Source organism: Homo sapiens, chromosome 16 (genome assembly GCF_000001405.40).
Source record: "Homo sapiens chromosome 16, GRCh38.p14 Primary Assembly".
NCBI classification, from domain to species: domain Eukaryota; kingdom Metazoa; phylum Chordata; class Mammalia; order Primates; family Hominidae; genus Homo; species Homo sapiens.
The window spans coordinates 55263249-55394006 of NC_000016.10; the positions used below are offsets into that span (position 1 = coordinate 55263249).

Sequence of the window (130758 nt, forward strand, 5' to 3'; positions counted from 1 at the left end):
AATTTAACTGTCATCGGTGCAAATGCTGGGACTGGCACGGCCACAAGCTCTGGCCTTCACTCCATCTGGGCAGCTCCTGGCCTGCATTATAGGATGGGACCCCAGGGCTGGAAGATGAAAGAGCTGAGTCCGGCTTCTGGAAGCCCAAAAGATCCTGCTGGCGTGCCCGGCTGAGGACTCATGGGCAGCTGGTATCCAAGCGACAAGGGCCACTACCACTTCTGGTGGTCCCTGGGTGTAAGATCCAAATCCCCACATAGGCTGAATGAACTCCATTCCCTGCTGCATCCGGCTTTGGGAACCATGGGCAGCCACTGAACTCTCCCTCTTCTCCTTCCTCTCTCCGTCTCTGTTTATCTCTCCATCTCTCCTACCCTATCTCTCTGTGCTCCTATTTCACTCACTATATGTGTGTCTCTCTCTCCCTCTGTATGGCTGTCTCTGCATTTGTGTGTGTCTGTCCGTCTCTGCATTTGTGTGTGTCTGTCCATATATGTGTCTGTCTCTGTCACACCTTCTCTGTGTCTTTGTCTCTCTGTGTGTTCCTCTTTTTCTGTCTCTCTTCAACTTTAGCTCTTTCTTCTCTGTCTTCTCACTCCTTGTCTCTTCCTCTTCCCTATTTTCCTTTCTTTGTCTCTGTTTCCTATCTGCTTCTCTGTCTGCCTTCCTTAGTCTCATACTTCTGCATGCTCTCTCTCTCTTTCTCTCCTCTGTCTCTGTCTCATCTCTGTCTCTCTCTTGCTCTAAGAGAATCAACCTAAAATAGACTGTTTTCCTGGAACCTCCCCAGCCTGTTCCTGGAGATGCCAGCAGCACAGTGGAATTACAATCCAAGCTATGGCTTCATTCCACCTCACTCCTTCACCCTGGGTGTCTTCTCTCTTTACCAGCTGACCATGTGCAGGCAGCAGTTTTAATGCCTTTTTGCTAGAGTCTAGGGTCAAACACGCTCTTGTGTCCTCACTCCTCGCCCTTCACTCCTGGCAGAAAGTGCCAATCTCTCTTTCCCAATGAGGCCCGCAGAGCTTCTTCTGAACAAGCTGCTCCAGACATCTCCAACCAAGCAACCAGAGCAAATGCAGGAGACAGATGGATGTGCCATCCCAGACCTAGAGAGTAAGGGGCTCAAACTCCTTCAGAAGTAGCCCAGCCATGGCCATTGTGGAAAATAACAGTGGCATTCATTGTCGGTGCTTGATATGGTGCTTCGTTTTCTATATAAGGTGCTTCATGTAGTCGTTATAATCCATTATTTCCCCCATTCTCCAAATTGAAGAGGCTCAGAGAGAGAGAAAAAAAAAACTTTCCCAAAGTTGTTTCCTAAAGAGCAAGTCAACTAGTTGGGGTGCAACCCCACAGCTATCTGACTCTGCACACCAAATGAAGCAGTTCTTCCTCTCATTTTGGAAAAAGACTCTATTTTCTTCTATTTATTGAGTGCATACCCCATTTGAGTCCCTGTGCTTAGCACCTTATATGCATCATTTTGTTTCATATGTGTAATTCCATAAGGTAGCTACTATGCCTATCATCTCCCATTGAATAGATGCAAAAACTAAAGACCAGAGAGTTTAATTCATCTGCCCGAGGTCACACAGCCAGTTAAGCAGTAGAGCTAAGGTGATGGGCTGCAAACAAATTAATAGATTCCAACTGGCATACCTAAATTTATATTTCCGCCTCCGCCAAGGTCCCTACCACTGCAAGTAATCCTGAAAATTCGTCATGAAGCTTTCAAAACAATTTATGCAAACAAACCTCAAGTGGGGCTATTTGTATTGGCAGCCCATTTCATTTAACCACCCACAACAAGGAACAGATGGCCAGAGAACTGGAATCTACAGCAAAGAAAACAGGAGGGGCAAGGGCATCCAAAGCTGCCTTCCTTCCCCGATGCCCGCCCAACTGCGTGACGATTACAGGCTTGTTCTTGTTTATGTCTTTGATTCTGTTGTTATTTTATGTACTTGTGAAACCGACCCAGCATTTCATGAGACAAGTTTGTTCAAAGACCATTTGCCAACCATCTTTGGTTACCAGGAGCCTGGCTTTCGACACCAGACTTGGAGGCCTTTCCTCACTGAGCCTTCTGGCAAGGGGGCACGGGAGGAAGGAGAAACAGCCTGAAGATGTTGGATTAGGGATTGCCGAACAGTTCGAGACACACGTGGAGGGAGTCATATTTACCTGCCTGTTTTCCCACCTTTGTTTCAACTGGGTATCTCCCACTCTGCGAGGGGACAAGTCCTGAACTGGAAGGTAAATCCTGGGTTCAAATCTGCCCTCCAGCTGTGTTGACATTAGACACATTGTCTAACTTTTCTGAGGCCCCAGTGAGCTCATGGGTGAGGCTACCCTTGCCTCCTTGGCAGGGCTATTGTGATACTTAAATGACATATGAATGATGCATATATCTGGGTGACTTGTCAATGATATAATGCTATTCAACTCCAATTGTATTAACGTATGATATTTATGTGGCTGGCTCCGTCACAGGCCATTTCATCAACCAATAAATATTATTGAGCATGTATTACTTTTAAGGTACTGTGATGGGTCTGGAAAAGTTCAAAGAGAAATAAGTCATGGTCACTGTCCTGGAGGGAGTTCCTAGACCAGTGGCAAAAGGTATTTTTTTAAAGATTACTGATCTTATAGTGTGTCATTAATACTCTTTCTGCTGAGAGGTGGGGTCTGTTTCTCCTTCTTGAATACTAGACTTAAAGTAGAAGTGGTAATATGTGACATCCAAGACTAAGTCATAATAGACAGTAGAGCTTCTACCTAGTTCTCTTAGGGCATTTGCCTTTGGAGCCCTGAGATGCCATAGTAAGACTTCTGTGGCTGCCATAATGGGAGGAAGCCCAGTCCACATGAAGAGGCCATCTGAACATTTTCCTGTCAGTAGTCGGTGTCAAATGCCAGACACAGGAGTAAAGACATCTCCAGATGATTCCTGTCCCAGCCATCAAGTCACCACCATCCTCGGGTTCTTCCCAGAAAGACCCCAGACATTGTGGCACAGAGACCAGCAATCTCAGCAATCCCTTTTCCCAATTACTGACCCACAAACTCCATAAATGTAATAAAATGATTTCTTGAAGTGCTAATTTTGGGGGTAGGTTGTGTGCAGAAATAGATAACTAGAAAAAAAAGCAAAAGGAGATGTATACACATGAAAAGCTCATTTAAAATACATATTACTATATATCACAGATAGTAATCAAATAGGAGATGAGAGGAGGGGAATGTTTGGGCTGGAGGTCAGGAAATACTGTTTGAGGCAGGAAGGAAAAAGTTGAGCTTTAATTATATGGGTATTATTTGGATTGGGGAGCTCAAGGTGCAGGAGTAAAGTTATTAATAAAAGAACCCATAACTCAATATGTCTGTAATGATTATAGTAATAACAATTACAGTAATAGCTAATGATGTAGGGTGGTGATTTTAAATGCTTACCAATTATTATTTTTCCTTGGTATTTCCTGTTACCCCATGACCCCTTCTTAGCTTTTAGGCAGCTGCACCATGTGGCATCCATTCCCTCTAGAAAAAGATGTGAAAACAAAACTGGTGAAAAGTATTGGTGAGCCAGGAACGCAGGCCTCAAAATCTCCTTGGAAAGGAGCTTATGAGCTGCCGCCCTATTTACTGTCCCTGAGGTTAGATAAATAGCCCCTGGTGGTGAAGGATAATCTGAAGAAATAAAGAGCATTTAGATACCCTGGGGTCTGAGTGAAGGACATTGAAGCTTGACTCACCTATCCCACTTCCAAGCAGATATGTTTAAGGAATTCCAAAGCTGAAGATGCCAGGGTCTCTGTTCCCACAGAAGGAGCAAGACCCCCGACCCAGTATAGCGGAAGAGTAGAAGAAAGAGGGGTAGGTCTGACCAGAGGATACACACAGCCTCACAGGGTCTCGTGTGGTGGCCGAAGACAATGGCTCCCTCTACTTCTATGGGGAGGGTTTCCAACAGCGAAGAGACAAGAGGCAGATGCAGTCTTCTCAGACCTTCTGAGCAGCCCAGCTGCAGCCCAGGGAGCTGACAAATAGAGGAGGCCTTGCTTAGGAAGGAAGGTCACAGTAGTGACCAGTGTAGACAGGTGACCAGAGGCCAGATGAGAACGAGAATGACTTACCAGATGCCAGCAAGCTTACTGATGGCCACCCTTGTCCCCCTAGCACCCTGTTGGCACAAAGCCTATCCCCAGGGAAAGTGGACAACACTAAATTGGCTGGTTTCTAACTCTTGCCTTAAAATAAAGATTGAGCTGTTTAACAAAGCAATGACATTTATGCTCAATGAACTTTGTAAAATACATTTCACTCTGGCTGCATCAACATTTATTGAATATTTACTAAACTGGAAGCACTTTGCTAGGCCCTTTGTATTTTCTAATTCACCCCTTACAACAATCTTATGAAGTGGGTCCTGTCCCCATTTTTTGGAAAGGGGAAATGAGGCCCAGAGATGTTAAGTAGTTTGTCCCAGATCACTCAGCCTCTAAGTGGCATAGCAGAAATTCAAACTCGAGACTGTCTGGCTTCAGAGATTCTGCTCTCATCACCAGCTCCAGAACGCCTCCTCTGGATGTCTGTTGTCCACTTGGAGGCCTAGTTCTATTCAAGCTCCTAAATCAATGTTGTAACTTCTGTTCTAAAATAATCACATGTACCAGGCAGGATAGAGCAGGGAATGCTGCAGTAGCAAATGGCTGAAAATCTCAGTGCCTTAACACAACAAAGACATGGTTTTTGCACACACTGCATATCCACTGCAGGTCCGCTGGAGGGTTATGTCCCTCAAGTTCCTCATTCAGGGATTTGCACAGCTGGAGCTTCTGGAGCATTACAAACTGTGTGGCAGGGGAAAGAAGCAAAGACTAAATTGCACATTGGCTCTTAAAGTTTCTGCCCAGAAGTGACATGTGTCACTTCTGCTCACACCCCATTGGCTGAAGCAAGTCAATGGCTACACTGGCAGGGGGTGAGGAGATGTAGCTCTACCATGCGCTCAGATGGAGGAGAATTTGACTATAGTAGTGATGTTGCTAATGACCAACACATCTGAAAACTCCATTTATCATAAGATTTTGTTTAACAACGGGGAGGATGCAGGACATGGCCTCTGAAGAATCTCAGCCCTCAGCAGTTCAACCAATCAACAAGACCACGATTATTGTGACCTATTGTAAACCTTCTTTATGGTGACTTCTCACAAAGTGTCAGAGCTACTGGGGCAAGTGGGTTATTTAAATGAAGCTGCAGGTGATATTGAAAAGAATTTGCAGTCTTGAGAGGAAAAGAGATTGCAAAGGATTAGCATCTCCTTCCTCCTTCAGGATCACCCTCCACATATTGCAAAGCCATCTCTCCCTGGAATGGACCCCAGACTCCTCCTCAGCTGTCTCAAAAGCAGATCCATTTCAATGCCACATACTCTTTCAGAGTGGGAAGCACATTTCCTGCTGATGTCCCAAATGTGCCACTTATCTCTCTGATCTCATCTATGCTCAGATATTATGAGCCAAGGATTGCTACTGTAGCATGGTTGAGGTGAGTAGCATTTCCCTGGTGGTGGCTTCACACATTCCTATTGCCCTTCCCAGCCACAAACAGGACCAGCATGTCAGCAAGGCAGGGGCTGAGTGAAGAAGTGAGACCTTAGTTCTGAGATTACAACTTCTCCTGGGGATTTTGGTTGCATCTTTAACACCAAATGGCAATTAATTCTCTGAAAAGGTCTCAGATGTTAATCCCCTAGGAAATGTTAATTAACTCTTATTAGGATTATACTAGTTCTGAAACTTGGGAGAAAACAACAGACACATCTAAGGAATGATGAATTGTGAATGTGTCATCTTTCATACAAAGGGCTCACTATCCTTTCATTCCTCCAGCCACCCATCCATCCATACACCTATCTACCTATCCATTCTTCCATCCATCCATCCACCCATCTACGTATATATCTATCAACCATCCATCCATCCTCCACCTACCTATCCACCTATCTGTCCATTCATCCATCTATCCATTCATTCAACCAGCCACCTATCCATCCAACCACGTATCTATCCACCCATCCATCCAGCCACCTATCCATCCACCTATCCATGTATCCATCCATCCATTTACTTATTTATTCATCTATCCATTCATCCATCCATCTACCCATCTATCTATTTATCCATCTACCTGTCCACCCATCTGTCCATCTATCCATCCATTTATTCATCCATCTAACCATTTACCTATTCATTTATTCATCCAACCATCCATCTATCCATGCATTCATTCACCCATCTACACATTTACTTATCTATTCATTCATTCATCCATTTATCCCTCCACCCACCCATTTATTCAACAATAAGCAAATGTAGACATGGTTTCTGCCTCATGGAAGTTACATTCTAATGGAGATTGGGGGAAGGATGGACATTTATCATATAATCACACAAATATGCAATTACAAACTGTTATAAATAAGGTGCATGAAGATATGAGAGCAATAAAAAAAGAGACCTGGTTTAGTTTGAAAGACATGACTAATGTTCACTCACAACCAATTCTCTTCTGCTGCCTGGTCCTTCAGGAAACTAACTTCCCAGCCCTTTGGGGTCATGTGAGAATAAAATGTGAGCATACATGAACCATTGAAACACCTCTCCATGATTCTCCAGCCTCTCATTCCCCTTTGAGGCAAATGTGTTGAGAAGGTACAGCCACAAGGTGGAAATAACCTGGAGTTACCACGTGGAGGAACAGAGCCCAGGAGAATTGCCTGGACCACAAGCAACTCAGCATGATTGAAGTATAAACTTTAGCTGTGATGAATCATTGAGATTTTGAGGTTGTTTGTTACTGCAGCATAACCTATTTTAGCCTGACTAAGATCCCCAGGGTGGGGCAGGGCAGAGGGTTAATAAAACTTCCTAAGGGGATGGTAATTCCATTGAAATCTGCAGGATGAATAGGCACTAACTCTAAAAAGGAAGATAGGTCTGCTGCATGAAGTCACCGATGGCCTCCTGTGGCCAAGGCCAGGTCTCTGCACTGGATGATGCCAGATGAATGCATACTCCTACAGAGGAGCCCTGCAGTCCTTGTCCCAAAGTCTGACAGAATAAGCCCATATATGCAGGGGTATTGGAACAAGGAAGCACTCATTCCCCAGTGAGACCCAATCTAATCACCAGAATGACATTAAAAACTGAAGCTTTCACTTAAAGAAAGAGGCAGCATGACTGTAGTGGTTCAGAGCCTCGATTCTAGAACCACAATGTTTGGCTTCAAATCTTGATCCACCACTGACTAGCTGCATGACCGTGGGCAAGCTCCTTAACCTCTCTGCCCTCCGTTTCCTCATCTGTGAGATGGGGGTAATAATTGTACCTACCATCTTGGGTTTCTCTGAGGATTACTTTAGTTAGTGTTTGGAAAGGAATTACAATCCTGCCTTGTACACAGTCAGTGCTAGGCAAGAATGTGATAGATAAATAAATAAAAAAGAAGAAAGAAGAGATGGACAAGGCAGCCTTCAGTTCTAATGGCCCTTTCTCCAGTCTAGGGGTGAACACTGTGCCAGAGAGTGAGCCAGGCCTGCATGGATGCCCTGTGGCTCAGCCGGTGCCCCATAGCCTGGAGAGGCCCTGAGTCAGCCTCCATCTAGATTAGTGTTCCCTTCTCTTGAAATGGATTAAAGAGGCAGGAGGGAAGAAGAACATCTCCCACTTATAAGCAAAATATCTTTAGCATAGAGTAACATATTAAAATGGGCCTTAAAGTTCAAATAATAGAACTTCCCCTTTTAAAGTTTTAATTCTCTCTAAAATATTCCTATGAGGCAGTCACAGTTCCTTTGGTTACACACATCCAATGTCAGGGAATTCACTACTTTATGAGTGAGACAGCCCATCCTTCACTTGAGCAAAAGTTTTGTCAAGTAGTTTCTATTCATGGGTTTAACTCCCAATCAAGACCGCATAGATTGAATGTGTTCTCTCATCTGCACTATATTAACAATCATAAAGGTAGCCAGGGTCAGAGGTGGTAGGATAGGCCCTGATAAGAAACCTAGATGCTAGCCTCGTATAATGGGAAGTGCAGGGATATAGAAAGAAAACAATAACCTCTCAGCTTTTTTATTTTAAAAAGATCTCTTTGGAAGTAACCAAGATGCTCTTCCATAAGTTAATGGATAAATAAACTATGGCACATTCCGACAATATAATATTATTCAGCATTAAAAAGAAATGGGCTATTAAGCCATGAAAAGACAGCATGGAAACTTAAATGCATAGAAGTGAAAGAAGCCCATCAGAAAAGGCTATGTACTATATGATTACAACTATGCGACATTCCAGAGAAGGCAAAACCATGGAGATGGTAAGAAGATCATGGTCATCGAGGGCTAGGAGGGGGGAAGAGATGAATAGGCAGAGCAAAGAGGACTTTTAGGGGAGTAAAACTACCGTGTGTCATGCTATAATGGTGGATACATGTCATACACATTGGTCCAATCCCTAGAATGTACAACACCAAGAATGAACCCGACCGTAAACTGTGGACTTTGGGTGATCACCACGTGTCAGTGTAGGTTCATCAACTGTGACAAATCCCTCTAGTGGGGGATGTGGATAATGGGGGAGCCTGTGCATGTGTGGGGGCAGGGGCATATAGATATTCTCTGTACCTTCCTCTCAGTTTTGCTATGAACCTAAAACAGTTCTAAAAAAATGAAGTCTTAAAAGAGAAAAAAGATCTCTTTTGGCAGCTGTGTGGGGGATAGGCTGCAGGGGAGCGAGGGTGACAGCAGGGGGCCCAGGTGCCCTATCACTGTTCATTAATTAATATTGAACACTGAGGAGAGACTTGCCTGCAGCAATGGCCAGTGATAAAAAGACACTTCTTGGTGGGGCTCCCTGAGCCCTGGGCTTGCTTCTCTCCAAGCTCTAATCACACTGTGCTATAATTATCTGCTTACTAGTCTGTATCCCCTCAGAACAGAGTTCCTTGGATGTAATGCCTCAGTCTTACTCAACACCATAGCTTCCCCCTCACCCCTGTGCCCAGAATAGTGTCTGGCAGAACTTCACAAATGCCAGTGGTTCCCTGGTTGTTGGTGCACCCAACGTCAGGACCATAAGAGCAGGCTGTGATTACAGCTGGAAGGATGTAAGTTAGATGACACGCAGCCTTTCCAACGTCATGGAATATGTTGACGGCTCAAATACAATGTGCCTGAAGATTAGAGGTGACAATACAACTTGTCACCTGAATTGGTATACTTTTTTTAGGGACAAAGTCCAAACCAAATGGGACACCAAGGCAAGAGGTGCACACTGGGACTGTCTTGGGCAAGCCAGGATGGTGATGACCCCTCCGAAGACTCACCATTGTTTTCCCCTCTTTAAACCAGTTTTCTGGTTTGAAATATTAATAATTATGTTAATGGCACCACCAAGCTTCCACTGCTGACCCTTTGATTCCACACTCAGGCTCAAAATTTGCATCTTTTCTTACTGCCTCCACCAATCACTTGGCAGGGTCTGTGCACCTTGCCAGGCTGATATCCCTCCTTCCTATTTCAGTGCTACTCTCATTGGGTCCTCTACTGCCTTCCTCTTAAACAACCACAGCCACAACTAACAGTGTGATTCACAGATGTGATGTTAATCTTATGTGTCAACCTGACTGGGTCACAGAGTGCCTAGATATTTGGTCCAATGTTATTCTGGGTGTGTCTGCAAGGGTGTTTCTGGGTGAGATCAACCTTTGAGTATGTAGACTGAGTCAAGACGATTGTTCTTGCTAATGTGGGTAGGCCTTATGCATCAGCTGAAGACCTGAACAGAACAAAAAACTGACTATTGCAAGTAAGAGGAAACTCCGCCTGCCTGAGTGCCTTTGAGGGGGATATCGGTTTGTTTCTGGCCCTTAGATTTGAACAGAAATGGCTCTTCCTGGGTCACAGGCATGCTGGTCTTTGAACTGGAACTCCAGCACTGGCTCTCCTGGGCCCTCAGCTTGCCGACTGCTCTTGGTTCTGTTTCTCTGACTAATACAACAGCTACATCCCAGTACCTAGCACAATACTTGGCACTACGCATTTGATTCATACATGCTTAATGTGGGACCAGATTTAGATGTTTCTGAATCCCTGAGCCTTCAAAATATAATGAATTCCTCAACTGTCTATATATAATTCAAAATAAAAACAATATGGCAAGTGCCTGTAGCCCAAGCTACTCAGGAAGCTGAGGCAGGAGGATCACTTGAGCCGAGGAGCTCAAGGTTGCAGCAAGCTATAATCGCACCACTGCACTCTAGCCGGGTGACAGAGCGAGACTATGTCTCAAAATAAATAAATAAATACAATAGTAAAACACAAAATGTATATGCATGTTAATTTTCTTTATTATTTGTAGATTTTTGGATTTAACAATTCCGTGAAAGTCTATTGAAACTGAACCTCGAGGGAAGAAAAGTTCTCCTACTTTGCTCATGCCTTAAGCATAAGTTTAGTCTACAATTGGGCAATCCCACAAGAATAAATATAAGAATGAATGAATGAGCATACAAATGTCTCAGGTAATAAAGAGAAATTGACCTGTAAATTACCCTTTATTATTCTTTTGCCTCTCTTCATTTCAGCATTGGCCTCTTTCCAGGGGAAACCTTTGTCTTTTTTGTGGGTAGTGGTTACTTGAAATTTGCAAATTTGCCTTTTAATTTCTGTGATGCAGCAGTTTAAACTAATTAGCTTCTGGATAGGATTCCTTCCCAGCTCTCCATCTGACCCTGACACTCGAGCTTGCAGCTGAAGCCCTCTCTGGGGTTCAATACAGATCTGTTCACGTGGCAACTTCGCTGCTGAGGAGAATGGGCCCAGCAATGCCCATGTGCTTTTCCAAGACACTTGGAAACTGCAAAGAGTGGGTTCCCTGCTTCCTGCTTCAAATCTTGCTTCTGGCTCTGCCATCTCCTTGTTCTAGCTCAGCCTTTGTTCCTCCAGCAGAGCCACAAAAAGGCCATTCTCTAGGAAGTGATCTCTCACTCCCACGGTGGAGCCACGATTTCTGTACCACAACCTTAGGCAGTCTGCCTCAATAGTGGACCAGCCCACTCAGGACCAGCCTGCAATCTGTCGACTTTCCTTTAAGGGCTGACGTGGGCACTTGTGTTTATCTGTGCCCTTTGGGGGCATTCATAATCATGCATGACAGAAACTCCTGGGTCACTCAGACATTGTTGGCTGTTAAAAAAAAAATGAATGAAATAAAGCCCAGCCTAAACCTCTGCCTTTTGCATTAGCTCCAAGAAAGGCAAAAGAGGAACTCCTTCTAGTCATGCTGTTGTGCACAACACCGAGGCTGTGGAGTGGGTGAGGTTTCCCCAGGTGATTTTGATGCTTGTATTTGAGTTCTTTCCTAGGATGGTCCGAGTACTTACAGTGAGTCGGGTACTCCTTGTAGCCATTTGACCTTAGCCTCTTTGCAAGATAGAACATATGGGCCACTGGTTTGGAGCCCCTCTTACAAGACTGTCCTGCCTCAAAGTCAGGCATTTGCCAGTTTTGCAGCCTTTGGTAAACTACTTAACTTCTTTAAGCCTCAGTTTTTCCTTTTGTAAAATGGGAATGGTAATTTTTTTAAATACCTGTTCCGTGGAGCTATTATGCGGACTAATTCAAACAAAGTGATTCAAATGTGGCCTGAGTTGGGTGTGGTGGTACACACCTGTATTCCCAGCTATCTGGGAAGCTGAGGTGAGAGGATCACTTGATCCCAGGAGGTCGAGGCTGCAGTGAGCTACGATCATGCCACTGCATTCAAGTCTGGGCAACAGAACGAGACTCTGTCTCGATTAATTAATTAATTAATTAAAATAAAATAAAATAAAATAGGGCTTGGCTCCCAGTAAGAACTCAATACACCTAATCTCCTAGTCTCCAATTTTACCCTTAAGGATCAAGGAGGAGGCTCAGGGAAGGCAGGCCAGTTTCCCAAGGTCACAGTGCTAGGAAGTGAAAGAATCCACATTCAATCCCAGGCCTGTCTGACTTCAGAAGCCAAGCTCATAACTGCTGCTGCTCCACGGTTCAAAAAATACAAAGGAGTGCTGCTGTGGGTAATTCCAGGTCTACTAGATCAAAAGAGAATGACAGATCTAACATGTCACAGCATTAGACTTGTCTGATGGGACATTTTCTACGTGACTGCTTGCCGGAACCTAATATTCTTTTAAGAGTTTGTCCCTGGATTTTAAAATGTCTCTCTCCAGGTGCTTTTGTTTGTTTTTTTTTGCACTGTGTGGGACTTAAACCTCATATTTCAACCTGCTGTTCTTTTTCAATATAAAGTTATACATCGCATGTTTCCAAAACCTCATTCACCTGGAATCACACACATGTTAGGGCTGGAAGAGACTCAGTCCCACCACCCTTAATTCAAGCATGAGGAAACTGAACCCAGAGAAGACAAAGGACTTGTTTGAGGTCACCCAGCCTCGTAACAGGCAGGGCTGGGGCTAGAACCCAGGATAAGGGTCTGAGTTCACGTGGACTCTCAGTCCTGGGACACCAAGCCACACTTGTCACCTAATTTCATCCAGAAGTTCCCCTGCAGAGCCTGAGGTCACCAGGGATGACAAAGAGAGACAGCCAGGTTTTCCTTCCAGTCAATTATTGCCACAATAATGCCGAGTAACCAGAAACAACCATAACCTGTCAGAGACATCTCACAAGAAGAATATACTTCCCATGTGACTGGCGGGCAGGCGGGGATTGGCTGGTCTTGCTAGGCTTGTTGGGGCAGCCCTGCTTCGAGCCACTGGTCGGGCTCAGATCTGCTGCTCATGTGCTTATTCTGGGCTCACAACAAAGGGGCAGTGACTTCCGGGGGAAGCCTGATCATGGCAAAAGTGTGACAGAGCCAAGGGCAGACACTGAAGACTGGCTTACAATGGCTCACTGCACCCTTATCCCATCCCACTGGCTAAAGCAAGCCACAGGATGAAGGCCAATGTCAAGGGCTGGTGCATTACACCTAAAACAGGAGAAGCTAAAACATCACAAAGGGCATGGGTATAGAGGGGCTGAGGCATTGGGGCCAAGAATTCAATCACAGTGTGCCAGGTCACAGAGTCAAGGTGGCAGGTATATGACAGGGTGAAGGTTACTACAATATCATGCAATCTGGTTACCGCACCATTTCAACTTCAGGATCTACTCGGTGTGGAGGGGCTGTGGCGGGGGGAGCAGGGAGAGAAACTGGGAGATCCAGCTTCCATTTCAGCAGTGCTATTGGTTGTGTGACCCTGGGCAATTTTTTTCCCCTTTTGGTCTGGATTTTTGCCTTTAGAAAATGGGAGACATATCACAAGGTCGGGAGATCGAGACCATCTTGGCTAACATGGTGAAATCGTCTCTCTACTAAAAATACAAAAATTAGTGGGGTGTGGTGGCGGGCACCTGTAGTCCCAGCTACTCAGGAGGCTGAGGCAGGAGAATGGCATGAACCTGGGAGGCAGAGTTTGCAGTGAGCCGAGATCGTGCCACTGCACTCCAGCCTGGGCGATAGAGAGAGACTCCGTCTCCAAAAAAAAACAACAACAACAACAAAAAAAAAAAAAACAAAAAAAAAAAGAAAAGAAAAAAGAAAATGGGAGATATAAATTGTTGCCATTAGCTCTGGGTTTCAGGGCGTAGAGAAGAAAACAGAAGGGGGCCCTTTTCTAGCTTGCATAAAGGGCCAGAGGTCCACTTCGAATGGTTTGGGAAGAATCATAACTAGATGTGGCCAGACAGGGCTTTTGTCCAAAAAACTCATTTGTTCACCGACAAGCACGTATTACATTTCTACTGTGTGCCAGACAATGCACAGGACACCAGGTGAAGTTCCACAGAAACAGTTCTGAAAAGGAGAAACTGTCTTCCTTGGGTATGCAGTCAAGGACATGGTCAGTAATTATAAGTGCTTACATGGCCCTACTATGCATCAGGTCCCCTTTGAGGCACTTTGCATGTATTAACCTCTTGAATCCTCATGACAACCCTGTAACACATATGTGTGTTACTCTTGTTTCCTTATTTTCCAGGTGGAGAATAAGGCACCAAGCATTAAAGTGATTTGCCTAAGGTCATCTAGCTAGAAAGTGACCAAACCTGAATCTGAATCCAGGCAAGTTGGTTTCAAAGTCTGTCCTTGAACTACTCCACCATTCTACTTCTTAGAATGCCAATGTGGAATGAAAGTGTTGATGGCATGTGAGGCTTACAGAGGAATGTGGCTACCTGTGGAGTGGTAGGTCTAGGCAGGCTTCCTATAGGGGCGACTCTAAGCTGTTATTTGAAGTAGAAGTCATCCAGGAGCAGTGAGTGGGAAGAAGGTACAAGGTGGAGGGAAGAGCATGAGCAAAGGCCTGGAGGTAAGGGAGGGCATGAGGCAATTGAGCAACTGAAGGTAGCTTTCAGGGGTGTGTCTGGGTGTGGGTCAGCACCACCTCACACCCAGATCAAGTGCAGAGGGAAAAGGCACACCCTTCTCCATAGTCACAGGCTCAAGAACAATGTCTGGAAGGGACTGCAAGACCTGCTGATAGTTGTCCTTTGGATCAATGACAAAAAACATGAAGAAGCCTCAGTTCACTCAAAGCTGGAACCCAGCCCAGAAGTAAACTGGGAGCATCTGTCTCTGGCACCCCCTGCCTCCTCTTCATAGCAACCACCTCTTCCTCCTCTTCCAACCCAAGGGGAAGAAGAGTAAGGTGCTCATGACCTTGAGTTATGGACTCTTGCAGCCCACATCTCAGCTCTCCAGCTTTTTAGCTCTGTGACCTTGGGCACATTACTTAACCTCTGTTGGCCTCAGTTTTCTTGCATAAAATGAATACTATTATACTAACAATAGTGCCTACTCCCTCAGGTCTTTTTGAGGACAAAATGGGGAAATACATATAAAGTGCTTTAAAGGCCTCCTGATATGCAGTAGGCACTCACCAAAGATTGGTCATTTTTAGTATTCCCAGGGCATCTGGGTTCCCTTTTTTACCCTGTTGACATGCCCACCTCACCCCATCCCAGCCAAGATCATCTGAAACACTAAGATGTTTGTGTCTGAAATAGTCCTTCTTCTAGAGTCATTTGTATAGAAAAGAATTTCAAGGAAAGAGGATATAAACCACCAAGGAACAACTTGCAAATGGCAGCCAAAGCTAAAATGTTGAGGAGTTACTCTGGCTGGATGTGTATGTGTGTTTGTGTGTGTGTGTGTGTGTGTGTGTGTGTGTGTGTGTGTGTGTTGGAATGGAGTACACATGTCCATTTCCTTGCATCTCCAGAACTACAATATATGGGCACACATCTCCTCTGATTGAACATAAACTTGGCTCTTTCCAGAATGGTTAGAGGAAGTCTGGCCCTTCCGGACACGTGGTGAAATGTCCAAGAAACCAGAGTGAGGGAAAGACTGAGATCAGAAACAGCATTCTCCAGGGGTCTCCGCTTTAGGTGAAAGGAAGAGGTGGGCTGGTCCCTGCTACCTGGCTCCATCGAGAACCAGACATGCTTCATCATGTTTAGATGGACTCTGCTAATTCCAGCATTCTCAACTGCTCAGGGGCTGATTAAGCAGAATCCCTCCTACCCCAGATCTGTGCCATCAGAATCTGCACTCTAACAAGATCCCTGGTGACTCACAGACATATCACGGTTTGAGAAGTCCTGTTTTAGAAAGTTGAGCCAGGTAAAATGTGCCATGAGCACTTTAAGAGGAGTCAGTAAGTCAGGTGTGAGGTTGCAAGAAGTTTCAAGAAAGTGTCAGAGATAGGGGTTTAATGAATCAATGGAAGAAAACCAGAAACTCTATGGGGGTCTGTTTCTGGAATGAAGTGAATATGATGGATAGAGGCGAGAGGGCCAGTAGGCTGTGATGCAGCTTTTGCAGGGAAAGAGGTGTCTCTGAGATTCCCAGAAGCCTCACTGCCCAGCTGGCAATGCCAACCTCTGTGGCTCCTTACAAACCTCACTGGGCATAGAGGGTCTTCCTCAAGCAGCAAGGTGGGGCAAGCTTGAGAAATTGCACAGCGAAGATCCCCAGCGAGCTAGTCCAGGGCCACCCAGGGAGCCCTCAGCCCACAGATAAAGCCCGAAGTAGGAGAAAATTCAGCAGAAATTTACCTGCCTCTCCAGCACAAGAGACAGGAAGCCTGCTGGGCTGGTTTCTCTCTGCCACACATGCTACAGCCTCTCTGAGGTGGTTTCCACATCTAGTGATCATGCCCAGAATCCTTATGAAGCTCAAATGAGTAATTTGACAGGAGCTATGAAAACTTTGAAAGCGTAGCCACCCCCACCCCACAATTGAACTTGTAGGAGGAGTCTGACCTTGTAGCCAAGAACACCACTCACTGGAGTTGGCCTGGATGCTCATAAGCAGGGGACTCTGTGCATCGGTGACGGTTTATCGTGGTGCATCACCACAGAAAGCATCATTTATTCATTTGCACCATGGAAAGACAGCCACGATAAATCAGAAGAGAACCCGGAGCAGAGCTCAGAAACAGCATTGTTGCGAAATAACTAGAATTTTTTAAGGATCTGAAAGGACATGCACAGAACCAGGTGTTACTCTGGTTAGTGGGATTAGGACAGTGTTTCCACTTTTTAAAAAAAATTGCCCCTAAATTGCCCCACCCATGAAAATTTAAAACCATAGCTATACTCTATATCTGTTAATATAGTGTATATGTATCTGTGCTTTATGCATATTTTTTTAAAGTTAGATTTTTTTTTGCCTGCTCCAAGAACCAATTTTCACCCCCTTGGCTGTGATATCACCTCTGTTGAGAATGCAGAGATGAGAAGGGACAAATGCCAGGCTTTTCCCTTATTACTATTATTTGCTTCTTGATATCTAAAAAAATAGTAGTGAATACTTATATAGCACTAAGCACATGCCACACACTACTCTAAGCACTCTACATATTTTTAATCATTTAAGCCTAACAATAGCCATGAAGTTAGTGCTGTATTATCTCCATTTTATGGTTGACGAAGCTGAGGTCTAGAGACAGTAAGGAACTTGCCGCAAGTCACACAGCTAGTAAGTGAGGGAACCAAGATTCAAGCCATGGTAACCTGGGTTCAAAGTTGGTGTTTAAATGAAATATGAGTGTATATTGCATTTGCAATTAAAAGTAATAAATAAAAGTTAGAATGAGGGTGGGTTCTCTGTCTGTTAAATGGGTTAATGCAGGTGAAAGTATTTTTAAAGCTTGGTTTGTAAACATAGAACTATATTCATTATTATGATTAATGTATGAATACTACCACTACTATTACACTAATAAAATTAAGTCCAAATAAAACCAGAAATGAGTCACAGCCACACTTGAGGATTTAATATCAAGTCTAGGGGTGAGAGAATTTTGTGAATTTTGTGAATCCACAAAAATCCAGAGGCAGAATGAGAGCTCTCCTTTAATTAAGATGAATCAGAGCATGGGCAGTTGTGGGGAGGAACCTGGAGGCAAAATATTTAGGCAGCTGCAAAGCGTTCAGATGGCAGCCCCTGCTGCTGGAGCGGTTCCCAGCTCATGCCCTCCTCTGCTCAGCCCCCCAGGGTGTGCTGCAGCTGGACGGATCAACCCTCCACAGGGAGGAGTCACCCAGCTGGAGGGTGGGAAAGGGATCCCGAGGGTTCCATGCTTTGCCCATGCATAGAGTAGATACAAGTGAGGTTGCTCTTAGGAAATGAGGAAGGGGGTCCCAGAACCCTACCTGTTCTGCCACATCCTCCTCCCACCTCATACATCATTCTTGAATCTTTGGGGTCCAAACAACACAGTTCAAAGACCACTCATCTAGTCAAAAACCTCATTTTACAGATGAGAAAACAGAGGCTCAGAGAGGGTATGTCAGTTGTCGAGGGCCACACAGCAAGTTGGCAATGAGGTTAGAACTGGAACCCTCCCTCCTGGCTCTCTGGTCACCAAGCCTAACTGCATAATACAATACCTCCGGGTATTGAAAAGATGAGCTAGTTTTCCTCCTCTGGGCAACCTTGGTGGAAAGGAATATCCTTCAAGTTGTGTCAACATTATTTGCTCACTCTAGGGGCTCTGACTACATAGCTGATTTTTTTTTAAGATCTTTAGCTGAATCGGTCTGACCTTGTTAGAACCCTTACTGGAATCTTTTCCCAGTGTCCTATTCACCAGTATTTCTTTTCATTGAGCTAACTTAGAATAACCTAGAACAAAACAGAAAATGAAAACATGCATGGAATTTCCATGCATGCAAAAGACAGTTTGGTATCTTTTTTTTTTTTTTTTCAGACTGGATCTCATTCTGTTGCCTAGGCTGGAGTGCAGTGGAGTGATCACAGCTCACTGGAGCCTTGACTTCCCAGGCTCAAGCAATCCTCCTGCCTCAGCCTCCCTGGAAGCTGGAACCACAGGCATGCGTCACCACGCCTGGCTAATTTTTTAAAATTATTATTGGTAGAGACAGGGTCTCTCTATGTTGCCCAGGCTAGTCTTGAACTCGTGGTCTCAAGCGATCCTCCTGCACTGGCCTCCCAAAGTGCTAGGATTACAGGCATAAGCCACCATACCTGGCCCAGTTTGGTATCTGTGAAGTTAAAACCACTAAACTAAGAATCTTACGAGGGATGGATTCAATGCCACTTGTTCATCTCTGAGGTCACCCTCACAGGACACATTTGCCACTACAGCTCTGAAGCAATCTGCCCTTGATGAGACTCGTAGGTATCAGAGAACACCTGGCATTGCTATGGCAGCTATTGGTGTGCAGGTTCCTTCTCTCCCTTCCTGGGCCTGTGCTATTAATTGGCTGTGGTACTCTTCCCTGCGAGTCCGTGGCCCAACCTGAGAATCCTTCTCAACACAGTGCCCTAAATAGCTGTTTTCATCTATCAGTGTTGGCCCTCCAGACAAAGTCCACTTGTTATTCTTGACCTTATCTAACACCTCCATTTTACAGATGGGGAAACAGAGCCCAGGGAAGCTAATTATACCAGTTGACCCCCAACTCCCCACAGATTAATAAAGTCCAACCATAGGACCCCCACGATTTTGTCCTCCTCTTACTTATTATTGACTTGTATGTCTTATGAGGGTTTAACTCAGACCCCTGTCACCCAGCTCTTGACTCTGCACTACTGATCCTGCCCTGAGCCTTGAAATTAGTATTTGATTCTGCATAAGTTAGGCAAGCTGTAGTAGCAGACCCAAAACATGATGTTTCAAACACCACTGACCTTTACTTATCCTTATGAAACAGGCAGATGTTTCTAATCAGTGGCCGCTTCCCTCCATGTGGTGATTCAGGAACCTCATCTCTTTCAGTTGTGTGGCTCCTCCATCTCCTTGGGTCTTGTCATCTGCCTGCAGCCAGAGGAAAGGGGGAGAGAGCATGGAAGGACATACTATTTCCACACATCCTTGGCCAAAAATACTACACTCAACTTCTACTTTCATTCCATTGATGAGAGTCAGTCACAAAGCCAGAGCTAACAGTAGGGGATGTGGAGGAATGGGGCCCAATTCTGTGACCAGGAAGAAACAGAAGGAATGGGAGAGAGGAGGAAGAAGGTGAAGGAGGAAGAGAGGAGGAGGAGGATGGGGAGAAGAAGATGAAAGAGAAGAAGAAGAAAAGTGGACGGGGACTTTTAAATAGAAAACAATCTCCACCACAGATGATTAGCAACCCCTAATGAGTTCATTTGACTCACTTTTTTTTTTTTAATTGGACACGCCATTCTTGGTTCTAAGTCTCAGAACTGACTCAATCTTCTATCTTTTTTCCTAATTGGACACTCCATTCCTGGTTCCAGTTCTTAGAACCTAATCTGAACTACCAAACCAATGTCCGCCCACAACTTAGAGTGACTTGCCCAAGTTCACACAACAAGATGGGACAGAATCATGACCCCAGGACGATTATGCTTCAAAGATTAATTGAATAAACCTGTTTTTAGCAGTAGTATCTCTAACACTTAGAATATTATAAATAAGGTACAACAACAGCCTGTATTTACATGAGGGAAGAAAAGCCTTTTTATTTTTCCTAATTTTCTTATTACATTTAAATCTGTTTCCCACAGCCATTCAGTCTTTGGGTCTACTCAGGAAGTCTCATTTGTAAGAGGAAAAACAAAGATGAAAACTGGAGAAAGAAGAAAAGCCCAGGTCCAATACTTAGCAGGTCCTCAGTAAAAGTGTATTTATTAATTTGAATTGAGCTGTGCTTGCATCAGTGTAGGACCTGTGACCAGGAGCAAAATAAAGAAGCAAAACTACTGGTGAGTTTTCATTTTTCTTCGTATTTAAAACGTTTTTGTTTTTCTTATTTCTAAAGCCATATTCTTCGGATTTAGAAAATTTAGAAAATATATAAACATAAGAAAGAACATTAAACTCTCTCATTACTCACCACCCAGGAATGGCCACTTTTAACGTATTGGTGGGCATTCAGCCATATTTTATACACATAATACTTAATAAAAACAGGGTTTAGGGCTTTTAAGAGATTTTGCATAATTAAGCAAAAGTGACTGAGTCCCACCCTGCTTCTTGGGAACCCACTGATGTTTTGCAAGCTATGCTTGATGAAATCTTCGAGCACCAGGGCAAACTCGTGACCTACATATATTCTTAATATGCTAATTTTTGTTTTGGTTTCTGAACAAAACTAGTCTTTTAAAGAAAAATTTAACAGATTTGAAACCAGAAACCCTGTCCTCCCTGGAGGCATTAAAAAATGCAAACTGAAGGCTTCCCGTGTGTGGAGGCTATTACTGATTTCCTTCCAAAAACAGGAGAAGTGTTGCCCTGGCTGTAACGCTTGAGGTCCCAGAGCCAGAAACTGTTTGCTTTCTGCGCACTCATTAACCATGGTGTGGGATCCAATGACTGCTCTAATTTCCTACTTTAAATGTTTTTCTTTCCCCCCACTTTTCAAAAATGTCTTTTTATGTTGTACATTTACATACGCATATTCAGCCACTTAACGCTGATAGGCTGGTCGCTGTCAGACACAATAAAAAGAGACAGAAACCACTGCGAATTACAGTAGCATTAGTGTTGAAAATGGAAATTTAATTTCCAGAAATGAACCTCAGCAATAAAAGCTCCCTTTGTTGCTGCTCAGATCAGAAATGAATCGGGTCTGAAAGGAAGCTAACGTGCAATTAAAAACATCTCAAAGAGGTATTTGTTATGTGTGAGAACAGATGCCTTGTAATGGTGTTTGAAACACAGGGGCCCTCAATAAATGTTTCTGATGAGTATGAAGATAATAGTAATGCCTTACATGTGTATAGTCCTTTTTGGTTTACAAAGCACTTTTCGTTTCAGGTCTTATTTGGATTTTCACAGGGAGCCTGGGAGAACCTCAATGCAGGTGTGGAAACTGAGGCTGGAAGAGAGGAAGTCACACAGTCTCCCCAAGGTGACCTGGAAAAACTAGAACTAGAATGAGGCCTTTATACTTCAAACGACACTTGAAATGATGAAAATATCTCAAGCTTCCAACCAGCACTCTGGAGTACCATGTTCACCGACACCGTGGGGTGATGAAGCCATGTTTTGAAATATTGTCCCGAGCCTCCTTGGTCAGTATTTCCTGCCAGCCCTGCTCTTCCTCACACTCTGACAGCAGTGACTGGCATTTTAGGTGACTGCCTTCAGGGTTCAGAAGGGAAAGAGAAAGAAAACATTTTCAAACTCTGAGTTTCGAAATGGATGTTGCAAACTCAAGGCAAAAGCAATAGTTTGAGGGGAATGGTTCTTGAGCCTCCAAAACCTGAAGTTTCGTGGCTTGAATATTAAAAGGTGCAGCCCTAAATGTCATGAACAAGAGGTTTAAAAGCAAACAAGATCAGCCAGGGCCATCCCCCAGTCCAGTGCAAGTTAAGACCTTAGGGGTAGCTACAGAACCCCCAGAGAAGGGAAGGATCCCAGAGAAGAATCTCTGTGGCTCTGTTCCTGGGTTGATACCAGGGAGGCAGCAAGCCACTTATTGTTTTCTGGGGAAAATACGAATTGAATAAATTTATCCTAAGTTGACTAACTGTTGCCACCACATATTAAATCAAAAGAGAAACAATGGATTGTCCAATATACAAAGCTGGAACCACTACACAAGCAATTGAAAGAAAAATATAATAGTCCATAACTCATACCTGGAAAATTAAAACTTGATCAAATATTTAATTTTTTTAAAAAAGTAAGCCATAACAATTCTAGAAGAAAACATTGGAAAATGTCTTTATCATCTTGGAGGGTCAAAGATCTTTCTAATTATGGTTCAAAACTAAGATGTCATTAAAGATTGATACATTTGATGAAATAAACATTTTTAAAAATTTTTGCAAGCCTCTCTCAGAAAAGAAAAGGAAAGGGAAAAATACAACAATTATCTATGGGAGTAGATAAGAAAAAGCCCAGCCGTTCAATAGAAAAATAGACATGGGAAATATAACTGACTTTTATTGAAAGTACATTGAGCTGCTGTTTTTTATCTATAAGATTGGCAAGAATCCAAAAGTTGTCTAAATACATTCTGTTGTCAAGGGTACTGTAATAGGCATCCCTCATTCATTATTAGTATAACAATAAATTGCACAATGCTTATAGAGGGTAAATTGACAATATTTATTGTAATTACAAATGTAGACACCCTTTGACGTAGTAATTATAATACTGGTAACTGATCCTGAATGTATGAACTCATGGAGAGGAGTAACATAAACACATGGTTACCCATTGCAGCATAGTTTATAATATCACAAGAGTGAAAGCAACTCAAATGTTCACAATACAAAGAAAGATTATGTAGTTATAATTTTTTAAACCTAAGAAATTATCCTAAGCACTAATATAGAAAGATTCTCCAAATACTTTGAGTGAAAAAAATCAGTGTGCTATATTTTATTTGGGAGAATAAGAAAACAAACTTATATTCATCTGAATGTACAAAAGACATTTGGAAGGCACACGAGAAACAAATAAAAGTAGATGTCTGGAGGGATGATAAGAACTGAATAGACTGGGGACAGAATTAGGGAAAAAAGTTACTATATTTTAAAAAATAGTTTACTTTGTGAATTTGTCAGTGTATGAACGCAATAATATTTGATGATGCATTAAAAATTGAGTATCTAATGAGAAAGTAGAGAATACAACACTGTCCAAATATATTTGACCAAAAAACCTTTTCTTCTGGAATACTTATGGAATTGCTGCTCTAGATCAATCATGGATCCAAATTTATGCAGTTTTGGACAGAGATGACCTTTTTATTCAAGAACTCAGTGTCATCTGCCTTCAGAAGGAACTATGAGATTTCTACAGCTGATCATGACAGAATAACTGGTTCCAGATTTTACCAGACTTTTCCTCATACCTGGAAAATTAAAATTTGATCAAATATTTAATCTTTTAAAATTAAATATTTTAATTTATTTAAATTTAATTTAAAATTAAATAAATGAGCAGCACTGTTGTCAATGAGAAAACTCGAAGGAAAAACAGTACATGAATCAACTGTTCTCAGACATTGAACAACAGGCAGTGGAGAACTGTGGGATCCCTGAATAGTGTTGCCAAATTTAGCAAATACAAATACAGGAAGCCCACTCAAATATGAATTTTAGATAAACAATGAGTAATTTTTAATATGAGTATCACATGCAATATTTGAGACATAATTATATTAAAAGTTTTCATTGTTTATCAGAAATTCAAATTTAAATGGGTGCCCTGTATTGTATCTGGCAACACTATTCCTGAGAGAAGAGAAATCTGAGAAGTGAGAACCCACCCCAGCTTTCTACCTGGGGGCACTTTCTGGCCACAAAGTAGGAAGGGGGAACAAATCAGTAACAAAATATACCTGACAAAGCTTCAGATGTATGAAAATTAAACATAACCTAAATAACCTATGAATCAAGGAAGATATTAGGAGAAATATTGGAAAAGTAGATTGGATTAAATGATAATGAACATGCAACATATGAAAATATATAGCCTGCAGATAAGGCAGAGTTTAGAGGAAAATGTCTAGCTTTATATGCTAAACTAGAAAAGGAAAAAAGTCTACAGTTTATACCCTAATAAATTAGAGGAATAAGCAAGATATTAATCCCAAAGTAAATAGAAAGAAGGCGAAAAGAATGGACATCAGTGAAATAGAAAATATGCAAACAAAAAAATGATGAAATAAAAAGTTGGCTCTGAAAAGATCAATAAGTGTGATCAATTGCAAGCTAGACTATTCAAAGAGAAGGGGCTAGAGAGAGAATAAAGAGAAAGGGAAAAGAAGAGGGCGAGAAGAAGAAAGAATATAAATTACTAATATTGGGAATGAAAAAGGAGACATCACTATAGTTCCTAGAGACATTTTTTAAGAAATAGGCTGGGTACAGTGGCTCAAGCCTGTAATCCCAGCACTTTGGGAGGCTGAGGCGGGAAGATTGCTTGAAGCCAGGAGTTCAAGACCAGCCTGGGCAACAGAGCAAGATCCAATCTTTACAACAACAACAACAAAAATTTAAATTTTAATTAGCCAGGTGTGGTGGCACACACCTGTAGTCCAAGCTACTTGGGAGGCTGAGTTGGGAGGATCACTTGAGTCCAGGAGGTTGAGGCTTCAGTGAACAGTGATCTCACCACTGCACTCTAGCCTGGGCAACAGAGCTAGATCTTGTCTCAAAAAAAAAAAAAGAAATATTTTAACAACTTTATGTTAATACTTTTGACAGTTTAGATGAAATTGACAAATTCCTTGATAAATTGCACTGAATATTGACACAAGATGAAACAGAATATCTAAATGGTTCTATATCTTTTAAAGAAATTGAAATCTTCCCACAAAATAACTTTAGGCCCAACCGATCCCACCGATAAATTCTCCCAAACATTTAAAAAGAAAATAATACCAATTTCATATGAACTCTTTCAGAAAATAAAAGAGGAGAGAATATTTTCTAACTCATTTTATGAGATCAGTATTACTTTGATAACTAAAGTCACTCAAAAACATTTTTTAAAAAAGAAAATTGTGTAACAATACTCCTATTGAATATGAGGATAGAAATTCTTAACAAAATGTTAGCAATTGAATCCAGCAACATGTAAAAAGGGATTATACAATACCATCAAGTAAAGTTTATCCCAGGAATGCAAGGTTGGTTTAACATTTGAAAATTAGTGTAACTCAGCATTCTAACAAAATAAAGCGGATAAAAACTTACATGTTTATTTCAACAGATTCAGAGAAAACATTTGAGAAGATTCAACACCCATTCATATAAAAATTCTCAAGGCATCTGTGAAAGGACATCTGTGAAAAATCCTCAGCTAACATAATTAATGGTGATATACTAAACACTTTCCCTCTAGAATTGAAAACAAGACAAATTCTCACTTGTATTCAACATTGTACAGGTGATTCTAAACAGTCTACTGGTACAAAGAACTGAAATAAAAACATATGCAGGTCGGAAAGGAAGAAGTAAAAATGCCTTTCTCCATAGCAAACATGATCATGCAAGTGGAAAATCTAAAAGAATTACAAAGAAAAGTACCAGAATTAAGGCTATGAAATGTCACTTGAGGAAGCTACAATCAGTACAGCAGGATTCAAGAGTGGATCCGAATTACTTGGGGGTAAATAGGAACTATAACACAAGTGAAGGACGTCCTTCATGCTCACCCACGTCTCCCAACCCACAGCCTCTGACACAAAGAGCTCAGACTTTAAGAAGCCATTCGGTTCCCTCTAATGTCAGGTTCCCATCCAGCTAGAGCCCAGGCACATTGCTGGAGAAAGCAATCAGCAGTTTTAAACTGACTTTGTACACCTGTGTTAATAATTGCTGAAGCTGTAGATGGACACATAGGGACTCATGATATCATTTCTCTACATCTGAATTTTGTAAAATTTTTCTTAATAAAAAGGCAATTTTTGATTTGATTATTATTTCTGTTTGCCTGGCAAAGCACTGGTTTGAATAGAGCACTAGATTGGTCAGCTGAATTAAGACCTGACTAAACTATTAACGTGCTGCCTGATCTTAGGCAAGTCTGTTTCTCCCTCTGGGCTTCAGCAACTAGAGTTGAAATGAGAATGTGAATTATATTACTGTTTTTAAACTGTCACATGGGGGCTTTTGCTTCCCAGAGATTGTTTTATAGGCAGTGCTAGCACAGGTTAGGGGTGGGGTTGGCATAGGAATGGGGGCATGAATGTGCACCGCTCAACAATCCTGCTTTTATCTGCCTTGTCTGTGTCAGGCTTGCATCAGGGTACTATTTGTTCGTTTTGTTTGATTTCCCTCCCTCAGACTCTGCCATGGGCCATTTTTCAGTCCCCAGTTGATACTAAAGCAGAAAAACATTTCTGGTTGCAGAGTACATTTTTCTGCTCCAAAGACTAAAGAAGGGGGATGAGGGGAAGGAAGAGGAAATCAGTGGGTGACTCAGACAGAGGAGGTTTTTCAGGGAGCAGCATCCTCTAAAATGGGGAGGAGATGAGAGCCCTTCTGACCATGGATTACATACAGCACAGAAAGAAAAGAAATCAGCCTGCCGTCACTGGCCAGTGTAGAACCCCCATCCCCATGTCCATAGTTATTTTCAATGTTTGTCCTAGAATTGAATGGTGGATCCATTTTTCCCAATAATCTGGGATTTGTCAAAAGTGTTGATGTGGGTCCGGGGCTTCTCCCATCAGAGGTCGGCCTATTTCCCCTCACCTTGCCGCTGGGCTGGCCTAGAACTTCTTTGGCCAATAAAGTAGAGTGGAAGTGACACTATGCCAGTTCTGGGTATAGCCTTTAAGAGGACTGGCAATTTCTTTTTGTTTTTCTTCAAGCCTTGAGCCTCCATGTAAGAAGTCTAGCTAATCAGCTCAAGAGACCATGTGGAGAGGCCCTGAAACCACATGGAAAGGGGAATGGGTCTGGTGGACCCAGCCTTCCAACCATACCACCAAGGTGCCAGAGATGTGGGTGAACCATCTTGTCTCCTACAGACCAGCCAGTTGCCAGCTGAACATCACTGAGGGATTCCAGCCAATGGTGAAATGAAGGCGTCTCTCACCTGAACTCATCCAGGGCTAATGGAATACAACAGAGAATGGGGTTGGAAAATACTAGCTCACCGCTACGTCAAATAGCCCTTGAACTCCAGCAACCATGGAGCGTCAAATCATTCCCTGGGAAATCCCCCCCTCAAGAAACTTCTGTGGGTGGCACAGAGCACCTTGGCTGGTACGGACCTCAGTAATGTGGGAAGTGACCAGGCTCATCTGAGACTCTTGCCACAAACCTGGAATGCATGTCTTCATTTATTTTGAAAAGCTTCAGGACATTTTCTCTCCCAGATGTTAAGCATTACATGGCAAAGATGATAGAAACAGGCCTAATGAGCCTTTGATTGTTGTATACGCCATGATGCTGTGCTGGAGGAGGTTGAAGATGGGAGACTGGGTCCTCAAAGAAATACTCACAAGTCCTCCCCATCCTTCCAGGAAGAGCCCACCCCTCTCTCAACCATCAGCAAGCCCAACTGTTTTTAATTCCAACAAGTTGTTTTCTTTTATCATTAATTTTGACAGTAGAAAAAAACCCTTTGATATCAAAGAAGGCAGGACTACTCGAAATTATTATTTTTATTAGATTAGTAATAGTGGTGGTGATAAATTGGACCGAGCAAGAGTTGATGTAATGAACCCTCCTGGCCCCAAGCACAAGGCTGTCATCTCCGTTTACCTTGCTTCTTCATTCTGGCCTGGGTTATAAGTGATTGTGTGTCTGTCTCTCTCCCCTCTGGATTTGTCAGCACCTGGAGGGTACAGCCCTTGTCTCATTCACTTTTCTACCTCCCAACTCCCCATGGCAATAAGCACAGAGAGGTCCTTAATCAACGCACCGGATAGGATATTCAGTAAAACCTCAATTAGTTGGAAACCTCATTGAACTGAGTTTTATAAATGACTGTCCACTGGGAGGAGGACAAAGCGAATGTGAGAAATAAGCTCCAGGATAAGATGGTTTCTGTTGCTTTTTTGCTTTTGTCTTTAAAGCATTTTTTTAAGAGATGGGGTCTCTCTGTGTTGCCCAGGCTGGACCATAGTGGCTGTTCTCAGGTGCAGTCTCATTACTGATCATCACTGGAGTTTTGAGATGCTCCATTTCCAACCAGCTGGTTCATCCCTCCTTGGGCAACCTGGTAGCCCCCCCTCCCTCCTGAGAGGTCACCATATTGATGCTCAATTTAGTGCAGACACCTGATGGACATTACACACCGCAGCCTAGGACTCCAGGGCTCAAGAATCCTCCTGCCTCAGCACCCTGAGTAGCTGAGACTACAGGTGCGCACCACCACACCACTTTTTAAAGCATTCTTAAGGGTAGGCCTGGGGTCTGCACGTGGTTAGCTGAATCATCACAAAATATACTTACCCTCCCCAGGCCTGATTGAAGCGTGTAGTAGTCTCTTTTCATACTGCTGATAAAGACATACCTGAGACTGGGTAATTTATAAAGTAAAAGAAGTTGAACGGACTCACAGTTCCACGCAGCTGGGGAGGCTTCACAATCATGGCAGAAGGCAAAAGGTACATCTTACATGACAGCAGACAAAAGAGAGAGTGAGAGCCAAGAGAAAAGGGAAACCCCTTATAAAATCATCAGGTCTCGTGAGACTTATTCACTACCACGAGAACAGTATGTGGGGAATCCGCCCCCATGATTCAATTATCTCCCCCCGGATCCCTCCCACAACACGTGGGAATAATGGGAGCTGCAATTCCAGATGAGATTTGGGTGGGGAGACAGCCAAACCATATCAAACCTAGTTCCTCTTTCACCCTGCACATGATGGGGGCAAACAGAGAAACAGTTTCAGACATTGAATAAAGGTTATCCTGGGGCCTAGACATTCATTCAGCAAGTGTCCATCCACCACTTACTATGGGCACTTACTGTTCAAGGCAGTGGATATGTAACACTGAGCTCACAGCTTGAGTGGGGAAGGAAGACAGATAATGAACAAGGAAACATACAAACAGGTGCCATGTCAAGTGATCCTAAGGGCTACTCTGAAAAATAAAGCAAATTAAGGGAGTAGCTGGGGAGGGGGGTTGTTCCTGAGAAAAGGGAGCTAGGTAGGCCTCCAGAATGTGAATGAAACACACATATAGCTGAGGGAGGAGAGTTCCAGGAAGAAAGGCAAGTGCACAGGTGGGAGAGTACTTGGGAGTTTGGGAAAGGCATTCTGAGTGTCTGGAGTGAGGTGAGGCAGAGGGAGGATAGGAAGAGATAGACCAGAGAGGGAGGCAGGCTGCCTGCTGCTATAAGGAGTTAGGATTTTCCTCTGAATGAGATGGGTTTTGAGCAGAGGTGTAACATGATCTCATTTGCATCTTAAATGCCTAATTCTGGCTTCTGCCAGAACAACAGACTGAGGGGCCAAGAGGGAGAGAGGAGGTAGGAGGCCAGGTCGGAGGCTGCTGCAGGATCCAAGCAAGGGCATGATGTGACTGTGACCTGCATAGATGGGCATGGGGAAAAGGAGTCATTTTCCAGATCAATTTTGATGGCAAGCAGAGGGAGATGAGAGACACAGTAGTTAAAGATGACTCTGAGGTTTGATCCTGAGCACCTGGAGGGTCAGTGTGGGAGGTGGAGGTGTGAGGTGGGACAGGGGAGTTAACCTGTGAATCTAAACATCTTCCCATGTTTAAATAAAATGAGGTTATTACTCACATTGAGGGGCTGTTGCGATGAGCAAATGATGTGAGTGAAGGCAGATTTAAACCTAGCTGCATTATGTCAAGGTTAATCTTTACTCCCCTGTCATTTTTACTTGGCGTCCATGCCATATTCTTTCAAGCTTTCTTACCTATTGCTTCAGAACCTTGGTTTCTTTCCAGCAGACAAATCAGAGTAACCCTGGGAGAGTTTTCATTTTACAGATGCCAGGTCCACCCCTCACCTGTGAATGGGAGGTCCTGGCAAAGGCTGTGGGCTTGGGCACTCCCAGGTGTGTCTGCCGTGCACTCGGCTCAAGAACTGGAGCTTGGCTGGGCATGGTGGCTCAAGCCAGCACTTTGAGAGGCCAAGGTGGGAGGATCACTTGAGGCCAGGAGTTCAAAACCAGCCTAGGCAATATAGTGAGATACGTCTCCACTAAAAATAAAAAAATAATAGCTGGATGTGGTGGTGTGTGCCTGGAGACCCCGCTACTTAGGAGGCTGAGGTGGTAGGATTGCTTGAGCCCAGGAGTTTGAGGCTGCAGTGAGCTATGATTGTGCCGCTACACTCCAGCCTGAACAATAAAGAAAGACCTTGTCTCAAAGAAAGAAAGAAAGAAAGAAAGAAAGAAACTAGGGCATTAGAGGGAACAGGCAAATATGTGAAGATGAGACACAGATGAAACACAGGGTTCTAGCTTAGAAGGCTCTCTAATCGTGGAGCCCAAAAGACTTCAGTTTAAATAAATAGTATTAGGTTTATTATTAACTTAATAATATAGTAAGATTCACTCTAATAATAGAGGGAAATTTGAAGAAAGGAAAAATTTGAATATTTTTGATATTAAAAGTGAGGTTAAAGTGATTTTATATGAGAAAAAACATTTTATTGTTGTAAAGACAGTAGACTACATATTGGAATCATGTAGAAAGTCTTAATTTCTGAATATTCAGTAAGAATTGACTAACACTTTAAACAGTGTAAAATAACTGCTTTAAAAGTCATTTGTGTGTATATGTATGTATACAATATATATATCAGTGAATATAGAAAATAGCAGAAATTACTCAAACTCTTATCAGTCATATTATATGTGGTTTTTAAATGTTTGCTTTCGAAGAAGCACAAAGTAAAAATTTACCAACCACTATCACTCCCAAAAGGCAATGGCACGCTGACCTTTGCTATGAGTTTTGAATTGCCTAACTCCTCCACTGGGGGGTAGCATCTTACATTATTTCCTCTCTGACTCTTATTTCCACCTGGAATATGGGCACACAGTAATTTTGAAGGAAAGAGGCAGGGAAGTGTCTTACACGCCTGCAAATTTAGTGAGTCCTCATCCATTTGGAAGAAAAAGAAATAGATGCTCAGAAAGGTTAAGTGACTTGCCGGAGGCCACACAGCTGGAACTGCTCAGAACTGGTGCTGGGACCCAATTTTAATTGCAAGGACCAGTTTGGTAACCACAATGCAAAGTTCCTCTCTGAGTCCAAAGAAATTATTTCAATCTACCATCAAAAGAGTCCTAAAAGATCAGAGGGTCTGACTACTTATGCGAGTCTCAAAATGGTTTTGGAAACTACAAAGCACTATACAGATACAAGGAGTTTAATTGGTAATAAAATTGTATCCTGGCTGCTTCCTATGGTCCTACCAACATTGCAAACTCCTGGAAGAGGAGCTATGCCTTTCCCTTTGCTTAGAGCCCTCCTGCTGGTGCCCAGCACCCAGTGAGCCCCCCAAACATGCTCACTGAATTGTGCATCTGAATTTGTCCCCTCTGAAATCAGAGGAGGCAGAATTAATTCGGTGAGGAGGCAGAATTAATTCGGTTGCACTGTATTATTAATGTTGCTGAGACTGATATCAGTGTTGAATGCCAGAGGAGCATTCCAGCTGCCTGTCTTCTTGAATAGGAAAAGAAAGTGAGATGAAACAGTTTCGAGTTTCCCCAGTGAGGCCCTGCCTGGTGCTGATTCACTGACTTCTGTTCAGTCTCTGCACCAGAGCGTCCAGTGAATTCCAGGCCCCGCGTCTCACCAACACCACCTATGCCAACAGCTGACATGATGGGAGCTTACCAGATGCCAGACACTGTGCTGGGCTTTACATGTGTATGCTTATTTAGTCTTGCCCACACCCCAGGTCTCAGGAACTACCAAGAATCATCCTTATTTCACAGCTGAGGTTCAGAGAGGATAAATAACTAGTCTGTGGTTAAACAGTCACAAGACATACATCTGTGTTTTTAAGCCTGAATTATTAACCAGTGTACCCTCTAACCTCTGAATATCATAGATGAATCAGTACCTGACCAGTTCACCAAACTCTGGACACCAAGTAAGAAGCCCAAAATCCAAAAAAATATATAAGCCAGAAACAAAGCCTAGGAAGGAAGAATTAATACCACAATCTCAACCTCTCTGTCTCTCTCTCTCTCTCTCTCTCTCTCTCTCAGCACAAGATATTTCCTCTATATTTCATAGAATTAGTTTTGTGTATTCTGTTTGTGCACCAGGACATTGGAATGGAAAGGCAAGAAATCACTGTTACCTCAACAAATAACTAATGTAAAAAGCAAAGGACGTCATTTGAGTTATTGAAGTTCAGAAGTATTTCAGGACACATTTACCAGTGAGTTAGGCATCCGCACTCTTGGGAAACAATGCCCAGGTAATTATTTTAAATGAGCATTAATTATGTCATTATTAGAAATGGGGAGAAAATGCAATTTCCTTCTGTCACTTCTTGATATCTTAACTAGAGGAATATTTGCCATGCTATTATAACAAGTCACTGTTCGCATAATGGTGCCCAGGCAATAATACAGAGACATGTACATTTTCATATGAATATATCATGCCTAACTAATGAGATTGCTCATTTCATAACTTCAGTTCCATTTTTATTATTTCATAAAACTGGAAGTCCTTATCCATTTTATGAAAAACACCAAACCTTTGTGAAATTCATTAAATAAGCATAAAAAATTCATTAAACAAGTGAATTGCATTCAGGGCTGCTTTGATGCAAATGCCCTTTAAGCAATGTAAAACTCCATATTGATTTAACCTTTCATGTTCTGATATTTCCATGTGGATATAAAAAAAATTCTTTATTCAGGGAATGAAATTAAGTGCTGATCCCTTGATCTCCGGCTGGGCAAGATAGATTGGTCAATTTAAGTAGCTGCTGCTGATCAGCAAACAACTGAATTTAAAAGTATTAAGCCATGTCGATATTTTAAGTATTGTCACCTGCACATCAAGCAAAGAGAAAAAATTATTATTCCAGCTCAATTAAGTTTGTGTTTGCTGTCAAGCTGACCTTGAAAGGGCTACCCCATTGGGCCATGGCTTCATGCCCTTGGAAGTTGACAAGGGCAACAGTGGCAAGATGTAAAACACCAACAATAGCCTGAATATTTTGAATTGTGAGGCCAGAACAGCCACAAAATAATTAGCCTGGAGACACCATCCCCTTGGGCTGTGCTCCCTCATTAGTGGGGGGCAGTCAGTGGAGTAGGCACTAGTTCAGAGGAGGGGAAAAGGGCTTGCCCTTCACCCAAGAAATGCTTCTGGGAACCCTCATTAGGTAAAGAGCACAAGGTGGGTTTCAGAGGACTCTAGAGCTGGATGGGCTCTTTGAGATCATCTAGCCACTCATTCATTCATTCATTCGTTCGTTCATCCAAAGTCTATGTGCTGAGTACTGTGGCTGGTACTGGAGAATAAAGTGTGAGTAACATAGCTATTGACCCAAGCCTCATAGAACTCAAAAATTATGAGCAGTTTTGCAGTGAAGAAGCTGATCTCTTTGAAAAAAAATCTGATCCATAGTGTTATATGCCTGAATCAAATCTCAGTTCTGTCATTTACTAATTGTGTTGTGTGGCCTTAGGCAAGTGATTTCGTCTCTCTGAGTGTCAGCTTCTTCAAATTTCTACTTCATGAAGCTGTTGGACCAACTCAATAAGATGTTATATATAAAAACCTCAGCAGAGCAGATGGCAAGCAGTTAAGTGCCTGATAAGTGGCCATCATGATCATCATCATCACTGCTGTGATTTCAATCTGACCTTCTCGTTTTACAGATAAAGAAACTGAAACTTGAAGACCTGAGGTCGCACCAAGACTGAGTAGCAGACTGGGACTCAGAGGACCCTTTCTCATGCCAACGGTGGCTACCACAGCCTCCCACGCTGCAAGCTTTGGATTTCAATGGACTCCTGACTCAGACTGGCTTGTGTGACTGTAAAGTTTACAAACCTGCCAGACTTCAGGTGAAACATGATCCAGGAGCCCGGTGATGTCATCCGGATTTCGTTACTTGCTGTTGATTTCTCTGCTCCATTTGCTTGGTAATGACTCCAACCTTAGCAAGTTTTTCCTCTTGCAGTCCCAAGACAGCTTTCAGTACTCATATGGTTTGGCTGTGTGACCCCCCAAATCTCATCTTGAATTGTAGCTCCAATAATTCCCCTTGTCAAGGGAGGGACTTGGTGTGAGTAATTGAATCATGGGAGCGTGTGTACTTCCCCTGCTGTTCTTGTGATAGGGAATAAGTCTCACGAGATCTGATGATTTTATAAAAGGCAGTTCCCCTGCACACGCTCTCTTGCCTGCTGCCATGTAAGATGTGCCTTTGCTCCTCCTTTGACTTCTGCTATGATTGTGAGGCCTCCCCAGCAATGTGGAACTGTGAGTCCATTAAACCTCTTTCCTTTATAAGTTACCCAGTCTCTGGTATGTATTTGCAGTATGAGAACAGACTAATATAAGTACCAAGGATACTTCCTGCTTCTTTGTGTGTGACCCAGAGAGCATTTCCAGACAAAGACCTGAAAACCAATATTATCAGGGCAGCTGAAGTCACACACCCACTCCTGAGCCAATAAATGGGGCTGGTACATGGAATGTGCTGATTGACTCAGCCTGGTCTCACTCACATTCCACCTTGGGTGAGTAGTATCATCAGCCTGCCCAGAATCACAAAAATCAGTGGCTACTGGGGAAGTGGGGGATGGTGGGACAATACATGCTTGAGATTTAACCATAAACATCCTCACACAAATTTAAAAGCCACACAACACTGGAGGGTAAGGATTCTATCATATCTGACTAGTATTTATAAAAACAACGACATGAGAAAGAGTTAAGTCAGGACTCTTAACAACATACACCACTGTGAGCTCCAACTGGGTGGAGACTACACTTATCCTATTCACCAGCATCTCCCCAGGGCCTGACACTGTGAATTTGGGGTCATTGGTGGTTATGAGTGTCAGACTACTTGGTAGGAGTCTGAATCCCAGCCCTACCTCTTATATGCATGAATTCTTATGTGAAGGAGGAATAATTCAGGATCTAGCCAAAGGGTGTGTGAGCATCCAATGAAGGAATATCTGTAAAGCACATAAAATAAGTCTAGCAAATAGGAATCATTCAAAGAATGCTATTCATTATTATTATTATCAACTGGTACTTCCCAGTCCCAATCTAAGCCTTCAGTGACATTTCCCATTAAACATATTCATAGAAGGAAAAATTGCTGGCTACAACATATCCCACAGTGTCTTGACTTTTTACCTGTATCATTGATGTCCTTCTTTTTAAGACCCAAAGCAAAAGCTACCTTCTCTGTGAACCCCTTCTTCATCCCCAGAGCTGGAAGCAATCTCCCTTTGCCCTCTATTCTCACAGATCTTTCTTTCCCTTTCTTTTGGAGTCCTTGTCAGATTGTATTGCCATTTCCCTCTTACTTTTCCTGAGACACTCAGATGTTTGTGACAATGTATTAAATTCTGCCTAGAGATCAGCCCCACAGTGGTATTTCAATAGAAGACTCAGAGCAACAAGTAAGGGACTCAATCTCTGGGAATTGGGATTGGCATCTAGATGTATCTAGATTTTGAGGATTCCTTTGGTTACAAGCTAAAACTCTGACTCAAACTAATTAGCAGAATGAGAATAATAGTATGGTTGTTGCAATGAGATGGTGACGTTACTGATGCCTACAGATTCAGAGAATGGTAAGTTATTGTAATATTTGTAATTGCAAAGGACTCAGAAATTTACTAAGATGCAACACTCAGCTGAAGATAACACAGCACAAACCCACTAGGGCCTGAAAGTTCCCCAGCTGTGGAGGATGCCATCTGCATGGAGGAAAGATTCGCCAGGTGTAAGAAGCTCTGTGTGCCTATTTTATGGAGGGTGGGGCCGGTGGTTAATACCCTGCTGGCTCCTGTCTTCCCTGACTCTTCTGCAGCCTCTGGTGACTTCCCTGCTCCCTCATACCAACACATTCGTGATTGAGAGATTGGGTGAGTTGCAGACTGATTTTCAAGGATCAAGACCTAGGAGGCCCAAGCTGCAGCCAAGCCTGAGGACCTTTCCTGAAATTGAGTTCTTACTAAGTGTTCAGCTGGAATAGCTCCATGAGACAGGTGCTATTATCCTCCCCATTCTACAGTAGAAGAAACTAAGACACAAAGGGCAGTGAAGTGAGTTGTTCTAGCACCAGAGTTAGTGACCGTATATATCTATGTGATTCCACAACCCAAACTCTCAATCTCTAACCTGTAGTGTGCCCTGTTGATTGCACATGATTGAAGGAAGGGTGAAACAGTTGAACAACTTGAGAGATCCAGGGGTCTATTCTCTTCACCTCAGACTTCTCATTGGCAGGTGGGGTTCATTTTCTCTCACTGCAAATGAGAAGCCTTCTTGGTAAGGAACATGTCTTAATTACAGCTTCTGCATTGCATATCTTGTGGTTCCATTCAGTGTCTGGTGCTGATAAACTTAGGTCAGGGAGACGGGACTCTGTAAGAACTGGGATGTCCCTGCTGGAGTGGGTGGAAGAGCTGATGGGAGGTATTGGTTGTAGAATGCCCACAGAGATGCCCACACAGTAACTAAAGTCTCAGCTTCTCTATAAAGTCATACAGCAAACTGAAAAGATGAAATATATACAGCAAGCAGCCAGTGTCTTTAAAAAAAAAAAAAGATGGAAATGGTCACCAGGTTTTTTTCATCTTTACGTCTGCTTAATGACAAGTATTCTTGCTCACTGCTAGAAATAATAAAGCAAGAGAAAGGAAAGACAGAATAACAAAGATTTGCACAGTTTCTGAGGCTTGGAAATCATGTTTTGGGCAAGGCATAGCCAACAAAGGTTATCTGCTTTTGAATCTTAATAACTAAAGCATGCAAAGCCCCTGTCTGGCATTACCGGTCCTTCTCTGCCCTTATCAAGCTGTGTGACTTTGGACAAGTCACTTGCCCCCCCTGAGCCTTGGCTTCTTCATCTGTGACTGAGCTGTGAGTGAGGCTAATAGGCAATGGTTTTAAAATTATGTTTTGCTGAGCCCTCAGTCCTTCCACAGACAGCATTGTAAGAGGAGGGTCAGGGGCTCTGTGGGTGGGAATCTGAACCCCCAGCTCCACGTTAACCAGTGCAGTCTGCTTTTATCTCTTTTATAATCACAGTTCTGCATGATATTTTGAGAGAAGAAAGAGTTCTAAGGCTACAAAGAAAATGAAAACCACCCTGCCAACTGATCTCGAAGGCCTTCCAGCCCACATATTCTAGCAACAGAGGGAGATAATCGTCTGTTTTCTAGTCCCTCAACCTCTTGCAAATGATTTAGGAACCAAAAAGAAACCACACCCAGATGCCTGTTTGTTTGTTGCCTTAGGGGGTACCAGGATGGCTCTGTTACCTGATGATGAGAAAATCTCCCCCTCCAAGTGTGAAACTCATCGCAAGGAAAGAACTTTCTCCTCTTTTGCGGGACATTGCCCTGACACTGCCTATGAGGGGACATCTTTCTTTCCGCCTTACTGTTTATATTCCCTTCAGAAAATCCAGAGTTGTTGCGGTAAGAGGGAGATTAATTCTCCCTCTTGACTAAATGGTTTCATGTGTAGTTTCTTGGTGTCCATGAGATTGAAACAGAGCTTTTAGAGGCCTGAGCAAAACCATCTATTCATTTGAGTTAATAACAACTGCTGACAAACACTATCTTTTCCATCTTGCTGATAAATTATGCCTTTCATGATGGACATCTGATTGTAAGGCTCTTGGCAGTACTTGAAGGCATTTAACTTAAAACCATTATTAGATTTTAGTATAGTCCTCCCTTGATACCCCAATCCAAAAATAAGACCTTGAGGTACCTCTGAGATATTTAAGTATACGTTTTCTTAGGAGACCACCCTCGCACCAAAGGCAAATACTTTAAAAGTTGCTTCGTAATATTAAAAAAGAGAGAGAAATCGAGAGAGAGAGAAATCGAGAGAGAGAACTGGGTAGGATTTTCATGATTACTAATTTAGCAGTCTCTCAGTTATGTTTTATTGATAGCTCTAAACATAAATTTGCCTTTGGTATACTTTGCTGCTGATGCCTAAAAGAAGACGTGTAAGAACACATAATCCCATGCCTAGGGCTTTTCAGAATAATGTACAAAGGCTCTTTGTGGCAACCCAAGCAAGAGATATTTAAATGGAGAAGTGCAGGGCTTAGGCAGTTCTTCAAATTTGGGCAAAAAGAGAAGTCGCTTGCTGCTCACTCGTGTATCACGCTAAGTCCCAGTGTTCATGCAGTTTTAAACACGACATTTCTCCTGGTTTATTCTTGAATTAGAAATACTGATCTCAACCACATTTTATTATGTGCAATTGGAGAATCGTGTGTGTGAGGCCCCAAGTTCACAGGAGAAAAATAATACATACTGCACTACTTAAGAAGAAGGGGGTTATTTATGACCAAAGCCTGCCGAGGATACCACTGTAATGTGTTATCAGATGCCTTTACAGGCTCAAAGAAACACAAAACTTCGTGCACGCAGCCCGTAAAAAGCAATCACTTTAAAGGATTTGCTGTCAGTTTTTTTTCTCCCGTCTTCTTCCTTTTTTAAATCATGACATGCCAAGGGATAATCAAATGTATATATTTTCTCTTCCAAATACTAATGGGCTTGAACACAGCGTGAAAGACAGAGAGCTGATTAACGGGGAATGTAATGATGCCATTATAGGCACTATTTTCTTTATAAATAAATGATCTCGATAAAATCTTTTATCCGTGAGGAATGCCACTGTGAAGGATGTGATAGCATTTATAACAGGGGATGGAGACAGTCTCTTCCTCCTGACGGATAACACCCTGTTTTCACAAATGACAGGTTAAAAATCAAACCAGTTTTTCTCCAGCTTGCATGCTGCTGGGGATCCAGGCAGTTTAAGAGACCTCAGCTTATGGTACATCAAGGCCCTTCCCAGAAGGGCGAATGGTCTCTTCTCCTGGCCTCGTTTCTGCAGGCAGCAATATAGGGCAGGAACCGAGAGACATAAAGCCCATCTCTTAGTATTATTTTAAAGGAGACAAAGTATCTAATAGTGTGCTCTAGGCAAACACACTCTCAGAGGCAGATCAGCTTAACTCCCTGGTATCCTGGAGCACAAAGCATTTTAATAAAAAAAAGATTTTGGCTGCTGCACATGCGGGTCTGATTCATGGACCTCTTTCATAGATACACGTCCTCAAAGAGAGGCAGCGGGTAGCACACCTGATGTCAAATTGAGCTCCAGGCTTTCTCAACCAACCCTCCCCCTGCCCTCCCAAATCCTACCCCAGGCCCTAGAGGCCAACTGGGGAGGAAAGAAGAGGCCTCCTTTCTCTCCTCCCTGCCATCCCTGCTGGAGCAGGAAGCCCTCCACCTTCCCCACGTGACTGTCCCACTCTAAAGGCACAGCCTCATCCCTCCTAGTGGGCGGCGGACTCCAGTTTCAAGCACTAGCCTTTTCTCACCTTGGACTGCTGAGCCATTGTCAACACTTCTTCCGGGGGACGTCTCGAAGCTCCTCCCAGGCTGAGAGTGAGAGTGTGAGTTCCAGGGGCACTGGGTGCTTTGCCTTCTTGTAATAAATGTTTCCTGCACTCCTACTGTGTGCAGAATGTGGTGCTGACAGTCAGTTTCTGCCTTGGGGCTGCTCCAAGAGAGAGCGACGGTGAAACTGGACCCCTAGATGTAAAGGGAGAGGCTCCAGTGGAATCTAAACATAGGGCCAGTCATTCATTTGCCTATTTTTGAAAGCGCTGAGTATGCATCAGTTTCTTTACTACTACACGACGATCGCAAGTGTGATCCCTATTTGCCCAGGGACAGCCCTCTGCAACATAACATAATAAACACAGCAACCAGGTGCTATGAGATCGAAAGCTTTAAAAAAAAAAAAAAAAAAAAAAAAACAAATTAAGCAGATCTCTCTTGTGGAAAGCCCAGTCTTATTCAAAAGGAAATCTTGATAAGTCACTGGGGTACAGGGCATCTCCCTACGAAAGGTCAATAAAAAAAATATTTACAAAAATATGCACTTAAAAGAGGGAGTTCTTTTAACTAAAGGATACTTTATTTGCTAAATGTTGGGATGATTTACAAGTTTATGCCATTTTTCAGGGAGGAATAGACAGGTGGAAGGGAGTAAAGGAAAGCAGAAGAGGGAAGTAGAGTAAAGGCAGGCCACTTTTGTGACCCAGGAATACCTTATGTAAGTTCATCATTTTAATGATTGCTAAAACTTTAACTGATAATTGGAATCACTTCAGGAGCAGAGCCAGGACAAGGGTGAGCTAGTGAAGTATCTAGAATGCAGCATTTAAGGAAGCACTCATTCTCAGGGACATGCAAGCACAGGATCACCTCCTGAGAGTGAGTGCCTCCTTAAATTTTAAAAACTAGGCAGTTTCTTTACCTGGTCCTAGTCCCAACCCTGTTGGGAGCCTTAAAAACTACTAATTTCTGAGCCATCCCGCCCCCCAGCCCACCTCTGATTTAACGTGTCTAGGGATCAACCTGGGCTTTGAGATATTTTAAAGCTCCCCAGATGATTCTAATGTGTAGCCAGTTTTGAGAACCACAGACACAGTGGGTTTCCCCAAGCAGGACACAGTAGCAGGGGCTAGAGCTATTAATTATCAAATATCAGGGCTTGGAACAGGGATGATCAGGTTCTTTGCCTGTAATTGGCTCTTTCTTGGGCAGCCTTGCAAAACTTAGGATTTCCCTCTCCCAATGATACAGCCCTATTCTTGAGTAGCTACTGGGAGAGCTTCTGTAACTAGTTCACTAAATTGTGATGACAACCCCAAAGAGTAGATGTTATTACCTTCATGTTATCAAGAGGAAACTGCAGCCCAGAAAGGTTGAGCCATTTGTCCAATGTACCACACAGAGAGGAAATAGGATGTGTCTTATTCTGTTTGTGTTACTAAAAAGGAATATCGGAGACTGGGTAATGTATAAAGAAGAGAGGTTTATTTGGCTCATGATTCTGCAGGATGTACAGGAAGCATGGTGCTAGCATCTGCTTCAGGGGAGGACTTCAGGCTGCTTCCCCTCAAGTGGAAGGCAAAGGCGAGACAGCGTGTGCAGAAATCGTATGGCAAGAGAGGAAGCAAGAGGTGTTGGGAGGTGCCAGGCTCTTTTTAACAATCAGATCTTATGGGAACTAACAAAGTGAGAACTCACTTATCACCATGAGAAGGCAGCAAGGCAGTTAAGAGGGATCTGCTCCCGTGACCCAAACAGCTCCCACTTCCAACACTGGAGTTCAAATTTCAACATGAGATTTTCGGGACAAACATCCACACTATAGCAGGGCTTACAAGATCCAGCCCTGAGTTTTTCTTTCTTCAAAGCACGTGTTCCTAACCTTCTACTAAGCTACAGTAGGCTCTCCTGAACAAGTGGTCATCTTTAATCAATAGTAATGGTAACTGTGGTTCTGAATTTGTGAGCTGTAAATACCTTGACTTACAAAAATCTCCTTGCCCTTGACCTTGGAGAAAACCAAGCCACTGTGTGCCTTTTTACCTCCAGTCACCAGAGTTAGTGGGTGTAGAGCTCTGCCCCCCAAGTCTGTTTCAGTTTGAATCTGATTGCTTCTGGCTCCAGGAAGGGTCCCATGTTCCCATGCCTAGACCTCCTGCTGATGGCAGGTGAGGCCTCTGGGAATGCGAGGTCCACACTAATTGTCTGCAGTCTCCAGCGCACTCAGCCAATGGCAGTTGTCGTGCAGGGATGCTGGGGTGAACACCTACATGGGTCCTTGGATTGACATGTCCCTTCAGCTTGGAGATACCTATGACTCACAAGTCATGCTGGGAAAGGAGCTCTGAAAGGCTGATGCTTGGTTTTCTGAAAAGCACAGATGATTAAAGGCCTGGAGCAAAGGCGGCCCCAGGAAGATGTCTTTCAAAAGCTGACACCATAACCACAGAGCTTCACAAAGAGAATGCAAAGTCCCAAGACCTATAGTACACTTGCATCAAAAACAGAGTGAGCTGATACTGGAATGATCAAGATTTGCATTCTCCGTGGTGCCATCATTTAGCCATAGAAATATCCCTTACTTCTTTTTCTCCTGATAGTGTCACTCTTGTGCTTAAGATCTTTTTTGGCTCCCCACTGCCTACCAAGCCAAGTGCAAGTCCTGTTTCTTCACTTTCCAGTTATATTTACTTGGGCAAGACACCCAACCTCCTAGAGCCAGAGTTTCTTCATCTAAAGTACGGAGATATTCATAGTACTTACTACTTCTGGTACGTTGATTTCAATGTGATTGTGATTTTGCAGCAGGTTCCATCAAGAGGTGGAACTTATTGCCCCACTCCTTGAATCTGGGCTGGCCATGTGAAGCAAACAGAACCCAACAGAGGTGACTGTGTGCCAATTCTAAGCCTAGACCTCTAGAGGCTTTTCATGTTTCAGAATCCTGCCACTGGAATGTGGACGAGCCCAAGCTACCTGACGAAAAGATGTGAAAACAGTCACCAGCCCAGCTGAGGCCACCTAAGACCAGCCAGGCCTAAGATGATCTATTAGTTGAATCCGGATGCATAAGTGAGCCTCAGACCAGCCAAGCTTGGTCTAGATCTCCAGAACCTCTCTATACCCATGATAAATAATAAATGATTGTTCTTTTAAGCTGCTAAGTTTTGGACTAGGTTGTTATACAGTTATAACTAATTGATACACTACTTCATAGGAGTTTTGTGATTATCAAATGAGATCAGGTATCTAAAGTGCTTAGCACAGTGCTTGAAACAGCACAAATGCACAATAAATATCAGTTAGTACGAGGAGTGGTATAATAGTAGCTGCAGCAGAAGAAAATGTTCTAAACTTCTTATAATGTTCAGTATAGCTTGTTTATCTTACCGTACACCACCTGGATTGAAGCCAGATTAAGCTACTCTCCACACATGTATTTCTCACATCTTAAACTTGGCTATACTCTTCCCTCCCACATGGAGTGTTTTCCTTGCATGTGTACCTCCCAAATTGTCCCTGACTTTGAAGATCTAGCTGAAATATCATCAGCTCCAAGAAGCTTTCAATGATGCCAGTCCATGGAATCAATCTCCCAATTCTCTGTTTATCTGTGGTTCTTTGTTGATTTATCATAAGACTATATACTTCACTTTGTATCAGAGTTCATTGTGTCTATGTGCCATTCTCGGCTTCAAGTTTTCTGAGGACAGACCTGAGGACATGTTAATCTCTGCTCTTCCCCGATGGACCTACCACAGTGCCTAAGTCAGAAAGGACAAATTTGAAATTTTAAGTGCAAGCCAGCTGTAATCAGTTGGTAGTGACTTCCTTGAGTGCTAACTTGGAAATAATCCTGAGGCCGTGTCCGGCTCAATCATCAATGTCTTTCAAGGGCACAAAATGGGAAAGGGCAATATCAGAGTAGATATTTGAATATTTGCTGATTACTTCCAGTTTTAAAATTCCATATTTGAAACAAACAAAATATATGATAGTCTGTCTAATTGTTATGTCATCTCAGCTTCATGACATCCCTGTATTTATTTTTCTCCACTTTATGGGAGAGGTTAAATGGCTTGACTCAAATCACTCAGCCAGCAAGCGTCAGTACTCAAACTTGAATATAGATCACTGCCCCTAAACTCAAGGCTGTTTAGACTGTAGGGTATGAATTGTTCTAATTGACATCATAGCCCTGAGTTTATACTTTCATGCACCATGAAAATTCACTTCATTTATGTCAATTGGAATATTTATTTAAAACACAGTAAAGTACACTATAGTCAAAAGCACATATGCACATTGCCCACATACACACAACAGAGAAGCATGAAATCAAAGAACTTGCTTTTAGTTCTTTCCTTCTATAATTCTCCATGTGGGCAACTGGGCATGTGCCATTGTCATTGCTATAATAGCATCATAAGGCGATAATTTAATGACTGACTTTCCCAGTACTAAATAAAGACAACATTTTTAGTATAGTAGCTTTGGCTGGGGAACAGCGGTATTCTGGAAAACCCAATTTTCTGGTTAACAAAAAGTGACTACATGGAATATTATACAATAGTGAGGAATAATGAACTAGATGTACACAGAGAAGTTTGGACAGGTCACAAAAATAGAATGTTTTATGAAAAAATTAGGAAACAGAGCAAAGTTTTTAGAACAGACAAGTTTACATAAATTAAAAACATGTATGTGAAACCACATTACATATTTTACATATATCACTCATATCCATATCATGGGAAGGGGAATGGGAAAGGAAATGGAAATCATGGAAAAAATTTGAAATAAGTTAGCAAGAAGGGGCCTCACCCATCCAGTGATAATAATTTGCTAAAAAATTAAAAAATATGAGCAGCATAACTCTATGGCACAAAGTGCATAACTCTATGACAGAGGTCCATTATTTTTAATTAAAAACAAATTAACTAAATTCAATTAAAGTTTCTGCATAAACCAAATGTGGATTCAAAATATACAAATACCTCGAATACCATCAAAATTGCTTTCCTCTAAAAGTGCTTTTGTATGAAATATACTTTTCTCTGCCTGTTAGTTCATAAATAAATGGGACACTTTCTATGATCCAAGCATTGGGAATACAAAATAATGTAGAATCTCTGCCCTCAAGAAATTTAAGAACTACTAGTACTTATTGAGCACTTATTAAATGCTAAGATCTGCCCCAAGTATGTTACCTATATTGTAATTATTTCTTATAACATGATAGAGATTATTATGTCCTTTTTAAAGATAAGAAAACTAAGGCTAACAAAAGTCAATGATTTTACCCAAAGACACAGCTAGAAAGAGGCAGAGCTGGAATTCAGACTCAAATCCCCCTTTCCATAAAGCACAAGTTCTTTCTACAGAATGACATTGTATACAATCTGATACTGGGGCAGGTGGGGGTGAAGATATAAAGCATACAGAATCTCAAGTGTAATTATTATAAACATCCTATGGACTCTAAGCTTGTTGAGGGCACAGGCCAGTTTTCATTTATCCCTGCAGGGACAGTGCTCAGCATGCTAGCTGACAACATTCTTATTAAATAAAAAAAGTAGTTAACAGCACTATGAACAGAAGTGTGGATTTATGGTCAAACTTTTTGATTAATATCTTTCCAAATGAAGACAATTTTATTGTATTTATCTTTTTATATATAGACTAGGAAGTTTTACAGACACCTATGGATATTGGCACTTAATTGATACCACATGAAACAATAAACCATGTACCAACATGTGCCAGAGAAGATTCTCAGAGCTGGAGACTGTTTGGGTTCTTCTACTTAAATTTAAATCAGTAATCATATCTAGCTTTTAAGTCATCATCATCATCACCATCACACCACTAACATTATTTTTGTAATATCTGCCACTATCCATCAAACATATTCCATATGACAAACCATGTGCTAAGCATTTTGCATGCATCATCTCATTAACAGCCTTATGAATTATTGCTGTTATTTATACCATTTTACAAATGAACAAAATAAACCTCAGAGAAGTTATTTGCCCAAGATCACATAGGTATTAAGCAATAGAATCATATATTAGTCTGAGTAGGCTAGGATATGCTGCAATAAGAAATATCTCCCAAGTATCACTGTGTTAATTTATGCAAGGTTTGCTGCAAGTCTGAGTCTCAAGACCAACTCTCCTCTCTAGTGGCTTAGAGATCCAGTAGCTCCACCATGTCAACACAAAACCTGCACATTTGCAGAAGCAGGGAAAGAGAGTAATGATCATCTCACACGGAGACTTCCTGCTGCCTCCGCCTAGAAGTGACTCACATTGCTCATATTTCTGTATCCCAGACTAGTAACATGAGTTTTTCTAATGGCAAGGAGGCTTGGAAGTATTGTCTCCAGCATATCCAGGAAGAAAAGAAGTGTATATAGATGAACAGTAGGACTATCTGCACAAATAGGGACTCCAAAAGCCTCTTAATCCATGGAGACACCTGCATCCACCATGAATATTAGGTTTGACTTCTTGAATACTTCCACAGGGCATGGCAAGGGTCGTCACTTGCTGTGCGTTGACCCTGTGCTCAGACCTTTACAAGGCCAGTTATGCACTACTGCTTAGCCCTCACAATAATACCATGAGATAGGCACTATTGTCCCCATTTTATAGATGAGGAAACTGAGGCTCAGAGAGATGAGGTGAATTCCCCCAAGCCAGAGCTGAGGACCAAAGCAAGAGTTTTCTACCTCAAAAACTAAACTACAGCAAGATCACAAAACAATTGTATTCATTCACTTTTGTTATTTTACAAAATGATTCCAAATATGTTATGGATTTAGCATTCATGATAGTTCTATGAAGTTAGTAGGGACACCTCCATTTCACAAGTAAGGACACTGGAGCTCAGCAAGGTCAAGGACATCACCAGAGAGGCAATGAAACCAAGTCCATCTATAGGCAGAGGTGAAGCACACTCAAAATAAAGAGTCCCAGTGCCAGGTCAATGAAAGGTACTAGGCACCCCCCCAAACTTGTCCTGGCAGCCCAATTCCTTTGGAGAGAAGGCAAGAGAAATTCTAACCCCTACAGAGTTCATGCTCTTAAACAGTTATAAAAGCTTTAATATCCAGACAAAATCCAGACCTAAGTGCAAAGGTTACTGGAGTTGGGATTTATTGCCAGATGTAAATCCGTCTTCTCTAAGACCTGCTCCAGTTCCCTGGTGCCTCACTTGAAATATTTCATGTGCACTGAATGGATTTGTTGGCTCCCTGTTGCCTTCATAAATTATAAAGTCCAACTTTCTTAAAGTCTGGATCCAGCAAGGGTAGATCTAACTACCCCACGCCAAGCTTTGAATGGAGGACAGCTTTGCTTCATTCCTGGAGAGTGTCGTTATTGACGCTTTCCAAGAATTAATAAATCATGAACTGCCATTTTGGATTGGGGTTGGGTGGGTGCTGCTGGGCTCACAGCAGATCACCCCAACCTTCAGGGCCCAAGTTTGGGCCACACCCCCACCATTCTGTGGCCACAGTTGATTGGTTCAGCCACAAAAACTCTGAGCCAAAAAAATGGACCAATCAGATTCTCTTTTTTAGGAATATGACACTTATTCCAAGGGACATTCCTGTTGGAGGTCAAGATTTCTTCATGGCGGTCCCCTCGAGAGAAAGTCCTGAGCCTCTTGCTGGGATCTCTGCATCTGGCTTCCTAAGGTGGGGTGTCTTAAGTCACCTTTTCATCCCCCTGCCGTTCAAATGTAGCTTTTTCATTTCACTTAGGTGAATCAGGGTCCATTTTTCGTGCAACCAAAAGAATCTTGACTAGTGTCTATGTTAATCCACTCACTCTCATTACAGACACACATAATTTTCAGCTTCTCACTGCCCATGACCCACTTTTCTGTATTCTTCCCCAAAGCTCATGAACTGCACCTACTTACTTTTGAAGTCCCCAGAGAATCACAGAGCAGGGTGTCGGACAGGGAAGAAAACTAGTGTATGCCTGGGCAAGGAATTCCAGAAGACACTGCATTTCATCAGCACTTTTATGTGTGTCACTCTGCTAGAGCCCAGAGCTGCTGCTGATGAGTTACTCAGAGAGACCAAACATCCTTCTCAATGCACCCTGACTACCTTCTCTGGCTCCATTCCATTCATTCCTTCCCATCTAACCTACCATTAGGATCCCTGAGTAGCTCACTCTATGGGCTTTGTGTATGCCATTCACAATGCTGCTACCTGGAATGCTTCTTTTCTTCTCTGATTAAAAATCCAACTAGTCTGTCTCAGCCAGATCATTTATTGGTTCTTTGCACACATACATAAGACAAGATTAGTTAAGATTAGTTAGTTTCATTGCCCATTATGCACTTAGCATGTCACATTATTATTATTTTCTGATTTATTTAATAATTTGTCTCCCAGTGGACCAGTTGTTATTTAAACATCTCTTCCTTCATAAGATTAATGCTCCAAATTAGCTGTCATATGCCTCTGTTAAAAAAGGACTTCTGGATTATTTGCTTTTTTTGAGTCGACTCTTAAACAGATGTGGCCTCATGGAATAAGACGCTAGAAAGAATCAGTTATTAAATGTTATAAATCAGTTATAAATGCTGCCCTGTAAGCATGCTTGGCCCTACATATAACTAAAGGGAAAAGAGTACAGGGTGGGGTGGGAGAGAGTGGGAGACAGGAAAGTATGTAAAATGAAAGATAACAAAGAAAAAAAAAGGCCAATCTCAGCAGATTCTCTTTTTTGCTGTTGGCTAGCTTCTGCCTGGGCACAAATCCTCTTAGAACGTGGTCATCCATCAAGAGTGCCCATCAAATATCCCATGGTCATTAAGAGAAAAAATACAGTCTCCTCCATACTGAGGAATACTACATAGGTGTCAAAAGAGGGGTATCTCTGTGCATGTTGGAAAGATGAAGAAATAGATTCTTTTTATTTTATTTTAAGTTCCAGAGCACATGTGCAAAATGTGCAGGTTTGTTACATAGGTAAACGTGTGCCATGTTGATTTGCTGCTCCTATCAACCTGTCACCTAAGTATTAATCCCAGCATGCATTAGCTATTTTTCCTGATACTCTCCCTTCCCCCTTTTCCCTACCCACAGGCCCCAGTGTGTGTTGTTCCCCTCCCTGTGTCCATGTGTTCACATTTTACAGCTTCCACTTATAAGTGAGAACATGAGGTGTTTGGTTTTCTGTTCTTGCATTAGTTTAGTGAGGATAATGGCTTCCAGCTCCATCATGTCCCTGCAAAGGACATGATCTCATTCCTTTTTATGGCTGTACAGTATTCCATGGTGTATATGTACCACATTTTCCTTATCCAGTCTATCATTGATGGGCATTTGGGTTGATTCCATGTCTCTGCTATTGTGAATAGTGCTGCAATGAACATTCATACACATGCATGTATCTTTTTAATGGACTGATTTATATTCCTTTGTGTATATACTCAATAGTGGGATTGCTGGGTCAAATGGTATTTCTGGGTCTAGGTCTTTGAGGAATTGCCACACTGTCTTCCCCAATGGTGGAACCAGTTTACATTCCCACCAACAGCGTAAAAGTGTTCCTATCTCTCAGCAGCCTTGTCAGCAGCTGTTGTTTCTTGACTTTTTAATAATCGCCACTCTGACTGGCATGAGATGGTATCTCATTGTGGTTTTGATTTGCATTTCTATAATGATCAGTAATGCTGAGCTTTTTTAATGTTTGCTGGCATCATAAATGTCTTCTTTTGAGAAATGTCTGTTTATATCCTTTACCCATTTTTTAATGGGTTTTTTTTCTTGTAAATTTAAGTTTCTTGTAGACTCTGAATATTAGACCTTTGTCACATAGATTTCAAAAATTTTCTCCCATTCTGTAGGTTGTCTGTTCACTCTGATGATAGTTTCTTTTGCTGTACAGAAGCTCTTTAGTTTAATTAGATCCCACTTGTCAATTTTTACTTTTGTTACAATTGTTTTTGACGTTTTTGTCATGAACTCTTTGCTTGTGCCAATGTCCTGAATGGTATTGACTAGATTTTCTTCTAGGATTTTTATAGTTTTGAGTTTTACATGTAAGTCTTTAATCCATCTTGAGTTAATTTTTGTATAAGGCGTAAGGAAGGGGTTCATTTTCAGTGTTCTGCATGTGGCTAGCCAGTTCTCCCAGCACCATTTATTAAATAGGGAATCCTTTCCCCATTGCTTGTTTTTGTCAGGTTTGTCGAAGATCAGTTGGATGTAGATGTGTAGTCTTATTTGTGAGTTATCTATTCTGTTCCATTCATCTATGTCTCTGTTTTCGTACCAGTATCATGCTGTTTTGGTCACTGTAACCTTGTAGCATAATTTGAAGCCAGGTAATGTGATGCCTCCAACTTTATTCTTTTTGCTAAGGATTGTGTTGGCTATATGGGCTCTTCTTCAGTTCCATATGAATTTTAAAATAGTTTTTTTCTAATTATGTGAAGAACGTCAATGGTAGTTTAATTGGAATAGCATTGAATCTATAAATTACTTTGGACAGTGTGGCCATTTTCATGATATTGATTCTTCCTATCCATGAGCATGGGATGTTTTTCCATTTGTTTGTGTCCTCTCTAATTTCCTTGAGTGGTGATTCATAGTTGTCCTTGAAGAGGTTCTTCAGTTCCCTTCTTAGTTGTTTTCCCAAGCATTTTATTCTCTTTGTAGCAATTGTGAATGGGAGTTCATTCATGATTTGGCTCTCTGCTTGTCTGTTGTTGGTGCATAGGAATGCTTGTGATTTTTGCACATTGATTTTGCATCCTAAGACTTGGCTGAAGTTGCTTATAAGCTTAAGAAGCTATTGGGCTGAAGCAATGGGGATTTCTAGATATAAGATTATGTCATCTGCAAACGAAGACAATTTGACTTCCTTTCTTCCTGTTTGAATACCCTTTATCTCTTTCTCTTGCCTGATACCCCTGGCCAGAACTTCCAATACTGTACTGAATAGGAGTGGTGACAGAGGGCATCCTTGTCTTGCGTCGGTTTTCAAGGGGAATGCTTTCAGCTTTTGCCCATTCAGTATGATATTGGTTGTGGGTTTGTCTTAAATGGTTCTTATTATTTTGAGGTATGTTCCTTCACTACCTAGTTTATTGACAGTTTTTCACATGAAGAGATGTTGAATTTTATCGAAGGCCTTTTCTGCATCTATTGAGATTATCATGTGGTTTTTATCTTTAGTTCTGTTTATGTAATGAATTACGTTTATTGGTTTGCATATGTTGAATGAGACTTGCATCCCAGGGAGGAAGTTGGCTTGATCATGCTGAGTAGGCTTTTTGATGTGCTGCTGGATTCAGTTTGCCCCGATTTTACTGAGGATGTTTGCATCAATGTTCATCAGGGATATTGGCCTGAACTTTTTGTTGTTGTTGTTGTTGTTGTATCACTGCCAGGTTTTGGTATCGGGATGATGCTGGCCTCATAAAATGAGTTAGGGAGGAGTCCCTCCTTTTCAATTGTTTGGAATAGTTTCAGAAGAAATGGTACCAGCTCCTCTTTGTACCTCTGGTAGAATTCAGCTGTAAATCTGTTTGGTCCTGGGCTTTTTTTTTCTTTTTTTTTTTTTTGGTCGGGGGGGTGGGGCGGATTGGTAGGCTATTTATTACTGCCTCAATTTCAGAACTCATTATTAGTCTGTTCAGGGATTCAGCTTCTTTCTGGTTCAGTCTTGGGAGGGTGTATGTGTCCAGGAATTTATCCACTTCTTCTAGATTTTCTAGTTTAACAAATAGATTCTTAAGTGAAAAGGAAAAGCAGTAGAATAGCATTCACTGTATAGAAAATAGCTAACATCTCTGAGTGGTTGCAATGTACAAGGGATAGTTCTATGTGTTTTACATAATAAGTTACTAAATCATCAGAAGAAACCTGTGTGGCAGGCTTATCATCCCCATTTTACTGATGAGGAAATTGAAACACAGAGGCTAAGCAACTTGTTCAAGATAATGTAGCTAGTAAGTGGTGGGGCCACTAATCAGGCTGTCCATATACTATGCTATACTGTATCAGCTGCCTCCATCAGGCTCCCAACCACCAAGCTGCCATTATGTGTGTGTGCGTGTGTGTGTTTGTGTGTGTGTGTGTGTGAGAGAGAGAGAGAGAGAGATTTCCTATGTATAACTTATATTTATGTTATTAACATAGAAAATTCTGGAAGGCAGCCAAGAAACTGTTCGGAGTCCATGCCTCTGGGGAGTGGGGATGAAATAATCAGATGACTTATTTGTCTCTTTGCACCTTCCTACACACGGTCTCAGGAATTCATTCAGCTGTAAGTAAAGAAAAACAAATTAACAGAGACTTAAACAAAACCAGTTTATTTGTCTTAAATAACTAGAAGTCCTGAAGTAGTGGTTTATTGTCTCCTTGGTATCAGGGCTACTTTCCTGCAATTATCTTGGCCTCACTGTCATAGCAACTCTCCTTCTTTGTTTTATTTTTTTCTCCATGGGATTCTTCTTCATCCAACATCCATGTATTTTGCCTGTGTACCTTGTTTATTGTCTATCTTCTGTTCTAGAATGTCAGCTCTGTGCGGATGGGGACTTTGTTTTGTTCTCAGCCATATCCCAGCACCTTAAAACCCTACCAGGTACAGAGTAAGTGCTCAATAAACATTGTTGAACTAATGAATGCTTTAGTTATCATGGCCATATTCAAAAGAAGGTGGAGGTGACACCACTGCCTCTGTCCTCTTCTATTATGAAAACAAATGCTTTTTCAGAATCTCCCACTCAGATTTCCTCCGAGGTTCATGGAGCAGAATTGGGTCACATAGCATGCTTCTCTCCCCTGAGCAGAAGATGCCAGAAACCCAGGAGCAGGAGGCCATGACTGCACTTAGCCATGCCGGACAACATGAAGGTGTTGTTAGCAAGGAAAGACCAGGGAGCAGGTATCAGCTGGACAGCCAGCCACATCTCCCACAGGTTGTTGACTTTTCATCATGTGCATGTTCTACTTTTATTTCCTGTTTTCATTGAATACAGATTTCTGGGTCCCAAGGCAGGCTTGCTCAGAATCTCAGAGGGTGAGACTAGGTATCTGTGCTTTTCAAAGATTCTGATGCACCAACAATAGTAAAAATAACTTTATGGAAAGACTGCATTTAAAGTTAGGAGAAGGGGTTTATGGTCCTGGAAAAGAAAGTGGCCTTTGTAGATCATTGAATTAAACGTCTCCATTTTGCAGATGAGTAAGCTGAGGCTCCCAGAGGGGAAGAGACTTGTCCAAAGCCTGCCAGGCAATCAGAGGCAGAGCCAGGGCAAGATTCCAGAGTTCTGTCTCCCAGACCAGGGCTTTGCTCCCTTCAACCCTTGGCCTTATTCTTCACCATTGCATGTTTACAGCCAGGGGCAGGACCCTCCCATAATTCACATTTAACTTTTACAGAGAAACAACCAAGTATCAGTTTTCCCTTTCTCCCTTTAACTGCATAATCTAGAGTAATAAATTAGTCCCAAAGCAAAAAGATGCCCTTAATCCCCACACTACTTTTTTCATATCCCTGTGGTGTTTATAATGTAAAAAGAGTTTTAGTAGCTAATATCCACTCTCCGCCTTTCCTTTATTTATATGTATAAATTTCTATTTTATAATTATAGTTGCAGGTTTCCCCTCTGCTCTACATCTGCCCTCGAGCCTAAGAGTGACACAGGAAATAGTTTATGTTCTCCGGCCTACACTGACAGTCTAATCCCGCTCCTGTATTTCATGCTGTCTCTGTCAAGTTCATTTTCTCCTGGCCATGAGATAGACATGATTCCCAATGCCTCCATCTCTGCAGACTCAGCGCAGCATGGGCCTGGGAGGAAACCTAGCTACCCACCTCTGAAAGATGTCAGCTTCAGGGCAGAGGGCTTCAGAAATGCAGGCAGAGACTCACACCAAGATCTCATTGGTGAATTTATCCCATTGATTAAATACTTCAGCTTTAGCGTTGTGCCTATGTAATTGTTATGAACATTGCAAACTCTCTTTCTCTTTTGGACCTGTGGTTGGAGCAAACCTGAACAACCAGAAAGCAGAAGTGCATGTGGCATTAAAACTGTGATGGGAAATCCAGTCTCCAAACCAAAATGAAAGAGGCAAGGTGCCCCCTTCCCAGAGGTGGAAAATGCTGCTGGGCTGCCACCCAAAGTCTGTGTCAAACTCCAAGATCAGACTTTTCTTAAGTTCTTTATGCTTTCTTGAAAAAGGTGCTTAAGTCCGTAAGAGGACAGACAGCAATCCAAACACCAAAAGTTTGCTGGGTTTTCTCTTATGCTAATCAGTTATGTGACCTGAGCCAGTGGCTTAACCCTTCTGAACCTCAGCTGCTCATCTGTGAAAAGGGGGTGAGAAAACCTGCCCCATATAACCCCCAGAGTGACAGGGAGAGTAGCAGAGAGCAAGTTATGAAAGTGTTATACATGTAACAGGTAATATGAGAAGATTTCAGGCAACTGAAATGCTGATGTTCCAAAATTCCAACCTGGCTATACTCCCTCCTCCAGCCCCATCATCCAATATTTATGAGAGGTGTATTTGCATGGTCATTTGGACGTTAACTGTGGCACTAGGTGAAGGTAAATGTGTAAAATATCAGCAGAGCGTCCAAAGGCATTGGTGTCAAGAAGACTGTAACATCTATTTGAATGCCCCAACTTTGTCATTTTCTATACAGATATTTGGTATTGCATAGACATAAAAGGGCAGAGAAAGCCAACCATGTGATATAGAAGGATCATGGCAGCTCAGATCAACTACACGTTAGGTGAGGTCATGATTTTTGAAATCACATTATCTTGGCAATTAAGCACTTAATGTGAAACGTGTTATTTTCTGAAGACTTGGAAGCCAGCAGCTTGAGCTCAAAGCCTAGATTGTCAATACTGCTCTATTACACTGGGCAAGCTTCTCTCTCATAGACTAAGTTCTATAAAATGAAACAAATCATAACCACTTTTTAGGTAGAAAATATAGTTAAATTGCAAAGTCCACAGGTGCAAAGATTTTGTCTTGCTGACGCTAAATCTCCAATTGCTAACTCAGTGTTCTTTAATAACAAGCACTCAGTAGATGTTTGGTAAAGGGATGAATGAAGGGTAAATTATACATAATTTAAAAGTGCTCAACCTTGTGGTTAGAACCTTTTGCGTATTCCATCAACATTAAGCCCCTTTCCCAAATTATTATGGTGTTAGATAAGTGATTCCAGGATGATCTGAAAATGTTTAACTCATGAGCTGTAGCCTGCTGAGGGCAGGAACCTGCTTTTATTCAGTGCTAAATCCTCACCTCCCAGAACCAAGCTTGGCATTTAGTAGACACTCAAAAAATGTCTGTTGAATGAATGATACGTGTCTTTCTTTCCAGACAGTCTGTGTGCTACTTGAAGAGAAGGGCTAGCATCCTTGTATTCTCTCATTTTCTTATGACTCCCTCATACTGTACATGCACAAAATATATTCAAGCATTCGTAGTATTCTAGAACCACAGTCTGTCAGGGGTGTGAGATTGCTTTAAACCACCACAATCTGTCAACAGCAAATAAGGATGATGATGACCATATGATAGCTTTGACTCCAAAGTAACAGAAACATCTTCTATTGCCTCTGAAACTCTCTGCAGTCAGAATCTCAACAGAAAATTGCAATAGAAAATACTCACTGTAAAATTCCACAACCTCTGTCACTATGAAAAATGTCATGGAAGAAATTTTTTTTATAAAACAGGAACATGCAAAAGTAATCAGTGCTGGAAAACTCAAAGATAGATGAAGAAAACAAGAGGAGCAGATCCAATAGCTCTGGTTTTATGAATAGACTGTTCTACCGCCCCACTCATCTGTAGGGTCCTCATGAGATCTTTTTTTTACAACAGGTTATGAATTATCCTCATGATGTCTTTAAATGGATGATCAATACTATATTTTCCCATAAAATGTTTGGTTTGAAATCCGATTTTAAGTGCATTAGAGTTTTTGTGCACCGAGTGGGTGAATGCCATCATAAATTGTCATCAAATATGAAAGAAATATAGCATAGATTAATTGCCATATTTATTTATGAGTCTATAAAATACCTTGTGAAAGTCCTGGCACATTTTTGGGATGCCAATTTGAACCTTCAGGAAAGTTAAAAGCATTAAAAGAGACTGCAAGGAGATTTATTATCAGAATGTTTTTAATTGCAGACCTAAGCAGACATGCAGGTATTAGAACAGCTATGCTCTTAATGGGCATGTCTCATGTGTTTCTCTCTCTCTCTCTCTCTCTCTCTCTCTTTTCTTTAAAAATGATATACTTTCCATATTTTTATTGATTTGTGAAGATTTGTTATAAATTACCTATGGCTAGCACGTGACATTACAAATGGTCCCAGCTTCCCTAAAGTAGTGGGCCCCAGGTGGCACAGAGAAGAACGATCCCGGCCAGTTCTAATGCTCAGCTTTAAAAGTAGGAGGAAAGCATGGGGAAGAGAATTCTACGGAAATGCTGCTAATACGATGAAAATGTATAAAGCTGGAAGCTGCTCATGTTTTAATTGAAAGCTTCACGTCTACAGTGGTGAAATCCTTTAGGGGGAAGATGACAAAATATCCTTATAAACTCCATGTTAGCAATGCTTCAGTTAGAGGGCTGTTTGCAACAACATACAGCCCCTCCTGTAGCTGAAGCCAGCAACACCATGGCTCCCTTTCTTGATTGTCTAGGCCATGATTCTATTTCCTAATTGTATACTGAAGGACCATTTCTAGGTCCTATCACATAGGGAGAAAGGGGCATAGCATCTTATCCCGGTGAGTCCCTATGTGTTATTCCTTTAAAGTCTTAATTTCTTACATGCATTTCTTTTCGAAAGACTTAGGCTTCAAAAATTGTTCCCTGGTTTTCAAATCCATACATCTGTTGTTTACTTTAAAGTTTAATTCCTTGAAAACACATCAGATGCCTTGAGCTTTTCATTAGAAAGATGCCGTCATCTACAGGATAAAAATAATCAAGAATTTTTATACATAAAAACTGCTTTGAAAATGAGAAGTTAATGCAGCAAATCTCCCCACCTGCTGATGCCAAAACCAGATTTTTTAAAAATTCCTCTTCCTGAAAATAGTCCGTAACTAATTTCAAGGAGTTGTTTTTAAACCATTGTAGAAATAGAGACATTATCTTTTGGCTGGAATTTTTTTTTTTTGAAGATTTTTTTTTCGGCAGGGGAGTGGTGCTATTTTGGTTTTTTGTATGTTTTTATCAGTCATGGCTGGGTCTGTTTGCTCTTTGCCATTCAATTAATGATTCGCACCAAATTTCTAAAACTCCCAATTACTACATAAGCTCTTTCATAATACACAGTCACATCAAACAGGGGGTATAGACCCTGAACTTAATTTTCTTACAGTGACATCTCTTTAAGATTTTTTCTCTGCTAAATTATACTGCATCATCATGGCACACACTATGTGAATTCACACAGTCCAACTGGAGTTAGCAATATCTCCTGGCTGTGATTGGCTTTCTATATGTTTGAAATATGGTTCTGTGAAAAGACCCAGAATCAGGAGGTCTGAAGTCTGATCCTTCCTCTGCCACTTACTTGGCTGTGTGATCTTAGACTTGCTTCTCACCTCTCCAATATCCTTATCATGAGCCTTAAATAAGATAAAGCAGAGGTGTTTAGGAAAGCTCCCAAGCACTCAACAAATGCTACAGAATTTTACTATTATTAACACACTTTATTAATTTTAACTCTAAACTGAAGTACAATGCTGTCAAACCAAGACCTCTTCATTCAGTCTTATTTTTTACTTTATCCCGAAGAAGTTAATTCTTTCTTTCTATTTGGCACCTTTTTGACAAGAGGCTTCAACACTCTCATCTGGGAATTATTGTCTTTTTATTTTCCCCTCCTGATGCCAGAGTTGCTGTTGACAATATGTATTCAGGCAAGGCAGGGACTCACTGCATTTCACAATCAGATGCCATGCACACTACTTCCGTCAAAACAATTAGTGTTCATTTCGGCTTTACTCCATGAGACCTGCGGTGACTGATCAGTATAAATTATAGATGCATCTGTCCAGATGCACTTGTTCATTCATGCATAGATTTGAGGAAATTTCATTCTTCTCAGTTCAAAAACAGTCACTAAAAAATCCATACTTAAAAAATATAATTTAGCACATCTTCAACTCTGTTATTATGTTCGTGTACTCGCTCATTCCATCTGGGATTTGAGGCATTTGAAGTTGATTTGGGGCATTTCCAGGTTGTTATATTTCCCCCTGTAAAATCTGCTGTCTTTATAAATCATTAGAAAATCATAGACTTTTTTAACCCAAAATAATGAAATACAGTTTGTTTTTCCTCTTTTATTGTTTGTTTGTTTTTTGTGGTACCTGCATGCAAGCTTATTGTGAAACATACATACTTTACTCCGCCTGCTCAGGAACTTCAGTGCATTTGAAGCAAAGCAATAAGAGCTTCAAATAAACAATGTGGATTAGTACTCTCTGGTACACATAGGCTTTTGATTGTTTAATTTGTTTCACATTTGTTTTAATGAGCAGCTAGAGGAACTATCAGGCATGTTGCACAGTACAACAAAAGAATCTCTATCATTTGTTTAAAATACTTTAGGTGGAATGACTCCCTTAAATATAACTGGGAGGGTCTATATTTGATGGATTTATTTACTTGCTTCAATAAAATTCTATGTGTACACATATACAATTGGGGCTTTTTCTCCGAAACTAAATTAATCAGTGCTGAACAAAGCAATGAAAAGCTGCCGGGGTGGAGAAGCCCAAGGCTGCTGAAGTGGGAGTCTGTGAACCGTCAGGAGGACAAAAGCAAATTCCACTGCAGCTTCCCCTCAATCAGATTTTCCAAGAAACAGACATCTTCTCACCTGAGGTTTCTGCCAGACAGAGGTTGATATTGGCTTAACCCACTGGCATTGTTTTGTTACGAGGGTCCCAAAATAACAAGAAGAGTAGGCACATTTCATAAAAACCATTTTTAGGAAACCCCATTAAATGCTCAAGGTGGTAACAATCAAATGTCAGCAAAACAGGGGAGGTTTACCGTGGGTGCAGCCTCTCCCTGGGAAGGAAATGTTAAATCAAGGTCTTGCAAGGCTGGGAAGCCGGAGGAGACATGGCAGGCCTTCCTCCCTGGGAAGTATTCTGATAGAAGCTGCAAAAAACCATCAAGCAACTTTGAGGACAATAGAAAAGGTGTCTTAACATAAAACCTGCTCTTTTGTTTGTTCGCTTGTCTTTCCAGAAGAAGAAAAATGCCAAGATATCTTCATAGTCCTACTTCCCAATTTTCTTCCCCACTGTTCCTCAACATCCTCTTTTCTTTTTAAAAAATTGTGTTGCTTTTCTCAAATCCTAGAGAGCAAAGACAAGAAGTAGGCCTGGAGGCCCTGCACACAGCATTGATAAAACAGAGGTCTTATAAATCAGCTAAAAATCAATAATTCCTATATGGTAGTTTCTCCTTTGCAACCATATCGCCAAGGGACAGGGCTAATGCTTTTTCTCCACCACCAGCCCCATTTTTCTGTCATAAAATTTTTAAAAAAAATTCTGCTTAGGAACAAATGGGCAATCGAAGTTGCTGAGTCAGTATTTCTACTATCTAATTTTATTACTTTACAATTGACATACCTTCCCTCTGGAAATGTTTGCAATTAATTAATTAGCAGTAATCTTCCCCAAGGGATGAATTTAATGAATACTCTCCAATTCTTACTTTAAAAAAATAGCATAGATGTATCCAAGCTGCAAATGTGTGGATAGTTCCAAAGTGCATTTTGAAAAATCAAGGGATCTATCTATTACTGTGAATTTTTATCACTAAGTCAATCTGGTGAGGACTATAATTCTTTTTCTAACTAGGAGTTTCCCTGGATGAACGCAAGGTTTCTCCAAGGTAACAGCAGCAGCAGCAGCAGCAGTAGCTGTGTTTGTTAGTATTTAGAATGGAGCTTGTCCTCATGTTAACAATCTCTTAAGCAGAGGAGTCTCTGGTTTGTGGCTTAAGCTCCTTGAGCATTCTGCAGAATGTGTTTTTAAAACGGGGTGTGGGGACCTAGAGATGTCATGCTAAAGAGATCAGTGTAAGGTGCTAGTGGCAAACTTGGAGTTGAGGTACGCCCCGTCCAGGACCCCAGACCTTGCCCCGCCTCATACAAGAACCCAGAGCCGTTGCTATCTTCTGGGCCACAGGCTCTCGCGTTTCAACTAGAAAATAAAACTGGGCCCTTGAACCAACCCCTATGGCTCCTTGGAGGAGTTGCAGCAAGAGCCTGGTGCAACTTTAAAAGTATAAAGCGCTTTTAAAAGTATAAAGCGCGGTGACCCCGGTAAGTGAAAGGCAAGGCTTTCTGAGGTTTCTGGCCTGCAAATCCCACTGGATTCCTGCAGTGCCCACCGAAGACCTTCCCCTACCAGACCGACAGTCCCTTTTCACCCCTAGACGTCGCGGGTTGGAGGCTCTCAGAAGGGCAGCTGGGGCCAGAGTACTGAGCCTTCAGATGTGCAGTCTACCGTGCTCGCAAATTGGAGGTTCCATGTCTCGGGGCCAGGCCTAGAGGAGGCAGCCCCTTCCTGGGTACCAACGAGCCTCCCCCACCCCTGCCGCCGCCCACCCATCAGTGCCCCTTTGAAGACCCCTGGGATGGAGTGAGGGGGTGGTCAGACCGCTGGGCCCAGCCGGGCGTCCAGGAGGAGCGCAGGGAATGGGCCGCCCTCCCGGAGCGCTCCACTGCGGCTCTCCAGCGCCACCCCCAGCGGAGCGCAGGGGCTGCAGCCCGGACCGGGAGCCTTCTTCAGGCTCCCTGGCTGCCCCGCGGCCACTGCGGGAGGCGCGCGCGCGAGGCAGCCAAGCCTTGCCTTCGGAGGAGATGCCCAGGGATCTTAGCAAGCAGCCTGCGGCTGCCAGGGATCGGACCTGGCGAGTTTCCCGACGGAATCTGAGGGATCCCGAACCTCGGCCTCGAGGGGGCGCTATCCGGCCTACTCGAGGACCAGGCAGCTGCAGAGAAGCTCCAAGGTCAAGGCCCTGGGCCAGGCCAGGGCTTGGAGAGCCGGAATCTAGCCCGAGTCCTGGGGAGGCTGAGGCGGGGAACCAGATCCCCGAGGACAAAGATGGGCGGGCCAGTGGGATCCACCGACGCTGCCCGGAGCTGCTCCAACGAGAGCCGGGCCTGTGGCGTGAACAAACTTTACTTCAGCGCAGGGGCGGAGGAACCGGGCTGGAGGCTTCTCCCCCGGGCCTCTGCTCTCCTCCACCTGCCAGTGCTCAGCCTCCGCCCAGCCTTCGCCCACCCCAGCTCCCTCCCCCTCCCCCACGCGCCTCTGTTCACTCAGACTCCTGTCTCCCCTCTCCCCTCCTCCTTCTCCCTCTTGCCTTTCTCCCCCACTTTTCTCCTGTCTCTTCTTTTGTATTCTCTCCTCCCTCGCCGCCCCGGTTGCCTCTCGCCTCCTCCGGGCCGCAGGGGAGGAGGTGAGCGCGCTGCGCCCGGGGCCTGCGCGGCTCAGAGGGAGGCGTTTCTCCTACTTCTCCCGGGTAATTTGGAGAGGTTGTGTGTGTGTGCGCGCGCGCGTGAGCTCCAGGCGAAAAGGGGTAGGATTCAGCGCCGAGCAGAGAGGGTCAGGGTTTTTGACGTTCCTCGCCAGCTGCACAAACCTCCCGGAGCAAGTGTGAGTGTGGGTGAGAGTGCGCGCGCGCGCACGGGCTGGCTGCGCTTGGCACGCTTGGTGGCCCAGGGTCCCGGGGCCCGGGGTCCCGTCTGGCGGCCCGGGATTACCGTGACGTCACATTGAGCCTCTGGCCACCTTGGACTGGGACACCTCCGGAGCCTCACAGCCCCGCGCCGCGCCGCGCCTCACCTCGCCACCACGCGCCTTTGGGAACCCGCATCTTCTTCCTTCCCCTGCCCATCCATGGGCCCTTCTGTCTTCCGGACCCCACGGGCCGGAGGGGCGCCTTCCGGAGCGCAGGGCTCGGCAGCCGGGCTGCCCTCGGCTCTGCCTCCACTGGGGCCAACCAGGCGAAGGAACCGGCGCTGGGCATCCGCAGCGGTGTAAGGAACTGAGACACCTCACTGCTGGGGGCGCGGAACAGCTGGGCTGAGACGGGAACTCGACAGGGAAGAGAGAGACGGGCCAGGGACAGCCACCATGTCCTTCCCACACTTTGGACACCCGTACCGCGGCGCTTCCCAGGTAAGAGGCGCCTCTATGGGGGATAGGGGACAGACTGGGTGGAGGGAGTGCCTAGTGCACGGCGCCTGCCTCTGATCATCCTCCTCTTGTGTTCTGGGGGAAGCCAGAAGGAGCAAGGACCAGGGTAATGTGTCACAGCCTCCTCTGACATCCCCAGTCCCTAAATGAGAACGTTTCACCCCGGAGTGCACGCTGGAAAATCTTGTGACCTGAAACATGAGCACTCTGACCACGCGCTCAGTGAGGTGGGTGGGATCACAGGGATCTCCCAGTCAGGCCTCCTCCTATACAGAAGTCTGAGGTGGCCGGGAGAGAAAGAAAGAAAGAAAAGAAAGAAAGAAATAAGGAAGGAAGGAAGGAAGGAAGGAAGGAAGGAAGGAAGGAAGGAAGGAAGGAGAGAGAGAGAGAGAGAGAGAGAGAGAGAGAAAGAAAGAGAAAGAAAGAAAGAAGGAAAGAAAGAAAGAAAAAGAAAGAGAAAGAAAGAACTTGTAGGCTACAACGCTGTCCATCTCACCATATTGTTGTTGATTTGTTGACCTCGGCTATTCTCCTACCCCTTCCTTGGGCGGGCCCAAGCTCTCCGGTTCCCTCGATTTTCCAAACCAAAGTGGATGTTGTGCAATGACAAGGGTTTCCTGGGAAAGTTCTGCGGACACCCCCTCCACTGTTCTCCAGCTTTTCTCTAGAGTTCTGAGTGTATTTTCCTGTTGTCTAGTGCCGGCTCGACCTTTGACCTGCTGTGTGATCTTAGACAAGTCTCACACTCTCTCTGATTATCCACTCCCAATCTATAGAATGGGAGCAGGAATGAGACGTTAATAATGGTCTCTAAGGCCACCTTCTAGCTCCGCCTTTGCAGGATCCTGGGAGGAGGGTAGGGAAGGGAGCAGAGGGTTTGGTGTCTTTAATTCCGGTTTCAAAATGTTCACATTTTCCCGGCCTCCTGGGGCTCTGGGGCCTTAGCAATGGAGTAGGAGCATCTATAAGGGCAGTTTGGTTAATTTATAATTCCCGTCCCAGCACCTAACAGAATGCTCAGCCCAGGTGGCATTTAGTTAATGCATAATGAAGGAATGAATGAAGGAGCAATCTGATTATCTGATTTTCTCTTCTTTGTTTCTAGCTCCCTTCAGCGGGAGCGGGGGCGGGGGTGGGGGGGGGGTCTCTGACCTCCAGTGCCCTCTTTCTTGCCCCTATAGTTTCTGGCGTCGGCAAGTTCCAGCACCACATGCTGCGAATCTACCCAACGCTCTGTCTCAGATGTGGCATCAGGCTCCACCCCAGCGCCCGCTCTCTGCTGCGCACCCTACGATAGTCGACTGCTGGGCAGTGCGCGACCGGAGCTGGGCGCCGCCTTGGGCATCTATGGAGCACCCTATGCGGCCGCTGCAGCTGCCCAGAGCTACCCTGGCTACCTGCCCTATAGCCCAGAGCCCCCCTCACTGTATGGGGCACTGGTGAGTACAGGGGTGGAGTCCCAGGGGAGTGAGCAGTAGAGACAGGTGAAATCCAGAGAAAGTCAAGGAAAGACCCACACCTCCCGAGGAAAGGAAATGGTTAGGACTGTGTATAAGGAGGACAAAAAAATACAGTACCTTACAGTTTGCAGAACTTCATACTGTTTAGAAAACATTTATACTTCTATTAATTCTGTGAGGTAGGCAAGTAATCATTAATCTCAATTTAAGAATGAGGAAATAGAGGTGCACAGGAGTTCAAATACTTTGCCCAATGTCACAGAGATACAAAGGGTCAGAGAAAAGCTCCTGAAGAAGATTAAAGCAGGAAGTGCCCCAGCTGGTGTGTGTTGTGGGGCAGGGGGCGGGGGGTGGGGGGCAGTAAGGGGGGAAAGGAGGGAGGGACAAGTGGTACAGTAATAACAGCAGCTAATATTTAACTACTGCTTATTCTGCACCAGGGATTCTGCCAAGCATTCTGCCAGCATGGTCTTCTTCAATAACCTATAAGTACTATTATCCCCATTTTACCAAGGAAGAAATTGAGGCACAGAGTGGTTAAGCCACTGGTTAAGCAACTGTGCCCAAGGTCACACGGCCAGTACCAGTGGCCATACTGGGATTTGAACCAGACCCTTAGCTACCACCCCATGTGCCCCCTCCCCAACTGTACTCCTGAATTCTCTTTTCCTCTCCCTCTAGAATCCACAGTATGAATTTAAGGAGGCTGCAGGGAGTTTTACATCCAGCCTGGCACAACCAGGAGCCTATTATCCCTATGAGCGGACTCTGGGGCAGTACCAATATGAACGGTAAGGAGTGAAGGGCCTTGGTGACTGGCACTGTGAGTCTTTCCTCCCCCACTGCCAAGGTAGGGTGGATGGCGGCAGGGGAGAGGGAGGGAGCTGAACCACACTTCCACGCCACAGACTGTCCTCTGCCTGCAGTTCCTTGTTCCTCTTCTATAATGTGAGCCAGGTTCTCCCCCACAGGTATGGCGCAGTGGAATTGAGTGGCGCCGGTCGCCGAAAGAACGCGACCCGGGAGACCACCAGTACACTCAAGGCCTGGCTCAACGAGCACCGCAAAAACCCCTACCCCACTAAGGGTGAGAAGATCATGCTGGCCATCATCACCAAGATGACCCTCACCCAGGTGTCCACCTGGTTCGCCAACGCACGCCGGCGCCTCAAGAAAGAGAACAAAATGACATGGGCGCCCAAGAACAAAGGTGGGGAGGAGAGGAAGGCAGAGGGAGGAGAGGAGGACTCACTAGGCTGCCTAACTGCTGACACCAAAGGTACTGAAAACGTTCACCACCCCACCTTAAGGGTTTTACAAGTCATCAAGCAGTTTGGTCTTTCAAAAGCTGCCCTGTAGGGTAGATTTTCTGGAAGGTCCTCAGACTTACCCTTGCACTTCCCTGCCTGTCTCAGAGCATTAGCCTGTGCACTGCCTTCTACCTGTAATTCTCTACACAACCGGCTTCTTCTTGACATCAAAGTGTTACCTCCTAAAGTTCTTCCTGCCTCACCCAAGCCAAAATAGCCTCCCAGTTATTTTCTGTTCTGCCAGCCTGTTTGGATTTCCTTTGCCATACTTGTCACTGTGAGAAAGTTTACATACCCAACTTCCCTCTCTAGAATGGCAGCTCCACCAGAAGCCTTACTTGCTGCCATATGCCCTACACACCTAATACCTAAATGATGGCTGGTGCTCAGTAAATATTTGCTGAATTAAATGATATAACAGCAGCCACTTGTAGATGTTGAAATCGAGTAAAAACTGCCCCCTGGTTTTTCACAATTGAGAAACTGAGATCCAGAACTCAGGCAGCGCCAAGTGGCATTTCCTTGGCTTGGCACTGCTCGCTAGAGGAGGAGTCCGCTAAAGGGTGGTTGCAGGGCTGGGGCAGAAATTCTTTCCCAAGGACAGGTGGCCAACAACCCTGGGCAAATGCAAGGGGTGGTACGGCAGGTCTGGTGAATTACACTGAGGATGCCCTGAGTGCAGGGCGCTTCTTGCTAAAAGCTTCTCGGGGATGGACATTCCTCGGATTTCCCTTGGGCCCTGGGGCTTTTCTCACTCGCTCTTGATTTCCTGCAGAAGTTACTGCTAGCCAGGAGGCCCGGGGGCTCCGGCTGAGTGACCTGGAAGACCTGGAGGAAGAGGAGGAGGAGGAGGAGGAAGCTGAAGACGAGGAGGTAGTGGCCACAGCTGGGGACAGGCTGACGGAGTTCCGAAAGGGCGCGCAGTCACTGCCTGGGCCGTGCGCTGCAGCTCGAGAGGGCCGATTGGAGCGCAGGGAGTGCGGCCTGGCTGCGCCCCGCTTCTCCTTCAATGACCCTTCCGGATCGGAAGAAGCTGACTTCCTCTCGGCGGAGACAGGCAGCCCTAGGTTGACCATGCACTACCCATGCTTGGAGAAACCGCGCATCTGGTCTCTGGCGCACACCGCGACAGCCAGCGCTGTTGAAGGTGCACCCCCAGCCCGGCCTAGGCCACGAAGTCCTGAGTGCCGTATGATTCCTGGACAGCCTCCTGCCTCTGCCCGGCGACTCTCAGTCCCCAGAGACTCCGCGTGCGACGAGTCTTCCTGCATACCCAAAGCCTTTGGAAACCCCAAGTTTGCCCTGCAGGGACTACCGCTGAACTGTGCGCCGTGCCCGCGGAGGAGCGAGCCTGTAGTGCAGTGCCAGTACCCGTCTGGAGCAGAAGGTAGTGGGCCCCCAGCGGCGCTGGGAGTATCTATGCAAAAGACACCCACCTACCGCCCCGCCCGGCAATTGCACACCCTCTGCCATTCCAGTCTGCCCAGGTCTCCCACAGAACTGACGGGAGATTGCTTTACAGCGCTCTTTCAGACGGAAGCGTAGAGATAGGTTCTAGTACTCCCTTATTTAAAAGTCAAATAATAATAAACTCACAGGCAGACTGTAATTTACCTAGAATCACTTAGAAAGCCGTTCGAGAGATGGACAACCAGGATCTCTGCATTCGTGTGGTCCAGTGTACTGCCAAATCCACCAGGTGTGCATCACCATGCTCCTCTAGCACAAACGCCCTTGTCCCCTGCCTGCCTTTCAGAGGAGACTCGCTGGTCCCTGCTGTGCTGCTCAGAGAGTTTACTAGGGTTGGGCAGGCACCAGGGCTTTTAGAGAAGTCTAAGACTGTGGGCCAGACGCACACCACAGATTTAAGGTCAGTGCTTAAGTCCAGCTTGCAGCCCTGTCTGTGTCCCACCAAAACCCCTGGAAAGTTGTAGACATGCCCCTGCGGTCAGCAGCTTCAGGCCCCAGATTGGTACTGTCCTTAGAGAGCACTCTACCCAGGGCTCATCCCCAGGCAGGCCAGTGACTGCCAATCAGTGTCCCCTGATGCTGGCTGGTTCTTTCACTGTGTTAAGGACCTGGTGGAAGGGAATTTCATCCCACAAAGGGACATTCCCCAAGCATGAGGCAGCCTCCAGCAATTACTGTCAGATTCTGCTCTTTGTAGTAATTTCTCTCAGGATTAGCTGCTGGCTTAGAAAAGTGGGTTACACTGTTATTTGAATTTACGCAACGGATCCAAACATTACCTCTGGCAAGCTAATTGCCTCTAGACCATTTGCTTGCCTTCAGAAGAGACATGGCTGACCCAGAGGTTTCCTAAGAATTGCCACTAAACAGCCTTTGGGTTTTAATCAACCTTTCCTCTCTCAGCAGGTTAGCGCAATGGCTGCGATTTGCGAAAGAATCTTGGAAATGGGCCCCACGTTTCGAATTCATCTCCAGGTTAAGAAGCTGCCAGACCTTGCCAGGGACCAGGAGCTCTCACTTTGCCTAAGAGACAGACACACAGAAACCCTCCTAGCAGCTGTCCTTGCACGCAGAGCTGGGGTGGTGGGCCGACTTGAACCTTAGCAGTCCCCACGGGAGATGGCAGGGCACCTTGGGGAAGGCCAAGTGGGAGGCTGGGAGGCTGCCCCACCCACCGACTCTACCAAGTCTCTCTTCCTCCTGTGGATTCAGCAAGGCTTCCTCTCCTGCTCACCCCTGTCTCTCACCTCCACCAACCCCACTCACTTTGTAACTTCATCACTGACCCGGCCAATAAGGACCCTGTGCGTCTTCTCCCCCTCCTAAGCCCTTGTGTCCTTAAAAATAATCAGTCCGAACCCATGTAGTGTGGCCTATCTTTGCCAGAGGTGCTTGAGAGGTCGGTGTGCAGGCAAAGATGCATTGCGGCCAGGGATTCTTGCGACAGCGCGGCGTGGGCTGCATACCTCAGTTCCTTTAGTAGCTGGGAAAGAAACTGACAAGGTAACAGACAAGGCCGTGGCGCCTGCAGCTCAGCGGACTAACCGCTGCGTAACCAATCCGTGGAGCCAAGCTGACCACCTCGCGGGTCCTGCGCATGGGAAGTGGTGGGACTTGTCAGGATGTTTATCTGGAAACTGCATCTGTTTCCGGGTTCGTATTTGGGTTGTAAGTTTACTGGGGGAGGGGTGACGAGGACCGCGCTCCTCCGATCGAACTGAACCTAATGGGGAGGTCAGGCAGCTTTCAGGGTCGGTGTGAGGCGAGAGGGGGCATTCTTCCCGTTTTATCAAAAGTGTCAGCAAACACTTCCGGTACAGGCCAACCAATGGGAACTGACGGGCAGGGAAGGGGTCTTTGTCCCCCTTGCTAGGAGTGTCGAGCGACCGGGTTGGGGGTAAGAGATTTAAAGACGCCCGCGCAATGGTGGGTGGGGGAGGCTGCCTGCGTTCGTGTCCCGCGTCTAGTGGCTTTGGCTTTAGCCAGGGAGTGAGCGCACCGCTGCTCGCAGGGAAGCAGGGACCCGGGGCAGTGCCCTAGAGGGGAGCTCCGAAGAGCAAATGAGGCGGGAAGGCAGGACGAAAGGCAGCTGGGGTGTGCGCCCAAGGCCTGGATTCCTGGGGAGCTGCGTTTCCAACGCCGGGTCCCGGCCAGGCCAGGCCTTCCAGGCCAGCGCGGAGGCCAGACTATCAGTCACTGAAATCCAGGCGAGCATAGTCCGCCTCCTGGGCAGGATGATTGAAAACCTTTGGAGGACGATGAGGGGAAATGTGGAGGTTGGAAGTGCTAGGGAAGCCGAAGCAGCGCGCCACCTCCTAGCTCCTCTCTATGGAAAAGACAGCTTTGCTGTCGGAAGGGACTTTAGAGATCATGACTTACAAAAACTGCAAACCTCCTCTTCAGATGAGAAGGTTAAGCCCAAACGGGAGGGCAGGTGAACAGCTCAGGGTCACAGCGGTCCGTGGTGGAGACCAACTCCAGCTTTCCATCGTGGTCAATGTCCCTTTTCGGTTCCCGCTCGCCCGCCCGAACACTCGCCCGCGCTTCCTCTGGGAGACCCCTCTTTGCTTTCGTTTTGTTCCTGGGCAACAGCTGCTCCCAACCCCAACCTCCCCAGGGACCCTCCAGTCGCCCTCGCTGACCCGCGGCTTAGGGTCCGGAAAATTAAACTGCGAAAAGATAAACATTATTTCCAGTCGGCTTTGCGGGATTAACGCTTGTAATAAAGAGCATTAGCTGGAGGTTTCTTTCAAGGCACTCTCGACCCCACCCCCTACTAGGGGGCCAGGTAGACCCCTCCGGAGACCGCAGAGGTGGCAGAGGCGTCCTAGGGCTTCCAGTTGAGAGTAGGGCCCTAGAGAGCCATTTCCTGGAGGGGAGAGGGATCCTTAGAATCAGAGAGTCAACACTTGGAGATGGGAAGCTGAAGATCAGATTGGAGAAGGGACCCCACTAAACTCAGTTCATGTGGCTGAGCAGGGTCTGGGATCCAGAGGGTGGGGGTTAGGGGGAATCTCACCTTCACACGACCTCCTGCAGTTCAGCTCTAACCTGGGAAAGGAGGCCTTCCCGAGTTGCCCTACTTCACCACCCAGGACCCCAGGAAGTTGTCTCTCCAGCTGCAAGAAACATCTCTTGCCTGGGTGGCCTAGCCTTTCCCTGCCTTCCCCAGCCCAAAGCAGGAGCCTGCAGCCTAGGGTTATCTCAAAGGTCTGATCCTAGTTGGCTGGAGACAGTGGGGCGTGAGAGGGGCTGAAGGGCAGCCTGGCATCCCAGAAACCTGCTTTACCTTCTCAATTGTGTTACCACCTTGTTTTGTGGCTTGGACAAGCCCCTTCCCCTCCTAGTTCTGCCACTGTAAAATACAGGGATGATCTAGTTCTCCATCCTGCTGCTCAGTATCTCCTCCAGAGCTGATGGTGAGCTCCAGGGGTCTAGGAGAAGGGCCTGAGAATGGCACGTCTGAGCCTGTGATTATCCCAGCCTCAAGCCCCCAGTGGCAGTCTGTTCCCCCCATCTCTGCCCCCCCGAGAGCCTCCTGCAAATCTCCCAATATAATCTCCCAGAATCATATTTTGAATACTGTCTTGATTAAACACCAGAGCAAGGGGAGGGAGGATGCAGCCCTGCTCTCTTTGGCTGAGCCTGCTGGTGCCCACAGACAGCTGGACTGTGAACTCTGCAAAGTAAATGTTGGTAAATGCAGAAAGTTGAGGTTCTCAGGTTTGTAGGATGTATACAAGCTGGACCTCCAAACTCCTTCTATGGCTAAAGTGGCCCTTCCCTCAGCTGCACAGCAACCAGGGGCTAGGCCCTCTGGAGGTGAGGAGAAGCCACCCAGGGGAGCTCCCCCCCACCCCCAGCACACCCAGTGTCTTCCTTATCTCTTTCCTGCCAGTGTCACTAGATGGACACTGGATTCACTAGATGATCTCTGTGATCACTTCTAGTTTTAAGATTCTATGATCCTGTTAATGATAATAAGAACTTCTAGAGCCCTTACCATGTGTCAGACTCAATGCCATGTGTCTTAGTCTGTTTGGACTGCTATTTTACAGAGTACCATAAATTGAGTGTCTCATAAAAAACAGAAAGGTGTTGCTTACATTTCTGGAGGCTGAGAAGTCCACGGTGCCAGCACGTTCAGCATCTGGTGAGGGTCTGCTTCCCGGTTCATAGACAGCATCTTACTGCATCATCATGCCATAGAAGGGGCAAGAGAACCCTCTGAAGTCTTTTTTATAAGGTCACTAATCCCATTCACGAAGGCTTCAAGTTCATGACCTAATTATCTCCCAAAGTCCTCAGCTCCAGATACCATCACACTGCAGATTAGATTTCAACATATACATTTTGGGAGGACACACACATTTAGTCTCTTGCACCAGCTCTTTTAAATGTGCTGACTCATATGTCACAATAGTCCAAAGACATATTATATTACACCTAACAGTATGCCCCACTAATGAATGAGGAAATAGGCTCAGAGAGGTTAAGTAACTATATTACACCTAACAGTATGCCCCACTAACGAATGAGGAAATAGGCTCAGAGAAGTTAAGTAACTTGACGTCAGTTATCCAGCTACTAAGTAAAGAGGCAGGCTCTATGCAAGACTGATTCTTTAACCACTAAGTTCTACTACAATGTATTCTATTATTTTATGATTTCTTTATTTAATTATTAACAAGACCATCTATTTCTGAGACTCTAAATGTCTAGAGTCTATTATTTCATGCCCTGGACTCCTAGGTTGACCTCCTTCCGTCTCCGAAATGTCCAATGGGAAAAAACTTGTGGTATCTCCTGGACCCACCCCCTGCATCCTGGCCAAGAACATCTCTACCTATCCCATTGCCCACATTTCCTGGGTACACACTGTCTGAGACACCCCTGGTCAGTGTTTGGCAAAATGTAGCCCATGGATTCTACCATCAAAATCAGCTAAAGATTAAAGAATCACACTAGGATGTGGGCTGAGAGTTCTGTCTTGTTAACAAGCACCCCAGGTGGCCCGATGGGCCTCTGATCTGCATAGTGGTGGATGAACCTCGAGTGGCCAGACTCTAAGCTCAACAGGAGGGCTTAGGACACCTGCTGTTGGCCAAGAGTAAATCACATCCCAGTAACAGGTGCACACATTTCCTGCAAGATTTAATCTGGATTCCCATTCAATCTCCTCATCTAGTTCAGCTCTTTTTTCCCCATCCAGAAGCTCAAAGATGTGTACTTATTGGAGGGCGAGTAGGAGAACTAGGAGGCTAACTTGCATGTCCCAGCTGCCTGAAGATGATTTAGAAGTTCAGGTTTGGAAGCACCTGAGTAGTAGCATGTACCGTGGTGTGCAAGAGAATTCTGTCCCCAAACATGAGCATGCAGTCAAGAATCTGTACACATTGGAGAAATGTGTACAGAAGGAAAGAAAGACTATCTTAAGTGAAAGAAAGAACCGTTGAGGGCTGGGCCTTTCCACCGTGGCTGTCTCCTGGCGCAGCCACTTGCAACCTTGGTATTAGAAAATTCTTTCTTTTTTGAACCCATTTCCTTCTGCAAGTAACTTTTGAAAGTTGCCTTCTAAACTAAAAGGTCTTAATCTTCTCCATAATTCATTCTTTCTCCTCCTTTCCATGCCTCCTCTCCCCACCCTCAGTGGGACTTGTTTTGTCTTTACTCTGGGATCAGAGTAAGAAATGAGCCAGGCACAGTGGCTCACACCTATAGTCCCAGCACTTTGGGAGGCAGAGCCTGGCAGTCGCTTGAGCTCAGGAGTTTGAGACCAGCTTGGGCAACATGATGAAGCCCTGTATCTATAAAAAATACAAAAATTGGGTGTGATGGCATGCATCTGTGGTCCCAGCTACTCAGGAAGCTGAGGTAGGAGGTTTGCTTGAGCCCAGGATGTTGAAGCTGCAGTGAGCCATGATCGTGTCACTGCACTCCAGCCTGAGCAACATAGTGAGTCCCTTTCTCAAAAAAAAAAAAAAAAAAAAAAAGGAATGGAGTCTAATGGGCCTCTACTGATTATATGGCAGAGGTCCCCTCTATTGGCATAATTTTCTTCATTAAATGTTAAGTTGGGGCAGGGGGAAAAGGAGGACCAATGGCCTGAGTCCTTGGGCAAGTCACCAAATGTCTCTGAGACTCAGCATTCTCCTGGTAGGTTGCAATGTGCCTCTTTTATAAATTCTATGGTTTTCTCACCTGGCTGCTGTGGGGATGTGTTAGCCCATTCTTGCAGCACTATAAAGAAATACCTGAGACTGGGTAATTTATAAAGAAAAGATGTTTAAACGGCTCATGGTTCTGCAGGCTTTATAGGAAGCATGGTGCTGGCATCTATCTACTCAGCTTCTAGGGAGGCCTCAGGAAGCTTACAATCATGTTGGAAGGCAAAGGGGCAGCAGGCACGTCACATGGCAAAAGCAGGAGCAAGAGAGAATGAATGAAGGAGAAGGTGCCCACACACTCATGTGAACTCAGAGCAAGAGCCCACTCCTCACCAAGGAGATGGCCCAAGCTGTTCATGAGAGATTTGTCCCCATGATCCAATCACCTCCCACCAGGCCCCACCTCAAAATTGGGGATTACATGTCAACAAGAGACTTGGGTGCAGACAAATATCCAAAAATCCAAATTTTGGTTGATAGCAAGAGTTGGAGAGTTGTTAAAGACAAGTTAGCACCAAACAGAGACTTCTTTTTTGTAATCAGAGGATTGGAGGAGACTTGAAAAGGGAATAATTTAGGTTATTCTGAGATTCAGCATTATTTAATGTCAAGACCAGCTCACATTGTCAGTGGCAAATTGTTAGTAGACCAACTAAACCCCATCTTTAGGCATGGGCCCAGCAGTATTTTTTAAAGCTCCCAAGTGATTCTGATGTGCACCTAAGGTTGAGAACCAGTGAACTACAACCAGGCTGTTTCTCTTTCCAGGCTCAGCATTTTCAAGAAGCTGTGGATGGGCAGAGGGGTGGAGAGGAAATTGGAAGACTGAAAGTCTAAAAGCCTGTGGCTTCTCCCTTAGCCCTATGCATTCCATGTTCCCCCCATGGTAAAATGGGGTCTAATATTCACAATTTACAACATGGCTTGTGAGGAGCTCAAAACTGAACGTAACCCTGGACATTCAAGGCCTGTGTTTAGCCAGGAGAGGCATTTTTCAGCTCTGTCACCTATCTCAGGTGATGGGAGGAGACTCCCCCACACAGGAGATCCTCAGCACATAAGCCAACAAATTCAGCCCTGGGGCTATTCAGAGGTGGCTTTGAGCAGAGGTAGAGGTGTTCTGGAAGTATTTCTTGAAGTTCCAGTTATTTATTGCAATGGAAAATCACCCCTAAGCATAATGGCTGAAAGAACCTACAATAATCATTGGCATTTCTAAAGAATCTGTAATTTGGGTAGGGCTCAGTAGGAGGGATTTGTTTCTGCTCCATGTGCTATTAGAAGAGGTGGCTCTATTGGAGCTAGAGGATCCATTTCCAAGGAGGATCCTGGTTTCACCCCCTACAAGGCTTTCCTTGGATTACTTGAGTTTTCTCATGTGATGGCAGGCTGTGTTTCAACAGCAAGTATCCCCAAAGGTCGAGATGAAAGTTGCAAGGCTTCTTCTGACGCATCCTCAGAAGTCCCAGAACACCACTTCTATGGTATTCTTTTGGTCAAACAAGTCACTAGAGCCTATCCAGATTCAAGACGAGGGGAATTTGACTCTATTGCTCCACGGCGGGAGTAGCAAAGAATTTATAGCCATCTTTACCAGATTTGGATTACTGGTGAAAGTCAAGTTTTGAATGCACTTCCAGACTTTACTCTCCCATTCAACATGGGATCACAATACAATGTCTCAACTCAGGCTGTCATAATAAAGCACCACAGGCTGGGTGGCTTAAACAACAAACATTTATTTTCTCACAGTTCTGGAGCCTGGGAAGTCCCAGATCAAGGTACTAGCTGATTCAGTTCCTGGTAAGGGCTTTCTTCCTGGCTTGTGGACAGCCACTTTGTGGACTGTGGACAGCTTGTGACAGCTACGTGCTCACATGGAGGAGACACAGAGCCCTGGTGTCTCTGGCTCTTCTTCTAAGGGAGCTGGCTCTATTAGATCACAGCCCTACCTTGATTACTTCATTTAACCGTTGTCATCTCTTAATAGGCTCTTTCTCCAAATACAGTCACATTAGGGGTTAGGGCTTCAACATACGAATTTTAGGCAGACACAAATATCCAGTCCATATTAGACTGATCTAGAACCCAAATGGAAGAGGCCAGTTAGGAAGCAGGTGACAGGGAAGAGGGCACTGTCTTTCTGGCCAGTGGTCTAAGCTGGCCCCTCGCCATGGAGGTTGTGGTTGAGGCAGCATCCTTCTGTCCATCCACTTTCCCCCTTCAGTGTCCTGGCCTGGCAAGTGCAGGATCTGTACCTTCAGTGTGGAAGAAGAGGGCAGTGATATGTGTTCAAGCACTGTTAATTGCCCGACACTTCACATAATTTCATAAAAACTCTCCTCTCTACAAATGTAGAAAAATGTAGAAACTGAGTCTTTTTTTTTTTTTTTTTTGAGACAGAGTCTCGCTCTGTCACCAGGCTGGAATGCAGTGGCATGATTTCGGCTCACTGTGATCTCTGCCTCCCGGGTTCAAGCAATTCTCCTGCCTCAGCCTCCCAAGTAGCTGGGACTACAGGCACACACCACCACGTCCAGCTAATTTTTGTATTTTTAGTAGAGACGAGGTTTCATCATGTTGGCCAGGATGGTCTGGATATCTTGACCTTGTGATCCACCCGCCTCAGCCTCCCAAAGTGCTGGGATTACAGGCGTGAGCCACTGCGCCCAGCTGAAACTGAGTTTTAAGTAAGCGAGGTCACTTGTCAAAGGTCCAACAACTGGGAAGTGGCAGAGTTGGGGTTCAAATACGGATCTGTGTAAGCCCAAAGCCCATGTGAAGGCAGAAGAAGCACACCCACTCCAAGATGCTGTATAGCAAAGTAGTAAACACACAGTCCCTGAATCCAAACCACCTGGGTTCGAATCCCAGCTCTGCCATTTACTAGCTGTGCATCCTCAGGCAAGTGGCATATCCTCTCTAGACCTCAGTTTTCTCATCTCTAAAATGGGAATAATCATAGTACCTACCTCACAGCACTGCTGTGAAGATTAAACAGTTCATATCTAAAGCACGAGAACTATGTCTGGCCGACAGTAAGGATTACATAAAATGTCAGCTGTAACTGCCTTCCTACTCCTATACTCCAGCCAGTCTTGCCACAGGCCTGCCTCTCCAGCAAGGCCTGAAGTCACTACTGGGTCCCCACCACTCATGCCAAGTTGAGGTCACAGCTCACACGTGTCCCTCTTACCTAGAGCAAAGACATGGGGTCGTTCACTCCAGTGTCCATTTAGGGAACTACCTCACCAAGCAAATTTTATGAATTGTTCACACTTCCCCTTATCAAGATTAATGGCACAATTGCCCACCGTCAGTCCTTCTGTGGTCACAGCTAATGACTTCAACCCTCAACACGTTTCCTCTGCATTTGCTTCAGAAAATCATTCTGAACAGCAAGACTGCTTTAATAGCCACTTGGTACTAATGATGCCTTTTAAGTGCATAAAGAGAATCTCTAAGTACCAAACGGAAGGCCCATCCACTGGTGACAACAGCTATTGACATTGGCAAGCAACACAAGGTCAGAATAGCTGCGGTACATGGGGACGCTTACTCGGTCTAACAGTAGGGAATTGTTTTAATATGCTAGAAACTCCTCATTATTCTCTGTTGCTCCTTAAACATACCCAATAGCACTGTTTCCTGAGGCCTGCTATGTGCAATTTCAGAGCTTACCAGCCTCTGGTAGTTTTCACTTCACCTTCAAGATTTAGGCCAATCCAAACTTGTATTATTTTTACCTCATATTTTTCTTTAAATAGATCCCCCTTTACATTTTTTAAATAAATGTTCATGAACACCCACTATTTACATCTGTCCTTTTCTTACTGCTTAGCCACCATGACACACTCAAATGGTCAGGAGCTTGGTAGTGTGATTAGGGATGTGGATAAAGTCAGACCAAGCTGGGACCATGTTCTGGCTTCACCACTTAGTACTTGGGTGGCAGTGAGCAAGTTCCCTAATCTCTCTGAGCCTCAGTGTCTTCCTATATAAGATACGATAAAACTAGAACTTAGCTCATGGGGTGGTGGTGAAGATGAAATCAGCTGGTCAATGTTAAGTGTTCATCTCAGGGACTGACACACATACTCAATAAATGTTGGTTAGGAGTGTATTAACTTCCTCAACTGAGGTGGGGCTCCTTGGAGAAGTGAAAAACAGCCTCAGCTTGCCATCTACTTTCTTGCTAAGGTCATGACATAGACTATAGTCCCAAGTATCTCCTGTGTCACCTCACTGTGAGGTCCCAATTTTGTCAGCAAAGGGCTACTCCCCAGATGCTGGAATCTGGGCATGCGGTGTCACTTTCTGACCAAACCATTGTTTTGCTAAGACAATTTTCTCTTTCTTGAGAAATGTCCTCCTCCCTCACCAAGAATCTGTTCCTTTTCATTATCATCTATTATCTCAATATCAAACTCTCATTGCCCATGGATCCAGATCTATTACATGGCGTCCACCATCTTGCCTAGTCCTTGATCATTCATCTAATTAGTTCCCAGAGAGATTCCAACCTTCCATTTCTGAAACACATCGATTCTTGGTCTCACTTGATGCTCAACTTTGTGTTGATGGTAGTTTGTGTTTGGGTCCCATCTGTGAGGTTAGGGCAGAGCAAAGGTGGGGCTTCCCTCTGGAAGAGGGTTCCTGAGTGCTGGTTAGAGCCAGGAAGAGCATTGCTGAATGGTGATCTGTAAACTTTCAAGGAGAAGAGGACAGGGGAAAGAACAAGTGGGAGAGAAGCAGAAGTGGGACCTGGATTGGGGTGAGGAAGTGAAATGAGGACATGAGGATGGATGGGCATTGAGGGAATCAGCTCAGAGCCAACAAAGGGTAAGTTTAAGGAGCAAGTTATAGAGTAAGCAAGGCTGAAAAGTTCAACTTTTAGTTGCTAATGCTGGGAATTCATTAGACTTTTCTTAATGTACAGCATTTAAGTATTGAACACATGAGGCAGAAGGAGTAGGGCACCATTACATATTTTACAAAACTGAATGCTCAAACATACATTCAAACCGAAGCCCACATACTTCTAATTTGGGGTGTCTAATTTGACTAGGGGCAAAGGAGAAGCAGCCCCCTGGGAATGGGTGTAGAAGTTTCATTTGCAGTTCCCCACACATTCTCTTCATTGAATTCTTAGCTACTGTTCAGCCCCATCATGTAACTGTGACATTTGACATATGACACCCATGAGATTCACTTGACCCTTTTGTGAGGTGCCATTAAATGGCCCAAAGTTAAAATGTTAATTATCATTAATCATTTTTTATGAAATGGCTTTGCCAATCCATAAATTCAGCAGAGAGAGGCTTCTTTCATGGATCTGATGGTTTATGGAATACTGACTGTCAGAGAAGCCACCTGCATTTGGGGATGTTTCTAGAGGTGTAAGTTACAAAGAAAAAAATAAATGCCTGCAAGTGTATGTTAACAAGACAGAGCAACTGGGACAAAAAATAAAAAGAAAAGAAATAGAAAAAGGGTAAGTTAGGAGTGAGGTTGAGTCTGTTTTCCTGCAGCAAGCTCAGTGACTGATGCAAAGTGGTTACCCAAGAAACGTATGTTGAAAAAGTGAATGGATGCGGGAGAGGAGGCGAGGTCAGAAAAGGAAAAGAGGAAAAGGACCTTCAAGGGAAGAGGAGTTTTACAGAAAATTGGAGAATAACTGAAAGGATGTGAATAAGAAAGGGCCCAAATTTCTGCCTTGAGTTCAAGATCCTGGGAACCTCAATATTTATGTATTTGTTTATTTTTGGCTAGATATACTAAAACACAATTATCTGTCTCGTTCTTGTTCAAGAAAAAATCTTTTTTAAAAAAATCAATAAGGGAGCTGGAATTATTTTTTTAAAACGCAAGCAGGGATATTTTAGGGTAAACTCAGAAGATGGACCTCCTTTTAATCAACAATAAAAATAATCCTTCCATAGGTGCAAAGATGCATAGGAGAGTGGATTTCAAAGTCTTTTGCCAAAATGAAAACAGTGGTTATCTCTGGAAGGTAAGAGTATGGGTATTTTAATTGTTCTGGTTCATACATTTCTAACCTTCCAAATTTTCTGCAAGATTTAGCTTTATAATAAAAATACATAATAAATCTGCATGTGTGTGTGTGTGTGTGTGTGTGTGTGTGTGTACAAATATGAATAATGGGGGATGAATAAAAAGGATTTCTGCACCCACTGGGGCTGTCCTGTTGGGTGGGTGATAGGAGATGGCCGATTATTTTGGGTCCAGCACTTTTGGCTCAGGAAGGCACCAGATAGAAGGAACATAAGATGCCCTTCATGCTGACTGCCAGGTTCCGTAACTGAGGTCCTTGCTGGGTGAACAGACGCTGGAGTGCCCTAAAGATATGCTAGAATAATCCCTGAGTGAGGACACTTGAAAACAAGCACTCTTTCCCTGACATTCAGAGAAATCTCAGAGAAATCTTCAGTGTCCCCTAAAATGGTTTGCAGAACCTTCCATATGTGTGCAGTATTCTCGAGAGAGTATATCCTTAGTTTTCGTCAAATTCTTAAAGAGGGCATCAGTGATCCCCTAAAAGGTCCTATTCTTTAAACCAGAAATATCTATTACTATAAAATTTTTTTTCAAAGGGGCACCCCAAACATGGGTGTGTGTTTATTTATAAATTAAAGGCATATACTATAACATAATATATATACAATATAAATACATACAAAATATTCATTTTTAAAAAAAGATAGAAAATAAGAAGTTCTAATATTTTTGTCTCATATTCCAAAGGATCATATCCAAGTCCCCTGGAAAGCACTGGTCTCTTTTTGGGGAAAGTTGCCTCTAGAATCAATGAGGTAGCCGGGAGTGGTGGCTCACACCTGTAATCACTTTGGAACACTTTGGAACTCTGTGGAAAGCCAAGGTGGGAGGATCGCTTGAGGCCGGGAGTTCAAGACCAGCCTGGTCAACATAGAACCTGTCACCATTTTTGTAATAAAAAAACTAATTAGTCAATTAATTAGTAGTGGAACCAATAAGCAGCTTCTTATCACCCCACTCCCCAGCTAAAGTAATCCTTTCTGTAAGTTGCCAAGTTCCATGAGCAAGACATAAAAACATATGGGCCAAACTCAACATTTATAAAATACTGCAAGTCTACGAAACACTTCACAGAATCGTGAAGACATAGATATACTTCCTCCAGCCTAGCGTTTCTAGAACCTGCGGCTTGGTGGCTAAAGTACTCAGATCCCTAACGATGCACCACAGCTTCAGCTTTGAATTCAAACAGCAGTGATTTCACTCTTAGGGTTCAACACAATCAAACAGATGGGGGTCACAGCATGAACGATCATCTGGAGTCCATTTCCCTTAACTTCACCCTGAAATGACCCTGGCCCTCACCTTTCTGACATATGCCAGGTCTCTGTTAATTTCAGACCATCAGAGGAGGCACTAACAATTTAGCACCATCCTTCCATTCATCACTACTAAATGGACACACACAGAGAAAATGCCGGATCAGGCGGATTTGAACCCACCTCTGCTTCGGGACCCCTCTGTACTTAGTGGTTTGGGGTTTCATTTCCCCTGGGAGGTACTCACACCCCTTCAAGGGCAAGAAAAAGAAAATCCACCTGACCTTCCTCTATTTGTATTTCTGTATAGCTTTTCTTCCCCCATATCTTTCATATAAAAGCCCCACACAGACTTTACAAGAAAGGAAAATTATAGGAAAATCTTCCTTGTAAACACTGATGCAAAAGCCCTACATCAATATTAGGAAATTGAATTCAGTGATATACATGAACCAGAGAGAGAGAGGGAAGGAGGGGAGAGAATCATGTAGAATATTAATAACAGTATTATTCTTTTTGATATATACATATACATATATAAAAGCATTTTTTAAAACTTTAAAAAATTATTTACTTTTAATTGACAAATAATAATTTGATATATTTATGGGGTACAACATACAACCCCATAAACACACTATTTGTTTTGGTGAGTGTCTGATATATGTTTAAATCATCTCATATAAGGAAGATCTTTTTAATAGACAAAGCTCTTTCAAATTCAAGGTCTTAGTTGGTTTTCTCCCCAGCCTTGGGATGTAGGAATTGGTGTATGTGGTGAAAGCTGGGGTGCATTGTCCAGATGCCCTCCTCAGGACTAAGGCACCCCTCTCCACAGTTGCTGGGAGTGTTGACTGCAGATAGCTCTCTCAGGGTCAAGTCCCTCCCCAGGGAAGCCTGCATCCAAAACCTGGTCTATTTGGGAGCAATTACAAAGGCTTGCCTGCCTTGCCCCAATTAGAGACAACTCTACAAGTCCATCCCAGCTCCCTGTGGAATCAGCTGAGGTCTTTGTTCCAACTGTGCCCCAAATTCAACTTTTCCCTCTGCAAAGTTCTGCTTCCTTCACCCCTCACAGGTCAGGAGCGCTCACCTGACACACCTCGGAGTCTCAGAGTCTGCTTCCCGGGGAACCTGTCCTAAACAGTTTGCCTTTTTTACAGGTGAGGAAGCTGAGGCCCATGGAAGTAAAGCGATTTGCTCAAGCTTCCATAGGTGGTGGAATCAGGAGTTAGGATTGCTATTCAGACCTTTTGACTCTATTCTCATGCTCTTCTACAAGAAGGGAGGGTGCATTTCTCTGAGTGGTGCATAGCAGGACCCCACCCAGAGCTTCAGATACCCAGAATAGGCATCCACTGTCACTCACATAGAATTTTGAGCACTTTGCTGTCTTAAGATAGGGTTTGGGCTCAGGGCTCACTCGATCTTTCTTTGTAAATTTTTATTTAATTGCATGTGATACATGAATGCATTCTCCTTATTAAAAAAGTAAAAACACCTCAATCAACACTTAAATTCCAGTGTTCGTTTGGGCAAAGCTAGTTCCTAGCACAGAGACAACACAGTCTCAGTGATTTAACAGCATAGAAGTCTATTTCTTGATCATATGAAGCCCATTCCAGTGTTTCTGGTCCATAGGCAGCTTCTCTCTCCAGGAATCTTCCATCTGTTCTGTGACTTCACCATTTTCAGCACATAACTTCCAAAGTCACCCAGGAAGGAAAAGGCCCAGAGGGTTGCATGTGCAAGGTTATTATGAGCCAGGCCTGCAACTGGCTCACATGACCACAACTTACCTGCAAGAGAAGCTGGGAAATGCTGCCTAGCTTGGTTACCAGAAAGAAGAGGAAGCACATGTGGGGACCAGCCAGCCAGCCTCTACCAAAATCCTTCTTTGACCCCTTTTCCCCTCAAAAAGAATTCTGGTCTCTTCTTCCACAGAGGTAAGCACTTTTATCAGTTTGGTGTGTTGCTTTCTAACTCCTTTCTTTGCATTACAAAAATATATATAAATCGGCCTGGCATGGTGGCTCATGCCTGTCATCCCAGCACTTTGGGAGGCTGAGGTGGGTGGATCACTTGAGGTCAGGAGTTCAAAACCACCCTGTCCAACACGGCAAAACCCCGTCTCTACCAAAAATACAAAAATTAGCCAGGAGTGGTGGCAGATGCCTGTAGTCCCAGTTACTCAGGAGGCTGGGCAGGAGAATCCCTTGAACCCTGGAGGCAGAAGTTACAGTGAGCCAAGATCGTGCCACTGCACTCCAGCCTGGGCAACAGAGTGAGACTCCATCTCAAAAAAAAAAAAAATATATATATATATATATATCCATACAAATATGTAGAGATAGCATTATTCTTTGTGTATTTCTTTCATAAATGATGTCAACCTCCTGGGATAATTAAATCTGTTGGTAAACAGAAATGTAACTCATCCCTCTCCAGTGCCGTTTGTGATCCAAAGCATGAGTTTCTCATGGTATATTTAGACCCCTCTGTATTGATGTGTATATATTATTCATGTATTTTTAGAGTTGTTTATTTATTATATTATATACATTTATATATTTATATACTTGTTTTCAATGTATACTCATTACAATTTTTCCCTTCAAATTTAATTTTTATAAGCACTGCAAAATTGAACATCTTAGTATATGCCTTCTTGGGCATACAGGCAAATGTGTTTACTTAGGGTAGATTTGAAAAGTAGGGACATAGGAATGCACTTTCAAACATTTAATAAGTTACAGTGCTCCTAAAGTGTCCCGATCTAGCTACATTCTCTCCAGCAATATATGAGACTACATATTTTCCCCTGTCTGCTGGTACTTGATATTCGCTGGTGTTAGATGGGCCAGAAAATGAGTATGCAGGGGTGTCTCAATTTTGTTTTGGTTCCAGTTTCCTCATTCCTAGTGACATTGAATATGTTTTCCTCTTTCATGAATTACCTGTCCCTATGTCCTTTGCCCATTATTTTTAAACTGGGTACTTGTTTCTCTCATTAATTGGTAGAATCTTTTTTGTAGTCTTAATAGGAATCCTCTGCTCTATGTTCTAAATATTTTCTCCCATGCTGTAAGTTGTCTTTTTTTTTTTTTTTTTTTTTTTTTGAGATAGGGTCTCTCTCTGTCATGTGATCCTGGCTCACTGCAACCTCTGCCTCCTGGGCTCAAGCTATCCTCCCGCCTCAGCCTCCCAAGTAGCTGGGACTACAGGCATATGCCACCACGTCCAACCAATTTTTGTGTTTTTTGTAGAGATGGGGTCTCACCACATTTCCCAGGCTGGTCTCAAACTCCTGGGCTCAAGAGATCCACCTGCCTTGGCCTCCCAAAGTGTTGGGATTAAAGGCGTGAGCCACCACACCTGGCCAGGTTGTCTCTTAACTGTTTTTTATAATGTTACATTCCTCAGAGAGTGGGTAAGACTGGCCAGATGCTCTAAAACATGGATTTAAGTATAAGCATCTGTTCTTTGTACATACAGTTATTCATCACCTCCTGGAAGCTCCACACTGTGCCAGGCACCATGGGCAAAAGAAGAATGAACCAGATGTGGAGCTTGTCCTCAAAGAGCTTGGAATCTGGTGAGAAAGAGGAGCGGAGAGTTGTAAACAGAGATGATCCACAGTAGAATGTAAAGGAGTGAGGAGAAGGAGAGCCATCCATATAGTTACTGAATGGAAAAAAATGTCCCTGAGGGCTCATAGTGTGAAAATGGATAACTAACCATGGATAACCTATATTCATGCTGGAATCGGTTTATGGGTTTACGCAGTGACGTCACATCATAACGAGACCTTGGGGACATAAAGATGACATTTAAGCCAACTTATGCTCAAAAATCCCCTATGAAGCCAGCTGCCACCTTGGAAGTGATGTGTTCTAATACATTCCAATAATGCCAAAAATATTTTTAATAAAGAAACGGATTGCCATTTCTTTGGTTGAGTACTGGATGATGTGGTTGGTTGGGGGCCGATAGTAAGAGAAATAGGTATTTTTAAACTCAACAGTCCTACTCAGACAGATTGATGAAACCACAAGAGACACAGATAACTCAGGGCAACTGAAAGAAGGGCAGATCCATATCTGCCTGTATCATTTACCCCAGGGAACACTCACACGGAGTGGAACAGTTGACGGAATCACATCATCTATGGGTGATGTTCTCGCAAGCTAAAAACTCATATTGGTGCATTTGCATAAATTAAATATGTATGACTCTACCTGAATTACAGCTCTGCAAACATATTCTATCCTCATACTCTGCGCCAACTCAAGTAGGCCATAAACTCCTCAGTGTGGGATCCATAGCAGGTTTGTCCCGGGATCCCCCACTGAATCCAGCGCTGTGCTTGTGCAGGGGGCTGATACAAGACATTGATTAATGGACTGAGTGCGTGGCCAGTGACCCATGGGTCAGCTTCTGTTCTGAACTCTAGGGCAGGAGTGGGAGACGTGCTGAGCACTGGATGTTGGCACAAGTCCACACCTCTTTCCGACTGCTGGAGAAAGGCTTCATGAAAGGGGGCAATGCAGAAAAAGTAACTGTTGTGAGTCAGGAGAATTGGATTCTAATCCCTGATCTGTCACCTCTAACCCCTAGGAGAATCTGGCCAAGTGCTTTCCTCTTCAAGCCTTCATACATGGAAGGGTGTATTAGCTTCCTGGGGCTGCTGTAACAAATTATCACAAACTTGGTGTCTTAGATTTACTGTCTCACCATCATGGTGGCCAGAAGTCCAAAATCAAGGTGCTGGCAGGGGCACACTCCTGCAGGACAATCTTCCTCGCCTCCTCCAGCTTCCTTGGCTTGTGGTAGCATCATTCCAGTCACTGCTTCTGTCTTCAGTAGTCTTCTCCTCCTTCTTCTCTTCTGTCTCTTATAAAAATATCAGTCATTGGATTTATGACCCAACCTAAATCAGGATTATTTCATCTTGAGATCCTTAACCTAACCACATCTGCAAAGACCTCATTTCCAAATAATGTCACATACACATGTACTGGGGATTAGGATTTGGGCATGTTTCAGGGAGACAAAATTCACCCCACTATAATATATATATATATATATATAAAATTATATATATATATAAAATTATATATATATGTTACATATAAAATATATATTACATATATATTTGTAATATGCATATATATTATGTATAGGGGGTTGAATTTTATCTCCCTGAAACATGCCCAAATCCTAATATATTATACACACACACACACACCATGGAACACTACTCAGTCATAAAAAGGAACAAAATAATGGCATTCCAGCAACCTGGAAGGAATTGGAGACCATTATTCTAAGTGAAGTAACTGAGGAATGGAAAATCAAACATCATATGTTCTCATTCATTAGTGGGAGCTAAGCTATGTGGATGCAAAGGCATTAGAATGATAAATGGACTTTGGGAACTTGGGGAAAGGGTGGGAGGGGTGAGGAATAAAAGACTATACATTCGGTACAGTATACATTGCTCAGGTGACAGGTGCACCAAAATCTCAGAAATCACCACTAAATAATTTATTCATGTAAAAAAAAGCTTAAAAATAATAATAAAATAAATAAAATTCAACCCTCTACAGTGGGGATGGATGAAATGGTCTGTAAACTTCCTTCCAGGCCCAACACCCTTTTAACTATGACCTTGGTTTCTAAGGAAGGCATTCTGTGAGGAAGCAGAAAGAGAAAGAAGGGTGATCCCAAAGAGATGGTGGGTCAGTTTAATTAAGTATGTATCAACCAGTTCCATAGGGAGGACTGGAAGCCGGCTCCTCGTCTTCATGTGCACTTTACACAAAGAACACAAGTGTGAAAAACACAAGTAAAACAAAAGTCACCTCTCCCAAGACCCAGTGGAAAGGAAAGGGAGGTCCCTGAGCAAAGAGGAACTATAAGGAGTTATAGCTCTGCACCACTCGAGTCAAGGGTCAGTCTGAATAGCTGTGGGGGTAGGGTGGGGGGTGGGGTGTTGTTCCAACAACTGGAGAATTTCCTAAAGAAAATAAATTATTGTTCAGCTGGTCATGGGAGAAGCTGTGACCTATTTACCTTCTGTTGTCTCAAGCTGCTGTGGGTAGAGGCTTTCAGTCCTTATTATTTATGGGGTCATGCAGGTATCATTGAGCTGCTTATTAGAAAGCTGCCAACACCAGACTGGGCTGCCTCCAATATTTTAAAACTATATTTCTGAAGGCCAATCGCACACTTACATTTTAAACATAACATTTGTGTCTACATTCAAACCATGTCATGACAATAACATTTCCTCGGGGCAAGATTTATATGTAAGGACTACAGGTTTCAACTAATTTAGGGCACAGACTCCCTCGTTATTGTTTGGCATTGGTTGGTAGGACTCAGGTCTTTGGTCCTGAATGCATAAACAAGAACCACAGTTAAAGACTAGCAATTGCAAAAAGAGGAGATCCTGTAATCCCAGCACTCTGGGAGGCTGAGGCAGGTGGATCACAAGGTCAAAAGATCGAGACCATCCAGGCCAACATGGTGAAACCCCGTCTCTACTAAAAAATACAAAAATTAGCTGGGCATGGTGGCACATGCCTGTAGTCCCAGCTACTCGGGAGACTGAGGCAGGAGAATTGCTTGAACCTGGGAGGCGGAGGTTGCAGTGAGCCGAGATCATGCCACTGCACTCCAGCCTGGTGACAGAGTGAGACTCCATCTCAAAAAAAGAAAAAAAAAAGGGTCGGGGGGAGATCCCTGAAAATTATCAGGAAAAGCCACTGTCATATGATGTGGGTGCACATGAGAATAGCAGGATGGAAGCTGTCAAAAGTAGCAACTATTAATACTAAGTGCAATAATTAAAGTCCAGCAAAAGGATCAAGAAACAAGGGTAGGGCCTCTGGGTGAATCCATGTGGATGATTGGGGAAGGCAATTTCTGGAAGAGCTGCTTGGGACGTAGATCAGTGAAGATTATCTGGTAGTAAGCAACAGAAATCTACACCAGCTCACTAGAGAAAAAAAAAAAAAGAAAGAAAGAAATTGATTGGATGGTTCCAGAGAGGCTCAGAGGATGGAGAGGAATGCTGCCTCCATCAGGATCAGGCCTGGAAAACCACTGACCACAGCAGCTCTGGATTTCTGAGTAATAAGAGCTTCTCATCAGCCTCTCTGGTTTTGCTGCCAGAAAACTGAGCTTCAGCTGTGCTCAGATTTGTGACTGCTCTGCTCTTGGTTTGAATTCCAGAAACAGAGCATCTGGCTGGACTTGCTTAAGCCACATGTTCCTACACAACATCCTCATCTTGGCTGAAGAAAGGCAGGATCCCTCGATGTCCCACTAGCTCTATCTAGATGGAGAAAGGTAACTTCTTAGAAGGAAATTGGTATGCTTTCTGAGACAGTAGAGTGCAGAAGGCACCCTTGAAGGGGTGACTGGGGAGAGTTCAATATAGTGCTGTTACAGAAGTGTGGTCTAAGGGAGCCAACCAGGAGTGGGGAAGCACCCAGAGACCAGCAACAATGGGAAGCCGTTACTTCCCCAGGGCCTGAAGGAGCCAGGAGAGGGAATATTAGTAGAATATGAGACAGAAGTAGATAGGTTGCCTGGACAGGAGCTGGGGTAGTAAGTAGAGGAAGAGGCCACTGCCAATAGCAACTCAGCCCCAAAGGTATCAGGGTTCTGAATACCCATACCTCTCTCATGCCCTCCAAACCCCTGCCAGCACCTTCCAATAGAAATCCAGAGATCAAGGGAGCTGGTGATGCAGTCTATAGAGATCAATCTTCAGGGACACAGGGAAGGACAAAGAATGGCAGAGAATGGATCTGAAGGGGCAGATAAAAAATATCTAACACAGGTGCTACTATCAGAAACAGCTAGACTAGATACAGCCAGCCTGAATATAGCACAGGCCAACTTAGGAGATCAGAAGAAAAGCACTGAGAAAACTCTAGGAGTTAAAAGAAGACAGCCCATAGCTTCCCAGTTTGGAGGTCAAGAAAACACACACACACACACACACACACACACACACACACACACGAAACCTCAAGCCATATGAGAAGAAAGTTTCAACAGCATGGAAATAGATGGCTTTGCTTCTTATTTTTAAAAGCCTGGCTTCATTAAAGTGATTGTATCCAATATATCAAAGTACTTGTATTTTCCTGGGGAGAAAATGAAACCAGGGGTAAAGTTTTGAGGCAACCCCAAGAGATTTCCAGTTGAGTAACTTGACAGAGAATTAGCTGTTTATCTTGGTCAATACACTGAATATTATAAACTGTAATGCAAGAGTGCAGACTATTTCATCACCACCCCCCATCTCTAAAGAATAATAGCTAATTTGAATCCTAGTGCAGTAACAGGCATAAAAGCAAGGCTCTTAGTGGACATTGAGAGAAAGTACCACTTTAGCAATCAAACCTCCTTTACCTGTCAGAAGAAGGAGTCTCTGCCCAAAGACTCAGTCCTTGACAAATATTGGTGAAATTACATCAGTGGAATCTAAACTGATGGCCTGAGTGAAAAAGCACATTGTTTTCCAGCTCACATTATTCCTGCGTCCATTTCATGCTTTGCAATTTGCAATGTATTTTTACATATGTTTTGTCATTGACTCTCATAACTGGCCTACCTGGGTAGGATTATCTCTCTTCCACAATTAGAAGAACTGAAGGTAAAGAGGTTCACATATCTAGTATCTTGGGCTGAATGTCTCCTGGAAGCTGAACCTTAAGACAAGACTTGAACACAAGTGGTTTATTGGGAAGATGATCTCAGTAAATACTGGTGTGGGGTGAAGAAACAAGAGACAGAAGATGAGAAAGCTAATTCAGAGGACCATGTGACCCCTAAGGGCAATTGGGGCTCCTTCCCACTGAAAACTACCAGGAAACAGGTGAAATATTCCTTGGAGTTGCCCCACTCAAGGGTAAGGAAGCTGGGGTATGTCCTCCATCTACAATTTGTCGATGACTTGGGGCTGCTCCCAGGGGTGTAACTTCTCAGCATTAAGGGCCTGCCTACTTGTGCCAAGAGAAAGTCCCCAGTCTCTCCCAGTAGAACCCAGTTTATGTATACTGGGATGGTGAGTGTCAAGGGACCGGGGCCAGGCATTCTGCTAGCAGATCCAGCATGTCACAACTGGTTGCCAGTCAGCAGCACACCCAAGCCCCTTTTTCCCCAGTGGCGTCCCAGCATAAAGGCTTTCTCAGCCTCCTCTACATTAAAGGTTGGCTTTGTGGTGGCAAATGAGATGTAACAGAACACCCCCTGAGGCTCCTGAGAATGATTTCTCTTTCCTGATAAAAGGAAAGAGATGCATACAGAGTCCTCTTGCCTCTGGCTTCCTGTGTTTCTGGCCTTTGGACAGGCCATGTGAGGTCATGAGGCCTGGGGCAGTGGCGCCAACAGGGACCAAGAGGGTAAGCCTGACATCATTTATATTCTAAACAATTACTGAAACTGCATACATCCAGACTCACTGTAAAGTTAATAATTGTCCGTATGATTTAAGCCACTATTAGTTGAGTTTTCTGTTACTTGCAGCTAAATGCATTCCTAACAGAAAATTTGATTTCGTCTCTCAATAGAAAGTTTGTATCACTGTCAAATTAACTATTCTTCTTTACTCTGCTAGATGTTGTAAAATATAAAGGAAGTCTTTGCCTTAAGCTTTTTAATGATCAATGTAAAAGTAGTGGTTTCATCATATGTAAACATATGTCAAAACTTAAATTGTGCAATTGAAATAATCAAAATAGGAGACTAGTTATTATTTTATTTTTTGTGTGTGGTTTTATAACTTTATTCGATAAAACGTGGTTAGTTCTCATCCACATTGACTGTCTGTAGATTTTTAAGTGATGACAGGTACATAGGTAACCAATGTACAGAGCTTGTTTGGTGAATTTTCATCCTCATTAATTTTTCTCGACAACCACACATGGATGTGGTATGGGATGTTCCTTATTCCTTTAGCCCCAATAGCTTTGTTGAGCTCAGTATCAGTGCACATATTTAGAGTTCCTATCTTCTTCATGGAAAATTTCCATACCTTTTTAAAGTGCCCAAGAGGCTCACTTCTTGAAGCCCACTCCCTGGGTGCACCTGTGAATATTGATGTTCTCTGATCACCAACCCACTGATGGCAGAACAGTCCTTCTTCTCGCCACTGGTCCAGTCTTCCAGGCACCAGGTTGGACTATGTTATAATTTTAATAAATTAATTGATGTTGTTTTTTTCTCAAAGCTCTTTTTAGGTTTTCTATCTTAGAATTTATTCAGGATATTATAGAATTTCTCCCGTTAGCACACCATCTCTCTCTATCCCTTCTCGGAAAACAGTTCAAGAATCAGATACGATACAGGCCAGCTCAACCATAATGAGAAGATGGAACACAGGGTGGCATTGGCAGAAATCAAGTCCAAGATGAATTGGAAACAGGCAGAAATATAAACAAACCCTTAACAACAGACACTAAAGAGTTCGTTATCCTAAGGCAAGCAAGCCTTAGGATATAAAAGGGGGATAGCAAACACAATAGGGAGTTGCTGTAGGTTGAATGTTTTGAATCCCCCTGAATCCATATGCTGAAGTCCTAAACTACCTAATGTGATGGTATTTCGAGATGGGGCCTTAGGGAGATACTTAGGATTCGATGAGGCTGTGAGGGTGGTGCCTTCTTGATGGGGTCAGTGCCCTTATAAGAAGAGACATTAGAAAGCTTGCCCTCTTTCTCTCTTTCTGTCTCCCTGCCTCCATCCACCATGTGAGGAGAAAGTAGCTGTCTACAAGCCAGGAAGAGGGCCCTCACCAGAAACCAACCATGCTGGCACCTTGATCTTGGACTTCCCATCCTCAAGAACTGTGAGAAAATAAATTTCACTCTATGGTATTTTCTCATGACATCCATGCTGACAAATACAAGAGTCCTAGGTTTGACTAGAAGCTCAGCCAAGTATAGACACTAGTCTCTTGGGTAAAACATTTGTTCACTCTAAACCCCAGTCCTCTCCCCAGTAAAATGAGAGATTTACAGAAGTCCCACTTTATCCATGGTTTTGTTTTCCATGGTTTCAGTTACCCTCAATCAATGGTGGTCCAAATATATTCAGTGGAAAATTCCAGAAATAAGCCACTCATATGTTTTAAGTTGCAAGCAATTCTGAGTAACATAATGGAATCTTCTAGCACCCTGCTCTTTTCTGCCCAGGGTGTAGAAATCATCCCTTTTTCTAGCATATCTATGCTGTAACCACTCCCAGCCTGTTAGTTGCTAAATTGTCTGGGTTATCAAATTGACTATGGACTTTTGAGGTATCACGGTGGAGTTTATACTTAAGTAACCCTTATTTTACTTAATAATGGCCCCAAAGCACAAAAGTAGTGATGCTGGCAATTTGGATATGCAAAAGAGAAGCCATAAAGTGCTTTCTTTAAGTGAAAAGGTGAAAGTTCTCAACCTAATAATGATACAATATTCTGTATATAAGGTTCAGTATAATCTGCAGTTTCAGCCATCCACTGGGGGTCTTGGAACATACCCCCCCACCAAGGATAAGGAGGTACTACTGTGTAAATAATACCTCTGATACCCTGGGATTCTAACCATGCCCTGATTTCTCTTATTTTCTGGTTAGATTTTTATATATCTGTCTTCCCCAAAACTGAGCACATCTGTAATTAGAAGTTACAACCAAAGACACCACATACCACTTTCAAATCTTTATTCCAAATGTTAGTTGGAAAAAGGTTCTAGAGACAAAAAGTACGCCAACCATGCCAGAAATGGAACCCACACATTTAAAAGTCTTCGAGTGCTATAAAGGCAAGCAGCATGTTCATATGACATTTACAAGTCACCCCCAACCACTCTCTAATTAACTTATTGTGTGCCTTCTCTAAACTAACATACACAGAATTAGAAAGGAAACACTTATCTGTTCTGTTGCTAAGGAACCAGTATAATTTGCATAGTGAAAAAAATCATTAGTATATTTAAGCTGAAATTCTATCTATTTATAATGGCCAGATTTAAAACATGAGATCAAAGTCTCAACATTTTTTTTCACCATCTTTAGTAAGTAGCTCAAAGCAGTAGTGTGGTTGCACCTAACACATAATATTAATATGAAGTCCTATGCCACTTTGTGTTACAAATTGCTCCATAGTCATTCATGGGGACTAAGCTGAGGAAGTTCAAGATTGTACAATGCAGGTAGACAGGCGGTTTCATTTGACAAGATGTGTTGCACAACTCAGCATACACCTGGATTCTGAATGAGTTCAGATTGATTAGTTCTTTTTTAGGCTCTCTACAGAGATGAATATATTTTCCTCCTCGCTTCTCAGAATGATTCCTCGTTTGTATTTCTCTGGGGGTGATGAAAAGGGCACTAGATTGGAGCCAGAAAACCTGGGTTTGATCTTACGACTTGGCACCCATGTTACCTGGGTGACTATGGGCCAATGTCATCACTTCTCAGAGCCTCAGGTCCTTCCCCTGTAAAGGCAGCTTGGCATGGCTAGCATTATTATGAGGAATAAAAGAGAAGGTGGGTCAGAAAGAGCCTTTCCAAGAAGGAGGTTATCACTAGTTAAAATTTTGATAGAGTTTTTTTGAAGCAACTTGACATAAGGATATCAAAATTTGCATGGAAAAACAATCATATAAGAGAGCCAGGAAAATTCTGAAAATGAAATTAATGAAGGCACTAGTACTACTATATTTTAAAATGTATTATAAAGCTGCAGTATTTAAAACAGTATGGTGCTACTGCAGAGCTCAGGAGGCAGAACAATGAAAGAGAATTAGGAAGAGTTAAGCTAAATAACGTGTGAGGATCTTATAAAAAATAAAAGTGGCATTTCAAGTTGATGGAGAAACTATGGCTTATTCAATAAATGATGCTGAGAAAGCTGACTCAATATTTGGAAAAAATGAAATTAATCATTAATGCACTTCTAACTACTTACAGATGTCTCAAATATTTAGATATAAAATATGAAACCATAAAAGTACTAAAAGGAAATCTAAATACATTTGTTTTAATAAAAGCACAGTGGAAGGCCTTTTTGAAGTGTTACATAACACCCAGAAACTATCAAAAGATTGGTAAATCTGACCACAGAAAAATAAAACTATTCTCTGTCATGAAAAAATAAATCAGAAGACAATCTGCAAAAATGCAAATAAATGGGCAAAGTATATAGATATTTTATGTTTCCTTCAAAAGAAGTAGTAATAGATAATAAAATATGATTAGATGGTTAAACTTGTTAGTAATTTGGAAAATGTAAACAATAAGTTATCATTTTTAAAAATTACTGTATTGGTAAAGATGGAAAGATTGGATAGTGTCCAGAGGTATTGCCTTTGAAATGCAATAGATGTTCTCAAATTCTATTTGGAAAACATATATTTGTTGCAAACTTATTTAGTGTAAATTTGGTAATATCTATCAAATGTTAAAATATACACAGCTTTGATCAGGCATGGTGGCTAACGCCTGTAATCCCAGCACTTTGGGAGGCTGAGGCAGACAGATCACGAGGTCAGGAGATCGAGACCATCCTGGCCAACAGGGTGAAATCCAGTATCTACTAAAATACAAAAAAATTAGCCAGGCGTGGTGGCATGCACCTGTAGTCCCAGCTACTCAGGAGGCTGAGGCAGGGGAATAGCTTGAACCTGGGAGGTGGAGGTTGCAGTGAGCTGAGATCACGTCACTGCACTCCAGCCTAGCGACAGAGCAAGACTCCGTCTCAAAAAAAAAAAAAAAAAAATTAGCTGTGTGTGGTGGCACATACTCGTAATCCCAGCTACTGAGAATAGCTGAGGCAGGAGAATTACTTGAACCCAGGAGGCAGATGCTGCAGTGAGCCAAGATCGCACCACTGCACTCCAGCCTGGGTGACAGAGCAAGACTCTGTTTAAAAAAAGAAGAAAAAAAACCATATATACATATATATATATATATATATATATATATATATATATATATATATAGAGAGAGAGAGAGAGAGAGAGAGAGAGAGAGAGAGAGAGAGAAATAGATATAGATAATACACAATACCTTTGATCTGGTAGTTTCATTTCTGGGAATTTTTTTCTTATGCATGAACTCACACAATTACACAAATATATTTGCATAAGAACATACTGCAGTACTGTTTGTGTTTGTAGTAGCAAAAACTGGAAAACAACCTGCATGTCTATTAAAAGGAGGCTACTTAAATCTACTTTAGCACATTCATAAAATAGAATGGTAAATGACGTAAAAATTAAAGTGAGATAAATTATCCGCCATAGAAAGGTAACACATGTCAGCTCCAATTTAATGCTTAACATGTATTAATTAATAGAATTCTCACAAAGCCCTGTGAGAGAGACACTTTTACTCTGTTCTCATTTTATACATTAGGAAACTGAGTCATAAAAAGGAGAATACTTTGTCTAGGGTTATACTTCTGGTAGGTCGATGGGCTAACGCTGTCTAGAGCCAGAACCATTCTCTAACCACAAGATTGCACTGCCTAGCTACAAAGCCTAGCTGCATCCTTAAGTGGAAATAAAAGTAAGTTATGAAATAACGCATTGAGAGTTGGCAGAAGGCAGAAGGTAGGGAGAGAAAGAAAGAAGACATCTGCATGAAAATATCTGAAAACAACAGCTAGGGAGTGGGACAGAAGGAGGTGACTACTTTTCATTTCTTATAAATCCTGCTGCTTGTATAACAATTCTAACCATTATCTTGAATTACTATAATATCTTTTTTGAAAATCATGGTTAATAAACTTCCCCTGGGTGAGATTGCCATAAACCTCTTCTTGTATCTTTCCTCCTCAGCGACTGCCCACTTTCTTCCTTTTTGTCTCTCACCTATTGGCCTCTACATTTTTTTCCAGCACAGAGTAAATGTCAGCTCACTCATTGGCCTCTGTTGCAGGGCCACCCACCGTCCAGCAAACTGCCCAGTGATGCCAGCCTCAACCAAGTCAGAAGGCCACTTCTGAAATCCCCTGAGAGCATGGTAATATCTCAATCCTGTTCTCTTCCCTACTGGGGTCAAGCTCCATCTTCCAAATGTGACTGAAGGTGATTGTGCATTCCTCCAGGACTGGGCTGCGACCCCTCTTCTTGGTTTTCCCCATGGCAGTTCACTGACTTGACCTAATAACTCAATGGCCAACTGGAGTGAGTGGCCCTAAAGAACACCTCCAGGCAATGGTGATTTAACAATGGACTGGTTCTTGTAAGAATGGCTATAATTAAAACGTCAAAAAAATAATAGATAATGGGGAGGATGCAGAGAAAAATGAACACTGATACACTGTTGGGAGTGTAAATTAGTTCAGCCATTGTGGAAGACAATGTGGCAATTCCTCAAAGACCTAAAGACAGAAATTCCATTTGACCCAGTAATCCCATTATTGGATATATACCAAAAGGACAATACATTCCTCTGTTATAAAGACACGCGCATGTGTATGTTCATTGCAGCACTATTCACAACAGCAAAGACATGGAATCAATCTAAATGCCCATCAATGATAGATTGGATGAAGAAAGTGTGGTCCATATATACCATGGAATACTATGCAGCCATAAAAAGAACTAAATCATGTCCTTTACAGGGACGTAGATGGAGCTGGAGGCTATTATCCTCAGCAAACTAACACAGGAACAGAAAACAAAATACCTCATGTGCTCACTTATAAGTGGGAGCTAAATGATGAGAACACATGGACACACACAGGGAAACAACATACACTGGGGCCCATCAGAGGGTGGAGGGTAGGAGGAGGAAGATGATCAGGAAAAATAACTATTGGGTAATAGGCTTGATACCTTGGTGATGAAATAATCTGTACAACAAACCCCCGTGACACACGGTTACTTATGTAATAAACCTGTACATGTACTCCTGAACTTAAAATAAAAGTTAAAAAAAACCTGACTGGTTCTCTGGGGTGCAGAAAAGGCAAGTCCTGATTTCTAGTGTTTGCTGAATTTGTGGTGTAAATATTCCTACCACAGCCGAATGCTGGCTACAAACAGGACATCACTGATCGTGTAGTTGGGAAGAGGTGCACAGCAGAAAGAATACACACATATATGGCTTTCCCACCTTACAGATGCAATAGCTGTAAATAATCTCAAAAGCATCAATATGGTAAAAATAGAAAGTGATGAGTTTTGAATCTAGATTATCTTTATTTTTAATATGACTTACTTAATTGAAACGTTATGTATTTTAATTTTTAATAGTGACCATGTCTAAAATGTCAAGAACCAACAGATGCTGGCGAGGCTGTGGAGAGATAGGAATGCTTTTACACTGTTGGTGGGAATGTAAATTAGTTCAACCACTGCGGAAGGCAGTGTGGCGATTCCTCAAAGACCTAGAACCAGAAATACCATTTGATCCAGCAGTCCCGTTACTGGGTATATACCCAAGGAATATAAATCATTCTATTATAAAGATATATGCACACATATGTTCACTGCAGCACTATACACAATAGCAAAGACATAGAATCAACCCAAATGCCTGTCAGTGATAGACTGGATAAAGAAAATGTATGTATACACCATGGAATACTATTCAGCCATAAAAAGGAATGAGGTCATGTCCTTTGCAGGGACATGGATGGAGCTGGAAGCCATTATCCTCAGCAAACAAAATACCACATGTCACTCATAAGTGGGAGCTGAACAATGAGAACACATAGACACAGGGAGGGGAACAACACACACTGGAGTCTGTCAGTGGGTTGTTGAGGCAGGAAGGAGAGCATCAGGAAAAATAGCTCATGCATGCTGGGATTAATACTTAGGTGATGGGTTGGTAGGTGCAGCAAACCACTATGGCACATGTTTACCTATGTAACAAACCTGCACATCCTGCACATATACCCCAGAATTTAAAATAAAAATTAGTAATAATAATAATGATAATGGCCATGTCTAACAACAGCTCGCACACTTCCTGAAAAGTTAGCAATCAGTTCTTGTGAGATGCGAGCTGTGTGCAACACCCAGCTGCTCAGATTTCTGAGACCTGAATGATCAAGCTACACGTACAGAGTCATAATCTGGAATTGGAAGAAGTTTACTGATTATAAACAAAGAGTATTTTTATTTTGAATTATTTTTCTTCTGGATTTTCCACTCATTTAAAATCAAATTTGACTATCATGTCCTAAAGCATAATGAGCCATAAACTGCTAGTTCTCTTTCCATTTTCAGCTCCATCATCACCTCCTCCAGGAAGCCTTCCCGACTTACAAGCTCATGGCACCAAACCCCTCTGTCTCATGGCACTTGCCCCTCTTCCAGTATTGTACTGATTTTTGTGATTCATTAATTGTCTTTTTCTCCCACTAGACTGTAGACACTTTGAGGTCAGATTATTTTGTTTTCTTTTAGTGGAATTCTCTGGAGGGCTCATCACTTGATCCCCAACTCCTGTGCCAATTGCCTGGCACAGAAAAGAAGCTCAAAGAACATGTGTTAAATATCTTCTCAGAAAACCGTATGAGCACTGATGAACTGGTTAGAGCAGTCATAAGCTTTTGTTTTGCTTCGTTGATTTTATTTGTTTATATTTGTTTTATTTTGTTTGTTTAATTTGTGATAGCCAGAGATAGCAGTGGCCTTAGAGAAGATTGTGTCCAACTACCTCCCATTTCACAGGCTGGAAAACTGAGACCCAGGCATGAGGAGCACTTTCCTGAAGGACACATAGACATTTAGCAGGAATATCCAGATGTCCTGAGTCTCAGCTTAGGACTTGTTTATCACAATGTGTTGTCTAAAATAAGTTATTTAACATAATCCTGGTAATCAGATGAGAATCAAAAAAAAAAAAAAAGACGGCAGTAACAATAACACCTTCTCCCATAAGACATTAGGGCTAAGGAATATTCTGAAACTTTGATATATTTGAGTAGAACTTTAATGATTCCCAGTGGCAATTATGAATCTAAGGTTTTATTTGGGTTTTTTTGTTTGTTTCTTCACATGTGTTCTCAAAAATGCCCAATCACAGAGTATTTTTGACCTACCATTTCTTCCTTAGGGAATACAGCAGCCACACATTTTCCCAGCTATGCTGAGTTTAGCTGACCACATTTTAAAAGCACAGCCTGAATTCAGGTGCAGGAAAGAGAAAATAAGACAGAAATAGAGGTTTGTGCTTGCTGGGCAGCCTCTGGGTTTGGTATCTTAAAATAAGACAGTGTAGCTATATAATCATGAGAATCACCCGATGCATTTGTTAAAAATCCAAATTACTGGGCTTCACTCTGGATCATAATTGATAGAGGAGAGAGCTTGGAATCTATATATTCTTACATGACTACCTGGGTTCCTGATAATCATATATGTTTGGGAAATCCTGGAATAGTGGTCAAGGGTGTAGACTTAGGAGTTGACAGTGCTGGATTTTACTAAGTAGGTGACCCTGGGAGATTTACTTAACCTCTCTGGGCCTCAGCTTCCTCATCTGTACAATAGGAATAATAATAGCTATCTTAGGCTGGTCGCAGTGGCTTGCGCCTGTGATTCCAGCACTTTGGGAGGCTGAGACAGGTGGATCACCTGCAGTCAGGAGTTCGAGACCAGCCTGGCCAACATGGCGAAACCCCGTCTCTACTAAAAATATAAAAATTAGCTGGGCATGGTGGCACGTGCCTGTAATCCCAGGTACTCCGGAGGCTGAAGCAGGAGAATCGCTTGAACCCGGGAGGCAGAGTTTGCAGTGAGCCGAGATTACGCCATTGCACTCCAGCCTGGGTGACAAGAGCAAAACTCTGTCTCAAAAAAAATAATAATAATAACAGCTATCTTACAGAGCTTCTAATACTCCGTCTCTGCTCCAGGTTTTGAAAAAAAGTATTTTAAAAGAGCTTTCCTGGTGAGTTCCTTAGCCAACACAGCTAAACATGTTGCTACTAAGAAAAGCATATCATTATGGAGATAAAGAGACAGGGATACAGGAAAGGTCCTATCACTCAGCCAGTATGATGGGACTACAGGGCAGATTTTTGTAGTTGCCACAAAGCATGCTGTGCTGTTGGGTAAAACTGAAGAGAATGACAGAGTCAATGAAGAGCAAATATAATCGCCAACATAAACCAACCAGGCAGAGGAGGCTGTAAAAGAGCACTGGCGGAGGAGTTCAGAAATCTTAGTGTAAATTTCATCTCCAACACTTACTAGAAGGGCTAAGTTTTAAAAAAAATCTCTGAGCCCCAGTTGCATTGTTTATATAATTGGGCATGATAAAGTGTGCTTTATCTGAAACTGCAGTGATCAAATGAGATAATAAAGGTGGTATGATTTTATTTTGAAATAAGAGGTTGACTCTATTATAAACACTCATTAAACAAGAACAGCCCCCAAACACAGTTTTTAAAAACGCTTACCCACAATCTACCCACTCTAAAACAACCAATATTTTTTCTTCTAGCTTTTTAACATATGTGATTTGGGATTAGAATTTTTGAAAAAAAAAATTTTTTTTGTATTTTCATGTTGACATCAAGGGTGCATATAGTTTTATATCTTACTTTGTATTTAATTTTATCACATAAGTGTTTTTGCATCATTGAAATGCCTATGCATAACCACCATTTACTAAAACAATCTCTATTGTTGGACCTTTGCTTTGTTACAAGCTTTGTGCTATTATGAAAATCACTGTCATGAACATCCTTGTGTTTTAATATTTTAAAATGTATATTTACTATTTTGTGTCATTTGAAGTCATTCTAAAGGAATGCGGAATTACTGAGTCTATGGCACACAATTTCAGTTATAAAATGCTTTTTAAACCCGCAAAGTGCAGTGCAAATGTAAGGACAAGTTGCAGTTCACATTTATCAAGTCCTTCCTGCTGTAGGCACAGGGACTGTGCTGAGTACCTTGGGAGTAACTCACAGAGCAGCTGGGAATCCTTGTGTCAGTTCTAAAGACACTAATAAGTTAATAGAGATGGCAGAGATGAAATCAGCAGAAAGTCAGCCATCCAGGAGCTCTCCCTATGGAAAGAAGAACAGTATCTCCACAAATAACAACTAAATCAAGCCTCTGCCCAACCACTCATAAGCTGTGCTACCTTGGGCAAGACACTGTATCTCTCTGGGCTTCTTTCCACACCTGAAAGTGAGAAACTGAGATAATCTCTTAGGTCTTTCCAGTTCTGAAAGTTTTCTGATTCTGCCCTGACATGTGGTCCCTGTCTTCTGTCTTCTGGCAGGGGTTCTAAATAGCTTCAATGCTACAAGACCGACTGCTCACAGCTTGAGCAGTAAGATGGTATTGATTGTGCAGGTGCCAGAGGATGCAAATGTCCTGGCTGCATCATCTGGACTGGCGACAAGCCGCTATATACCAGGGAGGGTTTGTCTGGGGAGAGGACACACTCGATCTTCAGGCCCTGGGTCCAAGGTCTTTCTCTGCCAAAGCAGGCCTCAATACCTGGGGGAGACTCATGTCTCCCTGTCGACATGCTGTTTCCTTTTCTAGCTTTACAAGGGGTGAATCTTGAGTAATTCATGTAAATAAATTCACCTAAATAAAGTGAAATTAACTATTTTATCAATGAAAGAAACATAAAATACTACCAAGGCCTAAAATGAAAAAGTTTTCATGTTCCAAGTGTAAATAAAACTGGCATATTTTATTGCAGGGATTAAAATATAGTGAGTCACAGAAATGGTGCAGGGTTTTTTTTTTCTAGCTTTTTCACATTTATGATTTGGTGTTGGACTTTGGAAATTTTGTTTGCATTTTCATGTTGTGATTAAGGATGCATATAGTTTTATACCTTATTTTTTATTTAATTTTATCACAAGTATTTTTGCATTGTTGAAATGGTTATATATAACCATCACTTACTTAAATGGTCCGTATTGTTAGACCTTTGCTTTGCTATACATTTTTGCTGTTATAGAAATCACTATTATATGTGCTATTATATAAATGGATTTACTAATATTTTTACTTTTAAAGTAGTTTAAAGTAGTACAAATGAATCTCAGAAAGTATTCGCTTAGATGTGAGCCTGGGTTCACGTGCAACATCTAATTACAATCTAGTTACAACAGAGGGAGGAATCCAAAATATCTTTACAGTAATTTCTGTAAACATTTTTATGATGCTGCTCTTTTAACTCAAATAAGACATCTTGTTCCTCTGAGGAGTTCAATAAGTCCCTTGTTTTGTTAAAGAAAAATTCACTGGTTCTGATCTTACTGAATTTGTAGAGTGGAAGACAGGCTAGACAGAGGCTGAAAGACTCGAGTCTGCCCCACTCTCTGCCGACACCCTGGGAAAGGCATTTTCTCTCCTTGAACTTCAGTTTCCTTGTAATGGAAACAAAGACAACTCCTTTAGATACTTAGTAACTACAGGAGTCTCCCTTATCCTGGTTTTGCTTTCCATGGTTTCAGTTACCTTGGGTACAATACAATAAGATATTTTGAGGGAGAGAGAGGCCATATTCACATAACTTTCATGACAGCATATTGTTATAGTTGATCTATCTTATTATTAGTTATTTTTGTTAATGTCTTACTGTGCCTAATTTATAAATGAAACTTTATCGTAAGTATGTATGTTTAGGAAAAAGCGCAGTATATATAGAATTTTGTACTATATATATTCAGGCATCCACTGAAGGTCTTGGAATGTATCCCCATGAATAACGGGGACTACTGTATAGCATTCAGTAGTACAGTATTGTAGCTTTCTGTAGTGCAATATTCTAGCTATTGAACTGGGGTTGGGTTGCGATATTCCTTGCATCTAAGATAAACAAGTTGCCAATAAAGTGACAGGGAGAATTAAAAAGAAGGAGACTGCCTCGCTGGCCCTGATGCATCACCTCTCCCTGCGTCTGTGCCCTTTGTCACGCATTTGTTGTCTCTTCTGCTAAAGGTGAAGCATATTGTCTTGTCTTTGATTTTGGGCTCAGCCCTGTGAGTTGCTTTGGCCAATGGGATGTTCACAGCCATGATGCCACCAGCAGCTTGTAATGCGCTTGCATGGCTGTGGTTGTAAAGTTAGGCATCTTCTTTTGCTTCTCTGACGTCACCCTAGGAAGGTCTTACCCTGGCTAGCCTGCTGGTCCCAGGAGGAGGATGAGAGGCATGCGGTGCAGAGCCGGCTCAGCTGCTGAGCCTTTCACTAAATCTCTCCAGTTGGCTTACAGATCTGTGAGCAATAAGAAATGTTTGCTGTTTTAAGCCACTGAGTTTTGGCATGGTGTGTTATGCAGCACTGTTGTGGTGATAGCTAACCAATACAGAGGGCAAGATCTTTTCTAAAAGGAAGCATATATTTTCCTAGAAACAAAATATCAACATAAATGAGCTTTATCTGTGGTACGATGTAGATATTAAGACTTCCTGGCTGGGCATGGTGGCTCACGCCTATAATCCCAGAACTTTGGGAGGCCGAGATGAGAGGATTGCTTAAGCCCAGAAGTTCAAGACCAGCCTGGGCAATGTAATGAGGCCCCATCTCTACAAAAACATTAAAAAATTAGCCAGGTGTGGTGGTATACGCTTGCAGTCCCAATTACTTGGAAGGCTGAGGCAGGAGGATTTCTTAAGCCCGGGAGTTTGAGGCTGCTATAAGCTATGATCACCCCACTGCATTCCAGCCTGGGTGACAGAGTAAGATGCTGTCTCAAAAAAAAAAAAAAAAAAAAAAAAGAGAAGACTTCCTACACTGTTGTTAGCCTGCATTGGGTTGTCATCTGTGTGACTTTGGCTCAGTCAACTTCTCTTAGCCTCAGTTTCCACATCTGTAAAGTGGGATACCTGTGTAATTAGATTTAGTGTGAGGATTAAATAGGAGCCCACATGAGAAACGTACAACACAGTGCCCTCACATAAGCACTCGATAAACGGGAGCTGTTAGCCTACCATTTTCTAAATTCTTACAGAACTTAGAGTGCATGCCCCAAAATTTAGCACATATCTGAAAAACAACATAGAAATATATTCTCAAATCTGATGGGCAAGTATTTTCTCACCCAATAGACATAAGCACTTTGAGGGTAAGGTTGATTTTTGTTTGGTTCCAGCTGAGGAAGCAGCCACTGTGAGCACTTTGAGTAAAGTCAAATCCTTTAGTCTTTTTTCACTGTTCTTTTCATCCTCTGATTATCAAAGAGATATTCTCCACTGGTACTACCACAGCTTTAACACCTTTCTGATACAGAATAACCTCCCTTTTCATGAAGAATGAAAATGCCTAAGGTTCAGGGAGCCTTAGATAAGCAACCATTATTTCGATGGTTACTTCGTATTGGTGGTACTTGTTTCTTGACTGTTTGTTTCCTTTTATAAAAGTGATATAAACTTTCTTCTTAAAATACATTTATTTTATTTTTAAAAATTAAGTCTGCTTAAAAAAACAGGTAAATGATGGTACAAATAGTACTTAGACATGGCCAAAAATATCATAAAGGTGGTACTCAAATGAGTGATGTTGGGAAAATGCTGAGTTAATAAGTACTGAACTGATTAAAGCAGGAGTTCAGTTTACAAATGGAAATCAGAAATTATATGTACTGCGTTAAAGCATTCACTAATTCCAACCTGATACCAGTATTGATTGACTCTACTTCCTCACCCCTACACTTAGCCTAGATAACAGAGTGTAGTGAAATTATGGGTCTATAAGCATAAGGAACACTTCTAAAAAATCAGCATAATATTTTTCATTTCAACACCCAGGACACTGACAACCAGCCCCTTTCAATTGTCTGGAAAAAAAAAATAGAGATTTTGTGTTTTCTGATTTTATTGAAGCCGCCAGAAACCATCTGCACATATACCAGACATACAGGGTGACACTCATGACTCCAAATAGGCTGGCAAATTAGGCCAAGTGTATCTCTGTGTCTATAATTATCAATTGCAAATCCCAGAAAGATGTCTACAGAACTGAATCAGGAAGAAATGGGGTGCTCTCTCTCATCTCTCAGCGCAAACAAGCCTTGTTCAAGACCAATTAGCATGACTGGTGGTTCCTTCTTCCCGAAGGTTACACTTCCAGGCTGAGAGCATCTGCTGTACATCTCTTCATTTCTTTCCCATTTTGAGCAATTTGGTTCCTAAGCTCAGTTTCCTCGTGGCTTCCTGGAGCTCTGATGACAAACTGCCATACTTTGTTCCTGTCCTTTAAGGCCCTGAAGGGCACTAGAGAACACACAAAATTTGTTTCTAATTTTGCATCTGCCAAAACATTCCTATAACAATACAAGGCTATAAAAATAGGATGCAACATCCCTCTAATTCCACAAAATAAACAAATCCAAAAGGAAATTAAACACAGTCCTTGAAAATGCAGCATAAATATTTTTACACTCATTCCTCCTTTCCTTCGCTGGCGAAAACTTGTCCCTGAATTATGATTTCAGATTGTATATTTATCCTTTTATGTTTACAACAGATAATCATGACATAAGCCAATGAAAAGAAACACTAGGGCTTTCTTCTTCTTCTTGGTTTCATGTTTTGTAAAATGAATGTCCCTTGGGACAGTTTAAGAGAATGTGGAATCCAATTTCCTCACTGGTGTTAGGAGTTTTATTTTTAACTCAACTACTCAAAATAATAGACATTCTCTACGTACCCTTATCCACAGTTGGAGTACACCAGACATGAAGCAGAATTATCTTTCCATTTTCGTTTTTAGATAGTTCAGGGTAACTTAGAGTTCTGAATTCCTGAATGTTGGCCAAGGTGATGTCATTAAATCTATAATGAAAACAGTGTCACTGAGAGAATTAATTCATTATGGTGGAATTAAGTTAAATCCTTTATGATATGCTATTAAGCACCCACACTAACTTGCTTGCATCAACCTAAATGAAGCACATTCAAATGCAAAAAAGAAAAACAAGTTCCAATCTCAAACCTCATTGGATATTAGGTAACTTTCGAAGTTAAATTTAACTATTAAAAATATTTATAAATCTCATGGTATTTAAGACATCTTACATGTGTTGCAGTGGCCAAATACCTTGTGGTTTATGTAACATCTTTGCCTGAGGGAGTATAACTTACTGTATAAATCATTATTTTGTATTTTATAAATGTTTTTGCCTTATGACTCAGTTCCTGCAACAGCCAAATAGCACAAGAGCTGCCCAACATTTCATTAATCTTTAAAATATTATTACACTCAGTCCAGATATGATAAAAGTGTTGCCAGAGTTCGAAGTAACTTGATCAAGATTTTAAGGACATTTCTAATCCCCAAATTTACCATGTAATCAACAAATACTTATTTCATTAGGTCCTGGAGAGAGAAATAAACAAATAGGTTCTATTCCCTGTCCTCTAGAATTTTACAGTTCAGTCCGGAGCCATGACATATTCGTGTAAAAATCTATCCCCTTGAACCCATGCAGAAAAGGAAGAGCTATGTAACCATTAGCCATGTGCTTACAAGGGGCTATTTCTGCTTCTGACACCAAATTTCTGCTGAGTCCAGGGAAACTTCCCACTTCCTCTCTATATCCTGGCTCACCACATACTTATCTAGCATAATGACTGCCTTGAAGGGGATTGGGTTTCTTAGAGGAAAAAAACTTACGATGGTATTAAATATGAAAACTTGAATGTTAATTGTTTTTTTTTTTAATAAAGGTTACCACTTCAAAAATTAGGTCATTTCACGCTAGTGGAAAGAACATGCATTCTCATAAGATAACTGAAAGAAATCACAATTCATGTTCAAAGCATCTTGCTTCTGACACATGGCTGTTAAGTGACAAATGGAAATTTCCTGAGCTCAGTAAAACGAGTTGACAATAGGCTGCTTATAGTTTCTGTCGGAAAGCAGACTGTCAAAAAAAGTTGTAGCAATCATGCACCATCGTTAATGATGACCAGCCAAGCTCTTTGTCTGCAAAGACCATGGACCAAATATTGTCACAGTCAGTCATCGACTGTGCAAGACTCTTTTTGTACCAACCTCATGAAAAGAAATTTTATTTTTAAAGATTGCCTCTCATTACAACAAGTATTACCCCAAACGGTCGAAATAACAAAAAAGAATTTGAAGCCTAGCCAATGACCTGACTGCTTTATACAATATTGATAGGACAACCCCCTGGGCAACAAAGGAATCTGATGGTGCCTCGGTTTTCTTTGTAATGAGATTTGGCCAGGATCAGGAAAATCATGTATTTATTTAAAATGGATACCCTGACTGCTTCTCAAAAGGTTTGAAGTGGCTTGCAAAAACCAACCAACCAAACAAACAAAAAAAGCCAAGATGTTTTAAGACTTAAAAAACGTTAAGAGTACAAAAAAAGAGAAAAGAAATAATCAAATGCATTAGCAGCCCGGGCGAATGCAGCTCCTTTAATTGAGCATTAAACAAACTTAAACGTAGCATTTCCTGTTCCAGAAGCAAGCAGGGCTGAAAACTTGGCTGGTGCACCACTAAAGCTTACCAGTTGTGTTTTCGGCTGGCATCCACTCCAACTGGATGATGCTCATGCTGTATTATATGTTAAATATTGTTATCATTATTCCAGGAGCCAGGCAGAGAATAGGCACTCAATAAATGGCAGCAGTTTTCAGTATTTTTCTCCTGCATTCCCAGCTGCCATATCACCTGCAGCATTCAGTTAATATCTATTTCAAATGCACATAAAATATATTCATGTTTTCCCTTTAAGCATCTGACTGTTAAGTGCCCTCTACCAGCAAAAGGAGGCAAGGACGTGATCTTTCTTGGGGCTCTATTTTCCTCTATAGGAGAAATGAGTACAAGAGGCCACAGCTTAATCGATGTTTACCAAAAATCTGACTTTTTGTTCCTAGCTGGGATTTTGCAACCACATTATAAATAACTTGAGTAACACACGAGGAGGATGCACCAATTCTAGTCCATTGCTGAATAATGTGTAAACACTATATGGAGTTTCTTTCATGTCTGCAAAAAAGGCGGGGGGGGGGCACGTTTCTCTCCTTTTCTCTAATTTTCTTTATATTTAAGTTTCTCACCTCTGGAGGAGTGCATGGAGCTAATTGTGCATTTCCCTTGTGTGAATAAAGGACGGAGTGTCTGCTTTCACTTCAAATTGCTTGGCCCTCAATCAACATCACCATAAATGTGACATATGAATATTAAATCCAAATATTTTATTGGTGCAGATAAATATGATTTGTAAAAAGAGTCAAATTAACAATCCATTACATACTAATGGGCTCTAATCAATAAGTTTAATTTGACTAAAAGGAGAGGGGCGGGGATGGAGGGGGAGAAAAGAGACTCAATTACACCCAAATGGTGCCATTTAAAATTATAAAGGTGACTGACTTCTACAACTTTTCAGCTGTATTCTGACTTGGGGGCTTATGGACCCAACACCGGAGCTGTGTTGAAAGTGAGCATCTGTCTGTGGTTTACACTCATATTTCCAATTATTTTTCTTTAAAATTAACCACTGTAAATACAAAAAGTACTGAGAACAATGCAAACGAACAAGATCCCACAAAACAGAAAGAAAAACGTGTCTTTTAAAAGCCGTATTTGCTCCAGATTAGTTTAGTAAAAATGAAACAATGCACATAAATCCGAAGTTTCTTTTGTCCCGTCTCTATCTTAGCCTTCTCTTTCCCTTCCTCCTTCTCCAGCGGCTGGACTAAATGTTGTATGTTTCCTTCTTGCCTTCATTTCTGTACTTTCACTACATCTAGAGGAATCCAGAAGCCATGGGGAGTAGCACTTGGTGTCTTTGTGAAATTCTACAACTTGCTTTTTCCAACTGTCAACCTAGTTCGTTCCTTTTAACTGTGATGTAGTATTCCACTATGTGATTCTGTCACTTCCTTTATTCTTTTATTTCTCTCTCATTCTCTTACTGATGGATGGTTAGGTTGGATCACCTTACTATAGTTATTCCGACATCAATTAGGGGAAAGGTGCCCAGGTCCCTGATTATTGAAGTAGATTTTAGATCCTTGGACAGATCGCAGCCTCACCTACGGGAAGATCTACATCCCCTCCTCCAGGGCTCTACCGAGGGAGAACCAAGGTAGAAAAGCATGCCTTTCCGGCTGCTGCTTTTGCATCTTATACGGATAGCCGGCTCATGGCAATGTGACTCAAGCTGGCAGGGGTCTTTGAGCATCAAACGTGTCCTCCTTCCCTCTACCTACTTCGGCTCCGGTTTCTCTCCCGAAGCCTAAATAAAGAAGGTAACAGACAACACCTCTATTGGCAGAGGCTTCTGCCTTTTCCGTCAGGCTGGCTGCAGCACATCCGTAATCCTTATGTCAGCCTGCACTCTAGCGTTGCCGGCCCGGTCCAGCATCTGACAGCCGCGAATCCAAAGCTGCCGGCCTCTCGTTTCTAAGCAGCAGCTCACAGCGCCAGCCGCCCTCCCGCAGAAGGGGAACAAAGCCCGGCGGACTAGCTCACTATCTTCTGGGTGGCAAGGAAATCTCAATTATACACCCAAGGGATGTGGTTTGTGAAAAACTAGAAAGAATGTTTAAATTGTGTACGTAAATTGTTTTGTTTTACAAGCTGGGGTAAATCAGCACATTTGCAGCCCATATTTATCTGATCCACTCCATAAGACTCTTTTTGAATGCCTGCCCTTGATGTGGGGTAGATGCCTATGCAAAACATAACCGACCCCTAAATTCAATTAGGGCATTGGGGGGAAAATGGAAATCTTGCTTTGGGGTTAGTCATGACTGCTGAGAACTTCTCAGAATAGTTTCTTGGCTGTAACCGAAGATTGAAATCGAAGGATACGATTTCCAACGGATGCTGAGTAGTCAGAATGTTGGTTCGAGCTAGCCCTTTTAAGAAAAAGATGGTAAGTGAAAGGCCTTCCTCTAATCTGATTTCTGGCTCATTAAAAAAAATTCTTTGTGTCACCCCCAGCATAGGATAGTCAACATTTATTGAGCTGGATATAGTATAATTAATGTTCTCTGTCCCAATAACAATACATGATGGAAGATGGGAATGTATCATTCCATGGGACAAACTTTAAATTGCAAAAAAAAAAAAAAAAAACACCCCAAGGAAAACAATATTTGAAAAGAGAGTGTTTTATTTTTATTCACCTTTTAGCAGGAGAGCACACCCCAGGGATGTGGTTGATGAAGAAGTAGGAGTGTTTAAATTGTATATACAAACTGTTGTGTTTCACGAGCTGGGATAAATCACAGACAGAGGTCATGGTGATCAGAAAAGTTTGAGGTGGTGTGGAACCTAAGCAGGAATAATCTTCTGGCTTTGACCACGGGCTGCTGAACCCTAATCGCTGATAACAGCCGTCGAGCAGCAGAGAAACTCCACTTCATATCGATGTGGCATTTACTTTTTCAGAAAGCCCCCCACTCTGGCCGGCACTTATGGCAAGATAATTAATAGTCCCCTGAGTTATAGATTCCGAGCTAAAGGTAACAGTACATAATGGAAGTCAAGGTCACCCATAATACAGTAGCTTCTATAACAAAGGGGATTATTACTGCAATTACCGTCCTGTTGGAAAGATTTTATAAGTTTTCATCATTTTAATTCTTAAATCTTCCTCTTGCCAGTGAAGTTTAAACTCTCCGATTTATGATGGAGGAATAAAAGCCTCTCTCCTCCCACCACAAAAGCTTTCTCTTTCGGAGCAACCTAGGTGGTTTCTAGTGAGGTCGATGAGAGAAAGACAGCCCTGTTTACCCACGAGGCCTTCAGAAAATCTCCCCAGGCGGGGCATGTCCGCTTCGTGTTGTCCTGTCCTGTGCCGTGTCAGAATACTAAAATACACTCATACCCCTTATGAAGCATAATATTTTCAGCTTAAAATGAGAATGTTTTCTAGTTTTGTTGATAACATTATTATTCATTTGCAGTTGATGGTACTTTTCTTCTCCTCTTGGAGCCAATGATTTTCTCCCCACTCATCCTCACCTGGTCTCAAATATGCTCAGAGGGCCTTGAAAAGTTTGTCTCTGGCCTTTTGCCTGTTGTGTCCAATGAAGATAACAGCTCTGTTTGCCAAGGCCTAAACTCAGGCCGAATGCCCGAGCACATTTTCCACCCAAACTGTTTAGTGGCTAAATTTGCTCCTGGCTGGAAAAACTCCAGCTCCCGTCATACACACGCACGCGCGCACACACATACACACACACAAGCTGTTTTAAAAGTGCTTCTAAAAAAAGAGCTTAGGTCTGAAAATTGTAATTAATTTAATAAGACATCCTGCCCGGAGCAGATCAGAAGCTATATGAGCTTTTTGGGTGAGCCCATGAGTGTGGTGACAGACAACATCACTCCAGTGCTTTCCAAAATGGATTTGAGCTAACACAGCACGCATTTTTATGATCTGGACCATCTTGCTGTCTTTCTGCTCTGGACAAAAGACCGAGCAGACACAATCATCTTTTGAGAATGATGGCATCGTCATTGTCTGCATAGCAGGACTGTAATTAAGCACCAGAAATAGGACAGCTGAGAAGAGACAAAGAGCAGGGAAGGCAGGGGACTGCGAGACAGCATCCTGGGGAGAGACTGCACCAAGATAGTAGCTGAAATCCAGTATCTGCATGGATGAGGTCATCCTGGGAAAAAGTATGTGTCCAGATGAAAAAACAAAAAACAAAACAAAACAAAAAACCTGAAGTAGGCCAGAGAAGGAGAGGCCCAGAGAGCTGCTTAGTGTCTAGGGCCTAGCTTACATGCCCCCTCCTCCAGGCAGACCTCAGGGATGTCTCCTAGGAAAAATTATTCATGTATCAAATATTCACTAAGGGCCTACTATGTACTAAGCATTGTTTTAGGTGCTGGGGATTCTCAGCAGTGAGTGAGACAAACCAGGTCACTGCCTTTGAGTTGATCCCAGAAGGAGCCAGGTAGGTAATGATCTGGGAGGAGAGCCTTCCAGGCAGAAGGGACACCAAGGACTGTCTAAAGAAGGCCAGGGTGCTGGAACTGAGAATGCTGGAGAGGAGAACAGGAGCTGGCATCAAAGAGGTGGGCAGGGCTTCCTCAGGTAAGATCTGTGACCCCCAGGGGAGGAGCTGGAATTTTAGTTTAAATTCAAGAGCCTGCTGATGGAGGATTTTCAGCATGGGGCCCACAGGATCTTTCACTTGCATGGAGTCCTGTGAATTCACAGGGGCCCTTCCTTCCAGGCCGCTCTCCTCCCACCCGACACTTACACACAGTGACACCTGTAGCAGCCACCTCATCCACGTGCAGGGACATGGCTGATTTGAACCGGTAGACTGTGAATGTCAGCTTACTCTGTGCTGCTAAACAGACCTCACTTAATGCTCAGCGGGTTCCCTAAAAGGCTGTTGGATGATGACAAATAAAGTAAGGGCTAATTCTGGGATTAAATGTGTTGGGAGGGTTCGAAAAGAGGGACACCAATAATATCTTAATTCTCTTTGATTTTTCTGCTTTCATGGCTGATGAAGCTACAAAAATGTATTTCTCTCCAGAAATCAAAAAGTCATTTAATACCCACCCAACAGATCCCTTGTGGGGATTGAATAAGAACATTTAGATAAAAGTGGAACACAGGAGTTCGTCGCAAAAATTAGTGAAGGAATGAATGGATTTCATCATTGGTACATCAGAGGGCTCCAAGGGTTTTGAAGTGGGCGTAGATATCTTGATTTGGGACCTGAAGAAAGAGCACTAGCTTATTCTAGCCCCAGTAATGCCCCTGAGTTATTACAGATCCTCTTTCAGGAGTGAGTGGAATCATGGAGTCCAGCCCCAGCAGGAAACTGACACACAGAGGGAGGAAGGGACTGGCTCAAGGTCACATTGGCAAACCAGGCCTGGAATTCTACACAGTGCTCTTTCCAGTGTGCTCAGCTGCCTCCTTTTAGGATAAAGAAGGGAAGAAAAAATTGGCCCAGAACACACACCATTTGAACCCCTTAAATATTGAAGGAGGACTGGAAGGCAAGCAGACATCTCTTCCACTCTCTTTCCTGGTCCTGCGCTACAGGTCACACATAACAAGGCCCTTTCAGTGGGACACACTGGGCTCTGGGGTATCAGGGCATCGTCTACAAGAAGAGCGAGGGCCTTGGTTGGACACAACCCTTAGTTTACTCATCTGTAAAGTGGGCATAATTTTATATAATTTATAATCTGGTAAATTAACCTACTGTCTTATCTCCTGATAAATATAAAGAGTTATCACAGTGTCTGGCACATGATAAACCCTCCATAAATAGTAGCCATCACTAACATTTCTTATGATAGAAAATATAGAAAAATACACAAAAAATCACCCATTACCCTGAAACTAGAGAGAACAAAAATTAATATTCTACAGATTATCCTTCCAGCCCTTCTTCCCCCAGCCTATATAATATATACATATACATATATAAACACATACATATACACATATATTTACACATGCACATCCATATGTATGTGTGTATGTATTTTATCGTACACATTTTTCATAATTTCACATTATCTCATAATTTGTTAATAATACTCAAATTAATATTTTGAGTACATGTTAACCATTTCCTATGTCACAAAAATCTTCCAAAATATGATTTTTTCATGGTTCTTTTAACAAATCCCATTACTGGAGACTTCAGCTTGTCGACTTTTTGCTATTACAATAAATCATTAGTAGTTATTTCTACAATAAACCTTTGTAAATAATTCTGATAATTTCTTCAGGATAATTCCTTATTATGGATTTCCTGGGACAAAGGGCATGCATAGTTTTGAAGATTTTGATATAAATTTCCAAATTGTTCTCCAAAATATTAAATCACCTCATTTCCTCCCAAGCAGCATAAAGGTGTGTGTGCTCACATCTTCACCAACCCTGGGGATCATCACTTTAAATGCCTTTGCCTTTTTGGATAGGCCCAAAAGATTGCATCTTGTTGCTTAATATTGCATCCTTGATTGCAGTGAAGGTTGACTCTTCATCTGTATTTATTACCTTATGAACTGCCTGGTTAAGTCTATTTTTCTACTGGGGTGCTTGTCTAAGTTCAACTAATATGTCCCAGATGAACAAATGTATAAGAGGGTGCTGTATAATTGGAATGCTAATGTTTTGTCACTGTTATCTACTGAAATATTTTTCCCATATTGTCCTTTTGGTATCTTTTAGTATCTTAATCAAAATCTTGGAAGAGTATGATCTAGGCATGATGTCCCTCTGGTCCTGAAATTCTGTCATTGATGACTAAGCAATCTCATTCATGTTCATTCCTGTTCTTAAGACTGTTTTTCCATGCAGGGCAAAAGCCACTCCAGTAGGGCTCCAGTTTCCTGACCATGAGGGCTCTTCTCACATCACACCAGAGTACTTCTCGGGGCCCCAGTGCCAACCACTGTTTAATAACAAAGTTCTTCGGGGCCTGTCCCTGTTGCAGCTTGGACTCTCCATTTTCTAAGCGCAACATCTACATTCAGTACCCAAAAGCTCTGGTGGGTCACAGACCAGGAATATTGCCTTTGAATAAAGTGGGGGCATGGGGCAAAGGGGAGAGAAAAGAAAGAGCAGCTGGGTTTTTTTTTTTTTTCAAAGCAACCTAATTTAAGTGTAAAAATCAACTTTTCTCTAAACAATGCGTCAACAACCTGAGAGCTGTGAATGATGGTGCTAAAGCTGGGCAACATGTGAGGAAAAGCTTTTATCAAAAGCCCAGGGGGAAGCTGGCTCCATGCTTGCAGAGGACATTCCTGAACTGGATGGTTCACCCACCATGCTATGCCTTACATTCTTCCAGATCTTCATTGTCCCATCTGCAGTCCCTGAACAGGAGCCACGTGCCTTCAGCCAGTGTCACAGACTCTGGCTCATTGTGCCTGACCCCGTGCTCCCCAGCTTCCATTCTTCCTCCTTCTAGTAATGGGGCTGCCAGTTCCCTCTGGCAATTTCCCATTCTTGGTTCACGTGTGTTTTGGGAGACGTTGATTCTCAGGTGGGGATTTGACGCACGCCTGGCCAATCAGAGCTTGTGGTCTCAGCTGTCCTTGCAGGGAGGGGCGAATGATGCAATTCAGGCTAATAAGAGTCAAGAATCTTTGACCTAAACTGTCTTTGACCCAAACTATCAGGGACAAGAGCCCTCCCTTCCACTATGCCAGTATGGTGAATGTGGAGGTCTGGAGCATGGAGGTCTGGAGGTCTGATTATCTTGCCACCCTAGGATCCAACAGACAGAAGCAAAGTGGAGACAATGGGACTGAGTCCTGAGGACAGTATTGGGCCCCAGATCAAGCCATGTCTGAGGCCCATGGTGGACTTTTTAGTGATGTGGGTCAATCAACTCCCTATTTTGGCAAAAGCCCTTTTGAGTTGTTTTCTGCTGTTATCGTGGAAGGAGTCACGATTAACACAATCTATTCCAAATGTTAGATCTCTGCCTTGAACAGATGAATTGTGGATATCCAAATCCAGCCAGGGTTCCAGGCTTCACAGCTAAGGGGGGCATTGGCACTGCAATGAGCTCTTAAGACAGAGACCTGGAAACACGCATGCATGGAACAGTTGATGAAACACAGGGGGTGACTTCAGGAAGAAGTGACAGCCTGTTGTCACACAGACCTGGCAGCATAGACTATTGGATGAAGACCTTTTAGAGTTAGATTTTATAATTCAGTGTAAGGAAAAGTTACTGACTCTCAGATGTAAGAAGGTAATGAGCTCCCTGCCCGTGGAAGCATTTAAGTGGAAAGTACCTAAAGGGTTAGGTCATTCAAAAGATTGAAGCATCGGGTGCAGCTGGGACCAGATGCCCCGTACATCCCTGCCATCCCTGAGTTTACAAAGAGTCTGTTTTCAGGATGAAGATGTTAGTGTTTGAATCAAGTCTTCCTTATTTGTGACCCAGCTTCTCCAGTGGGGAAATCATGTTTATGAGGGTCAAGTTGCCATGGAGATGACTGAACATGGTAGAGGCAATGTTTAAAGCAAAGCAACAGAGAAATTGCTTTTCGAGTGTGGACCGTGAACCCCCACCTGAAACCTTAACCACGTCTCCTGTTACCTGCCACTTACATACACATTGAGGGCCTCCTCTAGAGGGAACTTGGCTGCCAGAGACCAGTCACAGGCTGGGTAGGGCGGGGAGAAGAGTTGACCTCTGGACATTGCTGAAGATTGGCCTTTGTGAGGGTCAGGGGCCCCGGCTGGGGGTTCTGCTTAAGGGTTCTTCTCTTGGTTCATTCCTACTAAACAGGGAATCCTCCATTCCGCAGCTATTCTGTGTCCACCTCCTTGTAACCCAGAACCACCTGCTTATTTCTAAAAGGGAAACTGAGTCACGGAGTGGCCCATATTCTTTACAGAAATGTTCTTGCTGTGTCTCTTTTAAGATGTTGCTATATATTTTTTTGAAATGTTAAAAACCACCATTGCGTTCATATTTAGGTAATTATTTTGAGAATCATTTAATATTAAAAACAATTTTTCTAGTTAATGGTGTTTGTTTTTTCTAGATTGTTGCTTTTAAAGTGTATGTGTGTATGTGCTTCATTGCTGTGGCTGAAATTCAGTTCAAGTTCATGGAAAAACAGTTTCTAAAATACAGATTAGCTGTTTACAGCCTTTTTAAAGGGATATATCCAGTGCACCACACCAGCCATACCTGAACTACAGGGGTTTTTATGACATTTTTGTGGGCCCGATAGAGCCATTGGGAGGAAGCCGTCTTTTTAACTAAATTTCCTTAAAAACAGAAATTATGAGTTTTCCTCTTATCTCAACATCTTCCACTTCTCCCTTTTCTGTTAGTAATTTCCCCCTTCTCCCCTCATTTGGGTAAATATTTCTTGTGCCTGGAACTCTTATGATCCATAATCCACCAAGAATAAACCGTGCAGATGTTTTTTAAATGGGCCAAAATGGACACTTTCAACATCTCATTCCCCAGGGTATTTTATTGTTGATTTTTATTTAGGGAAAAAGAAGTATCATCACTTTTGGCAATGAAACCAAGGCTATTGCCTGCCTATAAAAGCAATGTCCTGGTAACACAGACATGAACACCTTGTGTGAGTGAACGTGGTAATTAGGAAAGTTTCCCTAAGATAAAATGCCAACATATTAACAGCGTCACCTCTAGCGTGAGAGAAATATGATTAATTTCTATTTTTGTTTTTTACACTTTTCTGGGCTTTGGATTATCTATAGTGATTGTGCACTAGTTTAAAAAATAATTTTAATTCAAGAACAAATGCATGACTACGCATTCCTAGAAAAACATTATAGCATGAGGTTAAAGTGTCCTTTGACCCTGCTCCCTTCCACAGTGGGTCCCTCTCCAGAAAGAACTGCTATTATCAATTTGATCTGTACCCTTCCAGACCTTTCTTTTATTAATTTAGACACATACACACACATCTGTACATATGCATTTATGTATTTCTTAAAAATCGAGGGAAAAAACAAAGAATTTGGTGAAAGTATAGTCTACAGTACTTACAAATGTTTTTCATAAAACAAGAAAGAGTTTTAAAGACTTCTTAGCGCAACTCCCTCACTTAACAAACGCCGCACTCGAGAGCTCTCGCACGCCTCTCTTCCCATGAAGCCGCCCCGTGATGGGAGCCACATTTTGATATGTGGGTCTTCAGACGAGCAGGCAGATGTGTAAATACTCGTCTCCTAGGCCTGAGTATGATTTTTAATAATCGAATATGGAGCTCGAGCCAACATTTTATTCAGGCACTAAATTTAAAAGTGGAGCCAAGAGACCTTAAAAAACTTATGATTCCACAAATGCAGGGAATTTTCCTGCAAGATTGCTATCTCAAAACTAAAAGCGTAAAACCAGCCTTGGGTGGCTTGGCCCTCTTTCCTGAGCTCCAGCTCAGGGGTGTTCTTGTGTCTCTAGTGAGCTGCCTGGACTAAGGCCCTCCAGACAGCTTGGGCGGGGGATCCTCATGCCCACTCCCACCCCTATCCCTGCCTCAGGCCCAAGGAGGCCTCCTGAAGCCTCTTGGCTCTGTTATTGCCCCTCTCCCTTTCATACAACCCTTGGAGCGAGCACCTGAGTGCCCTGTGATAAAGATAGCATTTCGACTTGAAAGCATAATTGCTGACACACATTACTGTTTCCCCGGAGGACATCAGTCCAGACAAATCCTCTACAAACCTAGGACAGCAAACTTGGCAGTTTATGATGGAAGCCTGTGTGTAGCTTGTGGTCTCCCTGGTGAAGTAGCTCTGTCTCCTTTTTAGGACTCGGGTCCAAACACCTGCCACGCCAGCAACAGCCTCAACCCTTCCCCCTCTGCTCTCCCTGACCCAGGTGAAAAGCAGCAGCTGCTGACTGCTGGCACTGCCCGTCCCATCCTGCCATGCCCATCACCAGGATTCAGAGCTCAAAGGCTTAGGTGAAGCTCTGCTCGCCCACTGCACCATTTGGAGATTCCAGGGAATGCAGCAAACCCCTCCAAGATGAGGCACTGAGGACTGAGGGCCAGGGGATGTCCCTCCACCTCAGAAAGGAGAAGACCGATGGAAACTTTCATGGGAACTTGTGTTTGCCAGGTCTCATTTGTTCATTCATTCAGCAAATATTTATGAGCGCCTACTATGTGCCCAGCACAAACCAATATACATCAGTTGGTAATAAGCTCAAGAAAGAACAATAAAATGGGGCAGAGGGGATAGTGAAGGCAAGGGGGTAGAGTTGCTGTTTTATAAGTGGTGGTCAGGGATGGTCCTAATGTTTGAGTGACATGTGAGCAGAGACTTGGAGGAAGTAAGGGTGTGAACCACGTGTGGAGATCAAATTAGCTAGGCATGGTGGCACGTGTCTGTAGTCCCAGCTGCTCAGGAGGCTGAGGCAGGAGAATCGCTTGAACCTGGGAAGCGGAGGTTGCAGTGAGCCGAGATCAAGCCACTGAGACTCCGTCTCAAAAAAAAAACTCCTATTACACAAATGAAATTCACCCAGTAGCAGTGAATGGACTCTGCCCAACACACTCCTCATGCCTGGTGTTTGGAGGATTCTGTAACTCTCGCTTAAACTTGTAAAGGCTATTGAACAGTCTGACTCCTTTCCAGATCAATAAGGAAAGAAAAAGATCTGGTTTTCAACAATTCATCTGGAAAAAAAAGATTCATGGTCCAGGTGTAATGCTTTTTACTATTATTTTTAAAATTGTTTCAAGGCTACAAAGTATAATGTTTTCACATGCATCATTCCATTTGATCTTCATAGCTATATAAGATGGGCAGGAATTATTATTTCCATTTCACAGAAGAAGAAACAGATATTCAGAAAGATTCATGACTTGTCCAAAGTTATTCAGAAAGTGGATGGGGACCCTTCATGTAGTACTACTTCTTCTGACTCCCAAAACCATGTGGATTCCTGGGCTTCCCAATGCGTGCCTGCTATGGGATGGATGCTCATGGCATGGAATCTGAGGCAAAGAGCCAAAGCTTTTCTCATTGGATGTTTCCCCTGAACCACATGGATTTCTTCCACATAACAAGGTGGCTGCATTTGCCCAAATCTGTACCATGGGTCGACAGGGAGTGAACATGGAAAACCATCTCTAAGTGCCTCTGAAGGGTTCGAAAAAGGAAATAGAGCCTCACCTTCTTAGCACTTCACCTGACCAACTTGTTTGTCCTTGTCTTTTACAGTGATGGTTGTCAAGACCTCCCACTAACAATTTGGAAAATAAGTCAAATGACTAATTGACAAACACAGTGTTTTCAGTCAGCGCCTTGATAGACCACTGCACTATTCTGATGGAAGGCTGCCAGGCATGCAACAACCTAACAGTAATAGGTCCATGCTGTCTTCGACCTCACATCCAGAGTTCTTGGTTTGGAATAGTATTAATGTGCAGGCATTGAGCGTTGATTTATTTTAACCGACCAGCAACAGCCATTGTGAAGCACAAGTGAGCAGACACCCACAAGGAGGAGGAAGTTCAGAAACCAATTCAAATTTGCATATTCATTTGTTTGATAAAGGAGGTATTTCCAATAAGTCAGGAAATTAATAATGATTTAATGAAATTGTAGGGCGGAAATTGATTAACCATTTAGAAAATACAAGGTTAGGCATCACCTCACTTTCCAGGTCCAAATAAATATCAGCCCAATTAAAGACATAAATGTAAAACTAAAAAAAAAATAAAAGAAATAAACCAGATGATAGGGAGCTTTTTATCTGAACTTGAACTGGAGAGGATCTTTGCAAACATCCACACAGGGAAAGGTGGTGCATATGAAAAGATTAATGATTTGACAACTTAAATATGCTCATGTTTTTGTTAAAATACAGTCCTGTTCCCTTTGGCCTTTCTTCACCCTCACTGTTAAAATCCATTTTTCTCTCCTTCCCTGTGTCCCTAAGGCCTTCCTCCATCCAAGAAGGATCAAGGGAGAACTCTGTGCTGCTCATCCTGAGAAAGGGAAGGCAGAAATCCAGGAAAGGGAAGCAGATTACCTAGGAACAAAAAGCTTGAGAGTAGCCAACAGCTAGACGGCCTGGGTTTAAATCCCAGCTCTGCCACTTACTAGCTGTGTGGCCTTGGGCAAATAACTCCCTCTCTCTGAACTTTAGTTTCCTCATCTATAAATGAGGAGAGAAATGATGCCTGTCCTGTCAGCTTGTTCTGAGGACTAAATGAGTTAACCTGTAGCGCTGGGAAGAGTGCCAGCTCTGTAGTAAGTTCTCTGTAAACGGTAAGTTTATTACTAGACTAAGATCAGACTTACCTTACCCTGGAGGTTGGGGATTGGCTCACACATGTCTTCATCACAGCAATAGGTGCTGGGCCAGCATCAAGCCCTCAATAAATACTGATTTTAGATAGAAACTGAGTAACTGTGTATAGTACTTGGGACATTCCTTTTAGGTCTATTATTTTCTGTTAGCCATACAATAACATTGGGATGTAAACAGGCTGAGCATGATTGTGTACCCATTTCAAAGAGGACAAAACTGAGATGTGAAAAGCCTTGCCTAGGGCCACAGAGAGTTGGACTTAGACTCAAATATTCTGGCTTCTCCAGTACACTTTTACACCCCAACCTAAAACTACACTGAAACCTTAACCCTGCCACCCACCAAACAAACACTAGCCATGATGTGCTTGTTCTTGTCTCCAAAAGTGTCCATTTATGAGCTTATCCTGTACCCAATCCAGAGCTACGTGCTGCACATGCGCCATCTCACTTAGTCCTTGGAGCAATTCCACAGAATCGACTTTATTGCCTCCATTTTACCCAAAAAGAAACCAAGGCCTAGAAGGGGTAGGTGAGGAGCCCAAGGTCACACAGGGACAGAAGGAAATCCCTATTCAAATGAGGCCTGTGTGATGACAAAGCTGAGCTTCCTCACCACTACTGTAAACCAGGGTCAGAACTGAAAAGCTCAAGGCCCAGACCGCTCCTTAAAGTGGTTCATCATCCATCCTGGGAGGATGACATGGCTCAAAATAGACGGCATCAGGATTTAGACCCAGGCTGACTGACTTAGGGGCCTATACTTTAGTTCCTATGCTACCACCCAGTTAGTCCCCAGAAAATAATACTAAAATACTAGTACAGAAATAAATCATTATATACCTACTAAGGATGAAAACATGGGGCCAGGTTATATAAGAACCGCAGAGGGACCCATAGTTTATTAATGCACCAATAGATTCAACCAATGTATGTTTAGCACCTGCCGTATGCCAAGCACCGTTCTAGACATCTAGTGACACAAGCCACATGCTACCAGAGAGTTTGCAAAAAGATCAGGAAGAGGAGACAGAGAGTTAGGCAATAAGTTAACTAGCAATTAAAGATTAAAATAATAGTTCAGATAAGGAGGGTGTTGGCTTCATGGCTCCAGGAAATAGATCGATGGTTTCTGCCCTCAAAACACTTAAGACCTTTTTGAGAAGACAAGACACACAAATCATCAACAGATAAGTTCAAAGGCAAAAGTAAGTGGTATAGATGACTGCAGAAAGACAGTCATCTAGAAAATGATGACTAAATTGCCAAGGGAGAGATTTGAACAAACCATGATTCTGGAAGGATTTGTGGGATTTGGGAAGCTAGGGAAGATTCATGCAGGCTCCAGAGCCTTAGCTGGCAAATCTGTGGCTTACGGCCATAGTTAGCTATTATTTTTCAGAGTTTAAATGAAAAAAAAAAATTCCCACTAAAATAAAATAATAGAGGAAAGATAGTGTCCTCCTGGCTTCTCCTCCTACCTCCACCATCCCCACCCACATAAATTCTTCACATTGTCACTCACCTCTTTCCTGGATTGCCTGGATCCCCATATCTGATGGAAATTGAGGCAGGGAATAATTATGAAGACATGTTCCCTTCTTCCTGCTCACCCCCTCCTCAAATCACTCCTGACCCCACTGTAAGGAGACAATATTGAAAATACTCAAAAATAACCCCACTAAAAACATGAATCAAAAAGTCACGGCTCATGGACATGTTTTTAAAATTGCTTAGTTGCATGCAAGTCCCTTTAGTGCTCGAAGGACTTTAATAAAATTGATTTTCTGAGTATAGCCTTTTAGCAGCTACTGTATAAGCTTGAAATATGAACCCTTCATTGTCGAAAGTGTTTCATTTTTGCCCTGTTACTAATGATGAAGGGAAAGTGTGGGTTTGGAATTCTCCATGGCTGACATTCTCATAATTAAATAGTATTAATAATAAAGCTTTGCAGATTTTAAACAAACTGGCACAGAGGTGGAACGGTTTGCCGTATTTCATTTAGAGACCACAGCAATTAGCCCTTAATGAATAGTACACAGCGACATATAAGGGAGTTATTTCTACACATCGTTTATTTGCCAAATCACAAAAGGCGACATTTTCATTCTGCTGATTGAAAATGATTCTCAGGATTTCTTCTGAAGGCCTCTTAAGTAATTGCATTGTGAAACTTAAATAAATAAATAACAATAAAGAGAGGAACGTTAATTGCTTTTAATATCTACGGTCTAATTTCAGCTTAGCACACTAAGAACTCTGAATCTCAAGCTCTACAACAATAGATCAAAAATAGAAGGCTCATCATGGTTGATATATTTAGAGGCTGATGTTTTTGTTTTATAATTTTAGGAGAGATTTTGTTCCCAAGCTCATTGTTAGTCGTCTCTGTGAACTGGCATGGGGGTGTTTTTATAGAGGACTCTTGGGTGGGGTGACTGTGAAGTTGTTGCCAAAGGAAAATGACAATGCTTATCTGAAGGTGAGACAAGAGAAAGAACTGTTCAGCTGTCAAGGTCGTGAATGACAAAGGAAGGGTTATCCTTGTAGAGTCTGCCCTGAGGCTTTTAAAGAGCAGGATAAATTATTTTTTAAGGTTAGGTGGGCTCTAGAACTATTTTTACACACTTGAAAATAGTATTTCTTATCTTTGAGTGTCAGCGATCTCATCTGCAGTGAAGGAAGGAGAAAGAAGAAATAGCTAGACAAATCCTAAAGTCACCTCAGTGCTGTGGAACACACAGATCCCCCATTTCTATATGGGATTTACTGAATTGGAATTTCTGAGGAAAGGGCTTAGGAATTCTGCCCTTTGAGAAAATGACCATGAGTATCTGGTAAACTTGGTAAAAACTTACTAAGGGAACCTTTGAACCCTTCAATTCCAGGACTGTGGACAGAGGCAAGGCCAGCCATACTTTGAAGCAGAGCATTGTGGGAGATAGCGGGTGCTGCCCGCAGTGATGGTCACTTGAGGAACTCACAGGCCCCCAGCCTAAAAGATCTCTTCCAACCAGTCTGACACAGTGCTGCAAACGTCCCCACCAAGGGACAATTTGCCCTTCAATGTAACTCATAAATGAGCAAGGGTTGTAAACAGCAGGACTGAGAAATGGTAAGTTAAAAAAAAAAAATCTGAATGGAAAGTCAACTGAGGACAAGAGTGGGTTAGGAGGGGGCACAGAGACTCCCATGGAGGGATCAGTGCTCAGTACAGTACAATACAAAGACAGGTGAATGGATAATCAGAAGATCACAATTGCACTCTTTACTGTACCATTAATTCCCTAGTGATGCTGGGGGTCTGTGTCCTTTCTGGGTCTCAGCTTCCCCAGCTAGAGGATGAAGTGGTTGAAGTAGGTGCCTAGGGCCCCTTCAGGCTGTGATATTATAGCTCACAGGGCCTGGCAGCTTTGCCAAGGGCTCATCCTGATTTCTGCTTTGGGCCATGTAGCCTAATTCTGCTTGGGAGTAAGAGCCTAGGTAAAGCACTTTTCTTTGGCCCTCTAGTGAATTCCAGGATGCATATAACTAGAGTGGGCCAACTCCAGGGTGGTCAATGCTAAGTTCACCTCCAGGGGTTTTAGGAATTAGACACAGTCTTAAAAACTAAGAAACAAAGCAGGATTTTAAAAAAATATCCTGGTCTCTCCAAATAAAGAAAAATTTAAAACAACGTAATATAAATACCTGTCGCTAGAAACAATCTACTTTTTAAATTTTTTAATCTTGTACTACCATTTAACCTTTTTCCCAATGCTCTTGCAAATTCATTAGTACGACAAGGTTCATATAACCCAGAGCACCTAGCACAGCAGGTGTTCAATGTGTGTCAGGTGAACTAATTGATATATTAGTAATTTATTTGGTGTTTCACTGTCCTAAATGTTTTTCATGCATTTTATCATTTAATATGCACAATCATCCTTTCAGGTAGGATTATTAGGATGAGTGGGATTATTGCCCCATTCTTCAGGCACATTCAATCCTAAGCATGTTCTCTCAATGACTGGGTACCCTGCCTCTTTCTGCTATCAGTCCTAAAGTTGATTCTCAAGTGGTTATTCATAGCATCATAAAACCTTAGGGATGAAAGGGAACTTTGGAAGTCATCTCGTTCAAACCCTTTATTGGGCAGAAAAGCAACTGAGCACATTGCCTCATTCTAAGCCATGCAGGAAGTCAGCAGAAAATCCAGAACCAGACTTAAATCCCCCCTGGGCCAGTGGAGGGCCTTCTCAGAATCCTGAACCAGGCAGTAGATTTTTCAGTCTGTAAAGGAAAGGCAAATATAAGGAATAGACTAAGAAATTGGAAGTTGGAAGAGTTCACAGAGGCCACTTGGAATTCCTTCAGCAAATTTGTCCTAAGACAAACATACCTGGAGGCCTAGGTGGAATGAATCATACTCAATTCCAGCTTGTCCAGTCCATAAATAGCTGAACAACCACCAGAGAACTCAGACCCAACGGATGCCCTAGTGAGAGCCTTATGTTTCAACACGAATATCCTAGAGGAGACTTCTTCCGCCTCCAGTAGGCTCTAGAAGTGAACCCGAGTTAATTCCAGCCTAGTCTCTAAGCATGGGAGCCAATCATAACATCACATTCCCCTGGCCTTCTGTGATTGGTTCAGAGATGGACAGGCAATCTCATCAGAGCCACTGAAATTTCTCCTTAGATTCTTGGGAGAAAGTCCACCTGCTCTGTTTTGCCAGATTTGACCCAGGGTAGTACCTAATACAAGTGGAGTCATTCCATATTTGTCCTTTCGTGACTGGCTTGTTTCACTTAGCATAATGTTCTCAAGGTCAACCATGTAGAAACATGTGTTAGAATTTCCTTCCTTTTAAAGGCTAAATACTATTCCATTGTATGTACATACAGAGTCCTCATGAGTGGGATTAGTGTCCTGACAAGAGACAAAGAGACAGAAGAGCATGCATTCGCTCTCTCCCTGCCATATGAGGATACAAGAAGACAGCCATCTGCAAATCAGGGCACAGGCCCTCACCAGACACCAGATCTTCTAGCATCCTAGTCTTGGACTTAGCCTCCAGAAATGTGAGAAATAAATGTTTGTTTTTTTCAAGCAACCCAGTCTACAGTAATTTGTTATAGCAGCCTTGAAATGACTAAAACAGTGCATGTGGCTATTGTTAGAATAAAAGCACAATGCTAGCAGGAAATATCACTGTCACTACCTAGTGTTAATATTTCCTTCACAGTACCAGCTGTAGATAACAAGGTGAGAAAAGATGTTTTCTATTTTCTAAAGAAAAAAAGTGCTCAAGTTTAACTAGGTAATTAATTAATTCACAAGTGAATCCAAAGTGGGAGCGATTACTAAACAATGACTAATGGTAAAGAATAAACCCTAAGGTAAGTGATGATCAAGGAGATGAAACAGTTTTAGTTTAGAGTCCTATTACAATTCTATTTCAATATAAATAAGCTGACACCAGAAGCAAACAATTAACCCCAAAGCCACTGGCTGTTCATTAGCTAAGGAATAATTTTACATTTCATTATTATTCATGTTGGCTAAATTTCCATTAAAACCAATTTAGTAAACTGGCCCTCTGATGGGCTTGAAATTAATAGGAGGAAGAGAAGGCAGAGACGGAACCAAACAGAGGCCATTATTTAAGCATTCTAGGGACAGGGAATCTCATGGGGGCAGATTGCCACTTTAATTAAAAATAATGTCTCAATTCACTTTCAAAATGAGTATCTAGAAAATGTCTGGGAAATTTTCCCTGGCCAGGGTGTCTGGCTCATTCACCAAGTGGGTGATTTCTGCTGCTGGACTTTCTGACTGAGTGGAGAAATGGCCCGCTCGATCCTGGGTCAGCTTCCCCACATTCCCAGCTCTCTGCAGCGCAGTCTCCAGTGGGGAGGAAAGATGCTTGGAGCTCCTAAAATAGTCCCAGACCCTGGGTGTGAAAGCCACTGTTTCATTCTTTGGTCCAATAGACAGGCTTAATGACTTCTATTTAACATATAAATGTGACTGTAATACCAGTGCCTAATTGGCTCACATTTAAGGAACTTTCACTTTGGCCAAGCATGAACTAACTCCTTTAATTGTCCCAATCCCTCTAATGAGGTGAAGTCTATTATTATCCCCATTTTATAGTTGAGAAAGCTGAGACACACAGAGAGGAGGAGTAACTGATATTCCACGGCTAAGGTGGCACAGAGCTAGGGTTCAAACCCGTGTCATTGACTCTAGGTCTGTGTGCATAACTGCTAGGCCATGCTGCCTCTGGAAAAAAATAACAAAACAACTTGTGTTTTTTTTTTTTTTGGAAGTATCCAAATCAACAGAGCATAAATTACCTGGTCAGTTGCTTGTGGGAGAACAACGTGTGGGGGATTTGGAATGCCAGGGCAAGAACTTTGACCTTTACTCTTAGTGGCTTCCCAGAGTGCAGTATCCAGTCCCCTTGGGACCCATCAACAGAATTCAAAACAATATTTAGTAGTTATATTGTTTATTTTAAGGTTTATTATAAACAAATTTAACTTCATATATTATATAACTGGTAAAAAAGATAATTCTCATTTAAGAAAAAAATAATTTTTCACACTGCCCTGTAACCCTGTGTATCAGGCATTGTTCTAAGTGCTCTGTGTTTTAACTCTTAATCATTATAATAAGGCTGTATGACAGGCACTATTGTTTATTTTGCTTACAAATGAGGAAACTGAGGCACAGAGATGAACTTCTGCTAGATCTCACAGCCAGCAGACAGCAGAGCAGAGATTTGAACCTAGACACTTGTTTCCAGACTCTGTGCTCTTAACGATTGTGCTAAGTGATTAGGAGGAGAGGAGGTTGCAACATGGCGGAAATCATGATGGTGACTGACTCAGGTTGACACCTGCTGTGGGGATGTAGTCCATCATGTCCTCTTCACAAGGACTTCCGGGAGAGGTTGCCCAGAAGCCAGCTCGTGGCCATGCAAGGGGCATTGGCAGCAAAGCAGCACTTCTTAGCCAGCATGGCAGAATTCCCAGCACATTTCAAGGATCAGATGTCCACATCCGAGATGAACCCAGCCCTTGGTGTTCAAAATCACTTTAAGGGGAAGTAGAGCTTTTTCTTTCATGTACCTGGACCAGTAGTTCACTTACTCTGAAAGTCAAGAGGCCCCATGGACTGCCCAGCCCAGCTGCTGTGGAATGTGGCAGAGAAAGAGGGTGAGAGGGCCTGGATGACTCCCATGCTGGGAGTATTATGCAAACGTGGGAGAAAAAAACATGCTTCCTCTCCTGGCCTACAGGAGCGCTTGAAAGCCTGCTCATCTGCAAGCCCTAGGGCTGGACTCTACATCACAGCAGTGGATACTCCATCTCCATTGAGAACCCGATGACTGGTGAGTTTCCTACCTGGGTCGCCCTTACCTAGGATCCTCACTTCCACCTCAACCCACCTGCTTTCCTGTAAACCCCACGGAAGGAGAGGTTCTGTCATGAGCACTTCCCTGGTCCTGTGTAGTCACTAAGCATCTGATGCCTGATCCAGAAGAACAGAGTGACCACCAGCCCAGACTCGGTCACCAAAAGGACTTTCCTAGACTTGGTCACCAGCTTCAACTTTCCCAGCTTCCTACTAAATAGCCTTGGGCAAGCCCCACGAACCCCTTGTGCTTATTTTCTTCATATGTAAGGGGTGACAGCAGACCCACCTCACATGGATATTGTGAGGATTAAAGGGATAATGTATGGAAAATATTTAACCCAGTACTGGGCACACATTAAAAGCTAGATAAATAACAGCCACGACTCCTGACACTATTCATACAAGTTTCAAGTTTGATGGCCGAGATCTGGAGTTTGGAAACTTGCAAGCCTAATTTACAAGGCTACGACCCCCGCCTGTGTTGGGTTCTGCATGCAGCAGCTACTTCAACCTTCCAGACTTGATGCCATCTTCACTTTAATAGATCAGCTTTCCCTTTCTGGTCTTGACAAGTCCTTACTTTACCTAATGGGAGGCCACAAGGAGCAATTCTTTGAAAGGAAAGGGGGAGACATCCTTAGAAAGGCATCTAAAAAGCTGCCATTTCGGTGCCGAGAGAAGGCCATAGGCACTCTCTCAATGACACATGCACAAAAGCTCTTGTTGTGGACACAAATAAGAAAAGTTGAACCCCTCGCCCGGTGTAATTCACTTCATTTATTGACCCGAGTTCTCTCCCTGCAACCCTTGATTCCTTTGAATTTGTCAGCAGTTCAGAGACCCCTGGCATTCAACATGATTTGTAATGTAAATTATATAATTGTACTTTCACATATTTTAACATCAAATGAAATGATTGACTACAGAATCGGAGCTGTCTACAGGTGGGGGCCAATTACCATCTGAATAATCACAGTGCCACACAAGAATAGCATAGCCGCTGAGCGTGACATATTTTTATCTCTATGCATTTCAATGAAGTCAGGCTAGTACATAAAAGGTTATCACCTAGGAAACATATTTTCCTAAGCACAAGTTAAACATGCAAGTGAGATCAGCAAAGATATTCAATTTAGCCAGTCAACCCTAACCTATTAATATTTTAACAAAATCCAGGGAGGATAATTTTTTTCTTTGATCCCATTTCATGTGAGCAGCCGGGAAAGGGAAGAAAAATTAAAAACAAAATAGTCAAGCATACAGAATGAGGTTATGTATTAAGTGGGCTATTTAATGTTTCTGGCATTTCATAGCCCAGGGGAAAGTGTGGATGGATTTAACAATCAAGAGCTGTGTTCCCTTGGCCACAAAGTTCGAGAAACATAAAATAATCTATACTTCCAAGCTGACAAATCGTACCTGACACCCAGCTTCATCTCACCGGGACTCCTGAGATCAGCATTAATCATATGTTACAGGGAGTAAAAAGAAAAGTAAATCACACCACGCTGAAAAGTGAGATGGAAGGTCTTCGGGCAAGGATTTTAATCAATAATATGTGGGATGATAACCAGAAGCTATTGTTTTAATCTTCCAATATGAAAAGAAATAAATGCAAAACACGAAGCTACCAGGGGCCAAGCGGCTTCCATGATGCCTTGTAAGAACCAAAAACAGTTTGGCAGCTCAACTTTCTAGTTTGATTCATGACAACAAACTAACAAACGATTTCTTTTTAAAGAGACAGAGTCAAGTGCATTCTTCAGGTTTCCTGTTTCTGGAGCCTTAGCTATTGCTCAGGTCTCAGGACATGGGTTCTGGATTGCTTGGTTTTCCTTGTGCAGGTTTTTTCATGTTTTGCATGTCTGACATCTATTCATGCTTCTTCTCCTAACATCACCTCCTTTCTCCAGCCCCACCATCAGTTCTTGTGGTTTGGGCTGTGTTTTTACTAATGGTTCCAGAGAAAAACTGGTATAACAGTGATTAGATCAGGGATGGATATGTGCTGTATTTGAGCCCTGAAATGCAGGCGTGGGAGTTCATGGTAGTACTGTCATAAAAGAGGCTGTTGTGGTTTGAGGCTGTGTCCCCACAAAATTCACATGTTGAAGTCCTGACCCCCACTGCTCCATAATGTGACTTTATTTAGAAACAGGGTCATTGCTCATGAGATTAGTTAAGATGAAGTCACACTGGAGTAGGGTGGAACCCTAGTCCAATATGACTGGTGTCCTTATTAAAAGGGGAAATTTGGACAAAAACAGACATGCACACAGAGAGAATGCCATATGAAGATGAAGGCAGAGATTGAGGTGATACTGCTACAAGCTAAGGAATACCAGAGACTTCCAGGAATACCAGAGACTTCCAATAAATCACCGGTAGCCAGGGAAGACCGAAACAGCTCCCTCCTCACAGCCCTCAGAAGAAACCAACCCTGCTGATAACCTTGATCTCAGACTTCCAGCCTCCAGAACTGTAAGACGATCAGTTTCTGTTGATTAGGCCTCTCAGGGTGCGGTACCTTGTTACAACAGCACTAGCAAAGTAATACAAAGGCTCATTCTCTCTTATTATCATGTACTTAGAACCTTGATGATTTAAGCTTGACATGGCTAAGATTTATCTTGCCTGTGAATGGTGCCAACACGTGAGAAAGTTGACCAAATACCTAAGTAGATGCCTACCTCATGCAGATGTTGCTCATACCTCTGGATCCAGCCATACCTGAAGTTTTATCTCTGACTTTGCAGTTATGTGATCTATTAAATTTCCACTTTTACTTAAACTGGTTAGAATTGAGTGTTCATCACTTACAACCAAAGGAACCCTAAATGATTTATTCTCAAAGCAGCCAATGTGATCTTAGGATGAATAATAGACATGAAGACTTTGGAACAAAGAACATGATTGTATTAATCAAACCACAGGAATGTTGGATCCAGTTTGAGGCAACATATGTTTAAGAAGGACATGGATAGATCTGAACAGAGTGATTAGATGGTGAGAGAAATGGACATCAAATCACAGGAGGTATGAGAGAAGAAAAGGGGTGTGTAGAAAGCATAGATGGCCTCAAATATCTACAGGAATGACAATTTGAGGAAGGATTGGGAATTATTTGTGTGACCCCCCACCCAAGGATAAAACTAGGAAACAATGGGAACACATATTTAAAGCAGAGTGATTATCTAATGCTCCCAGCAATTAGAAGAAGAATGAAAAGCCCCTGAAAGCAGCAAGTCCTTGGATTTGGGAGGTGCTTCTACAGTAGAAGGGACTCTATGATTGACTGGATGACTTTAAGGCCCCTTCCAGCTTGTATGTTTAGTTTTATAATTCTTTTACTAAAACCCAACATTCTTCTGGCTGAAACACACTATGATTCTATGATTCCAATTCAGTTCTTTCCACCTCAACTTCTTTCCAGACTGTTGAGAATTCTTGCACTTGCTCGAACACACAATGTCATATCACTAATCTTAGATTTATGGAATGGCTAACACTGTAGGTGTGGGACTCTTGGTGGCATGAGTCATGTGAAGAGCGATCAAATTTTATTTTTTCCCCTAGCTTTAATTAAATGACCTATTCCACAGTGGAGAGTTGAAGGATGATATTAAACCTATGTAATAATCAATCTGGCTATAGATTTTTTAAATAGATGGCTCACGTTAGACACACATTATACTTTATTTTCCTGAACTACGTGAGGTATGCAAAGACACACACTATGCTTGAAATCAAGTGTCCAGTTAAGGCACAAACTGGCTAAAAGCTTAAAATCGCATCATAAACCCTCTCAGTCTTTCCTTGAAAGAACTTGAGGCTTTGCGACATTCAGATATGTTATAGCTCCAGGTATTCAGATATGTTATAGCTCCAGGTGACCATCTTAATTTCTACTGTTAGCATTTGTAGCAGCTTGTCAGATTTCCAGAC

At 42.8% G+C, this 130758-nt stretch overlaps 1 protein-coding gene, 1 long non-coding RNA gene and 2 pseudogenes across 3 annotated transcripts, besides 4 other annotated features; 1 reads left to right on the forward strand and 3 right to left on the reverse strand.

Moving 5' to 3' along the window:
* On the reverse strand, positions 28131-28427 carry RN7SL841P (RNA, 7SL, cytoplasmic 841, pseudogene; annotated as a pseudogene).
* Positions 32129-33600: an enhancer, noted in NCBI's record as "VISTA enhancer hs151". NCBI's record gives its function as "enhancer in: dorsal root ganglion[8/12]" and the evidence as "EXISTENCE:transgenic organism evidence [ECO:0001131][PMID:17130149]".
* Positions 60955-67508, forward strand: IRX6 (iroquois homeobox 6). 2 transcript variants are annotated; one of them, NM_024335.3, is made up of 6 exons: positions 60955-61888; positions 63088-63345; positions 64048-64157; positions 64338-64645; positions 65452-66063; positions 67050-67508. In NM_024335.3, the coding sequence occupies exons 1-6, from the start codon at positions 61844-61846 to the stop codon at positions 67055-67057; spliced, it is 1341 nt and encodes a 446-aa protein (NP_077311.2). In that variant the 5' UTR covers positions 60955-61843; the 3' UTR covers positions 67058-67508. The 2 variants fall into 2 exon arrangements, with proteins under 2 accessions (NP_077311.2, XP_005256194.1); XM_005256137.4 differs by having other exon boundaries at positions 67053-67508.
* Positions 62752-63252: an enhancer, noted in NCBI's record as "H3K4me1 hESC enhancer chr16:55359912-55360412 (GRCh37/hg19 assembly coordinates)". NCBI's record gives its function as "activates a minimal SCP1, AML or CMV promoter by ChIP-STARR-seq in naive H9 embryonic stem cells {active_cell/tissue: H9 hESC(naive)}" and the evidence as "EXISTENCE:reporter gene assay evidence [ECO:0000049][PMID:30033119]".
* Positions 65275-65792: an enhancer, noted in NCBI's record as "H3K4me1 hESC enhancer chr16:55362435-55362952 (GRCh37/hg19 assembly coordinates)". NCBI's record gives its function as "activates a minimal SCP1, AML or CMV promoter by ChIP-STARR-seq in naive H9 embryonic stem cells {active_cell/tissue: H9 hESC(naive)}" and the evidence as "EXISTENCE:reporter gene assay evidence [ECO:0000049][PMID:30033119]".
* Positions 89445-89822, reverse strand: RPL31P56 (ribosomal protein L31 pseudogene 56; annotated as a pseudogene).
* Positions 103455-106317, reverse strand: LOC105371279 (uncharacterized). The gene is made up of 3 exons (XR_933600.3): positions 106138-106317; positions 104307-104431; positions 103455-103870 (listed from the first exon to the last, which is right to left on the reverse strand). It is a non-coding gene; the product is annotated as an uncharacterized LOC105371279 (long non-coding RNA).
* Positions 127256-128578: an enhancer, noted in NCBI's record as "VISTA enhancer hs23". NCBI's record gives its function as "enhancer in: neural tube[8/11] | hindbrain (rhombencephalon)[8/11]" and the evidence as "EXISTENCE:transgenic organism evidence [ECO:0001131][PMID:17130149]".

What these genes read in the sequence shown, in the direction of transcription:
- IRX6 (NM_024335.3), top strand. Translation starts at nt 61,844, where the DNA reads ATGTCCTTCCCACACTTTGGACACCCGTACCGCGGCGCTTCCCAG. An exon ending in GGGCAGTACCAATATGAACG is followed by an intron (nt 64,158 to 64,337) that starts GTAAGGAGTGAA and finishes TCTCCCCCACAG; the next exon opens with GTATGGCGCAGTGGAATTGA. An exon ending in CCTAACTGCTGACACCAAAG is followed by an intron (nt 64,646 to 65,451) that starts GTACTGAAAACG and finishes GATTTCCTGCAG; the next exon opens with AAGTTACTGCTAGCCAGGAG.